This window comes from Musca vetustissima, unplaced genomic scaffold (genome assembly GCF_032173495.1).
Source record: "Musca vetustissima isolate MV318-11 ecotype Yass unplaced genomic scaffold, APGP_CSIRO_Mvet_v1 utg20219, whole genome shotgun sequence".
Classification (NCBI taxonomy): domain Eukaryota; kingdom Metazoa; phylum Arthropoda; class Insecta; order Diptera; family Muscidae; genus Musca; species Musca vetustissima.
In genome coordinates this window covers 1-144,179 of record NW_026880728.1, presented here as the reverse complement: position 1 = coordinate 144,179, position 144,179 = coordinate 1, and the positions used below count along the sequence as shown (strand labels likewise).

The 144,179-nt window shown below is 34.3% G+C and overlaps 5 protein-coding genes across 5 annotated transcripts; all 5 read right to left on the bottom strand.

The window, feature by feature from the left end:
- Positions 1 to 2,533: 2,533 nt before the first annotated feature.
- On the bottom strand, positions 2,534 to 21,144 carry LOC133326543 (ras-like GTP-binding protein Rho1). Its single transcript, XM_061535172.1, has 4 exons — positions 20,985 to 21,144; positions 5,065 to 5,214; positions 2,992 to 3,072; positions 2,534 to 2,889 (listed from the first exon to the last, which is right to left on the bottom strand). Exons 1-4 carry the CDS (start codon positions 21,138 to 21,140, stop codon positions 2,698 to 2,700), a joined length of 579 nt encoding a protein of 192 aa, XP_061391156.1. The 5' UTR covers positions 21,141 to 21,144; the 3' UTR covers positions 2,534 to 2,697.
- A 10,514-nt stretch (positions 21,145 to 31,658) lies between these two features.
- On the bottom strand, positions 31,659 to 31,999 carry LOC133326545 (large ribosomal subunit protein bL34m). Its single transcript, XM_061535174.1, has 2 exons — positions 31,942 to 31,999; positions 31,659 to 31,878 (listed from the first exon to the last, which is right to left on the bottom strand). The coding sequence occupies exons 1-2, from the start codon at positions 31,962 to 31,964 to the stop codon at positions 31,665 to 31,667; spliced, it is 237 nt and encodes a 78-aa protein (XP_061391158.1). The 5' UTR covers positions 31,965 to 31,999; the 3' UTR covers positions 31,659 to 31,664.
- A 5,996-nt stretch (positions 32,000 to 37,995) lies between these two features.
- Positions 37,996 to 42,757, bottom strand: LOC133326544 (GTP-binding protein Rit2). The gene is made up of 4 exons (XM_061535173.1): positions 42,529 to 42,757; positions 41,952 to 42,008; positions 38,312 to 38,577; positions 37,996 to 38,247 (listed from the first exon to the last, which is right to left on the bottom strand). The coding sequence occupies exons 1-4, from the start codon at positions 42,755 to 42,757 to the stop codon at positions 37,996 to 37,998; spliced, it is 804 nt and encodes a 267-aa protein (XP_061391157.1).
- Positions 42,758 to 45,279: 2,522 nt separating this feature from the next.
- On the bottom strand, positions 45,280 to 46,195 carry LOC133326542 (aldo-keto reductase family 1 member B1). Its single transcript, XM_061535171.1, has one exon. The coding sequence runs from the start codon at positions 46,189 to 46,191 to the stop codon at positions 45,280 to 45,282; it is 912 nt and encodes a 303-aa protein (XP_061391155.1). The 5' UTR covers positions 46,192 to 46,195.
- Positions 46,196 to 60,837: 14,642 nt separating this feature from the next.
- On the bottom strand, positions 60,838 to 144,149 carry LOC133326541 (rap guanine nucleotide exchange factor 4). Its single transcript, XM_061535170.1, has 15 exons — positions 144,080 to 144,149; positions 134,379 to 134,525; positions 109,680 to 109,731; positions 103,755 to 103,864; positions 99,490 to 99,576; positions 98,684 to 98,825; positions 88,438 to 88,837; positions 77,089 to 77,265; positions 76,643 to 76,804; positions 72,388 to 72,749; positions 71,933 to 72,186; positions 71,570 to 71,740; positions 64,228 to 64,361; positions 61,031 to 61,380; positions 60,838 to 60,965 (listed from the first exon to the last, which is right to left on the bottom strand). Exons 1-15 carry the CDS (start codon positions 144,134 to 144,136, stop codon positions 60,838 to 60,840), a joined length of 2,733 nt encoding a protein of 910 aa, XP_061391154.1. The 5' UTR covers positions 144,137 to 144,149.
- Positions 144,150 to 144,179: the final 30 nt, after the last annotated feature.

The window sequence follows — 144,179 nt, the reverse complement described above, 5'->3', positions numbered from 1 at the left end:
TCCCGACCAGAAAAAAATGTTATATGAGTTACAATTGGATAATAAGTTCATTTTGAATACGAAGAATTTTTCAGAAAATCGTTCGTTTTTTCATGTTTTTTTTTAGGAAATTCGATTTTTTTCTGCTGGGAATTAAATCCTACTAAAATTTTTATATTCCACGAGAAATCGTTTTTCATTTTGCTATGCCACTTTCGAAGTTCCTGCCATTTGGTAAGAAGAAGGGCAAACAACTTGTTGCATTCATTTCCAATATATTTTTCATTTGGAAGAATTTCCGTTATAATTGGATTTATTTCTTACGAAATTCAAATTGAAAATCTAAGTATTGAACATTGAGCCCGGCCCGTGGAATTTAATACCCCAGATTTAGGTGATATTATTTTTAGAATAAGATTCATAGATCGAATAATATATATTCCCAAAATGGGACTATTTAATTTTTTTCTGGGCGTAATTTAAGAAGACAAGTCTAGGCTTAAAATTTTCTGTAAAAATCTCAAATAATAAAAAATACTTAGTCTAAAAATGACAAGGAGGAAGAAATTCAAATGGGAATCGAAGAGAGCAGCAGCAGAGTTGCTTAAAAAGTTGCAGACTTATTGAAAAATCTTAGTTCGCAGAAGTTTTTAAGGATCTGAAGATCTAGTAGAGGTTTTCGGTATGGTGAATTTTTTGTGTTTAATAAAATAGTGGGGAATAAAAAAACCGTCACCAAATTTATGATTTAAAAAAAAAACGTTTCATTTAATTTTATTACATAAAATAAATCTGCACTGTAGTTCACATTAAAAAAAATAAATAAAACTCTCACCGCAGCAATTTAAAGAACCTCTTTTGTTTGACACAAACTTCCAATAATGGTAAAAGTGATTTTGAAAAAAAAAATGCTCTTTAAAATAGCTCTTTTCAACTTGATGGAATATTGTCTAATAAAATTCTATTGAATTTCCTAGAAGGATGTTCATTGTCAATGCGTCTAATATATCTGCGATAAAAATTAAATCATTAACAAATTACATATTCCCATTTGAAAACGTCTTAGTGGGAAAAAAAATCTGAGGCTTGACGTTTGCTAAAGAAATGTTCCATTTCAAAAATGTGTCACCGAATTTCGATAGCCTTTATTGTGACGAAAATAATAATTTCATAGCTTAAATGCTTTTCGTCTTTAATGATATCCAACGAATTTGTTTATGAAGGCACAGAATATACATTTGTCCACCTTTTACTTGTACTCAGATTTTTTATTAAAAATGTTCTTCGGCTCTTTGCTTTTAGAGAGCTCAACTTCTTAGAAACGTAGCCGCAACATGAGAAAAGTGTATTGTCATAAATGTGCTATAAATTTGTATGATGTCCTATACATGTTATCCTTGATGTAGGGATGTTGTTGGGAAGATAACAACTAGCAATTTTGATTTAATAAACATTTTGAAATTAATACTGCATTGTCTTTAAAAAGCTACAGTTGTATGTTAATACGATTTTTTTTTTATTCGATTTTTTTTTTAAATGTTTAAGATATTGTGTGGAATTATCTACTCTGAACTCGTTTTTGAAAAGGGCCTTTGATGTGTATATTCCCCACCTAATTCGATTTTTATTACGTGACATTGTTATGTTGATCAAATTTGGGCCTCCTATATTTCATCTCTTTTTCTGTGTGTTCTTTCAATTTCACTCCACATTATTAGTAATTTATTTTCGTCATTTAGTTGAATTAGTAGTTTTGAAACTTTATTATTAATTTCATTTTTTTGGTTCACTTTTTGCAAAAAATAAAATTTGTATATTGATATTGTTGTTGTACAAAGAAAAAAAATTATCCTCTCAATTAATATTATTTTGTTTCAAAAACAATAAACCCCCAAAAAATAATTTGAATGTATATCATTTTTCTCCATCTCGTTTATCTAAACTTAAACTTAATATAAAAGAAAGAAATTGAATTTATGTTTGTGTGTGTGTTTGTTTGTTTTCTTTTTTCTTTAAATAAAAGCAAAAAAATGATTAATAAACCACATAGACTACTAAAAATATGTATGTATATATAGATAGATATGAAATGTAAATTTCAAAAAATTACATATATAAATTATTTACGAAAACATTAACGTAAAAAAAAGAAAAACAAAAAAATTAACACTTTTTTGTTTCTTCTTCTTCCTCTTTTCTTTTTATAGTTGTTGTTGTTAAATTGTGTGTTGTTTTTTTTTTTTTGGGTGTGAGTGTGATTTTCTTTTTTTTTAATTTTTTGATTTTAAATAGAAAAAAAGTTTACTTCTCCTTTTAGCGAATTGCGATTTTCTTGTTGTTGTTGTAGTGGTTTTTTTCTCTTGTTGTTGCTGTGAGTTTGTGGTGGAGGTGGAACGTATAAAAAACCTTGTGATTTCTTTGTTTTGTTTCTTTCCTTCAAAATCAAATTTACTTTTTTTCTTCTTCTATATAAATTTCTTGCATTAGAGGTTTGTTTTTCTCTTTCTCTTTTTTCTTGAAGTAAAAATGTGCTGGTTTTTGTTTTTTGTTACTTTTTTCTTGTAGTTTTTTTTGTGTGTATTTTTTATTGTTTGTTGTTGTAGAAGTAAAATTGTATGTTCTTGTTTGTTGTTGTTGTTGAATTTGTTTTTATTAAAAAAAGTATGGTTGTTGTTGCTGTAGTTGTTGTTGTTGTTTTAAATGAAGTATAGAACTCTTTTAGAGCAAATTACATTTGGTCCTCTTCCTCTTTTTAACTTGCAATGCAGCTTTAGTGGCGGTTTCAAATACTTCTCGAACACCCTCCTTGGACTTGGCCGAACATTCTAAATAGGCAAAGGCATTGATTTTTTCAGCCATAGCACGACCTTCTTGTGGCTTAACTGGTTCCTGCTTCATTTTTGCAAGATCCTATTGTTGGTAGTGGTGGAAAAAAAGGGGAAAATAGAAAAGTTAAAATAGTTATTAAATACACAAAGAAATTATTTGAATTTATGTTCACAGAATACATACCCGAATTGTATTGGGATCGTTTCTCAAATCTTTTTTGTTACCCACCAAAATAATGGGGACATTTGGACAAAAATGCTTGACCTGTAATTAAAAAGGAAGGGATAGACAAAATCATGAATTTGTTAAAAATAAATAAAATATGTATAAGTAATAAAGTAGGGATAGGGGGTTCAAGTATGTTTTCTAAAGGAAGACATATTACAGGGAAGTCAAAAAATATTTAGCTAAGTTCAAAAAGTGATTCTAAAGGAAGTAGTCCTTATTCGGGCATACGAATCTGCTCATAGAATACTCTTCCCTACGGAAATAGATATCTTCAAAATATTCTCGGATAGAAACCTTCTATATAAAGATCCCATCCCATTTTGTGAACTTTGTAGCTCCTAACCTATCTAAATATTAATAATTTGCTATATCGGGTTTTCAAATTCTCAGAGAATACATTTTTTTATAAATTTCTGTATAAAAATGCTCTTATTTCTACAGTCCTCATTAAATATAGATGATCAACGAATAATCTTCCCCTAATAGAGATCTTACATACGATTTTCTACCTAGTAAAAACCCCTTTATTTTTTAGAGCTCGTCGCTTAAAAGTAGTAGTATAGAATACCTCCTATGTAAAAAAACTAAAAATCTTCAAGTGTGGACTTTGTTTACATGACAGATAGGTCTACTATCCGAAACGATCCGAGTCTAGCTCGGCCAACGACTGTCACTTCGTCCATTGTGTAAAATCATTAGGGCTGCTACAACAATAACAAACCTAGAAGATATTCTAAAGGCCTTCCGTCTGTACGAAATTTTATTCTTTTTTGAAAATACACTTTGAAGTCATTCTAGTATAGATAGATTTCTTCTGGGGACTTTCTATGTATAAAAAAATTCCGAACAATTTAGGTATATATAAAGGCGCATAAACGCTTTCGCTGTAGAAGGCCTACTCTTAGGTTATTTTAAATAAAGCGGCTATACTTCTTCTCAATAATTCTGTACAGAATACCAGTCATTTCCGGTACTATTGAGGGTCTTCTATCTCTATAGAAGACCCGAAGGAAGATTATTAAAAATCTTTAGTCCCTTCTATAACTAAAAAACATTTAGAAGTTGATTATTTCTATTGTATTAAATCGAATTCGTTTATTAACATATTAATATACAGACTTCCTCTTATAGGAAGTAAAGAACCTTTTTTTCTCCATACCACATCCATAAACTAGTCCTACACAGACTACTCATTGAATGTTAAGCAAATAATTTTTAATAAAGATGAAGGGTATATTTCTTCTATGCCAAAAATACCTTTAAGCATGCAATGCCGAAATACTATCTGCAGGTAATCTATGTAAATATGACATCCTAAATAGAATTAAAGACCTTTAATATTCAGAAAACGTCCTATAGTTCTCAATTTGCACCTTTCTATAGAGTTCTTTTCCTAAAATGCATCTTATTATAGACTACATGTTTTCTGTGTACAGAAGAAAACATATTACAAATCTTTTAAAACTCCCATAAAAGTATTCTATTATGGAAAATCTCCTAACCATCTGCCTTCTATATCTCTTTTATTCCAAATCTTCTATCTACCGTGCATTTATATAGAATAAAAATGTCTTTGCATCCGATTATTTTTTCTCCAACAATATTATCCTCGTGCTCGCCTCGAGATGAGAGGCGTATTATTATTATTTATTGTTAGTTTATCGATTTCATCGAAAAAAAGAAAAACCCCATATATGTGATCCATATGATTGGACAGATCTGCATACAGCTAAAAACATCTTCCATTTTGCTCTCAGGGATACGTTTGATTTTGAAAGGAAGCATTTCCACGAGGTAGTTATACTATTTTTTGCCAGTTCGTTTCATTCTTGTATTTGTTTCCTATGGGGAAAGTTTGGGCGTGAATATCAATCCTAGATACGAATATTCCGATGTGATTGAAATTTTGTTTCCCTTGAAATACCATTTTTCTCTCTTGGATATCACTCTTTCTTTGCGAAATATCATAATTTATTTATTTTTTTTTACTAGAAGTAAAATGTGTGAGTGTGTTTGTTTGTTTCTTACCTCTGGGGTCCATTTTTCAGGAATATTCTCTAATGAATCGGGTGAATCCACAGAGAAACACATTAGTATAACATCTGTATCTGGATAACTGAGTGGGCGAAGTCTGTCATAATCTTCTTGACCGGCTGTATCCCATAAGGCCAATTCAACCTGAAAATTATAAATGAAAAATACAATTAATTTAAGGTACATATAATATTTAAAGATGGAATAAGGATGAGTCAAATGCACACCACAGATAACCTCAAAAAAAATTTAAAATGTATATCACAATTTATTCCAAGTTTCAGTGTTATAGAAAATAAGAACCTGAATGCCAAATTTTATCAAACTCACAGATATAGGGTAGGATTAAGTAAAACAGGAAAGGGCAATTAAAACATAGAAATATTAATTTTTAGTCTTTGAGAACCGAAATTAAAATATTCAGAGCGATATTTATGAAAATTCTTTGAATATATAAAAAAATATTTAATTTTTATATTTACATATTTAATAATTTAATTTGAATGTTGTCTAAAAATCTTTTTACAAAGAAGACCTTCTGAAAATCTATCCTGTGAATATTCGACACATATTTCGAGGTGTTCCAAACAGAATAACCAAAATGAATATACACTAACTACACCTTATGATGGAGGGTTGGCTATAAACATGAATAAAATTCCATTAATCTGATGATTATCATGGAAATCGTTTTTTCTGGTCATTCTCCTTTTTTTAAGCTTGACCCTCGATGCATATCAATCTCTGGGCCTAAGAATAAAGGCCTTTTGTTATTATTAATTGATTTCTTCATAAGCTTATAAATGCAGATATTATTTTGTTTGATAATGAAAATCAATGAAGCGAACAAACTACCACCGGACAGAGAGATAGACAAGGGAGAAGAAGACAAGGAGAGAAAACCACAACAAAATAACAACAAATTGTCACTTTGTATGCTAGGAATGACGTGTATATAAAAACAATAAACAAAACAAAAGGAATAAACAATAAATATATAGCAACAATATATTGAAATAATTAAAAAACAGAATAGAGCAGAACTACTGCTACTAGACGAGCAGGCAATTTGCTTCAAGCTTCCATAATTTTTATTTCTTGTTCCTCCACACCACCACCACTTTCTTTTTGTGTCCATGGTATATTTCTGGAATAATGGCCAATTAAAAGAGGAAATACCATAATTATTAATCATCGTCACTGTTGTTGTCGTCGTCAACGTCGTTGGCGAAGGCAGCACCCATTCAATAAGCACCAGCAGCACCGACAGAGGCAGAAGTCAATGCTGGTTATATTCTCTGGCGTGTGTGTGTGTCTCTGTGTGCTGTTGGAGCTCCGGCTGTCTGCTAAATAGCAAACAATGACGAACAACAAGCACAAAAAACCACATTAAGATATAGAATAGAATAAAATTTCAGGGAGGGCGGGTATATAAAAAGGCAGAAAATTAGGGGAATATTTTTTGCCAAAACAAAAATTAAACCAAATAAAAAGCATAGAAGAGATATAAAGAAAATGGAATAGTAGAATGAAACACACAAAATATTAAATGCTAGCCCAATTTTAAATTATCATTTTTTTATAATTGCTTCAAATGGAAACTACTGGCTAATCTGGGAGCCTACAAATGTTCTCCCTTTCCCCCTCATCCCAATATAATTATTGAAAAACATTTATATATATAAATACAATCTTATCAAAATATAAACAATACTGAAAAAAGTAAATAAATGCAAAAAGACAATAATTGAATTAATCGGGGGAGGGAGGAAGGAAGGTAGTTTAATAAATTTATCTATCTGTAGCTAAAGGTGAGGAAACGATAAATGAAAAAAAAAACGAAACAAACTTCAAAATCACTTCTTACTTGTAATTCTATAAATAGCTATGAGGAATATAAAAAATAACAACAACTACAAAACAGTAAACCTTTGCGTTTTTGTTCGTCTTTAGTAGCGCAGTAGAAGCAGCAGTTAATTGGTAGTTGAAGTGAGACAAATGACAAATTAATAACTTTGCTGATTTCATGCCCAATATATTTATATATCAGTATTATTCTGAGTATTTTAAAACACGCCACTTCTTATTGCCCAATGCTGGTTATGATGTCGTCACAAAATGTTGCCATTCAGAAGGGGAAAATGTTTGCCCCACAAAAATCCGATAAGACATAAAACGCATATGGGTTGAATTTATATATCTTAACAGAGTAGAAATATGGAAAGGGTAATTCTGAGAAGTTTGCAAGTTTGCCTTCTTTATTAAGAGGTTAAGTTCTAAGCCTTATAAAAACGTTTTTAGTAGAATATCCACTCAAAGTATACCCTTTGAAGGTTCATTTCATTTACATCATCCAATTTCATCTTCTAAATACAGAAAACAAACTCTAAAAGAATCTTCTAAAAGGTCTCCTAGGACCTCATAGAGGCCTACTAAACGTTCTAAATGGGCTATATCTACAGAAAAACCCTTAAAAGTTATTTTATATGAAAAATATCTCCAGCTTTCTTAGTTTGGGTTTATACATGCAACTTTTGTAAGCAACTCCGCTGAAGAAATTCAAAATAGAAATTCAAAAATAGAAAATTCTTCTATTAAGGACTTCGTCTAATTTTCTATATTTTTTATTTTTAAAATTTCATCTGAAATGATTCTTTGTATAAAATACCTCTAAGGAACTTCTAGTATGAACTTCAAAGAGATTTTCTGAGTCTCCTACGACCTTCTATCTACAGAATGTTTCGTCTAAGTTATTTTTACTTCTTATATATCGATAATGCCTTTAGGGGGAGGACTACCTGAAGGTATTCTATGTAAATTAAAAAATGGCATCAAGATTATTATATATTTACAGAAAGGTTTCACTATTCAGGTCAGCTTCTTCTTGGTCTAGAGTTTCAATTTAATATTATACATCTATCTCTCTGAAGATCATGCAGATCATTCTTACTGACAAGCGTTGGTTCACTTTTACATTATTGGGCCTCTCTTCATCGAATGTTAGATAAGGGTTTCATTTTGGGTGTTATAATAATGGTACTCATGGCCAATATATTAGGTTGAGGAAAAATAAATCCATTATTTTTATATGAACTATAGGACCTTATTTAACAAGTTTCGAAATGTCCGATTTGCACCGTTTTGTTGTATGAATTGTTGTCATTTTAAAGGTCAACTATAATTAAAAAGTATATAATTACAAAAAATTACGTTTTTCACGATATAAATATATAAAATATAATTAATTAAAAAATATACCTTATTTGGTTTCTTAGTAAAAAACTGTGGCATTCCGATCCTTAAAGAAGTATTTAAATATCTACACTCTTTTCATACATAAAACCAATGAGCGGAGAAGTATAGGTGATCCTACACAACTACCATTAAACATTAACTTTCGACGGATTTATATTCCGAGCCTGGGCAATATTCTGTCATATTTGTAACCTGAAAATCGATTTGAGTTCAACAGCATCTCTGTCTTACCCTGACATATTTTCTGAATTAGTAAAAAAACTGTGGCATTCCGATCCTTAAAAAAGTATTTAAAAATCTACACTCTTTTCACATACATAAAACCAATGGGTGGTGAAGTATAGGTGGTCCTACACAACTACCATTAAACTTTAACTTTCCGCGGATTTATATTCCGAGTCTGGGCAATATTCTGTCATATTTGTAACCTGAAAACCGAATTGAGTTCAACAGATTCTGTCTTACCCTGACATATTTTCTGAATTACGCCATAAGATGTAACCCGCTTAATATAGACCGGTCATTATAAAAAGAGTCATTCTAATTGATTGGGCAGATCACCCTCCCCGTATTAAACTAATGATCTTCGGTTTGTAATTGTGGTCTCTAGAGCGACTAGAAAACCACAAAAAAATTTGTTCGGTCAATTTCATCTCCTGAACTGCATCTGATTATCACCGAAAGTTATAGACATCGTCGTGTAAATATTTACGATAACTCCCTTATCCGAGTACATTTAGACATACAAATAGGTATCAATTAAAATGTCAACCACTCCTCTTGGATATATTGTCAACTACTCTGTCCGATCTATGTTCTTCAGGATTAAATATATACGCCATAGAATGCAACATTTTCCAAAGTTTGGATTCATTTGAACCGCTAACATTATGCGATTGTTATTAAAAAAAAGACTTTTCCTTAGCCAAAAAACGTTCCTTATTTAATTCAATATTCCTATGTAAAATTTCGTAATCTTCCGGCCTCTAGAGCGGCCAGAATGACAGACAAAAATAAAGTTCTTGGCCCATTTCATCACCTAAATATTAATCGATCATTGCTGAAAACAATAGCGGTCTTCTTTGGTAAAAAACCGTCCGTGACGATTGGCTGTATCATGTTTACATATTATAATGGCCAGACGGACGGACAGACACACATGTCTAGCCACATTACAAACTCTTGGGGCCACACAAAGCTATTATGACCTTACAAGGTAGTTGTGTATGGCATAACAATTTACCTTCTTCAGGTCCTTGGAAAAATATATAAATTTAAAAAATAGCGGCTCAGTCGGACCATACAAATTTTTTTTAAATAATCTGTGTGCTGTTAATCAATGAAAAAATATATTTTCTGTAGATCTTTGGAAGAAAATGTTAAAAAAATGTGTCCCCCTAAAACATTATTATAAAACGTGCGCACGTTCTAGTTTAAAATCACAGCATTATTGATCTCCCCTCGAATAAATTTAGTACATTCAAAAGAAACCTATGCAACTCTACAATGACATCACACCGACAGTATATTGAGTGGATTAATCATTTTCTCTGATGTATGCACATTTAAGAAATTATATGATTAATAATGCACACATACATATAAAAGAAAACAACGCACACACACACATTCATAACAATATTGATACATTGATACTTAACCAATAATTGTTATATTAGTAGATGACGATTATATAGAGGAGAACAAAACACTTTTTCTGATATACTACGGGATCATTTATAGCCGAGCATTATATACGAGTCATCCCCTCTCTTACTCTATTCCCAATTTTGTCAATAAAATTATTGATTTTGCACAACAGGCCCGAATATATCTATAAATTACGATCATCTACGTTTGTTCCCTTTCAGCACCTCATATCTCCCTTCCTCCCCATATTTGTCACTCCTCACATTGTTATTCATGTGATATAGTTATTAGTGGAGCAGGGCCAGATTTCAAAAAAAGTTAGTTATACTTTCATTACTTCACATACACGACTACGACAACAACGACGACGACGACCGTTGGAGATAACACATGGTGTTGTTGTATTTATTTGTTGTTTTTGTGGAATTCATTATGACTCAAATGTAAATAAAATGATATAAAATATCAACATCATCATCACCATCATCGTCTTATGAGGGAGGAAGGTAGGGAGGGTAGGGAAAGAGGGTTGCTGCTGAGCATGGTGATAGTAGTTATTAAGAAGTTGGGCAAAGCAAAGAAAAAAATTAAACGGAAAATGTATTTAAAGATAATGGAAAGTGTTTCGAGGTTAAATCGCCGAGTGCTGGGATTTACTTGTGAAGTTGAATAATAAGAATTTGTAATAAATTAATCGAAAAGCAAAGAGGGGATTACGCTGAAGAAAATCGATAATTTATTGGAAGTCAAAGGGAAGACCCCCCTCAACATTCTTGTAGGCATTGCAGACTAAGGTTTGATATATGTAAAAGAACACCTACCTAGAGCATTTCTAGTTATGGAAAATCCCCTAAAGTACAACTTCGTAAAAGTTGTTCTTCGTTCTTGAGAAAGCTCCTCACATAGACAGCAAAAATCCACTACGTTAATGTCCCATTTGGAGGTAAGAGATCTAATCCTGCCCTGCATTGACCTGTTATGATCCCCACAATTATTTTAAATCTCTCTTACTGTGAAGCATCAAAAAAAGTTCTACGGCGATGGAATTCAGGTCAGATGGCTTTGGAAATCCTGCATCCAGGTTCCCTTGACCATCTGCTGTTGCCGACTACCTCACAACAGTCAGTAGCTCATAGGGATTTTTGACAATAAAGTAGCCAATAGGAGGTTGTACAGATCTCTCAATATTTTTTCACGTCATAACCAAGGCGTGGATTATTTAAAAATATGTTTTCAAGTCATAACCAAGGCGTGGACAACTGTGAACTCCCTAGAGTAAGCTCATCGTCTATCTCAATAGCCTTCTATGTCACTGTGTCCTGGAAACCAAAATAATTTAATTATAGTACACGACTTAAGTGCCTTAAGGACCGTCTGAATATCGACATATAGTCACCGGTCCTATGTTATTGGCAATAAGTGTTTTGACTATCTCAGCCACTTTCGTGATTGCTAGGATTTCTGTTTGAAAAACGCTACAGAGATAATTAAGTTTATATGAGTTGTAGATGGCTAGTTCCTTAGAGTAAACACCTGCACCAGTTCCTTTCTGCATCTTCGACCAGACTGTAAATATCGACAACAAACCTACCAGATGTATGGAGCCACTTGTCTAGGATTCCCTACTAGGAAAATCTACTCTTATGTCGTTGAAATTGTTATGAGAGAGAGAGAGTAAAGTCACTGAAGTGAGCGCTCCTTAAAATAGTAGCATGGCCAAAGTTTAGCGACTTCCAGTCATCCGTTTCCCGAAGCCTCAGGGCACATCTTGCCTGGAATTTAACCACAATGTCCCGCGTTTGGAGATTCAGGAATGTATTCAAAGTGCTGCCTGTGGTGTGCTTCTTATCGCTCCGGAAGTCAGGATCGACTCCGATCGCTGTATAGTTAGCTATTTACTTTCATTGTAGTAGCTTCAAGAATGAGTAATTTCCACGGTTGTGAAGAGAACTACAACCCGACGTGAGGAAGTTAATTCTGTTACATGAAGTCCATCCTTCTGTATCGTATGCGTATCGGTAGCGACGCAAGAGGTTCCCCCCATGGGATATCGAATGGTCGAAATATAGATTTTGCAGTTTTTTAAGAACCCAGTCTTCCTCGGCAGCTTTGACGGAATTAAAAACATATCAACCTGCAAATTGGAACCGAGATCGTGGATCTTATGGATCAACTCCGAATATTTGCATTATATGTATGTATGCATATGCTGCTGATCCACCCTGCCCTCCCACACACATCTATCATTTGTTTGATGTTGAGTTTGGTTATCATCGTATCACTTTGCGTTCGCTCGCTCGCGTGATCTCTTCAATGACTTGTTTCTTTTGTAGTAGTTGTTGTTGTATGTCTTGTTTTTATTAGTATTTATATTTTGTTTTTGTTTCTTCTTCTTTAATAATCGCATTTGAATATAAAGTTGTCTGCGCATTTCTTCCCTCTCTATGATGCTTGTCGTTTGTCTGGCCGCCGGTCTGCGTTGTCGTCGATTGGTTGGTTCCTTCTTTTGTCATTTGAATTTTGTTGTTGATATTATTCGGCTCCCTCTGCCGTTGCTGTTGTCGCCACCATCGCATTTGTTATTATTTCGTTTCGTTTTTCTGTTTTGAATGTTTATTTGTATTGAAAGTGCTTTCATATGACTGACTGGCTCGACTCATTGGACTGGGCTCTGACGACGTCGAACGATTATGGCTGTGGATGGCAATGATTATGACTATGAATGGTGTATATTCCTCTATGTTGTGATGTCTTTTTGGGCGTCCCAATAATAAGCAGTGAGTGCCTGTTCTTGTGTTTGTATCAATTTTTTGTGTTGTTGCTTTTTTTAATTTCAATTTGTTTTCATCATCATCAACAAAAAAAATATCTTCTTTGTGGCAGAAATTTTGTTTTTATTTGCTCCTTTTTTGGACGTACATTTTTGTTTTGTTGTAGGTTTGATTGGTTTCATTTCATTTCTTTTTTTTTTTTTTTTTTTTCATCCCAAAGCAGTCGTCAATTTATAACAAATTGAATTTTTTTTAAATAATGCATTGTATTGTGCTTTCGTTATTATTGTTGTTGTTGCTCATCTACGTTGAAATTATTTAAAGCCGAGCCAAATCGATAATTGAGAATATTTGCCAAAACAAACCATCATTGTGTCTGTCATGCAGTCATCAGCAGCAGCAGCCGCGCAGCATTGTCTTTAACCATAATTTTAATAATTTCTTAGAAATCTACGGCTAGAGAGTCATATTGTTTATGTTTTCTTATGGTCCACCAATCCAAGAAAACATGTGAGGACATATGGTATTCCAGCATATAAATTATAATTTTTATTTCAAATTCTATTCCTTAAATTATATTTCGGTTATTTTTGAAAAATGGTGTGTTGTTTGATGCAGAGGAAATGGTGGCTAGCCTTGAAATATTTAAGTCGACCGAAAGAAGGTTTTATACAATCCACATGAGGAAGCAAAAAATCGAATTTGATTTTTTAAGGAACCATTATATTGAAATATTTCAATAATTTCAAATGTAAAATTTTTTAAATTGATTGCACCATGGATATATGGAAATTTGAAGTCTCCATCTTTTGTGACTTGTGGACAATCTGGATTCAGCCCTTAACCAGATGTTTGATTACACAACTGATTATTCTACTTTATTAATTTGTTGTGTACTCTATTCTCCGTTAGCTATTCTCTATTCTATTCGCCGTTAGCTGCCGTACATTATGAGATTGAGTGGGGGTTATCAAAAACCAATTAAGATTTGTTAGAGGTTAAACCGATTTGGCATATTTTTGAAATATTGATTTCTGAGCAGGGGTAGAATGAAATACAAATGATTACAATTCATGGTTCCATAAATCTTTAGAAAGATATGGAAAGATGGAAATTCCATAATTTTTATAGAAAATGAAAAATTGATCAAATTTATCGGAATTAGGATGGGATAAAAGGGTAACCGAAGAAATTATGACACCTCTATTCGCTTTAATATTTAATACCATTGATTTTTGATGGTAGAAAGGAATCCCTGCCGTATAGCATACAGGGATCAATGCGCTCACGGAAGGAATTTAGAACATTGCTATATCAGGACCTTAGTTGTTCCAGAATGAAACGAGTTCATCTAGAAAGAAGCCCCTTATTAGTGTCCGAAATTCTAGTTGGTTTAGGACTTTATTGCATTTATAATAATTTACGACTTTGTAGAACTCATGTTGATGAAAACAAACAAATTCATGTATCCGAACCTTAGTTGTGCCAGAATGATAAGAGTTTATATACGAAGAAGCTTCTTAGTGTCCGAAATTCTAGTTGGTTTAGGACTGTATTGCATTTATAATCATTTATTACTTTGGAGACCTCCTGTTTACAACCATTTATAAATTTGAAGACCTCATTGTAGGAACACGTTTATTTCCAATAAGTTAACGATGTATCTTTATTAACAAGCAAATTCTGACTCCATGACAAATATTATATGTTACAAATTCAAAATATGTATATGCATATTACTCCAATGAAAACTTGATTGACAAATTACAAAATGAAAAATAATAAAGTGTACCTACATTACTCCCCCTCCTGAAGCATCAATGTTCAATAAATTAAAAGTAACGCGCTTCGCCCTTTCAGTTTCCCCTTGGGCTACTGCAGTTTCGATATAGGCGGGTTTGATTCTGTCTATGGATATAGTTCTAATACTTCCGTCAATCTCCAGTTTGAAAAATTTCTTATCTCTTTCAATGACTTTATAAGGCCCTTCATACGGGCACTGCAATGATCTGCCATTTTCCACACGAACAAACACATGATCGCAACTAAAGAGATCCTTGGATACATACGTACCTTTCGTGGTATCTTTATGGTGAGATAAATTGGAGCGAATGTATTTAAACCCTTGCTTCAATTTATCCACCAATTCGGAGGTATATTCTACTGAGCTTGGCACTACGAATTCCCCAGGTAACCTTACGTCTTGTCCATACACCATCTGAGACGGAGTGTACCCTAAATCCTCTTTTATCGTACACCTCAACCCTAACAATACCATGGGAAGAATATCACACCAATTTCTCTGTTGACTACTTGCCATAATCGCAGCCTTAAGCTGCCGATGAAATCTCTCCACCATACCATTTGCTTGAGGGTGATACGACGAAGTAGTAATTCTATGACTGCCGAGTAAATCGGTCAACTCTACAAACATTTTCGATGTGAACTGCGTACCCCTGTCAGTCGTTATTGTAAGTGGAACTCCAAAACGTGAAACATATTTAGAAAATAAGGTCCGAGCTACCGTTTCAGCTGTAATATCCCTCAGCGGATACGCTTCTGGCCAACGTGTGAACCTGTCAACCACAGTCAGAAGATAACGATTATTTCGCGAAGGTGGCAAGGGACCTACTATATCTACATGTATATGTTCAAATCGACCCTTCGGAATATCAATTTTCATAACCGGAGACTTTGTATGTCTAGTAACTTTCGATACTTGACAATTAACACATTCCTTCGACCAAACATTAATTTCCTTACTCATACCAGGCCAATAATATCGCTTACAAATCATTCGGCGGGTAGCTCTAACACCTGGGTGGGACACTGAATGAAGTTTATCAAATACAACCCTGCGCATCACCAGTGGTATATATGGCCGCTGTGTCTCTTGTGATACCTCACACCACAAAGATACGTTAAATACTGGAATATCAATTAATTTCAAATTATGGTGTCCATTCGTACTTTGTAATATCTCGGTCAACTCTTCATCATTTTGCTGCTCGCTACACAATACTTTTAAATTCAAGTCTGAACTCTTTAAAGCATCCACTTCGAATGACCTCGACAGCGTATCGGCTACTAAGTTGTCGATCCCCCGCAGGTATTGAATGTCATTCGTAAATTGCGATATGTATTCCAACTGTCGGATTTGTCTCGGACTCCTCTCTGTCTTTGACACCATAGCCCGTACTAATGGCTTATGATCAGTATATACCGTGAAACACCTGCCTTCAAGCATATAACGAAAATGCTGAATACTGTCATGAATCGCGAGTAACTCACGATCAAATGCACTGTACTTTACTTCTGCCTCGGACAATTTTCTAGAATAAAATGCTAAGGGCTCTGCCACCACACCCCGCATCTGCTGCAATACACCTCCTATTGCAATGCATGATGCATCAACTGTCAATGTTAATCTTGATATACCATCAAAATGACTCAACATAATACGAGACGCAAAGGCTGTCTTAATATCCTCGAAAGCTTTCTGAGACCTATCATCCCATACAATTTTCTTGTTTTTATTGGCTAACGCGCGATTCAACATCTCATGTATAGGGCTAGACAATTCCGCGAGCCCAGGAATGTACCTATGATAATAATTGATCATACCCATGAACTTTTGCATGAGTTTAACCGTGTTTGGCTTCTCAAACTTCTGAATAGCAGATACTTTCTCATCTGGAGGTCTAATACCCTCCTCCGAAATGTTATGCCCCAGAAAATCCACATTTGTTGCACCGAATATGCACTTCCCTGGTTTAATGTTCAATCCATACTCCTGTAGCCGCGAAAACACAATGCTCAAGTGCCGTAAATGCTCCTCTTCAGTTTCACTAAAAATTAATACGTCGTCAATATAGACGAATATAAAGTCTAGTCCTCTTACTACTTCATTTATGAACCGCTGAAAAGTTTGAGATGAGTTCCTCAACCCAAACGGCATTCTAACAAATTCAAACATTCCGAATGGCGTAGTAATCGCGGTCTTGTGTATATCCTCCGTTGACATAGGAATCTGGTGATAAGCCCGCACTAAATCCAACTTTGAAAATACCCGTTTTCCCTTCATGTTCATGTTTAAGTCATGTATGTGTGGAATGGGATACCTATCAGGGACTGTTACAGCATTTAACTGCCTAAAATCTCCACAAGGTCGCCAATCATCTGGATCCTTCTTGGGGACTAAATGCAATGCCGATGCTACACTTGAATCGGAAGGCCTGCAAATCCCACATCTGACTAGATATTCAAATTCTGCCTTAGCAACTTTATATTTCACAGGATCCAATCTCCTAGGCTTTGTATAGGGCAATGGTCCATTAGTAACTATCCTATGTACAGTCGAATGTTTAACTGGTTTCGTATAATCAGGCTCAGCCGTTAATGAGGGAAACTCCTTCAGCAGTTTCGTATATTGATCTTGGTAAGCAAAAATCTTTGGTAACTGAATGGAACACAACTGTGAACATGTAGACACCTTTAAATTTGTCAGAGGGTCTACCAACACTCTATTTCTGATATCAATTAACATTCCGTACTTGTGCAGAAAATCCGCTCCTATTATCGGTCTGTTTAGTTCGCCAAAGTAAAAACAAACTGAAAATCTCGACGTAATCCTAAATCTACGTTTAACAACTTCTTTCCATATGTCTGAATTGCTGATCCGTTAGCCGCGGTTAGGACGACGTCTGAAACCCTTTTACAACCTTTAAATTTTGACGCCGGCAAAACCGATATATCGGCTCCACTATCCACTAAAAATTTTAATTTATTCGTTCTATCATACACAAATAAGCGACGCGTTGTTTTTTCCGCACCCCCATCGCTAGTCGCTTTCACAACGGGCTTGCTTAGTTTTTTGAACTATTACCTTCCCTAAATGCGCACGGCTGCTCGCAGTTCCTGGCATCTTGACCGAATCTATAGTGGAACCTACATAGCCAATTCTTCTTCCAAGTTCCCGATCGTGATCTTCCACTAAACCTCCCACTTCTATCTGGGCCCTGCATTTCTCCGAACTGTCTCTTCATCATAGAAACCTCCAATGATAGCTGGCTAAACCCTTGGCAAATATTATTTGTGGTCTGAACTAAACCTTCGACTACCTTACCCATATCTGTAATTTGCGACGTCTCTGCCGATGTTGAGGAAATTCCTAGAGCAGCTATTTCATCTTTCTGTAACACTTCCCAAATATCATCTGCTAATTTAATTAGTTGATTTATATCAGTAACATTGGACCCCATTAGTGCCACATTAAGATTTTTCGGCAATTTTCGTATCCATAGTCTCTTTAACATGTCCTGGCTAAACCGTGTACCTGCCAATAACAACATAGCTCTATAAAATTCTGAAGGCTTTTGATCTCCTATTTCAGAATCAGCCACTATTTTCTCCAAACGTTTACTCTCGCTTAAAGTGTGCCGTTTAATCAAAACATCTTTCAGAACTTCATATCTATTATTACCCGCCGGGTTCTGTATCACATCTAGAACCATCATAATCACATCTTGAGGTAATGCTGTAATGACATACTCGTATTTAGTCTTATCCACAACGATACCTTTAGTTGCGAACTGCATCTCGACATGAATAAACCACGCCTCAGGGCAATTTGTCCAAAACCCCGGAAGCTTAACCGCTGCCGCCGACACTTCCATACCATTCCTCTGACCTATCATATTAGAACTATTCAAAACTTGAGATTGCGCATCCGTATTAGAATTTAATGTCACGTTATGATCCCCTGAACCGTTTTCGTTCGAGTCCCGATCTGTTCGCTGTGGTGATCTTAACATTTTGATGCTTTAGGGAGGAGTTCACACAAAAGGTAATATGTAATATAAATATAAAAAAAGATATTGACAGTAATATTAACGATAACTCTAAATCAAAAATTCGTTGAAACAAATACAATTCAGCTATTCATCTTCCGATTCACCAAACTTACTCGTATTGAGATGATTTCAAACCACGTAAGACATCTCCAGAAAATTCTTAAATAGCTTCCTTTAATTGCAAACAGGATTCCTCGCCAAAAAAAACACGTAATTCCTGCTAGACGATATCACATTTGTAGAAAAATTGTATTCTCCTTGTCACAATATCTCTTGTAGACGTATTGCGTGACGAATATTCAATAATGATAAATTTTCACGGCCAGTCAATCCAATTTTCATTCGATTCAATCAATTATATATCAGGGATCTTGTATGCTTATCAGCGGTTTTAAATCCAATTTTTTATTTGCTTTATCAGCGGTCTGCGGAATTGTACGCTTATCAGCAGTTTTAATTTGCTTCAGCTCCTGGCAGGATCGCCAATTGTAGGAACACGTTTATTTCCAATAAGTTAACGATGTATCTTTATTAACAAGCAAATTCTGACTCCATGACAAATATTATATGTTACAAATTCAAAATATGTATATGCATATTACTCCAATGAAAACTTGATTGACAAATTACAAAATGAAAAATAATAAAGTGTACCTACATCATGTTTATGAACACAAATTCATGGAGTCTGCTATCGATGCCTTGTCGATGGCATCTGAAGTCCTGACGAATGTGTGGCGGGGTTGGATCTGTCATCATGATTGGAATGAAACGACTGACAGCTAGCCAACAGAATATTATATTGCCTGGCAGAAGCCTGGTCCACTTATGGAGGTGATCGACACTCATCGTCACGATCCAATCCTTTGCAATTCGGAGAGCAATATTTTGATATATTTACAAGGATTTCCAAAGTGTGTCGCTAATGAAGGTCCAGATAGGAGTTGCATAAACTGTGAGCGGAGCAGTATATTCGGATGGGTCTGACCATAAGATAGCCTACCCCTGAGTTCCAAGTTTCTGCATATCTATATTTCGAGTCTGGGAAATATTTCACTCTCTTGAACAATTAGTGGTTAACAACTTCTATGCGGCATCTTTTCCGAATCAAGATTTAAATTTTGTTATTTTACAAAAAAAAATGTTGGTTCAGTTTCCTCGCTAAATATTGAGTCAGCCATTCGAATTAGCTGGTCAGATCCCAAATTACATTAGATGAATGAAATGATGTCGTCTAGAGTGACTAGAAAACCCGACAAAAATTAAGTTTTCGGTCCATTTCATCCCTGAAATATCATCGGATCATTATCAAAAATTATAGGTGTTATCCTTGACCATAATCGAAATTTCAAGTAAAAATCACTCCTCTTTGATATACTATCAACTTCTCGGGGTCAATGTCCTTACAGAGTAAATATATACGCCATTTTTAATTTTCCAAACAAGTCTGGAATCATTAGACCCGTTAAAAAATGGCCGATGCAAATGTCGTACCTAAGTCGTAGCCTCTGATCAACGTAGCTAGTCGAGATAAGACGATCGGCATCGGTGAGTCTATGGCCAATATTTCACTGCGTTACAAACTCTTGAGGCTATACAATAATACCCTTACAACATATTTCTGTAGGGTATACAAAATATCATAAAAAACATATTTTATATGTGTTTTAATTATAATTACATACTTTTGAAACCAATTTCCTTTGAATAACCCTGTATATTTCTCATTGATACAGTGGTAGCATGATCATGTCCTGATGAAGTGATCCTATTTTACCCTGTTTTCACCACATGCTATTCCATTGTACTCCTTTAATTTAATTTAATTTAATTTTTCTAATATCTTTCTACTAAAATGTTTATTTCACACCTTAGTTCACAAAAAATTATCAAAGGGATGCTAAATAAATTACAACATTTTGTGAGAAGTGGTGAGATAATTACAAAAGAGCGAGAGCCAGACAGCAGCCAAGGCAACTTAATAATTGAGAAATGTAACAAAGAGATCTATCTGTCAAATATTTTTTTCTTGCCACTGCAAGAAAACTATTCTCTTGCAAAAACTCACGTACGCTGAACATACACAACACAACTCTCTAAGTAGAACAATCAATAAGAAGGCAGGCAGTTGTTGTGTGAATGTACGTACTTAAAAACAAAGAAAGAACATTAAATTCTAAACTCGAAATCAAAACAAAATAAGATAATTTAAATAATGGAAAACATATGATTGTGTATGATGACCCCATAATTGAAATTATTAAACGTTTTGGGTGGGGGGAGAAAGAGAAATCCCCCCAGAAAAATCTCTAATTGAGGTTAGGTGTATTTGTCTCAAATAAATAAACAAAAAAATATTTGTTGTAATGTTTGTTGGTCGACTTACCTGTTTGCCATCGACTTCAATGTCGGCCACATAATTTTCAAATACAGTGGGCACATACACTTCAGGGAATTGATCTTTGCTAAAGACAATCAGCAGACAAGTCTTACCACAGGCACCATCGCCAACAATAACCAATTTTTTACGAATCGTCGTCATTGGTTCTGCAGAGATGAACAGAGGGAGAGAGAAAAACAACAAATGGAAGAAACAAAAAAGAAGAAACATTAAATAATAATAAAAATTAAATCGTTGTTTTTGTTTTCTTAAGGAAAAAGTAACAACAAAAAATGTGATATTGTTTTTTTTTTATTATTATGACAATTTCCATAATTATTATTTTTGGTGAATTAAAAAAGAAAATAAAAAGAAATTAAACACCCACTGCTTTTTTTGTGGCCCATAGTGTGATTGCTGTTGTTGTTTCTGTTGTTTTAAAAGGAAAGTAGTATTCCTCCAATATATTTGTAGGGTGGTGGTGGTGATGATGATTGGTTGGCTGACTGACTGGCTTGGAAGTTAAACGTTTTTTTTTTTTAGCGAAAGAAAACACACGAAAAAAAATAAACCAGCAAATAAATGACGACAATGTTAAATATGGCCGCCCGTTCGTTGCTGCTGGTTTTGGTTGGTGTGCCCCCGTAATGGCCAGCCCAGTAAAAAAAAAAACACCAATAAAATCAAGCGTTTTATTTTTTTTTTCAATACGCGAATTTATGACACAAATGTGAAAAGAACAATTGTGGTTTGCTTTCAATGAGTGAACTTATGGTGTTTTCTTTTCAGTTTTTCTTCTTCTTCACATTGGGTGAGTAAGAAATTGTTGATCACTCTGTTGTTTTCGTTTTTTTCGTTGCTCTCCTCCTTGTTGCTGTTGTGTGATTGGGCGGAGGGGTTTCTCCTTAATGTTTGACGTACGTAGCAGAAGAAGAGGAAGAAAAGTCATCTACGTCGTCTGCCGTTAAAGTGCGTAGTTGACATTCTATTAATGTTGTTATTTTTTCTTTTTTATTTTTGTCCATTACACAGAGTGTCGAAAAAAAATTAACAGATGTTTCTTTCGCTAACAAAAAGAGAAAACTTTGCTTATATCAATTGATTAAATTTGCTCACATTTTTTCGTTTAATTTTTTTCAACAAAAGACACCAACTAGAGTAACGACAGCAGACAGATGACAAATGACGTTTGTACTCAATTGCTTGTTCTTCGTGTTGTTGTTCTTGCGTTGTAAATTGTATGCAATAACGGAGACAGCAGAGAGAGTGAAGTCTTGTTGCTCACACTACTGCTGACTGACCCTTAATTGTCAACAAGTATTTACAACAAAATGCTGCTTCTTCTTCTTCCTTAGAATTCACTTTTTTCTGTTCTTTTGTATAAATTTTTTGTAAAAAAACATTTGTTGCTTTATTTTTCGTTTTTGTTCATCAAGAAGCTTTTTCCTTCTTTTTGTGGTCAATAATATTAATATACAATTGAATTTGTTTCTTCTTCTTGTTCATATTCAACACGAAGTACTGACTAACTGGCTGGCTGGCAGGCAGACTTTGCTGCTGAAGTAGATAGAAGAAGCAGAATCGTCGAATCAAATGGAGAAGAGGAGAAACAACAACACAAAAAACAGGCAAATACAAAGAAGAAGCAGAAATAGAAGTAGTATGTGTTTGCTGTTGTTGCTGCTGCTGCTGCCCTTCCTTGTACACTCCCCACCACACAACCCTTATTGTGTAAAACCGTATACATTCCACCTTAATCATCATCACACACAACAGTTCAAATTCATTCGTCCGTCGTTCGTTCGTTTGTTCATTTTTTTCGCTTTATTCCAATTTCTTATTAACACAAAACTCGCACACACATAAACACTTTTCCTATATATGTATTCATATACACACACACACACATTTAAACGCATTCAATCATCGTTCATGATCATAATTCACTTTTTTTCTTCTTCGTGAAATTTCAAAAAAAAACTTAATGCAAACCAAAAAAAATTCCTCAACAATTTTTTTTTTTCATTTTAAAAAAATCTTTCAAACTTTGGGCCACAATATTTGCACTTTATTTTTTACTTTTCATAATTTTGGAAATTGCATACTTTGTAGTAAATTTTCTTTTTTATTTCGTTTTTCTTGTTACCCACATATATTTTCGTACATACATTTTTTTTGTAATATGCTCAAAAATTTCCTCTTGACAAAAATTAAAAAGGTACTCCTTCTTCTTCGTTTTTTCTTCTTTTTGTAGCAACAACCAGCACTTTCTCTACACTTTTATTATTTTGCAAAAAATTAGTATCGTTTATGCCACTCTTTAGAAAAAATTATCAAAAAATCAAATTTTTATTTCGTTAAGTTGCTTAATATGTGTTGTTTTCACTTGTTTCCAAAAAAATTTCTCATGCAGTCTACTTGAAAATTATGATGACAGACAACGCCTTGACGTTCAGAGTTTCCGATGTTGTACGAACAAAAAAAAAATGAGAGACAAAAAACTGAATTGTTGAGAGAGATAGCTGTAGTTAAAACTCTACAAGTGGAAGAGAGATGAATATATGTTTACGAGGCGGATGTCATTACCGGGTATCTGAGGGATAATTGATAGTCAGTGTGTAGTCATTAACCATGAAATATGTGATTTTGAACAATCATGTTGCAAAATAATAAAATGAATGGTTATTAAAATATTTATTTATTTTAGAATATGGTTAATAAAATTATCAGTATAATTTTTTATAATGTTTTAAAATTACAGATTTCATAAATCAGTCATTTAGCCATACTATTGTGAATGGTCACTATTAAAGTAACCGCTTACACAAGTAATGCTACCAGGCCACATATCAATATCTATATAACTATTACTAAATATTTGTGAATAAACAATTATAATATTATAAAATATGTTCTTAAAAAATTAATTGTCATGAAAATATGTGTGTATGTGGTGTTAATTCGAGTTTTACTCAAAAAATATATAATATAAAAATGAACTATTTTATTTACACAAAAAAAGAAAAAACATTTTAAATGATCTCCTGAAATAGATATAATAATAAATAAATAATAAAATAAACTTGTTGTTAAACCATACAATAATTGTCAACATAAACAATTATAATATTTTTAATTGGTTTTAATCTATCTATCAGCAAGCGAAAGTCAGCTACCTTTTCTCAAGTTTAATGTCAAAAATTTAAACTTTGTTTACGTTTTGATCATGGAATTCAATTCATCAAAACGGTTTTTGACAGCAAAGTTGAGAAGCAGCTGATATCCAGCTGGCCCCCTGGAAGGCCTTATTAAAAGGCCTTGGCTGCAGCTTTATATAGGGGCTACCCTAAAAAGTGAGTCTATTGGTTTGTTCCAGAACCTGCACGAATATACAACTTTTTACTTCGATAACAATTTTTTCTTTATGATATCGGAAAAAATAGTAAAAATTAGTAGATTCCGGCGGTATGGGAACAGAATAAATATTTATAATTTTGGTAGGAATACTTTCTAACCAGTGAGAATTCAAAATACCAAATTACAGCTGATTAGGTTGAATTATGTGCCTAAAAGTCTCAAAATACCGATCATTGGGATAACCTAAAAAGTACACCGATATAACACATATATATCTTTATGATATCGAACAAAATATTAAAAAGTAGTAGATTCTTGTTGTTCTGGAAAAGACATTATATATTTTTGCTTACTAAAATTAAAGAATATCAATCCCTTCAACTTCCGATATTTTGAGAATTTCAATGTCCATCGGATGAGGGAGAGAATCAGAAGCTCGGTCTGGCCGATGTTTGTTTTTACTTTTTCGAAAATGAGATTGGGTCAAAAGTTAAGCTGTGTACACACTAGCACTGGCTGTTTTCTTGTGCTTTATGTTTTTGGCTCGCCTCCCGACTAGCCAGTATTACAGCGCCACCACCACCAAGGCAGTTTTTTCCCGCTTACTGACTGCCCAACAAACATAAATATTTTTGTGTTTGCCGGATGAATTACAAACATGTGAAAAAATCAAGCAAGAAAAATTTGGCAATAGTGTCATTCAAAAATGCTAGTGTGTACACCGTTTTACGATGAATGTGCTATAAAGAGATAATTAACGATTTTTTAATGAGATCGTCCATTAAGATAATGCGAAACAGCTGTTTCGCAAGATTTTTTTTTACTGCTATAACGATTTTTTTCCTTATCACATCGATAAAATAGTACAAAATTAACTTTAAACAAACTAAGCGTTTCCTGGGTGACCTTATTAATAGGCCTTGATCAGCTGTTTATCAAGTTTGCTATCGTAACACATTTAGTCTGTTCCCGTACTGCAAGAATCTGCTACTTTTTACTACGATAAAAAATGTTCCTTTATGCTATCGAACAAAATAGTAAAAACTAGTAGATTCTTGCAGTACGGGAACAGACCATTTATTGTGAATAGAATTCTCAATGGGTTTATTCTTTACAAATTTATTTTTCACTTTATCAAATTAAGCTGAAAAAACTGTTCTTCCCTCTGTGTGAATATAATAGTATTGCCCCTATATAAATGTAATTTAATCCATTGCCACCCCACCTAACATTGCTGTTCATTTTGGTATTATTTCCACAGAAATGCTACCGAAACTATCACCCCTGACTACATGTGCTGCATTTGTTTATCATTTCAAAGTTGTGCACGTTCCAGACGGTGATCCCCATTGATTTGTATTAACAAAAATTTCGTTACATTTCCAAATTCTAGAAAAATTTGCACGGCATCCCTCTGAGATGAACACAAAAGACGGCAGTACAATAACAAAAAAAGAGAAAGAAAAACTAAAACAAAAGCTAATGAATCTCCTCAAAGAACATGAGTCGAAAACAAAAAATAAAAAACAGTCACAAATGAAATCGTCAAATAGTAGAGAAAACGAGGAGCTGAATTCCCAACAACAAAAGCAACAAGTTAATGAACATGCTGGCCAGAAACAGAAGAAGATGCCAAAAATTCCCATGGTAAATAAAGGAAAGCAAGACAATGCAAGCATGATGTTAAATGGAAAGTCGAAGAAAAGTGTCAATAAACAACAGCAGAAGAAGGAGGAAAGTAATGTGAAAAAAGCCGGCTTAGAAATGAAGTCGAAGAAGCCGTTAAATGAAGGTGCCAAAGATAGACCTTTGAAAAAGGACATGAGTCAAAATGAAAGTAAGAAGTCATCTAAGAAGAATGACAATGTACAGAAACCTTATCCTAAGGTTAAGACAAATAATAGTCATAAAGCCCCCATGAATAGCAGTAGTCCATTGGGCATGCAACAGAATAAGAAAATTAAGTTAGAAGATTCTAAAACTAAACCGGTCAAGAAAGATGCCAGTTCTGAAATGAAGCCGAAGAAAAATATTCCCCAGCCTGCGGTTGCTCAACAAAGCTCCAACAAAGTGGAGGTGAATAAATCCAAGAGTGCCAAGGAGAGCGACTTTAAGACAAAACCATCAAAGGTGGAAGCCACCCACGTTAAAGACACATTGCCAAATAGCCATAAGAAACTAAATAAAAAGCAATTAAAACAGTTGAATAAATCTAAAGCCAATATAAAAGAGACTGATATCCCTGCAACAGCAGAGAAGACTCCCAAAGTTCCTTTAAAAATGAATACATCCACACCAACCAACAACAAAAATAAAAATAAATTCGAAACAGATAAGAACACCAAGAAGCAAGATAAGTCTCAAAATACATCCAATGCTAAGGTGACAAATAACACGTCCAATAAAAATCCACAAAAGAAGGGCAATAAACGTGTTGCACCAGAGTTTCCACCACCCACAAATAATCCCAAGAAGCCCAAATTGGAAACTTCAACAACACCGGCGAACAATAAAACAAAGAAATCGAAGAACAAAAAGTCATCACAAAAGAAGTTGTCTTCCCACACCGATGATAGCCATTTGGATACAAATAATATGTCTGGTTTTGTTGGTGGTGGCGATTTTGATTCGAAATATGGTGACTATTCTGGTGATGCATATTGGCAGCAACAATATGCAAATAATTTCAATGATTCCGATTTAGATGATGACGATATGATGAATGATGGAGAGAATAGCCAAGAAGTTGAAAACTTTAATGGTTATGGTGGACAAAATGATTCGGATGACGACAATGATGATCCCTATAATTATAGTGGTGTAGATGATTCGGAAGACGACGATCCCTATAATTATAGTGGCATAGATGATTCGGAAGACGACGATCCCTATAATTACAGTGGTATAGATGGTTCGGAGGACGATGCAGATAATGATCCCTATGCATATAGTAATTACGAAGATGAGGATGATGTTGGCTGTGATGATCCTTATGACTATAGTGATTTGGATGATGAATGCGAAATGGAGGAGGAAGACGATTCTGACGAAGAACACTACTCAGATTTTGATGAAGATGATTATGAAGAAGATGAAGATAGTTATAGTTATACATCTGGTAGTGAATATTCTTCAAATTATGAAGGAGATGATACAAATGATACGGGAAAATCGTATGATTTCGAAGATGAATGCGAAATGGAGGAGGAAGACGATTCTGACGAAGAACACTACTCAGATTTTGATGAAGATGATTATGAAGAAGATGAAGATAGTTATAGTTATACATCTGGTAGTGAATATTCTTCAAATTATGAAGGAGATGATACAAATGATACGGGAAAATCGTATGATTTCGAAGATGAAGAACATGATGAAGATTATAAATTACCGGAAGATGTACCAGAAGATTTGATTATACATTCAGGTAAGGTTCCAAACAAATTTCAATACTTATATAAATTATTCAAGAAAGTGTATTTATGGTTATAGGTTCTGGAATATTATAGTGGAATATTTAGAGATTTTTTTCTTGAGCTAAGAACCGTATTGCAAATTTGCTATCGGTCTATCGTTAAACATTCTGGACTCTGGAATTTTTTCTATTTTTTTTATTTTTTCCCATTTCAGGAACTGCCACCAAGCGTGATATACAACCCGAAGATAATGTGGTATTTAAGGATAAGAAATATTGTCAAATTATTGAATTGAAGGATCAGAAGACGGTTAAAACCGTACAACAACCCGAAGCCTATAAGAAGGAAGAATTGCTCAAACTAACCTATAAAGAAAATCACACTGTAAACATTGCATTTCCAACAACAACAAAAACATCTTTAACCAATTCCAAAGATGATGATACCAAAGCCATAAACGATAAAGTGGAGGAAAATGGCGTAGAGGATGATAAAAATGATGATTGTCCCAAATTGGTACCCATTGTCGATGCAGATGGATTTCAACTCTACAATCCCAATGAGGATGAAGAGACCTTAGACGAGGAATCTTTAGATGAGGAGGAGGAGCTGGATGATTATGAAGATCAAGATGAATATGAAGAAGATGAGTATGAAGGTCAGGGGGAATATGAGTATGAAGATGATGATTCAATGGAAAATGTTAGCCTAGGCAGTGAATATACTGAACTAGATTCCGACGAGGCGGACTCTTTAATGTCTGAAGATATTAATGAGAAATATATGAATAGAAATGCCAATGATTATGACAGTATGGATGATGATGAACGTATGCAGGCCATGCAAACGGTGGATATTATAAATGCCACCAAGTGTAAATATACGGGAAATAAGAAGAATAAGAACACCAATGAGCAGATGGATGTGGAAGATTTACCCTCACAAACTTTGAATAAAAACATCAAGGTTGGTAGTAAAGCCAAAATTGTATGTATTCCTGTGGTGGATGAAAACCCAAAGGCTGAGAGCAAGGAAGAGGTGGTCGAAGAACAGAAAGAAGTGTGTAAAGCAGCTGTGGCAGAAGCCCAAAAGGAAAAGGGTAAACAATCTCCGGTAGAAGCACAAAAAATTGAGACTAAAAATGATTCCATGAATTGTAACAAAAGCAAATCTCAGCTCGAAAACGAAAATGCTATCAAATTGGAAAATAATACCTCCCTCAATAGCTCTCAAAATGAAGAAATTTCTGAAGAGGAAATTACCACATCATATGAAGACATATTAAAGGAAGAGGAGGAAAATAAATCAGCAAACCCTCCCCAAGAAGTTGTTAGCAATCGTACAAAAATCCAACATCAAAGCCTTGCCCATTTTGATACGATATTCTGTAATGCCATTAATGCCAATTTGGTATTGGCCCTGGTTAAAGATCCCTTCTATATTTATGGTACTGTACGCCTCACACTCTTAGCTGGTAATGTTGAAATTTATGGCCATACACTTAGTCCGAACAAGGAAATTGAAATATTTTCACCACGTGGTTGTAGTGTCATTGAAATTTCCTCAAATCCCTTGAAACAAAAAGCAGCATCACAACAGAATAATTTGAAGGAAGTATTGAAAAATTACTCAAATAATTTCTTACGTTCCGACTTGGAAAACATCACAAAGTCGTATGATCCCAAAACGGATGCCGTGGTTTTAATGAAACGCAACGAGGAACGTAGGAAGGTGGTTTCACAATTTAAGAAATTCATGAATGAAAATGTTTTCCCCAATCTACAAAACATTAACACCGATCGTCCTCTCTACAATTCGGAATATTTATTGCGATGCATTATCAACACCTCTGCCATGGAACAGAAATGTTTGCATTTATCTGAGCAATGGAAACTTTTTGAAGTAACACCCAAATCTCGGGTACTTTTGGCTGGTGGTAAGGGTGTGGGGAAATCCACCCTGCTGCGTTATCTCATCAACAAGGAGTTGCAGAAAAGTGTAAAGGTCTTACTAATCGATTTGGATATTGGCCAACCGGAAATATTTGTACCTCAGACGGTATCATGTACGGTGGTGACGAAACCACTTCTAGGACCTGGTTTCTTTTTGAATGCGCAACCAGAGAAGGCATTTGCCGTGGGTCACACCAACATTGTCATGTGTGCTCATCGTTATATTGCAGCTGTGCAACAATTAATCGACTACTGTTTGGCCCAAAAGGAGCTACAAGATCTGCCATGGTTTGTTAATACCATGGGCTATAATAAAGGTTTTGGTTTGGAACTTATTTCAGTGATAATAAAATCCCTTCCGCTCACAGATGTCATACAACTACAAAGTAACAGGGAAATTAATAATTTCGACAGTTTACTATTCCCACAAAATATCGAACAAGTTCCAAGCAATATGTTTATGGAATATAATGGATATCTAGATCAGGAATCCTCAAAATTAAACTATCGCACTCATATATGGCAATCAGCTGTGGCCCAAGAATCACGCTATCAAAAGGAATGGGATATGAGCCCCAAAGATACACGTTATGCCATGTTACTGACACGTTTAAGTGTGGCTCTGCAGGGGCATGCTGAATGGCTGACGGATTGTAAACCTTTGAGGTAATTTTAATTTATTTTCATACATCGAGATATTTTTTAAAAATACTTTTTTTGTAGTGCTCCATTGGACCAACTGAAATTAGTCAATTTAATGGACAATAAACCACCCAGCTCCCAGGATGAACTGGCCAAGGCAATGGAGGCCAATATTGTGTACTTATGTCATGCTGATGAGACAAACAATGATGCAGTACAGTGTTTGGGAATAGGTGAGACATATTTTGGAACCAAATTGAAGATATTTCCGAATAGTGCACGTTTCTCTGTGGTATTTATAAAGACCTGTGGTTCTCTATACCACAAAAATTGTTCCTTATAAATACCTGTTGGTCTCTGAGATAGTCCATAAAGACCTGTGGTCTCTATACAGACCAATTGGTCTTTATAAAGACATGTGGCTTCTATACAGATCAATTGGTATTTATAAAGACCCGTGGGTCTCTTTATTACAGGCCTATTGATCGTGATGATCCAATACACCTAATCTAATAATTTATGTGTTAATTTTACCTTTTGTTCTTTCCCAGGTGTTGTTCGCGCCATTGACTATCATGTACGTCAGGTATATCTCATTCCGGCCATTTCCCCGTCCCTGCTAAAGCATGTCAACTGTTTGGCATTAGGTGAAATGCCTTTACCCAGTTCTATGTTAACCAATCAAGGTTCTCGTGTCAATAAAACCGCACCATTCGTCTATAATACCATAGAAGCGAATGCCTCCAAGGCAATTAAACAAATTTATCATAGACCTAAGTTCTTCCTTAGCGGCAAACACAAACCCTTAGACTAAGTGAGCTACAATAAAGTGTTTAGTTACATTTTTTGTTTTTGTTATTGAAATAAAACAACTGAAGAAGACTTTTTATTTATTTAAATAATTGGTTTTATTTTATGTTGTGGACAACTTATTCTCTTTAAAATAAAAACAGTAATCAAGGGAGGGTTGCTATTTCTATCACTTCCGATTGTTATCTCTTAGGTACGCAATGTATCGAACTACTTAATTCTGTGCCTATATATTGAGGTATACTTATCTGTATTTTGGGAAATATCCACGAATCGTTGTACACAGTAGACCAATTCGACGAAACTATCCCAGGACTTTTTGTATAGAATTGAAATAAGTGAAGATTTTTCCATTATTTAAATAAATTGTTTCCTTTTATTATTCTTCCTAATGTGATAACATTTTTTCTTATTAAAATATAAACAACAGAGGAGAGGGCTACGTTAAAATCATACACCATTAGAAGTAAACTCATCACTTCCAAATGTATTTTCTATTTATTTCTATTCTAGTGAGCCAACACATAACGTCCCTTCAGGATGCGGCGCATCAGTGTCCTTCTACCTCCTTCCGTGGCCATGCGAACATCCCAACCATGTACATTGATACGTTTAACTTCCCGGGGTTTGGGGAAATGACAACGTACCTTGGTCTTCAGCACGTCCCGGTTGAAAGCATGAGCTTCTCGTGTTATCATCATTTGTCCAACACTGTTGCAGGCTCTGAAATAATGGAATAAAATTTGTGTAATTGGTGTTATAGGTCCACAATTCGTGTTTAATTACCTTCTCAAGATGTTGGTAAACATTTTCTTTTATTATTTTATATAAATATTCCTAAAAATTCCGGTGAAGTAATAAGTTAGCCACAATAATGTTGTTAGAGATGACAATTGATGGCGCTATCGATGGTATCGATAATTTGCATTCTTTCACAAAACAGCTGTTCAAATGGCAGTGTTCAGTGATGTTGCTCGTGCGAGGGTATGTTCAGTGTAATAACTAAATTCCTTCATTCTGTCGTGTTGCTCATGCGATGGTGTGTTCAGTGTATCAGATACAATAAGAAATAAATTCCTTTGCCGGTTTTTAAAATTGAATACATTTTTATTAACAGTTATTATAACAGAATCGAAATACAAGTTTCAGAAAAATATTGTAATAAAAATAGCGCATGTTCAGTGTTTTAGTCTTGACATTTATAAACATTTTTCAAAGGAAATCTCTTTGTTTTTGATTCCCGTACTCCAAATGAGTTAAAACTTTTGAAATTTATTAAGAGGAAAATCAAAAAAGTTTCAATACTTCGATTTAGAAATCGAGACTATTAAGAAGTCTCAATTTAAACGTGCCTTATAACACCTCGATTTCTAAATCGTATACGTTTTAAATCGAATGGATTTAGAAGTTTAAACGCGTTCTAAGTTTTAGTATCGTGCTTACCATATCAAATTTGTATTTAAATAAAAATATTCCAAATGAATTTCTAACATAAAAACTTGTTTTTCTTTTTATTGATGTTCATATTTTTCTGTTTGGTATTTAATGACATGTTGTTGTATTTTTTTTTTAAGTTTTATATATAATTAATTTCTTATTGATAATGTAAATTAACAATTTATTTACTATGTAATTTTGTTTGTTTTTTTTTCTATAATATTTTTTATGTATTTAATAAATAATGTTTTTTTATTAATAAATTCTGATAATTATTGTGTTGTGTGTTTTTAATTTTCTTTATTTTTATTTGCATCAGATGTCGCTTTTATAGTTTAATTAATTATTATATTTTTTGGATCAACATATTTACATATGCATGTATTTATATGTTTTGTAGGACATTGTTGATTATTTTTATTTATTAATTTTTGTTTGAACATAAATTATTATAACAATTATTAACAAATATAGATATATGTGAATAACAACAATGAGTATGTCAGTTTGTAATGTTTTGTTTTTTTTTTGAAAAAATAAATAATAGTAATTGTGTATAAAAAATAATTGATAAATATTTTTATGTAGTTTTTTTTCAATAGTAGTTAATGTGTGAGTAACATAAATAAGGAACTTTGTGTTTTTATGTTTAAGTAAAACGTCAAAGAAACATATGTTGACAGAAGTCAATATATATTGAGTGAGATTATTGCATTTCAACAAATAATAAAACTGAATAATGTAAGAGAAACAATTCAACATTATGCCACATTTACCCTGAACGCCATTTCTGATAAATCATAATTTATGCTGTCATTTCCTTTGTATATATGTCAAATTAATGATTTCCGTAAAACATGTTCGGTGTAAATGTGCTGTTAGCTTATGTTTACATCGAATATATTTTACATACATGTTTTAAATAAATGACAAAAATAAATCTCATCATACAACACGTTTAATGTAAACATAGCCTTAAACAGATGTCAGCTTTTATTTATTACGATTTATTGACTTTCTAAGTATCGAACGTCATATTAATTATGAAACATCTCTGTATGATTGGACAGTTCAATGATACTGTTTACATTAATTTAAAAAAATATATAACAATATAAATTAACATATAAAATAAATAACAAACTTAATGCACTATGATGCAGTTACAATTAGCGTCAAATGAAGGTATATAAAGCACATGATTATACCATTAAAATAAAATAAATTATATAATATTAAGTTCTATGTAAATTACTGTCTAATTGAGATTAAATTAAACTATGTTTACACTAAACACAAACTGTCATTTCGCATGAAAGTAGACAACAAAAGAATAACCGTAATATAAATCATTTGACACCAACTGTATATTGCCTTAAATAAAAATATAATTAGAAACATAAACATTATATGTACCAAAAATAGTTTTAAACTTTGGACCTTGTTGTTGTTGTTTTGTTGCGTCATTATGAGTAACTATTGTTGATTAAGTTTTTTCTTTGATTTTATGCAAGTTTTTTTTTAATTTTTCATGTTGTTGCTTTTTTTGTTGTACATATGTAACTTAACACTACATTATTTCAAATAACTTTGTGTAATTTTACATTATTTTTTTCTATTAATTAAATTATGTGTTATTAGGTTTCAACTATTAATAAATTCTTCAATTGTTTTATTAATTTATTAGGCTATGTTTACATAGGAGGCATTTATAAAGATTATAAAAATCTATAGTAAATAATTTGACATATATTTGTAATAATCAAAAATATGACAAATAATCCTCTGATAGATGTTTTTTTTAATCATGATAAAGCTATGTAAACATAGCCTTAGATTGGTAGTCATTTTATGTAATTTTTTTAATCGATAAGTAACATGAGGAACTTAAACACTTAAACCATTGGAATTTAAATATTTCAGAAATGATTATTAACAAAAATCAAACAGACTCTAAATATGTTAATTTATAATATTAAATTTTTTGACAGATCAATCATCATCATTCAATCAGCTGGTGTGATTAAAAAAATAAAATACACAATCACAATTGTAGTCCATTTTTTAATCCGGTTAAAAAATAGCTGCAATTGTGATTGAATTAGTCTATACCTTCCAAATCGGCAAGAATTCTGAAACGAGGTACAAAAACCTAGTTGTTTATACTTGTATGAAAAATATATAAAATTGAGAGTCAGCTGTTATTTGTTTACGTATAAATACATATTGTAGCTGCAAATTAGACCTTGAATTTGGACATCATAAGGGAATATATCTGGCCCTGATTTAGTAAATAAAATTGAGGTTACATTTTCATATGATTAATTCGAATCCTCTTCAGTTTGACAATTGGATGATCAACTGTTTTTCAGGGTTGAATTTTGTTAGAAACTGTTCACACACATTAAAAAATATAATTGTAGCGTTTCTGGCATTTCCTTGTGGTTTAAGTGTTAAGTTTTAGATTTCTAATTTCAAAATATTATTTAACCAATCTTTATGAGACAATTTTTTTTTGTTTTTAGTTTTTTTAATAATAAATAGTATGCAAGTATGGAACATATGTTTGATGTCAATTCGTTTTAGTTTTACTTGTAGTTTTCTTAATGTAAATACTCTAAGTTTTCATTTGTTTAAAATAAACAAGAAAAAACAAATAGTTGACTAGAATAATTTGAATACCTCGAGAATGGGGAGAGATATTTCAGAACTTTCTTTTTAATAAATAAAAATAAAAAAGACATTCATTTTCTTTTTACTAACAGAATGAAGAACTTCATTGTTGTATGAGACTCTAGAGTCATCTAAAAATTATATCCAGAGCTTCAATATATAAGGAATCTAGAAAGCCTTCTCTAAAAATACTCTCATAATGTTTTCTATACCCTCATAATGCTTTCTATCTTTATGGGACCTATAGAAATACCGTATAACTGTAAAGGAAATATTGATGATCACCATATTAGGAATATTTCTCTAGGTCCTCCATTAAAGTCATAGACCCATTCTGTCTATAGGGCATCTTTAGAAGTCATTATCCTAATTGATGACCTTAAGAAGGTATTCTATTTTTAGGAGACTCTTAAGATTCTGTAAAATCCATATAGAAGCGTTCTATAGACTATTTAAAGAAGACTTATAATGTCCCACTGATTATTTTGGCTATCGGGCATCTATTGAAGGCATTATAAAGATCTACTCATGATATTATCTATCGGTACCTACTGAATGTCTTCCATTTATGTGAGATCTATATAAGTCATGCAATCTATAGTAAAACTGTGCAAATTATCCAATCTATTAGAACCCATCTGGAGGTCATATGAGGCAGCTTCAGTATATAAATAACCTATAGAGTCGTACATATATAAATTACTTATATATTTTTGTAGATGGCCTCCTATCCCGGCAGATATTTTATCCTACATATAAAATTCCATCTACAAATTAGCTACAAAACCCTTATCGATGGTCCATAGATTGAAAATACATATGAAAAGGTTTTCTATAGGAACAAAACCAAGATTAATTATTAAGATCACCCAGCAAGCGAAAGTCAGCTGTTTTTTCTCAAGTCTAATGTCAAAAATTTTGACTTTGTGTATCTTTTCATAATGTATGTCAATTCACAATAATGGATTTTGACAGCAAACAGCTGAGAAGCAGCTGATATGCAACTGATCTTTAAAGGACCTATAGAACCCTACTTATGGTCCTCAAGCTAAAAATCACATGTAAAACCCTTCACGTGATCCTGAGATCTAAATTTTCTTTTAAAGCCCTACAGATACAGATGATCTTCAAAAATTATGTGTTTATGTTTATCATACGATCAATTCAAAATAGAAAGTATTTTGACAGCAGCAGCGATGTCATCTGGTCTTAATGTTCGACCTTTTAAATTGGCCATGATAAAACAAATTGTGTAATAAGGTAACCCGGGAAGATCACCTGCAAATCAGCTGCTTCTCAACTTTGCTGTCAAAATACATTATTGTGACTTGACTTCACATTATGAAAACGTAAACAAAGTCAATATTTTGACATTAGAAAAAAAACATATGTTTTCTGCTTCTTGGGTGAATTTATTAATATGTCATGATCTACATAGAGCATGATCCATTAATAAGGTTATGTACTAAAAAAAAAACATCTGTTTTTTATTCGACCATCAAACTTTATCAACTTCAAACTTTATCTAGTCATATTTCTCATGGTTGGCAACATTGCACGTCGAATTAAGGTTATGTAAGAAGCTAATATTATCGGAAGTTTTGATTGAAAATCTCCCATGCTGTAATTTTTTTTTGGTTTTCTATGATGGGACAATAAGGTGATCTACCAAAACACTAAAATTTTTGTTTTTGTCTGGACCATCTGTCAAATTTTTCCTTATAATATTTCACATGGTTGGCAACATTTCACATCGAATTCAAGTTGAAATTACGCACTTTGACAGTTAATCGAGACATAAGCTGCAGTTTTCATACGAAGTTTTTAATACGATTAAGTAAAAATTGAAAGCATTTTGACAGCTCGGGTGAAAGCATCTGGCTTTATCGGACGATCTTAATATTGAGCCAAGCAATGGACTTTGAAAGGTAATTGAATAGTCAGCTGCGCAGAATGGGGTACCCATGATGCAATAATAAGATGATATATATTATAACAAAAACCTTGCTTTTGTCTCAACCATCTGTCAAATTTTTCCTTATAATATTTCACATGGTTGGAAACATTGCACATCGAATTCAAGGTGAAATTACGCACTTTGACAGTTAATCGAGTCATCAGCTGTACCATAATCTGGAGCAAGTCTTTATAGGATCAAGTCTTCTATATATAGAACATGTATTGGAGATCTCCCCACTACAGAAGGCTTTCTATTTTTAGGTTATGTTGAATAATAGAGGGGTGGTTTTCTCACATTAGCCAATGAAGAAACCTTATATATTTTTAAAATTAATAAATTTCTGTCGAATCTCTCCACCATCTCCCTCACTCATTCTGTGTAAATCCTTCTTCTAAACGAAATAAAATACCCTAGAGAAAAAAAAAACAAATAATTCTACTCCTGCTAAGATTTTAAGTTAATGTTTCTTCTTATGCCTGTAACAGATTCTTAGAGAGTGTTTTAGTATTAGTGTCGGCGTGTGTGTGTAAATAAGTTAGTGTTTAATTTACTTATAGAATATATACCTGTTTGTTGTAATGTTTTTCTGCTGCTGCTTTTGCTTCACTGCATCTTTCACTATTTTTTTATAATAAACATACTCTACCAAAAAAGAGAATAGAAAGTGGACTTTTGTTTATCCCACCATGTGCGATTTGATCCTTGTGCTTCTTGTTGCTCTTGTAGTTTTCTTCATTTTCCACATAACAATAAAATCCCCATCACCCGGCTTAATTTAAATTACGTCTTCGCCGAAATACCAAGGCGAATATCGAACGTATACGCCACCAACGACTTCGTCGCCGCGAATGTAACTTCTCCGAACTTGTGCCATTACCCAGGGCCCGTTGCTTTTCTTTGCGGCGTATTTCTCGTATGAGAGCATAAAATGCCTCATCGATGTAGAGCCGCAATGCGGCCGATGTCTCAAAGAAGGGACAGCCGAATTGATTGGCCAAATTGCGGCCCTCTTCAGTTGAAACCTGCAGGGGAAGGGTTGAAAATTATTTTATAGGATCTGGAATTTAATAATTCGGTTGGACTTACCTTCCTTAGTGATTCGAGATCACTTTTATTGGCAATCAGCACCAATGGTATATCTTCGGTTAATCGTACTCTTTGTATTAGTTTACGATATTCCGACGCCTCTTCATAGCTATGCCGATCGATTACCGAATAACAAATTATGAATCCCTCGCCACATCGCATATACTGATCACGCATGGCCGTGAACTCAACCTGACCCGCAGTATCGAGTATATCCAAGAGGGCGGCTTCATTGTCGATAACGGCTTGTTGTTGATATGAGTCCTCTGGAGGAGAAAGAAATTAAATTTAGATTTAATAGAATATTTTCTGAGGGTCTACTAATGGCGTGGAATTAAAAAAAAAATTCCTAGGTCCTACTAAAGGTGTGGATTTTTAAAGAATAATTTCGTTCTACTAAAGGTGTGTATTTTTTAAGGAATAATTTTCTGGAACTCTATATGAGGCGTGGATTTTTAAAATAATATTTTCTGAGGGTTTACTAAGGGAAGATTTGTAAAAGAATATTTTCTGAGGGTCTACTAAGGAAAATTTTTGAAAGAATATTTTCTGACCGGCCTACTAAGGGAAGATTTTTAAAAGAATATTTTCTGGGTGGTCTTCTAAAGCCGTGGATTTTTAAAGAAATATCGGAAATTGAGATTCAGCCTTTTAAAAAATATTTTTAAAAACCCACGCCTATGGAAGTGATTATCCTTATAAAAATCGCTGTAAAAAATCCACTCCTATGGAGTGGACAGTCCTTATAAAAATCGCTGTAAAAAATCCACGCCTATGGAGGGGATAGCCCTTATTAAAATCTATTTAAAAAATCCACTCCTATGGAGTGGACAGTCCTTATAAAAATCTGTTTAAAAAATCCACGCCTATGGAGGGGATAGTCCTTATAAAAATCTCTTTAAAAAATCCACGCCTATGGAGGGGATAGTCTTTATAAAAATCTGTTTAAAAAATCCACGCCTGTGGACGGGAAGGGATAGTCCTTATAAAAATCTGTTTAAAAAATCCACGCCTATGGAAGGGATAGTCCTTATAAAAATCTGTTTAAAAAATCCACGCCTATGGAAGGGATAGTCCTTATAAAAATCTGTTTAAAAATCCACGCCTATGGAAGGGATAGTCCTTATAAAAATCTGTTTAAAAAATCCACGCCTATGGAAGGGATAGTCCTTATAAAAATCTGTTTAAAAAATCCACGCCTTGGGTGGGGATTGTCCTGATAAAAATCTGTTTAAAAATCCACGCCTATGGAAGGGATAGTCCTTATAAAAATCTGTTTAAAAAATCCATGCCTATGGAAGGGATAGTCCTTATAAAAATCTGTTTAAAAAATCCACGCCTTGGGTGGGGATTGTCCTGATAAAAATCTGTTTAAAAATCCACGCCTATGGAAGGGATAGTCCTAATAAAAATCTGTTTAAAAAATCCACCCCTATGGAAGGGATAGTCCTTATAAAAATCTGTTTAAAAAATCCATGCCTATGGACGGGATAGTCCTTATAAAAATCTGTTTAAAAAATCCACGCCTATGGAAGGGATAGTCCTTATAAAAATCTGTTTAAAAAACCCACGCCTATGGAAGGGATAGTCCTTATAAAAATCTGTTTAAAAAATCCACGCCTATGGACGGGATAGTCCTTATAAAAATCTGTTTAAAAAATCCACGCCTATGGAAGTGATTATCCTTATAAAAATCAGTGTAAAAAATCCACGCCTATGGACGGGATAGTCCTTATAAAAATCTGATTAAAAATCCACGCCTATGGAGGGGATAGTCCTTATAAAAATCAGTGTAAAAAATCCACGCCTATGGACGGGATAGTCCTTATAAAAATCTGATTAAAAATCCACGCCTATGGAGGGGATAGTCCTTATAAAAATCTGATTAAAAATCCACGCCTATGGAGGGGATAGTCCTTATAAAAATCTGATTAAAAATCCACGTCTATGGAGGGGATAGTCCTTATAAAAATCTGTTTAAAAAATCCACGCCTATGGACGGGATAGTCCTTATAAAAATCTGTTTAAAAAAGTCCACGCCTAGGGAGGGGATAGTCCTTATAAAAATCTGTTTAAAAAATCCACACCTATGGAGAGGGTAGTCCTTATAAAAATCTGTTTAAAAAATCCACGCCTATGGAGAGGATAGTCCTTATAAAAATCGGTTTAAAAAATCCACGCCTATGGAGAGGATAGTCCTTATAAAAATCTGTTTAAAAAATCCACGCCTATGGACGGGATAGTCCTTATAAAAATCTGTTTAAAAATCCACGCCTATGGAAGTGATTATCCTTATAAAAATCAGTGTAAAAATCCGCGCCTATGGAGAGGATAGTCCTTATAAAAATCAGTTTGAAAAATCCACGCCTATGGACGGGATAGCCCTTATAAAAATCTGTTTAAAAAATCCACGCCTATGGACGAGATAGCCCTTATAAAAATCTGTTTAAAAAATCCACGCCTATGGAGGGGATAGTCCTTATAAAAATCAGTTTAAAAAATCAACGCCTATGGAAGGGGATAGTCCTTATAAAAATCTGTTTAAAAAATCCACACCTATGGAGGGGATAGTCCTTATAAAAATCAGTTTGAAAAGTCCACGCCTATGGAGTGGATAGTCCTTATAAAAATCTGTTTAAAAAATCCAAAATCCTTCTACAAATTTGTGTAAAAATCCACGCCTATTAGCGGGATAGTTCTGATAACAATATGTTTAAAAATCTACTAGGAGGTGGTTTTCTAGCTGTAGAAGACCTACAGGAGACCTTCTGGTCGCATAAGATCTGTAGGATGTCTTCTAGCCGTAAGAGACATCTGGTAGGTCTTCTAACTATTGAAGGCCGGTAGGAGGTCTTCTAGCTATAAAAGACATGCAAAAGGCTTTCTAGCTATAGAAACCCTGCAAAAGACCTTTCTATCTATAGGAGGCCTGTATGAAATCTTCTAGCTATAGAAGACCTGTATAATGCCTTCTAGTTACAGAAGACCTGTAGGAGGTCTATATAATAACTGTAAGAGGTCTTCTAGCCGTAGAAAAACAATGTGAGGTTTTCTTCCTATAGATGACCTGCAGATCTTCCTGTTGTTGGTCGTCTAACTCTAGAAAACCCATAGGAGGTGTTCTAGACACAGAAGACATTTAGAAGGTTTTCCACCTATAGAAGACCTGCGGGTGATATTCTAGCTATAGACGAACTGTAGGATTTCTTTCATCTACGAAAGACACGTTGGAAGTATTCTACGAGTAGCTATAGAAGACCTGTTGGAGTTATCTCCTCTTTGAGGTTCTCTATATATAGAAGACCTTTTGGAAGTCCCTTATAAATATAAGACCTATGTGTAGAAGACCTTTTGAATGTCTCTTATCTATATAAGACCCATTGGAGGTTTCCTATCTTTAGAAGAGCCCTAGAAGACCTCCTATTTATGGAAGACTTCTTAAAGGTCACATATCTATAGGAGATATATTGAAGATTTTCTATATACAGAAGACCTCTTGGAGGTCTCCTATCTGCAGAACACCACATGGAGGTCTCCAATATATTACAGACTTCTTGGAGGTCTCTCATATATAGAAGACCTCTTGGAAGTCTAAGACCTCATGAATTTTTTTTATTTTTATTTATCATTTCATACTTACCAATTGTCGGATCATGATAGTCCAAAAAATTATGACTAACAAATTGCAGGGTAACAGCTGTTTTTGGTGCGGGTGGGTGTGTGTGTGTTAGCAGTTGTAAGGCGCGCCATAATCGCCACATAGTTACAGTTCGTTTGGACCAGGCCAAAACAATGATGAAAACCGCCATACGAACGACAATAACAACAACGAAAGTGAAGTGAAATGTTCGGCATGGGGGGATGGTGGAGGAAGATAAGTCAAAATATACGTTGAGAAGAGCGGCAATTGGTTCGGCATCATCAACATCGTCGTCATCATCAGCAGCAGCAGAAAAACCCGGTGGAGGTGGTGGCAAAACATTTTTGATAAGAAACGTCAATACAAAATCGGATGCGTGTATATAATTGCGAATGAAAACATGAAAGAAAGATAAACGAAGAAAAGAATAATTTTTTTTGGAGAAATGGTAGAACAAAAGAAATATTGCGTTAGGCAGACGGACAGACAAACACACATAGAGAGAGAGAGGCATATGTAGATAATTATTGATTTATTCCAAAGTAGCAGAATTAGAAGCAGAGGAAGGAATATTTACCCGATTTTCCAACACCACCATCACCCAATATAACAATCTTATAGACCCTTAGACCTCCTCGCATATTTTGCGGTGGAACATTGGGCGGTTTCATAGCCAAATGACCATTTTCCTTGCGATTGCCACAGGCATTTGTAATACTGGAATTATTCTCCTTGTCGCTGGACAATTTCTGTTTGGCAGATTTTTTCAGGGCAGCACATCCAACTGTGGACATATCACCGGCCATATGTAGATGTGAGGCCTCACAGAAGGGCTCACGGGGAGAATTAAGTATGTGATAGAGGATATTCCTCTGGTAAGGATGGTTCAGTTGTGGCGAGGTTCAACCTTGAACGTGATGTAGGCTTATAAGGGGATGTGTTTTTGTTGTTGGTGGTGGTCAGTCAAGACAGGCTATTGAGATTCCGAGAGATCGAAGAAGCTTTTCAAGATTTGTATTTTATTTTCCAATTCTGTAAAACATTGCCTTGGATTTGGTTAAGATTTGTTTTTTTTTAAATGGGGATGGGCCTTGAAATATTTTTTTACACAATGGACACTTTTCGTAATATTTTCTTTTTTATGAGACAGTAGAGTGAGAGTGAGGGGCACGTGTTATTTCTTTTATTTATTATATTATATATAATTTTTTTTTTTTTTTAAATTAATTTATTATTTTTTTCGTTAATTCGTTAAAATTATTTTTTTTTCGTTCGATAGCACTTTTTCTTGCAAAACAATAACAATTTTGGTTATCCTCTCAAAGCACAAAAAATTTCTTCCAATAGATACTTTTTTTTCACTGCAAAAATTTCACCGAAATGAAAAATGGTATTTCGTTCGATTTTTTTTGTTTTAATGCGGAACCAGCAGCGGACTGAGAATGATTTTTAATCGGTTTGGTTTTTGTTGTAGATTTGTCGGAAGCGAAACAAAATTAAAATTAAATTAATAATATTTATTATTTATTTTTTTGTTTTTTTTTTCTGTTACACTTTAACAACAAAACAGTGAAAATTTTCCCATTTCTCGCCGTCGTCGTTGTCGTCTTTGCTTGCTCGTCGTATCGACAGAAAAAAAGCTGGTATTCTATTCTTTTCAGATTCTTTGTGGCTGTCGTTGTCGTCGTTTGGTCTTTACCGCCCGTATGTGTTTTTGGTGGGGCTTTGAGAGGGGGTTGTTTGATTTTGCTTGGCGTATATCAAGAAAAATCAACCCTTGTTTTTGTTAGGTTTTCTTTTTTCCCTTCTTATTTTGCTTTGAATTCGTTTCGTTTATGTTTTCCCTCTGTTTTTGTCGTTTTATTCTATTTGGTTGTGTTGTTTTTCCTGTCCAACCGTTGTATGTATATAATAATAGTATTTACTCTCACTCTCAGCTCTCTTGAGTTTTACTACAACCCGATGCTATAGTATATATACAACTAATACTACTATCAACAACAATACAGACCCCCGAAGTCCCACCACCACCCCCATGCAATAGCATTTGTTTGATTTTCCCCAACAACAACAGATGTTTTTGTTGGGAAAATAATTTATTGTTTTGGGTAGTGAAAGTTTTCCCCAAAAGCTTTTCATTATAATAAAGCGATACCATTTGCTTTCTCTCACACACATTCTCTCTCTCCCACATTCACAAATAAATGTAATTGGTTGGTGTCCTAACTAAATTATTCACTAAAAGCTTTTTAGAGGAATTTTTGGAATTCAAAATTGGGGGACCAGTGAACTTTTTAAGTTCCATGGGCTGTGTCACCAAGAGGCGTGGATTTTTGTGGAATAGTTTTTCAGGGTCTATATAAGGCGTGGATTTTTAAAGAATAGTTTTTCAGGGTCACCAAGAGGCGTGGATTTTTAAAGAATAGTTTTTCAGGGTCACCAAGAGGCGTGGATTTTTTAAAGAATATTTTTTTCAGGGTCACCAAGAGGCGTGGATTTTTTAAAGAATAGTTTTTCAGGGTCTATAAAAGGCGTGGATTTTTTAAAGAATAGTTTTTCAGGGTCTATAAAAGGCGTGGATTTTTTAAAGAATATTTTTTTCAGGGTCACCAAGAGGCGTGGATTTTTTAAAGAATATTTTTTTCAAGGTCACCAAGAGGCGTGGATTTTTTAAAGAATATTTTTTTCAGGGTCACCAAGAGGCGTGGATTTTTTAAAGAATATTTTTTTCAGGGTCACCAAGAGGCGTGGATTTTTTAAAGAATATTTTTTTCAGGGTCACCAAGAGGCGTGGATTTTTTAAAGAATATTTTTTTCAGGGACACCAAGAGGCGTGTTTTTTTTTAAAGAATAGTTTTTCAGGGTCTATAAAAGGCGTGGATTTTTTAAAGAATAGTTTTTCAGGGTCTATAAAAGGCGTGGATTTTTTAAAGAATATTTTTTTCAGGGTCACCAAGAGGCGTGGATTTTTTAAAGAATATTTTTTTCAGGGTCACCAAGAGGCGTGGATTTTTTAAAGAATATTTTTTTCAGGGTCACCAAGAGGCGTGGATTTTTTAAAGAATATTTTTTTCAGGGTCACCAAGAGGCGTGGATTTTTTAAAGAATAAAAAATTTAAAATCCCAAGCCTAAAAAGTTAAAATCCCAAGCCTAAAAAGTTAAAATCCCAAGCCTCTTGTGTGCCTTAAAAACATTCTTTAAAAACCCCATATCTCTTGTGGCCTTGAAATATTATAAAAAATTTCGTTTTTTTTTAATTTCTTGTATATTTCTTTCATAAAAATCTTACAGACTATTTTTTAACAAATTAACAGAAAAACAATTAAATTAAAATTCCGTATTAAATGGAAAATATTTATGATGACTCATTCCGGTGAAGGGTATTAGCCGTGTATTGGAATTATAACGATCCATCAATTGCATATCTTCAGGCGTCAGTTCAAAATCGAAACAATCGAAGTTCTCAGCAATGACAATTGTTCCCAGTTGGATTAAATACCTTAAGCAAATTTGAGCCGGAGTACGATTATACCGCTTCGCCAAGTCCTGGGCTGTTTCGTCATAAAGAAATGCTGGCCATTTTTGTGCTGGCTTCGGCCTAGCCAATGGAGCATAGGCTGTAATCACAATATCCCGTTGCTTTGAGAATTCAATAAGCTTCTTTTGATTAAAGGCTGGGTGGCATTCCACTTGATTTACCACTGGACGAATGCGGCAATTCTGCAAAATCCTTTCAGTTTGTTCGGCATTGAAATTGGAAATGCCCAAACCCTTGACCAAACCAAGATCAACTAGTTTCTCCATTGCCTTCCAGGTGTCAACGTAGTCGGTATCACTCAATTCCCCACTGCCATGAACATTATTATCACCCTTGTAGACCTGGCCCACTGGGAAGTGCATCAGATACAAATCAATGTAGTCCAATCCCAAATTGCTCAAACTTTTGCGACAGGCGTGCTCCACAATTTGCGGGTCATGATGAATGCCACCCAACTTGGTGACCACAAAAATGTCTTCTCTGCGGATTTTGCCTTCAGCTATCTTTGCTTTGATGGCTCGTCCAACTTCGTGCTCATTTTCATAGACAAAGGCGGTATCAATGTGCCGGTAGCCAATATCAATGGCATCTTTGACGGCTTGCTCAGCTTCATTTTCATAGGAACGCCAGGTGCCCAAGCCCACCACGGGCATTTGCTGGCCATTGTTTAGTTTAATGCAGGGTGCTAGTTTTGTTGTCATTTCTTCAAGTGTTTTCTATATTTTTATCAAATTGACACTTCTTATCTTTGAGATTTTTATTTATTTACGATTTGCCAATATTCCACTTAGTTTTAGTTTTTACACGTAACGCCACACTCGGCACTTCGATGAGAACTGTCTGTTTTTATTGTGAAATTCATTTGTTTATAAGCGTCGTTCGTCAATTGTTCGGTTCTCACAATCTCTTGCGGTTTCTATGGCTCTCACTGGCCGGCTGGTTAAGTTGTTTGACGGGTATACATGTTGAAGAATAAGTTTTGTTGTGGTACCAACCCTACGTCATTCTTGGTTTTCACTTCTCTAATGTCGTTGGTCTTGGGGAATTTTGTGCTGACTCATTTGCAGATGTTGACACAAAGAGTGCCTCTTGGCCTCTTGAGCATACAATTTAACTCAAAAAAGGGGAGCTTTCAGTGGCGTGACACCAACTGAAATAAACAAACTGTTTTAATTATACCCTTAGCCGTATGGCTAATGTTTAGGCCTTCTAAAAATATTCTTTAAAAAATCCAGCCTTTTTAAACCTCGAAAAATATTATTTAAAACTAGCATATGCCCTCTACTTCGTTAGCGAATGCGGGAAATATTTAAACATGTATTGACATATTTTATTTTCACAGAAAACTGCATATGTCAGAAAAAAAACTAAACAATGCACAAATTAATATCGATCATAAATTTAATTTGAGTGTCAAATTTCATGATTCGATCTCTAAATCCAAATTTTACCAAATTTAGTTCCATTCCATATCACACATTATTTCCATAAGTACCCTTCTCAACCATCCAACAAAACTTCCTGCATACCCCGATCCTACACCCCCCACAATAATTTCAAATTTCAGGATTCCAACTCTATTAGTTCACCCACAATTCAAATTGTATTAAATTTAGTACACAGTAGAAAGAATTTCCAAAACCTCCTTCTCATCCCAAACCTTCACCCCTACAGTTATCCAAAATTCAAGTTTCAGGATTCCAACTTTATCGGTTCACCCACAATTCAAATTGTACGAAATTTAGTGCACAGTAGTACGAATTTCCAAAACTACCTACGTAACCCAAACCTTCACCCCACAGTGAACCCAAATCCAATTTTCACGATTCCAACTCTATCGGTTCACCCACAATTTAAATTGTACCAAATTTAGTACACAGTGGTACCCATTTCCAAATCTTCCTACATACCCCAATCCTACACCTTTATAGAGATCCTAAATCAAAATTTCGAGATTCCAACTCTATCGCTTTACCCACAATTCAAATTGTACCAAATTTAGTACCAATAGTACTAATTTCCAAAAATTCCTACATATCTCAATCTTACACCTCAACAGTGATCCTGACTCCAAATTTCATGATTCTAGCTCTATTGGTTCACCTAAAATTCAAATTGTACCAAATTAAGTACCATTTAGTACCCATAAGTATTAATTTCTTAATCAGAATCCTGACCCCAATCCCACACCCCTACAGTGATCCTAACTTCAAATTTCATTGTTCCCGCTCTATCGGTCCACCCTAATCCAAATTGTACCAATTATAGTACAATTTAGTACTTTTCGTACACATAAGAAAAAAAAAATCCCAATCCTACATTTCGACGGTAATGTTTTTTTCAAATTTTAGGATTCAAGCTCGATTTTTATCTCCAAATGAAATTTGTGCCAAATATAGTACCATATAGTAATTTTCGTACACATGAGTACACGCTTTCAGAACCATCTCTTTAAATAGACCATACATCGCAACCCTAATTCGCATTCCAAATTTCAAGTTTTTAGCTCTATCCATTCACATGCTACAAAGTTGTACTAAATTTAGTACATTTTAGTACTTTTCGCATCCTTATAGTTCGAATGTTCAAAAAAACCTTTTTCTATATCTTTTCGACACTCCATCCGGTTCGCCAAATACAAATGGTATCACATTTAGTACTTTTCGTACCGTTCTAGTACTAATTTCCAAAAAACCCAGCCTTATCTGTCACCATTGGACCAAGAATGACCCTCACCCAAAATTTCAAGATTCTTGTCGTTTTGTCTGGACGCTGATGAATCGTTAAATCAGTCAGTCAATCACTTTACTCTTTTATTAGCATAAATTAAATTTGTACCAAATATAGTACCATATAGTACTTTTCGTACATATGAGTACACGCTTTCAAAACCATTTCCTTAAATAGACTCTACATCTCAACCCTAATTCGCATTCCACATTTCAAGTGTTTAGCTCTATCCATTTACATGCTACAAAGTTGTACTAAATTTAGTACATTTTAGTACTTTTCGCGTACTTATAGTTCGAATGTCCAAACAACTCTTTGCTATATCTATTCTACACTCCATCAGTGACCCTCATTTAAAATTTAAGAGTTCTAGCTCTACCGGTTCGCCAAATACAAATGGTGTCACATTTAGTACTTTTCGTACCGTTCTAGTACGAATTTACTAAAACCCAGCCTTATCTGCCACCTTTGGACCAAGAATGACCCTCGGCAAAATTTCAAGATTCTCTCCTCAGCCTCACTTTACTCTTCTATTAGTATAGATAATGCTTGTATATATTTTTAATTTATCTCTTATTTTTCATTCCAGGTTTTTATGAATTATATACGCTCGTATTTCCGTATGATGACAATCGAAAACGATATACAAATTATTTCAAAATATGGCAGGCCCGCCGATAACGATCAATATATACATTTTGGAATTATCCTCATCTCTCAATCATAAAATTCCCCAAAGAAGAATTACAATAGAATATAGTCCAAATAAGAGGGCTAAGTTTATAAAATTTAAAATTTATATTTAATATAATTTTTAAATGTATGTATATATTTTTTACAAAGAATATTGAATAAAAAATAAAGAATAATGAATTTACTAAAAATACTATTTGTTTTTATTTACGGAGATACAACAAATATGGTAAGTATACATGCTTCACACCCACCCCCCTCAACGCATGCGACATAATATGTGTGATGACGTCACAATTTTTCATTCACCTGGTAGTATGCATTTTTTGCGCAAATTTGACAAAAATACCAGGCGCCCAGAAAAAAATAGAAAGTAGCCCGCAAAAAAAAAAAATTAAAAAAAATTGCATCTGGCAATGCCGTACAAAAAATTACAAAATTTGTAGCATACTTTTAGGCGCTCGAATTTTTTTCGCATGTAGGGTGTTGCCAGACCAAAATTTTTCGATTTTTTTTTTTGGCGGGCAACTTGCTACTTCATTCTGGGCGCCTGGTATTTTTGTGAAATTTGCGCAAAATTCCACCAAATTTTTGGAATTTTTTTTTCAAATTCATTGGGAGCCATTATTGTTACCAAGAAACTACTATAGTGAACCCCCACTAAGAGATTTTTTTTAGACGTCCATAAATAGACACACATTTTTAGTATTTTTTTAAATCTGTTTATTTGTTTCATATTTCAATAAACGAAGAAGGTACATAAAGAAATAACTCAACTACATACACTATTTACTTAATAATAGTACTTAATACAATGGTTGTGTAGAGGAACAAATCGATGAACGATGGCAGCTGGTGCTCAGCTCGATATTTTCTTTCAGAAATTGCTCAAACCTACCAGGCATCCAGAACAGGTAGATAGAAAATTTAACTAATTGGCAAACTGCAGGCTTTTAGCTTTGTAACATGTACCAGGTTTCGGAATATTCGGAAGAACATTTTTGGGCTCATATCAGGAAATAGATTTTAAAAAATTCAACACAACTGATGTGGTAGTCCTTAAAAAAAGATGGCTGTTTTGGGGACCAGACATGGGTGTGGATTCATTAAAAATACCAGGGACTGCAAATGTAAGTGGGTCTCAGGGCTGTCTTTCCTGACCTGTAAGGTATCATAATGGAGTAAAAAATTGGCAAATGTTATTTCGAAAACTTAGTTAAGGTGTGATTTTTGAAGTCTGAAGCTAGAATCTTGAAATTTTGGGTGAGGGTCACTCTTGGTCCAAAGGTGACAGATAAGGCTGGGTTTTTGGTTAATTCGTACTAGAACGGTACGGAAAGTACTAAATGTGCTAGAGCTAGAACTCTGAAATTTGGATTGGTGGTCGCTGATGGAGTGTAGGATAGGTGTAGCAAAGGGTTTTTGGAAATTCGAACTAAAACTATCCGAAAAGTATTAAAATGTACTTAATTTGGTACAAATTCGTAGCATCTGAATGGATAGAGCTAAAAACTTGAAATGTGGAATGCGAATTAGCGTCGAGATGTAGAGTCTATTTAAGGAGATGGTTCTGAAAGCGTGTACTCATGTGTATGAAAAGTACTATATGGTACTATATTTGGTACAAATTTAATCTATACTAATAAAAGAGTAAAGTGATTGACTGACTGATTTAACAATTCATCAACGCCCAGACGAAACGGCTAAAGCTATAGTCTTGAAATTTTGGTCCATATGTGACAGAATAGTCTGGGTTTTTAGAAATTCGTACTAGAACTGTACGAAAAGTACTAAATGTGATATCATTTGTATTTGGCTAACCGGTAGAGCTTGAACTCTGAAATTTGGATTGGTGGTCGCTGATGGAGTGTAAGATAGGTGTATCAAAGGGTTTTTGGAAATTCGAACTATATCTATCCGAAAAGTACTAAAATGTACTTAATTTGGTACAAATTCGTAGCATGTGAATGCATAGAGCTAAAAACTTTAAATGTGGAATGCGAATTAGGGTTGAGATGTAGAGTCTATTTAAAGAGATGGTTTTGAAAGCGTGTACTCATGTGTACGAAAAGTACTATATGGTACTATATTTGGTACAAATTTAATCTATACTAATAAAAGAGTAAAGTAGTCAATCATTGACTGATTTAACGATTCATCAACGCCCAGACGAAACGGCTAAAGCTATAGTATTTTAGGTGAGTGTCACTCTTGGTCCAAATGTGACAGATAAGACTAGGTTGTTGGAAATTTGTACTAGAACGGTACGAAAAGTATTAGAAAGTACTAAATATGGTATCATTTGTATTTGGCGAACCGGTAGAGCTGGAAATCTGAAATTTGGATTGGTTGTCGCTGATGGAGTTTAGAATAGATGTAGTAAATGGCTTTTTTTTGGAAATCCTAACTATAAGTATCCGAAAAGTGCTGAAATGTACTAAATTTGGTAGAATTTTGTAGCGTATGAATGGATAGAGCTAAACACTTGAAATTTGGAATGCAAATTAAGGTTGATTTGAATTGTGGGTGAACCGATAGTGTTGGAATCCTGTAACTTGGATTTTGTATCACTGTGGCGGTTTTGGTTTGGGGTAAGAAGGGGGTTCTGGAAATTCGTACTACTTTGTACTAAATTTGGTACACTTTGAATTGTGGGTGAACTGATAGATTTTGAATCCTGAAACATAGATTTGGGATCACTGGGGGGTGTTGGTTTGGGGTTAGAAGGGGGTTCTGGAAATTCGTACTACTATGTACTAAATTTGGTACAATTTGAATTGCGGGTGCACTAATAGAGTTGGAATCCTGAAACTTGGATTTAGGATGACTGTGGGAGTTTAGGTTTGAGGTATGTAGGAAGTTTTGGAAATTCGTACTACTGTGTACTAAATTTGGTACAATTTGAATTGTGGGTCAACCGATAAAGTTTGAATCTTGAAACTTGGATTTAGGATGACTGTGGGGGTGTAGGATTGGGGTATGTAGGAAGTTTTGGAAATTGGTACTATTGTGTACTAAATTTTGTACAATTTAAATTGTGGGTGAACCGATAGTGTTGGAATCCTGAAACTTGGATTTTGTATCACTGTGGGGGTGTAGGATTGGGGTATGTAGGAAGTTTTGAATATTCGTACTACTGTGTACTAAATTTGGTACAATTTAAATTGTGGGTGAACCAATATAGTTGGAATCCTGAAATTTGAATTTGGAATCATTGTCGGTGTGTAGGATTGGGGTATTTAGGAAGTTTTGGATATTCGTACTACTTTGTACTAAATTTTGTACAATTTGAATTGTGGGTGAACCGAGAGTGTTGGAATCCTGAAACTTGAATTTAGAATCACTGTGAGGTATGTAGGAAGTTTTGGAAATTCGTACTACTGTGTACTAAATTTTGTACAATTTGGATTGTGTGTGAACCGATAGTGTTGGAATCCTGAAACTTTGATTTAGGATCACTGTGGAAGTGTAGGATTGGGAGTTTTGGAATTGGTACTACTGTGTACTAAATTTGGTACAATTTGAATTGTGGGTGAACCTATGAAGTTGGAATCCTGAAACATGGGTTTAGAATCACTGTCGGTGTGTAGGATTGGGGTATTTAGGAAGTTTTGCATATTCGTACTACTGTGTACTAAATTTGGTACAATTTAAATTGTGGATGAACCAATATAGTTGGAATCCTGAAATTTGAATTTTGAATCATTGTGGGGGTGTAGGATCGGGACATGCATGAAGTTTTGTTGGATGGTTGAACAGGGTACTTATGGGAATAATGTGTGCTAAATAGAAAATTTGGATTTGGGTGAACCTTTGGAGCTCGAATCATGAAATTGGGTATTAAATGGTACTCAAATTTAATTTATGGTCGATATTAATTTGTGCATTGTTTAGTTTTTCTGACATATGCAGTTTGCTGTGAAAATAAAATAATATGTTAAGATATATTTAAATATTTCCTACATTCGCTAACGAAGTTGCCGGCATATGCTAGTGACATTATATAGTTATTACACCTATAACGGTAATTTTAGCTATTAACACATGTGGCAACACTGTTTTTAACAGTTTATATACATCTCGTGTTTTTTTTCCTGTCATACATCTTCAGTTTGGTCCATATCTTAACGACGAACTTTAAAAAATGTATAGGCCTTGCATAAGCCTTATAAAAATATACTTTAAAAAAATCCACGCCTTTTATAGGCTCAGGAAAAATATTCATTAAAAACTCCACGTGAAATAAAAACAAATCTCTCCAAAATAAAAATGCCTCTGTAAATTTTGAAATTGTACAATTAATATTGTTTTATTTATTTATTTCTTTTTTTACATATTTTAGAATGAAGAAATATTTACAGCCTGTTTATGTATTTCGAAAGAAAGGTTTCTTTCGTTTTCAATGCGAATGAAAATCAATTTTGGTTCATATAAAAACTTTTTACAGGCAAAAGAAGTCGAACGATAAACAACTCGAAAGAAAACGTAAACGTATATTTTTTCTTTACAAATTGGGTTTATGTATGACGAAAAAGCTGTCATCATGCGAACGAGAATGTCATATTCACTCACTTGCTTTATAGCTTTCGAATGAATTACAAAATCGCGAATTATGTACCAAAATTTGAAGCTTTTTCACACAACACAATCTCTATACAAAATAAAAAATGTTGGAACATGTTTTATAGGTATCGCTTGGATTTTTCATTCATGTTTTTAGAAAATAAAATTGTACAAATACTGAAAATTTTCATTTGACAATTTTTTTTTTTTGGTTCAAATATGTGATTGTATTTGTGTAGTTTGTTCTCACTTCCCATTTGACTCTCATTTATTGAACATTGTTGTAAAACATTACATTTAATTTAGTAGTTTTTCGAATGGTATACGTAACGGCAAACGAACGATAGCTTTCGAAATACATGAACGCTTTTTTAAACGAAAGTGAGTGAGTTACTTTCTTTCGCATTGATTTTCGTTCGAAATAGAAAAACAGGCTGTTAATATTTTCGTTTTTTGGTTTTCTTTTTAGAAAAGTAACATATTTTTGTTGTTGTTATTTTTTAAATTTGCTCTTTTAAAGAATCTATTGCTATTTTGTTCTCTGTGGTTAGGGCATTTCATTTTCAAAAATTTTTTTTCTTTGGTTCATATTTGTTCGTTTGTATTCGTTAAAGTTATTATTTTTTATGTTATTTTAAATTTTTTTGCTGTGAAATTGAAAATAATAAATATTAGTATTGTGTGTGTAATTTCCTTGGTTTAAATTTTTGAAGATTCCACGAAAAAAAGAGTGGCGAACCAGCGCAAAACTTTTCATCAATCTTCTAAGACTTTGGCTTCGTTTTCTTCTTCTTCTCCTAGGTGTGTGTCGATTAGAACTTTGTAAATATTTATGTGAGTGTAAATATATATATTTTAATATTCCATTTGTTTATTTTCTTGTCTTATTATTATTAATTGGAGTTTTTCTTCTTACAGTGAGCTGCTTAAGAGACTTTTTTTTGTTGTTTTGGTAACCATGGTAGTCTATTCAGAAGGGGGTACTTTTTGTTTGGCATTTATTGCATTAGAGAAATCTGTTCTTTTAAGAAATGATTTTATTTTTTTCTGAAACATCTGTTAGTTATAGGATCCTCTATTTTATATTTTTGTTTGGTTCATTAAGATTGTCCAATCTAATCACATTTAAAACTTACGATTTTTTTTTTTATTTTTTTTCTTTAGTCATTTTTTTACATATTTAGTTGTTTGTTTATTTCAGAAATTTTATTGTTGTTGTTGGTTTTTTTTTACAAAAACTTGAGTTCAAATATTGATTATTTTCATATAAATGTGTAATTAAAATATGTTTAATTTTATATTTTAATTTGCGAATATTTTTAATGTTTGTTATTTTCAAAGAGAGTGGGGTGTTTAGGAGACTTCTTACAGATCTATATTTTTTGAGAGGATTATCCAATATCTTATAGTTTAGGAATTATGTATTTTTTGTTTTGGACGTTGAAAAATAGTAGTTACTAGTTTTTAAAGTAATATTTAAAAGGCGTTTTCATTGTTTACCAAATGTCTTTGTTTTTTTAGTGGATCACAAGAAAGGACGATCTTGAAGAAGGCCTATTAAAGGTCTTGAAAAAATTTTAATTTTTACATCTGATTTTGTTTTTAATTTATTTCTAAAGGATGCTGAAAAATATTAATGAAATCGGATCAATTTTCAATCACGAATCGAACCCAAGCTTATGATCCACTTATTATATATATTTTCATAATTAGACTGTCGATTTGTTTTTTCAATATTGGTGTTTGTTTTTCGGAGCTTAAATATAGAGGCTTGCAAAATGTTAGGTTATGTTATATATATAATTTTTTTAACACAAAAATATTTTAGATAAATACATACACATACAATATAAAAAAATTCGTTTATAAATAGTAAGAAACCATTTTTGTTTTTTATTTGAACAGAATATTATTATTATTGTTGTTGTTTTATTATTGTATTTTAAATAAATTTTGATTATTTGTTTTGCAGAAAGAAGTTCATGAAAGACTCGTTTTTCTAATTGTGTATGGAAAATTTTTATTGTGGTAAATATTATTATTATTATTAAATGTTAGGGTGGAAGAAAGGTTTCCCATTGCCCATCAATCAAATTTAGATTTTAGAGGTTATGACAACGATCCTGGACAAGGATAACAGTGAAGATTTTTCATCATTTTTACGACCAATGCAATCAAAAATATCCTCAGGACTTCCAAGGTGTTTAGTTAAGGTTTTAACTTTTGTAAAATACTTTTTTTTACCAGTATAGGCCAAGAATATATTTTTGGAGATTTTAAAATACTTTTTTTTTAATTTTTTTTCTAACATTTTGTACAACTTGTTGTTTTTTTTTTTGTTTCTTCTAAAACACATATAAATTGTTGTTATAATTATTTTTTCTAATAAAATACATTTATTCGTTCAAATATATTTTTTTATATTATTGCATTGCATTTCAAATTTGCATTTTATTATTTTATTTGTTTTTGTTTGTTAACAATTAACAAAGGTCCCTCTCCAGATTTTGTGTTTGGTTTTGTAAATGTTTTTTTTAATGTAATGCTATAAAACTTTAATTTTAATTATTTTTTTCTCTAAATATATATCACCTACATGTACACATATAAAAACAAATTAATATAAAATAGAAAAAAAAACATTTATTTATATATTTTAAGGAAAATTATTAAAACACATCACAAAGTGTAATATTGAAATACAGGGTACGAAATATGAAATATAATAAATAAATAAAATATAAAAAATAAATCATATAGTTTTATATAAAAAAATCATAATTTAAAATTGTATTAAAAAAATTTATAAATAAAATTCTCTAAAAACTATAAAGAAATATTTGATAATTTCAATCAATTTTGTAGTGTATACTAAAAATATTATAATAATTTAAAAATAAATGTATATTCTACAGTTCTTTAGAATCGAAATCTACGGACTGGAGCCAACAAAGCTGACTGTTTTTTTATATCCTCAGCCTTGTGGATAATTAGGTGTTACGGCAAAAATGTGCCTTATCGAAATTTTGGTTTAAGATCCCACGTTTCCTTGGACCAAATCCGTTTTAGACAATTTGAAGTGGACTTATGAAGTGACTTATGAAAGCGGACTTTTGAATACTCGATTTCTATAACTATAATTTAAACTCCATATGATATATCAATATTTAAATAATTTTGAAATTCTATTTATTTCACAAAAAAGTATATGATTATACCTTCCATATGACACCAATTGCATTACAATGCCAGCAATACGTAAAAAGTTATAGCAAAAACAAATGTGGTATGCTTACATAACCCGTCGTCAGCGCCATCTATTAATGGACATGGTATAGAAATTTTAAAATTTATTTAATTCATAATAAATTATACAATTGTACCTTTAATGCGACGCCACTTTCATCGTAATATCTGCAATACGAAAAAAGTTATGACGAAAAGAATTGAGGTATGCATATTTTAAGATCGCGTCGTCAGCGCCATCTATTGATGGGCATGTCATATGAAAGTGTAAATAGTTTACATTACATTCACTATTTTACCGTATTGAAGAATGTATGTCAGAGTTGTCATGCTAACAGAAAAGCGGAATATAAATAAATAATAATTTTGAAATTCTAATTATTTCACAAGAAAGTATACGATTATACAGATCTTATGATATAAATCCCGTCATCGGTGCCATCTATTGTTGTATATGATATGGATATTTTACAATTTATTTAATACACAATAATACGACACCACTTTCATCGTAACGTTTGCAATACGAAAAAAGTTATGGCGAAAAGAAATTGGCTATGTCTATTCATAAGGATATCGTCGTCAGCGCCATCTATTGATGGGCATGATTCAAAATAAGACTTATTAGTCTTTTAAGCATTACAAACTGTTGTCAAATGAAAGTAGGTGTACGATTATACCATTCATACGACACCACTTTCATTTAAAAATCTGTAGTATGAAAAAAATTATGGCAAAAAGAAAGGATATTTAAATTTTGCATAATCGATTTTTGAATCTACCCATGCAATAGATGGCGCTGAGGACAAGTGCTTCCCAGTGCTGCCATGTTTACAGAAAATCGCTTAAATCTTAGATTCGTTGTAAATATTGAAATAATTCAAATGGATTTTAATAGCATAGATCATACATATTGAAGAACGTTTCTCAGAGTTGCCATGTTAACAGAAAAGCGGAATTTTCTGATATCCTTCGTATATTTTAAACGCGTAACGATACATATAGAAATCAAAGAGATATTTTTAGGAGTTTACCAGAGTTGACATGGTAATAAAAAATGAAAAAGAAACTATTCTCTAAAATTTAATCTCATATACAGCAACAGAATTTCCATACCCTCTGCCTTTTGACTTATGAGAGTATATACCCTTTGTTGCTACGGTTAAAATGTGTTTCATCGAATATTTGGTTTTAGACTTCATGTGTCTGGACCATTTCAGACAATTTGGAGTCGATTTTTTTACTTGTCTGAAGTATTTTTTACTTGTCTGAAGTATTTTTTCTGTTGAAATAAATGATCCATAACACCAATATATTTTTTTCTTTAAAATAGTCTTCTATTATCTGTAATTTTTTAATCAAATGCCCTGTCATATTAAAGGGCAAAATCGTGTCTTTATTATAGTATCGAACAATTTTATTTTAATTTTAAAACAATATATTTTTTATACAAATAAAAACAAAAATATATATTAAAACAAATTTTCGTACATAAGATTACATATTTATACATTTATGAACAGATATCGATATAGCTGCAATTCTTACCTTTCATATGATACCAATTTTATTTCGATACTCCAAGTATTTAAAAAGTTATAGAAGATTGAATAAAACTTTAGTTTTTTCGTTTTCGCCATTTCCACCTACTGCAATAGATGGCGTCCCAGTCGCCAAATTAACATGCCGTAAAGGAATATAAAGTTATTAGTAAAATTCAAAAAATTTTAAACGGATGCAGATATTTAAAAAAATCCAACGATTATATAAAGTTTTAAAAGTTCTCTTTCGACGTAAGTTTAGTTTGCCGGAGAAAATTTCATAGAAAGTTTTCTGATAATTCTTGACATTATTTTTTTTAGCAAAATGTACCAAATTGTGCTTGGAATTTTAAATGTATTTTAATCTACAGATAATCATTGAATTCTAAGCTACTTATAACCGTTTTAATCTTCCAAAAATCACAATTCGTTCAAAAGTCATTTTAACTTTAAAATAGTTTTGATGTTCCGTGGCTACCTATCAACATGGCGGCTACAACGCCATCTATTGATGTAGTAGGTAATTGCGACAGCGAAAAGCTATTTGTCGCATAACTTTAGAACTGCTGGTGATATTGCAATAAAATTGGTGTCATATGAAAGCTTAGAAGTCTGGCTATTTCCAAATATGCAGAATTTTATATGAAAAATTATTCTGAAGTACACGTGTGTAAATTGTCCCTTTTGAATTCGATTTAACTGTTTAATTTACCATTTCTATAATAAAGAAAAATTAATAGAGCTGTTGGATAAAATGACAGCCAGTCTAAGACAATTCTGGAGAAATCCCCATAAAGAAAGGAGAAAAGTTGGAAAGGATCGACTATATATGATACACCACTTTGGGTATATACAAGAAATGTTTTGGGATTTTGATAGTAGCCTATATTAATATTCAGACTAATTAAAATCAAATTTATTTTTTTGTATCTAATAAAAATGTTGTCTGGGATTAAGCCTTTAGAAAGTTTATATCTAAGGGTCCAGACTGATCTATAATATAGAATGAATTCTCACCTCATGGCGGCTAACAGTAAAAAGGGTCAAAAACAGTTTGGGTTCCTTCTGTGGCACCTCTATATATAGATCACAAACTTTGTTGAGGTTTCAATGTTAATATAAAATTTAAGGAATTGAATGCAAATTAACAACAAAAAATACCAAAAATAATATTTTAATTAAATATTTATTTAATATATTTTTTAATTAATATAAATAAAAATAACAATAAAAAATTTAAAAAAAATATTAAGGCTAATAAAATAGTCTATATATTTAAATTAAAAAAATATTTTCGAATAAAATATTTTTTTTTTACAAAATAAAAAATTTAAAAAAATTATAATAATAAAACAAATTATAACTATATACGTATGTATGTGCAATGAAGGTTCAATATATTTTTTTTTTTCTAAAAATACATACAATTTTCGTAAAAAAAATCTTTGAAATTATACAATTTTTATACAAGAAATTTAGAACTAAATTTTACATTTAAAAATTTGAATTTAAATTACAAACATTATTATTTTGCTATATTAATTCTTTTACTTAGTTTTTATTTTTGTAATTGTAAAGAGCTTAGAAAAATATATAATTTCTATTTAATTATTTTTTATAACACATTTTTTATGTCTTTAAAGTTTTAGATTCATATTTACATTTCCTTTTTTTACAAAAGGGAAGGTTTTGTAAAGGGCACATAGTGGAAAAAGGTAGATAGGTTAGTTTAAGAACTAGGAGAATAGTGTATAAAAGGGAAGGAAAGGAAGGAGAAAAAGAGAGGACAATATGGGTTATATGAAAATAAATATGGGAAAACAATATGGGTTATATAAAAATAATAAAAAATTAGAAAAAATATGTATTAAAAAAATTAAGAAAAATTGAAAAAAAATTAAAAAATAAAATTATTAAGCGAGAGAGTGAGGGAATGAATTGAGTTGTGAGAGAGAGATTTAGATAGAGAACAGTTATGGAAAATCAGTTTACATTTTGAAGGATTTTTATAGTTAAAATAAACATACGTTTTTATTGAGAATCCATCTAAAGATTCAAAATATACCCGAATTCTAATTTATTTTTATAATTCTGATTTAATTTCTTCTGATTTTCCACTCCTGCTCTCATCAGATGTTAGGTTACAAATACGATTTATAAATAAGAGAGGGAGAGAGAAATACTATTTAATTTAAATTATTATTATTATAATTATTTTGTATTATTATCACATATATAATATTTTAAAATACTTTTTTTAATGCTTAAATTTTTACAAACACTTTTTTAATTTAATTTTTTTTAAATCTACTTTTTTTCTAAAAATTCTAAATACAAATTATTTCTTTTGTTTTAAATACAAAATGACTTTTTTTAAACACACTTTTTATATATATTTATATAACAAAAAATATATATCAATTATTGTTTTACCATTTAAGGGAACTGAGGGCGGGGTGGAAAATCAATTCTACAACTCTTTAACATGAACTACATTTCTATTGAAGAAAAAAGAAGATGTAAAACAATATACAGAATTTTGGATTTTAGTTTTTTTTTTCTAATATTCGAAATTTAGATTTTACGACTTGGTTCGATTTTCTGGGACATTGCCGTAAGGACTCGTTGATTGTCAATTACACGCAGACAGCTAATAAAGGAGCGGACCTCACCTTCACTCTTGGGTGAGGGGGGATCCAAACCTGTATTTAAAATAAATAACAAAATATTAAAATTTAAATCAAACATTAAAATTCGTTTTTCTTACCCAAACTCCTTGATCGGCAAAATCTTAGCGTCCTCATCGTTTGAGCCATCATATGCATCTTTTCGAAATTCACCAGACCATCAATGCTCGTCTTATTACCCTCATGAGCAAATGTCATATCCTTGAGCAGTAGCGGCATAAAGGGTATTAGTGGCGGTTGTAGCTTTCCAACAAATACCCGATACGCCCGATGATTACGACTAGGATCAATTAAAGCCTCAAATTCTTGATAAAGTTTACGAAATTTCGAAGGGATTTTCTCCCAGGTCTGTTGCAGCCGTGACACGGCCATATTCGATAGGCCCATAACAATGGCAAAGAATGCATTTAAATTTTGATATTCTTTGCAACTGAAATGGTAGGTTATGAAAAAAATTGGAATTTTGAATTGGTATTATTTTTTTAATAACAATTAACACAACAACAACAGATATGTGGAAGAAATAGCAGAGAGAGACAGGGACGAAGTGGATGTGTGGTGGTATTGTTAGATCCTTCTTGTTGTGGAGAATAATGTGAGTAAATGGCAAGATATTTTGGGAGAAGAGAGGAATTTTGAATACCTATACAATTGTTTTTAAAAGGCAATTTATAAAAAACGTCTTATATTCCAAAACACTTTGAAAAGTCATTCCACGTTTATTGCACCTAGAAAGTCTTATTTATACATGCACTATCTCTAAAAGCTCTTATATGTGTCAAAAAAAAAAAAAAAAAAAAAAAAAAAATACAGGAAAATTATAAAAAAAACACTTTTATAAGTTTTATATGCTATTCTATAGTAAACTTATAAAAGCTCTTCTATAAGTAAAACACTCTAAAATTCTCTTCAATAAATGATCTAGAAAAGTACATAAGTGCTTAGTTGACCTTTAAAGCTCTTCTTCATATATCATCAATAGATCAATAGGTTATCCTTGTATTGATAATAAAATTAAGCTTTTCTACATTTGTCTTGGCAATGAACACCTAAAAAACCCTTTCTTTTTGATTAACTTATACCTATAAAAGCTCTTCTATTTTTAGAATACCTATATTGAATCATTTATTCTCACTTATATAAAATCTTTTTTATAAAAATACCTATAAAGGTGATTCTATTTTATAGAAAACCTATAAAATCTCTCCCATGTGTATAAAGGAACATATTAAGCATTCGAGAACATTTTTTGAAGCATTTTTCTCTGCAGATCATCAATAAAGCTTATCGCTCTGTAGAAGAATATTGTAAGACATTTAAAAATTTTACAAAAGCTTTTTTATAAGAGAAAATGTATAAAAGCTCTTACGTGTAGAATGCCTACAGAAAAAATTTCCCAACAAAAAATCTTCACTCCATTGGCTACCTAAAAAATAATTTATAGAATATTTACAAAAGCTCTTTCTTCCATAGGGCACATATTATAAAAGCTATTCCAGGAATTATTTATTCACACAAAAATCACATAAGTTATGTTATCAGTGGAGTACATAGAGGCTGCCATATTTGTAAAAGCTTCGATGTCATGAACTGTGTTCAAAGCTTTCCTGTATATAGAATACATTTTTAATCATTAAAGGTCGAAACAATCTGGTTTATCTATAAAAAATATTCTATTTTTTTGTTATTTTTTATTACAGCAATACCCATCCAAGCTCTTATATCTTTCAAATAAATTGCGAAAGCTTTGAAAGCTCTATGAGACACATTATGGTACCCAATTTTAAAAATGTATAAAACTTAAAAAGAATAATAGGATTTGAAACGCTGGAAGGTTTTAGAAATGTATGGGAAGCTTTGAAAGCTCAGACTTTTCCCTATAAAGGTCTCATATATTTGTATAAGACCCATAGAAATCCGATGTCTGAAGAATTATTAGTAGTATTATAAAAGATCTATAAAGTCTGTAGAGCAACATCAGATTTTTAATATGTATGTCTCCAAAAGCTCTGTCATTTCAAGATAAATTTTAAAAGGCTTATAAAGCTTTAGAGGATGCACAAATAAATAGCCTATATGAACATGTTATTCATTCTATCGAAAAGCTTTTTCTTTTATATGCATTCTATGGAAAAGCTTTCTGACGAAAGCTTTTTCGCTTATGAAAGTCCTTACATCATTATAGGATCTATAGAAATTAAAATTATATAAGAAGCTTTAAAAAGTATACAAATAATCCTCAAAAATAAGTAAATAAAATGTATATTATTTTCTTATGAAAGTTCTTCTATCATTATAGGATATGTAAAGCTTTAAAGATACTTATAAAGCTGGTTTTAAGTGAATAACATCCATATTCGTCTTTTGGAAACTCATCTGTACTTATAGAATCTATGACAATTCTCTTTAAATGTTCTGTAAAACTAGTATATTACGTCACAAAAGCTAAAACTCATAAAGCTCTGAAATAGCCTATAAAAGCTCTTCTTTAGAATAAACATCGAAAGTCTATGAAAATATATCGAAATTTATTAAAAGATCTTCCATTTGTATAGGTTCTACAAAAGCTCTGGAAGACTTCATAATTATGTTTCTATAAAATAAAGGTCGAATGTTAAAAAGATATTGCATGTGCATAAAAGCTCTTCTTTCCATAGTAGACATTTTAAGACACTGGTGTCTATAGAGAGCTTAAGAAATATATAGACCTAATAAAGCTGTTTTTCTACTCAATATGCATAGACCTATTAAAGCTCTTTCTCTACACAATATGTAATTAAGCTTTCATATAGAAAGTGTATCACCAATATCTTACAAGTATTTCTTTTTACATAAAAAATTTGTATAAAAGCTCTTTATTATTTCCATAAAAGCTGGAGTATTATATAAAGGCTTTCCTATAGAATAAACATCGAACATCTATGGGAGTAAAAAAAGCTCCCTATTATTTCTATAAAAGCTCTTCACTGTCTACAACATATACTATCTGTGCTAAAGTACAAAATTATATTCTTGACTTATTAATCTATTGTAGATCACTATAATTTCTGTAAAAGATTCTATATGCCTACAGTCTTTTTTTGTCCATAGAAACTTTTTCATCCTTACAAAACCTATTCGCCATCCTGTTTTATACACGTTGTCTTCAACTTAAAAACTTCAATTCCTCTCTTCCCAGTTTGTGTTTCCTTTACCATTTCTTTTCGTAACATTATTCTCCCAATTGTTCTTTTTCGTTTTGTTTGTTCTCTCTTTCCCTTTTAGAATTTCAACTTACTAGGCGGCCAATTTAATGAATTTTCTAAGTAAACCGACACGTTTACTCATGCTTGAGGTGGATACCATTTCGGTGACAATCCAATATTGCAGTTCGTTGAAACGTCTCAGGAAGACATCCAAATTAGCGGTGATCTAAAAAATAGGGAAGAAAGAAGAAAAGACACCAATTAGTTTCACGGGCAACGTGTAAGGAAATCCTTCAACGCAACTGGGCAACACATCGAAAAAGAAAACTATTTTGAAATGCAAACATATTAAATCAAAATAATGTATGAGGCTTTTAACAAATGAAAAAGGTAATGCGAATTTATCCTAGGGATAAAAGGATGCATTACCTTAACACTTTTTAAGCCCTTCGAAAAACCAACTAAATAACTTCAGCATGGAAATAATTGGCAATTGTTCTATGAAAATTAGATAACAAATTATATGAACTAAAAACTAATTAAACGTTTCCAAAAAATTTAACAACATTTAAAAATTTCAACTCAATTTAACACTAAACGAAACAATCTGTAAAAGCAATGGCAAAAAAACGACATTTATGTAACGAATGGAACAGCACTTTTTCTGTTTTTTTTTTCTTCTTCTTCGCTACGAAGGCCAACAAACACATTTGTCAAACAGTTTATATCATTACAACAACACCAGCCAAGTTAAAAAAATAATAGTTTATAGGCGTAACACCGTCGGGAACGACAACTTAAAACATAAAATAAAGAGGCGTTGATTTTTTAAGGAATACTTTTTAGGTCCATCACAGGGTGGCGTGGATTTAAAAAAAAATATTTTTAAGACCTACCAAAGGCGTGGATTTTTTAAAGAATATTTTTCAAGGCCTAACAAATCGTGGATTTTTAAAGAATATTTTTTCAAGCCCTATTAGAGGCTTTTGATGCGTGGATTTTTAAAAGAATATTTTTTCAAGGCCTGTGTGAAGCGTGGATTTTTAAAAGAATATTTTTTCAAGGCCTGTGTGAGGCGTGCATTTTTTAAAGAATATTTTTTTAAGGCCTGTGTGAGGCGTGGATTTTTAAGAAGATTTTTTTTAAGGCCTGTGTGAGACGTGGATTTTTTAAAGAATATTTTTTCAAGGCCTTCCTAAGGCGTGGATTTTTTAAAGAATATTTTTCCAAGGCCTATAAGAGGCGTGGATTTTTTAAAGAATATTTTTTAAGGCCTGTGTGAGGCGTGGATTTTTAAAAGAATATTTTTTTAAGGCCTGTGTGAGGCGTGGATTTTTTAAAGAATATTTTTTCAAGGCCTTCCTAAGGCGTGGATTTTTTAAAGAATATTTTTTCAAGGCCTTCCTAAGGTGTGTAGTTTTTAAAGAATATTTTTTCAAGGCCTTCCTAAGGCGTGGATTTTTAAAGAATATTTTTTCAAGGCCTTCCTAAGGCGTGGAGTTTTTAAAGAATATTTTTTCAAGGCCTTCCTAAGGCGTGGAGTTTTTAAAGAATATTTATTCAAGGCCTACCAAAGGTGCGGATTTTTTAAAGAATATTTTTTCATGGCCTTCCTAAGGCGTGGATTTTTTAAAGAATATTTTTCCAATGCCTTCCTAAGGCGTGGATTTTTTAAAGAATATTTTTTCAAGGCCTTCCTAAGGCGTGGAGTTTTTAAAGAATATTTTTCAAGGCCTTCCTAAGGCGTGGAGTTTTTAAAGAATATTTTTTCAAGGCCTGTGTGAGGCATGGATTTTTTAAGGAATATTTTTCCAAGGCCTTCCTAAGGCGTGGATTTTTTAAGGAATATTTTTTCAAGTCTTGTGTGAGGCATGGATTTTTTAAAATAATGTTTTTTCAAGGCCTGTGTGAGGCATGGATTTTTTAAATGAATATTTTTCCAAGGCCTTCCTAAGGCGTGGATTTTTTAAAGAATATTTTTCCAAGGCCTTCCTAGGGGGTGGATTTTTTAAAGAATATTTTTCCAAGGCCTTCCTAAGGCGTGGAGTTTTTAAAGAATATTTTTTCAAGGCCTTCCTAAGGCGTGGAGTTTTTAAAGAATATTTATTCAAGGCCTACCAAAGGTGGGGATTTTTTAAAGAATATTTTTTCATGTGCCAGTTGAGGCGTGGATTTTTTAAAATAATATTTTTTCCAGATCATCTAAGGCTTGGATTTTTTAAAAGAATATTTTTTTAAGAACTGTCAAGATGGATTTTTTAAAATAATGTTTTTTCAAGGCCTGTGTGAGGCATGGATTTTTTAAATGAATATTTTTCCAAGGCCTTCCTAGGGTGTGGATTTTTTAAAGAATATTTTTTCAAGGCCTTCCTAGGGCGTGGATTTTTTAAAGAATATTTTTCCAAGGCCTTCCTAGGGCGTGGATTTTTTAAAGAATATTTTTCCAAGGCCTGATTTGAAAATGCCATTGAAGTTTTTAAAACTACATGGCCAATTGACTGCCTTGTGTTGACATTTTTTTTACCACAATCCCTATGATTTCTAGTATGTCTGTTGATTGGACTTAAACTTTCACTTTTGTTAAGAATAGTTGTGGTGACATTATAATCTACTTCCACACACACTCACACACATCATTGACTGTTGCGTGTGTGTGTGTGTGGGAAGCGTACACAGGAAGGAAGTTACAAACACTGAATAAGGAAACATTTGGGAATTTCATAACATTTCAGGGACTTTTCCGACATTACCCTCTCTCCCACTCCCTGGTTGGGTAGGTGCGTGTGATTGTGATGCATTTCGAATAAGTTTATATTGGACCAATTTACCAAACAATGAAAGGAAAATCACGTAAATATGTATCCTGGCAACATTCATTCAAATTCATCCATTGCATTCCACATCTGCGAACAGTGAGGAAAACAGATGATAATGTGAGGGGAAAACCAAATAAGCAAATACAAACATACACACAAACATTGGTACAGGCGTGTATTTTTTTTCGCAAACCCCTTTCCCCAGTAGATTTTTTGCATAAAAACTTCTTGTTCATAAATTGCATGGAACAAGTTTGAAAAGTTTTCAATTTTTTTGTTGTCGGTGTTTCTTTTTTCTGCCACCTCCTAATTTTTTCCACTTCAATACATTTTTTTTTTAACTCAATGGAATTTATTGTGGAAAAATTGAAGAGTATTAAAATTGAATAGAAATGAAATTGAAGTATACAAATTGATATGATACAAAATTTGTTTGTTGTTGTTGTTGTGGAGGGCTATTGAAAAATGTTAAAAAAAACTAAAAAGTTTTATTTTTTTTTCTAAATTTGAATGGTGTTGAAATTTTCAGAAAAAAAGTTTGAAAACTAAAATGAATATGGCTAATCGTTTCGCTGGAGGCAAGATAATCGTAAAATGAAAGAAGGGGAGAAGTAGTTTTTTAAATATTTATTAAAGAATATTTATCAAGGGCCAACTGAGGCGTGGATTTATTAAAGAATATTTTTCAAGGGCCAACTGAGGCGTGGATTTATTAAAGAATATTTCTGAAGGGCCTGTATGAGGCGTGGATTTATTAAAGAATATTTTTCAAGGCCTGTATGAGGCGTGGATTTATTAAAGAATATTTTTCAAGGCCTGTATGAGGCGTGGATTTATTAAAGAATATTTTTCAAGGCCTAGAACAGGCGTGGATTTATTAAAGAATATTTTTCAAGGCCTAGAACAGGCGTGGATTTATTAAAGAATATTTTTCAAGGCCTAGAATAGGCGTGGATTTATTAAAGAATATTTTTCAAGGCCTAGAACAGGCGTGGATTTATTAAAGAATATTTTTCAAGGCCTAGAACAGGCGTGGATTTATTAAAGAATATTTTTCAAGGCCTAGAACAGGCGTGGATTTATCAAAGACATTGTTTTCAAACGTTTTGTAAGCCTAGAATAGGAGTGGATTCTTCAAAGAAGATTTTTTTCAAGGCCTAGAACAGGCGTGGATTTATTAAAGAATATTTTTCAAGGCCTAGAACAGGCGTGGATTTATTAAAGAATATTTTTCAAGGCCTAGAACAGGCGTGGATTTATAAAATAATATTTTTCAAGGCCTAGAACAGGCGTGGATTTATTAAAGAATATTTTTCAAGGCCTAGAACAGGCGTGGATTTATTAAAGAATATTTTTCAAGGCCTAGAACAGGCGTAGATTTATTAAAGAATATTTTTCAAGGCCTAGAACAGGCGTGGATTTATTAAAGAATATTTTTCAAGGCCTAGAACAGGCGTGGATTTTTAAAAGAATATTTTTCAAGGCCTAGAACAGGCGTGGATTTTTAAAAGAATATTTTTCAAGGCCTAGAACAGGCGTGGATTTTTAAAAGAATATTTTTCAAGGCCTAGAACAGGCGTGGATTTATTAAAGAATATTTTTCAAGGCCTAGAACAGGCGTGGATTTATTAAAGAATATTTTTCAAGGCCTAGAACAGGCGTGGATTTATTAAAGACTATTTTTCAAGGCCTGTATGAGGCGTGGATTTATTAAAGAATATTTTTCAAGGCCTGTATGAGGCGTGCATTTATTAAAGAATATTTTTCAAGGGCCAACTGAGGCGTGCATTTATTAAAGAATATTTTTCAAGGGCCAATGAGGCGTGCATTTATTAAAGAATATTTTTCAAGGCGTGCATTTATTAAAGAATATTTTTCAAGGCCTGTATGAGGCGTGCATTTATTAAAGAATATTTTTCAAGGCCTGTATGAGGCGTGGATTTATTAAAGAATATTTTTCAAGGCCTGTATGAGGCGTGGATTTATTAAAGAATATTTTTCAAGGCCTGTATGAGGCGTGGATTTATTAAAGAATATTTTTCAAGGCTTGTATGAGGCGTGGATTTGTTAAAGAATATTTTTCAAGGCCTGTATGAGGCGTGGATTTATTAAAGGCGTGGATTTATTAAAGAATATTTTTCAAGGGGCAACTGAGGCGTGGATTTATTAAAGAATATTTTTAAAGGCCAACTGAGGCGTGGATTTATTAACATTTTTCAAGGCCTAGAACAGGCGTGGATTTCTTAAAGAATATTTTTCAAGGCCTAGAACAGGCGTGGATTTGTTAAAGAATATTTTTCAAGGCCTAGAACAGGCGTGGATTTGTTAAAGAATATTTTTCAAGGCCTAGAACAGGCGTGGATTTGTTAAAGAATATTTTTTTTTCTTTTCAATCCTCAAATAAGTTTCAGATTTACAATCATTTCAATTTCCGATTTTTCGCTTAGTTTTTCCCATCAAATCTAACGGCCAGAAAAAAACAAATACAAAGGAATCAACGAACAGCTAAAATAACACAAATACACACACACACACATTCTTGCACACAAATGGAACGCTCAAAAAACGCACACGAATACACTCGCAAAATAACAGCGACAACGACAACTTCACAAATACAAACGATTTTAATTAAGCATTCAAATGGATTTGTTTGTTGGTCATGATTGTTCTTTGTTGTTGTTGTTTTTGTCGTTTTTGGGAAGCTGTAGTTTTTTTTGTTTCCGTCAGGTTCTATGGGGCATTTTGGCAATAACAGCGGTTATATATGGCAGTTAGTGGTGGTGTTTGTTGTTGCATTTGACATTTTCTATATGTATGCGTATAGCAGCGGGAGCACACTCACACACTGACAAAAACAGTTTGGTTTTTTGTTTTTTTTTATACGTTTTAATTGAACTTACCACACGATATCCTGGCTAGAAATTCCAATTGGAATATTTTATTTTAGTATGTGTGTTTATATGTTTATTATTTTTTTATATTACAAATAAAACTCTCTAATGGAAAATATATAAATACAGGAGGGTAGGGGTATGACGAAGGACCAAAATTATGATTATTTATAAAAAATCAAATTTTTCAAAAGTTGACTTAGGTCATTTTTGGGTGGGAACCATATATGAGAAGCCGCTATATATGGGTTATTTGAATTAATTCGTCATACCAATATCCCACTGTCCAATAACTAATAATTGCTATTGCGTTAGTTAGGTTCTGCTTTCTCTTCGTTGTTATTTTTGTTGTATCAATTGTCCATAAATGAACAGTTATTTTCATGTTCAAAACTATTAAATTAATTGTTTTTATGGCTAAAAACAAAAAACGGTGTATTTTGCACAATTCACCAATGAGCAATTTATTTTTATTGGTAAAGGAAAATAAAAGCCACAATGGGAGAAAGATGTAGGCAGGACCCTCAGAGTATTTTTTTCAGGGACCAACAGAGGCGTGGTTTTTAAGGAATATTTTTTTCAGTTTTCTTTTTTAAAGAATATGTTATCAGGGACCAAAAGAGGCGTGGATTTTTTAAAGAATATGTTTTCAGGGACCAAAAGAGGCGTGGATTATTTAAAGAATATTTTTTCAGGGACCAAAAGAGGCGTGGATTCTTTAAAGAATATTTTTTCAGGGACCAAAAGAGGCGTGGATTCTTTAAAGAATATTTTTTCAGGGACCAAAAGAGGCGTGGATTCTTTAAAGAATATTTTTTCAGGGACCAAAAGAGGCGTGGATTCTTTAAAGAATATTTTTTCAGGGACCAAAAGAGGCGTGGATTCTTTAAAGAATATTTTTTCAGGGACCAAAAAAGGCGTGGATTTTTTTAAAGAATATGTTTTCAGGGACCAAAAGAGACGTGGATTTTTTAAAGAATATTTTTTTTCAGGGACCAAAAGAGGCGTGGATTTTTTAAAGAATATTTTTTCAGGGACCAAAAGAGGCGTGGATTCTTTAAAGAATATGTTTTCAGGGACCAAAAGAGGCGAGGATTAACAGAGGCCTGGATTTAAAAAAAAAAATTAAGGGACTAAAAGAGGCGAGGCCTATCAGAGGCCTGGATTTAAAAAAAAAAATTTAAGGGACTAAAAGAGGCGAGGCCTATCAGATGCCTGGATTTATAAAAAAATATATTTTTTTCAAGGGCCAAAAGAGGCGTGGACTATCAGAGGCCTGAATTTATAAAAAAATATATTTTTTTCAAGGGCCAAAAGAGGCGTGGACTATCAGAGGCCTGAATTTATAAAAAAATATATTTATTTCAGGGAGTAAAAGAGGAGTGGACTATCAGAGGCCTGAATTTATAAAAAATATTTTTTTCAGGGACCAAAAGAGGCGTGGACTATCAGAGGCTTGGATATTTTTTAGTTTTTATATATTTATTATATATTATATTTTTAAGTTTTTTGAAAAACATTTTCGGGGTCCACGATTTTCGGTTTTTGTATTGAAGAACACTTTTTTTAGGTTTCTGGTATTTGTTTGTTTAAATAATAATATTGAATGTTTATATTATTTATTTGTTTAATTCCCTTGGGTTTAATAATAAATAAATAGTCCCCCTTCCCTCTTAATTTTCAATAAAATTTAATAACTCAATAACCAAGTTCCCCCGGCTTACCTTGCCAAAATGATGACGTCCAAAAGTGTGATAGAGCAGCTCATATTCATGTACGGCCCAAAAGAGATCCCAATCGAATATGGTAATGTGATAGGCCAGCTCTTTGGTGCTGAGCATTTCCAAGTCCATGTCGATGCCTTCGGTGGGTCCCTCCTGTTCGGGCAAAGGAGTCTATAAACAAAAAGAAATGGACAAAACAAACCGTGACAACCGTGTCCGGGCAATGGACATTAAATTTCAATCAAAAAGCCATTTGCATGCCATTGTGACACCAAAGAACAGTAGCCGAATGCCACTATCCTGCAGCTATGGCAGGCACAAATGACAGCCACAACGAAACACACAAAGAAATGGGGAACCTACCAGGCCATCTATGTGATCCTTAACAGAGACAAAGAGCCGTCCATTTAAGCTTAAACCAGTGGGTATACTGACATCGTTATCCTTGAACACGGAACGTTCGCCATTCGATTTCACTTCGACCAGGCATAAATCCTCGGGGCCACGATTCAATTGCAATTTGTCCGCAGCACAGGCTTTAATTATTTCCGCAGTTGTGTGCAATGGGAAACGCAGTGTGCAGTAGGTGTGGTCGGCACAGTATACCCGAAAAATTACTGCGTGTGGGGGGAGAATAATCACAACAACAGCAACCGAACGGCAAATACATGGAAAGTGGATAACAAAAAAGATACGGACATTGAATTATTGATGGAATTGAAACGGGATTTTGTATGCTATCAAAATATTTATGAGCTTAACTGGTAGCAACGAGGTTAGTTCACAGAATCCGGAAATCGAAATTCACAAATACTCACTGTCGTCATCCGGTCGTATCACGGTCTTCGATGGTGTTATGTTACCACTAAACAAACAGATGGGCTGACCATTTGGCGGCAGTTTCCACTTTTGGCCAGCATTTTGATTTCGATCATCCTGATAGCGTGCCATTTGCGTTAGAATGTTGTGTATAATACTGGTCTCTTCCTGCAGTTCGGGATCCGCTTCCACTTCGGCGGCTAGATCTTCAATAAAATCACAGACACTGGGCTCATCGAATGCAGCATGCCGCACTGCCATCACCCATTTTTGCATGAATTGTATGACGCGTTTCTTGAAATTAATAATATAGTCCCGTTCCTCGGGTGTATGCGATCCATCATGCGAATCACAATGAAAAGTGCACAGGTGGTTAAGGATACCATAAAAATGATGAGCAATATGATATGTATAGAACGATAAGAGAGGGAAATTTTAAAATTCTTTAATAAATCCACGCCTTGTGGAGGCCTTGAAAAAAATTCTTTAATAAATCCACGCCTTGTGGAGGCCTTGAAAAAAATTCTTTAATAAATCCACGCCTTGTGGAGGCCTTGAAAAAATCTTTAATAAATATACGCCAAATGGTTCGGTATAAACATAACCTCTCAGAGATTAAAAAAAATATTTTAAATCCACGCCTTGTGGAGTCTCTTATAATAAATCTACGCCTATATGGGGCCTTGAAAAAATCTATAATAATATACGCCTCATTTGAGCATAACTCTCAGATATTAAAGGCATATTTTGTCCGTTAGATCCAAAAATCCTTCATATGGACCATGAAATAATATTCTTAAAAAATCTACGCCTTTTGGAGGTCCAGGATTTTTTTTAGATCTACGCCTCATATGGGCCTTGATAAAATATTCAATGCCTCAAAAAGGTGTGGGTTTTTAAAGAATATTTTTTTAATATTCAATTTAAATTTTTCTTTAATTCCAATGTAACCATTTCAGTTATTCCTTTTTGTGGCCATAATCTATGTTCGGTATTAACATAACCTCTCAGAAATTAAAGTCATATTTTGTTCGTTAGTCTCCTCCCCTAAAGAGAAAACTGACCACAATCAAAAATTAAATATTCAAAGTGCGTCAACAACACTTGTCACACACACTGGGAACAGATGTGCGACAAACATTTTATGATCTTATCCCGCCTCCGGGGGCTTAAACCATAATCTCTATGCTGAGAAAGCAAACATTTCTCTGGCCGATGGGGTGGGGGAATGCAAAAACATTGTTGCACTCACTTACTGGCCATTGTTACGACCTTCTGGTGAACGAACATTTTCTTAGAATGGATTTCGTTTACCACCATTTTAAGTGACAGCCATACAAAATAGAGAAGATACACCAGGTCCCTCAAGCGCTGGCAGTATCATCGGTAACATCATTGTTTCAAAAAGAAAACACACACACACATTACCACATGCATAGAGAGTTGGGGGGACCATAGTCAATATGATACTTGTACGTGCTGGGGACATTGTTGCCATTTTTTTGGGGGTTCGGTTGGTTGGTCGGTTGGTTCGGTTGGGTCACAAATGCTGACAAGATTGTAAGAGTTTCAAGTTTCGTTGCTGGCCACGCAATTACAATACGATGTGACAACGAAGAATATAAAGGGAACACTTAAGTGATACTTTTGTCACCAGGACGTAGAAATGGGAAAGTGTTTCATTTCTTTTGGTCTCCCGCCACAATTTATTAAATAATCAGAAGGGTATTTTTGGCAGAGGACATGATTGCATTTGGAGTATCGACATGGAGAAAATAATACCGAATTCTGGGATAATGATAGTGGGATAATTGCTAAAGAGTCAGGATTTTTAAAGGAAGGGCCAAAGACAACGGACTACAAGCATGAATTCATTAAAGAACAATTTAAGGCTCTTAGATAGGCGTGGATTTTTTAAATAATATTTTTCAAGCCGTAAATGTGTTAAGGATGAAATTTTCAAGGTCTATAGAAGGCGTCGATTTTTTTAAGAATTTAGTAAAGGTCTATTGGTGTGGTAGATTTTTTAAAGAATATTTTTAAAGCCCACAACAGGTGTGGATTTTTAAATATTTTAGGGTCCACAAGACGTATGGATTTATAAACAATATTTTTGGGGGACACAAGAAGTGTGGATTTTTTAAAGAATATTTTTCCGGACCTATAAGATGCGTTGATTTTTTTAACGATAAATTTCCAAGACCTATAGAATGCGAAAATTTTTTAAAGATTAATTTTCAAGGCCTATAGGATGCGTGGATTTTTTAAGATTATTTTTCAAGGAACATTGGAGACCTTGATTTTTTAAGATTAATTTTTCAATCTTACCCGCCTACGCCGATGACATCGACATAACGGGTCGAACAATGAAATGGCTGTTACCCACCTTTGAACAAATTGCGAAGGAGTCTGCCAAAGTGGTCCTGGCTGTAAACGGCGAAAAGACCAAGCTGATGGTATCAACGCGCAAAACGTCCAGTAGACTCGGACCAACTGTGGAACTTGAGAACTACAGCTTCGAGGTAGTCAAAGATTTTATATACCTTGGTACCGCCATAACGCCAAAACGAATGACATCAGTTTTGAAATTCGGAGAAGGATAGTGTTGGCCAACAGATGCTACTATGGTCTGAGCAAACAACTCAAAAGCAAGGCCACCTCCCGCCAGACCAAACTCACACGCTACAAGACGCTGATACTACCCGTGCTGTTATATGGCTCTGAAAGCGCAAGCAGATGATGCAGCTCTTGGAGTTTTTGAGAGAAAATTTCTTCGAAAGATCTATGGGACGATATGCGTTGACGGTGAATATCGCCGTCGAATGAACCATGAGTTGTACTAGCTTTTCTCGAACATCGATGTTAAACGTATTGAGCTGCAGCGACTACGTTGGTTATGTCATGTTGTAAGAATGGATGAAGATGCCCCAGCCTAGAAGGCATATAAAAGCGAACCAGTTGATGGTTCACGCAGAAGGGGAAGGCCCCGAATATGATGGAAAGACCAAGTGGAAGACAACATTGCCGAATATGGTCTTTCAAATTGGAAAAACTGCGCAAAAGACCGACGCGCCTGGAAATCTTTTTTTAAGCTCGGCTTATGGAACAAAAGTTCTGTCACAAGCCAGCTAAGAAAGTAAGTAATTTATCGATGCTTGGAGAACGCGTGGACTTTTTAAAAAATATTCTTTCTGGGCCTATATAAGGCGTGGATTTTTAAAGAATATATTTCCAAGGCCTAGAACAGGCGATGTGAATTTATTAGACCGGGATTTTTAAAGAATATTTTTCATGGGCCTATATGAGGCGTGGATTTATTAAAGAATATTTTTCCAAGGCCTATATGAGGAGTGGATTTATTAGGCCAGGATTTTTAAAGAATATTTTTTCAAGGCCTATATGGGGAGAGGATTTATTAGGCCAGGATTTTTAAAGAATATTTTTCATGGGCCTATATGAGGCGTGGATTTATTAAAGAATATTTTTCAAGGGCCTATATGAGGAGTGGATTTATTAGGCCAGGATTTTTAAAGAATATTTTTCAAGGGCCTATATGAGGCGTGGATTTATTAAAGAATATTTTTCCAAGACCTATATGAGGAGTGGATTTATTAGGCCGAGATTTTTAAAGAATATTTTTCATGGGCCTATATAAGGCGTGGATTTATTAGGCCAGGATTTTTAAAGAATATTTTTCATGGACCTATATGAGGCGTGGATTTATTAAAGAATATTTTTCCAAGGCCTATATGAGGAGTGAATTTATTAGGCCCGGATTTTTAAAGAATATTTTTCATGGGCCTACATAAGGCGTGGATTTATTAAAGAATATTTTTCCAAGGCCTATATGAAGGGTGGATTTATTAGGCCAGGATTTTTAAAGAATATTTTTCCAAGGGCTATATGAGGATTGGATTTATTAGGCCGGGATTTTTAATGAATATTTTTCATGGGCCTATATAAGGCGTGGATTTATTAGGACGGGATTTTTAAAGAATATTTTTCCAAGGCCTATATGAGGAGGGGTTTTATTAGGCCAGGATTTTTTAAGAATCTTTTTCCTGGACCTATATGAGGCGTGGATTTTTTTTATAATTTTTGGTTAATTTTTTGAAATTTAATTCCTGTCTATTCGATGTCAAAAATAGCACAATTTTCCAACAAATTTCCCCCTCTTTTCAATTAATTTTCATGTTTTCATGAAATGTTGTTTCTTGTTGTTGTTGTTTTTGTTGTCAGTTTTAAAAAGGATATTAATTAGCCAATTCATCCACCAGCTGGACCACTGGCATAAAAACGATGTGTGTTAACAGGAAATCATCCAAGAATGGATCGACGCCACTAATTTGTCCACCCAAGCGTGTCTCTAATAAATGTTCCAACATTTTTGATGGTGTACCCGACATGACAGTGTATCTGAAAGAAAAAAATCGAAGTAGAGAAGAAGAAACAAAAAGAGATACAAAATTTAAAAATTCTTTAAGAATAAAAATTATTGGGGGGAGAGGCAGGACAAAGAAAATCCATCATTTTTAAATTTAAAGTTCTTGGCAAAAAAAGAAAACAATGCCGAAGACACCTCAAGGCATGTCTGAGTGCCATGGAATGCCTGGAATTAGTTGTGTCACATAGTATTTGTTGAGAGTATGGTTTTGTTAGGGGAGAGTGTGGAGGTTTAAGTTTCCCTCCATTTAACTTACTTGAATGCTGAATGTTGTCCCCGTTGTTTTGCCACACGTTCCAATACTAAAACATCCTTGCCATGTTCCTGGAGTCTTAAAGTATTTGCCTCGACGTCACGTAAGATGCGATTAAAGTGCTCCTTATCCACGCGCAACAGATGGCAATTGTTCTCCTTTAAAACTATGGTAGCAGCTCTGGTTTTGGGTGAGTAAAGATTTTTTTTTATTTAAAAATACCAAGAAAAAAAGAAGAAGAAAAAAATAAAATGGATTATAAATTTGTTGTACACCAAAATCTTTAATTGCAATTCTAAAGCAATGCAATTTTTAAATGAAATTTTGTTGTTTGCTGCCTTTAATTGCTTTCAATTAAAAATTTATTTGATTTTAGTTTTTCTGCCTGGCTGACAGGCTGTTTTACATGTTCGCAACTCGAGGCTGTATCTGTGCTTCTATCTATTTTTTTGTCATGTTTTGTTGCCTTGTTCAGCTGTTAATGCTGCGGGGTGTTTGTAGCTCTGATGCACCAGCTTTATTCTATTGGCCTCACATTTGCTGATTCTGCATTTGGTTGGGGGTCAGGGGAGTGTGGATTTTTCCAGCATGCAATGCAGTTTTGTTAATTGAAATTTAATCCTTGTTTGGTAACTTTACTAAGGATATCGTGCCGGGTGTGTAAGTGTGCGGATTTGTTGCCCTGTGACATTGCCAAAAAACAGCATGCTCGACAATCAGTGAAAAGAGTGAGAGCATATTTTCAAAAGGAGGAACAATTAAGGAATGTCAAAAAATGAAGGGAATGATAAATATTTTTTGAAGAATAATTCTTGAAGGACAAGTTTAGGCAAAAAAGGTGAGAAATATATATAGGAGGTGCGGATTTATTAAAGATTATTTTTTCAAGGCCTATTGTAGGTGTGAATTTATTAAAGAAAAATTTTCCAAGGCTTGTTTGAGGCGTGAATTTATTAAATAATATTTTTCAAGGCCGACAAGATGCGTGGATTTATAAAAGAAGACTTTTTTCAAGAACTACCAAAGGCGTGGATTTATTAATGAATAGTTTTCCAAGGCCTTCCAAAGCCATGTATTTATTAATGAATATTTTTCCAAGGCCTTCCACAGGCGTAGATTTATTAAAGAAAATTTTGCCTATTTGAAGCGTGGATTTATTAAAGAATATTTTTCCAAGGCCTATTTGAGGCGTGGATATTTTTCCAAGGCCTATTTCAGGCGTGGATATTTTTCCAAGGCCTATTTCAGGCGTGAATATTTTTCCAAGGCCTATTTCAGGCGTGGATATTTTTCCAAGGCCTATTTCAGGCGTGGATATTTTTCCAAGGCCTATTTCAGGCGTGGATATTTTTCCAAGGCCTATTTCAGGCGTGGATATTTTTCCAAGGCCTATTTCAGGCGTGGATATTTTTCCAAGGCCTATTTCAGGCGTGGATATTTTTCCAAGGCCTATTTCAGGCGTGGATATTTTTCCAAGGCCTATAGGAGACGTATATTTATTGGAGAATATTTTTCCAAGGCGTATATTTATTGGAGAATATTTTTCCAAGGCCTATAGGTGTGGATATTTCTCCAAGGCCTATAGGAGGTGTGGATAAGTTTCCAAAGCATATAGGTGTGGATTTTTTCCAAGGCCTATAGGAGGAGTGGATAATTTTCCAAGGCCTATAGGTGTGGATATTTTGTGGATAAAGAATATTTTTCCAAGGCCTGTAGGAGGCGCGGATATTTTTCCAAGGCCTATAGGAGACGTGGATTTATTAAAGAATATTTTTCCAAGGCCTGTAGGAGGCGTGGATATTTTTCCAAGGTATATAGGAGGCGTGGATATTTTTCCAAGGCCTATAGGAGACGTGGATTTAGTAAAGAATATTTTTCCAAGGCCTGTAGGAGGCGTGGATATTTTTCCAAGACCTATAGGAATATTATCCAAGACCTCAAAAAGGCGTGGATTTATTAAAGAATATTTTTTACGACCTCCAAAAGGCGAGGATTTTTAAGGCCTCCAAAAGGCGAAAAATGTTTAAGGCCTCCAAAAGACGTGGATTATTTAAGGTCTCCAAAAGGCGAGGATTTTTAAGGTCTCCAAAAGGCGTGGATTATTTAAGGTCTCCAAAAGGCGAGGATTATTTACGGTCTCCAAAAGGCGAGGATTTTTAAGGCCTGCAAAAGGCAAGGATTTTTTAACGAATATTTCTTAAAGTTTGGAATTTTTTAAAAATAAATCCTTGAACGCCTTTTCTAGGCGTGGATTTTTTTAAGAAAAAAATTTTTAGAGCCTAGAATATGCGTTGATCTTTTAAGGCATATTTTCTCAGGGCATAAGGAAGGCAGGGCCTAAATTATTTCTAGATTTAAAAATTAAATTGTTTTCAAGGCCTAGAAATGGTGTTGATTTTTTAAGGAATATTTTTTTAGGGCCCTGAATATGCGTTGATTGTTTTAAGGAATATATTTATACCCTACACAGTGTATTATAGCTTTGTGCAGCCCCAAGAGTTTGTAACGCCGCGAAATATTGGTCCTAGACCCACCTTTAAGTATACCGATCGTCATATCTCGACTAGCTGAGTCGATCTAGACATGTGTGTACGTCCGTCTGTCCATTATAATTTGTAAACACAATACAGGCCACAGTTATGGATCAATCTTCACGAAATTTTGCATGTAGGATGGGCTTAATATTTAGGGGGTTGAAATGGACCAACAGCTTTATTTTTGTCTGATTTTCTGGTCGCTCCAGAAATCGCGAATTTTTACATGGAGAAGGGGATCGGGCCAAAAAATAAGCATGTCTGTTTTGATAAAGATCGGTCAAAATGTAGCGGGTCAAATGTACCCTAACTTTTGTGTGAAAAATTACAAAATTTGTATTCTACGGCGTATATATTTAACCCTGAAGGACGTAGACCCGAGAAGTTAAAAGCAAATCCAAGAGGAGTGGCTGGCCTTATTATAGCAATTATATATTCGTATGTACTCGGATGTGCGAGTTACACTTAAATATTTACAGGTGCTTACGTATTCAGATATTATTTAGTTACCCATTACCACACTAGAGGGCGAAATATAGCGCTGTTCGCTTTGAAAATTTCCGTTTGATTTTTTAAGGAATATTTTTGCAGGGCCTAGATTTGGTTCTTGAAAATATTTTCTTTAATAAATCTACGCCCTATTGGGCCTTAAAAAAATTAACGCATCTTTTAAGTTGTGAAAAATATTCGTTAAAAAGTCACGCCTGTTGTAAGCTTTGAAAAATACTTATTGGTCCCAGGAAAAATATGCTTTAAAAAAACTGACGCTTCTTAAAGACCCTGAAAACAATTTATTAAAAAATACGTAAAGTCTTTGATTTACCGCAATATAATTGCAAGGAGTCGGATTATTGGCATCCAATGTATTTCGCCTTTGTACCCTCAACGATTAACCTAAATTGCTAACAAATTGTTCGCCATGACCTTGACTTGTAAATACGTGTACACAGCATCCATACATCCATCCCTACATATGTAGACACTCATCTGTTTGTTAAGTGAAGTCAAACAATTTATTAAAAATTCCATAAAATTTCATCATTTCAAAACGTGCCTCTGTGTTTTACAACAGCCAACAACAGCAGCAGCAGCAACAACAACAACAAATGAATTCAATCCCATGGAAGAATGTAACCAACATTCAGTGAGGTTTTCATGCTCTGGGTGATGTGCATGTATGACACTCGTTTACACAACATATACTCAAACGAACACACACCCTCACATGTATACAAACGGAAACGTTGCATTTTGAAAAACTAATCCTGTTGTAAGGCATTGAAGGGTAAAATTGGTTCACTGATGCAATTCTCCAATTCTGTCAGTCTTTTTATACCCTTCACCACACTGTGGTACAGGGTATTATGTCTTTGTGCATATGTTTGTAATAGGCAAAAGGAATCGAGATAGACCCATGGTTCCTTTTGAGAATATGCATAGAATCACTTTCTGAGTCGATTTATGCATGTCCGTCCGTCTGTTGATGTTAAATTGTAAACAAAGTACAGGTCGCATTTATAATCCGATTTGGCTGACATTTGGCACAGCTCATTTATTTGGCCCAAGGACGAACCCTATTGAAATTGGGAAAAATCGGTTCAGATTTAGATATAGCTCCCATTTATATTTTTGTCCGATTTACGGACTTTAGTGCCTGAAAATCATTCGATTTGCACGAATTTCGGTATAGCGTACTGAATTAAGTCTAAAATGATGTGTGCCAAGTTTCGAGAAAATCGGTTCAAATTTAGATATAGCTCCCATATATAGTTTCGTCCGATTTAAGGTAAATGGGGCACCAAAGTCCATCTATATCTTTCGATTTGCATGAAATTTGGCACAGAGTACTGAATTAGGTCCAGAATGATGTGTGCCAAGTTTCGAGAAAACATTTCAGATTTAGATATAGCTCCCATATATAGTTTCGTCCGATTTAAGGTAAATGGTGCACCAAAGTCCCTCTATATCTTTCGATTTGCATGAAATTTGGCACAGAGTACTGAATAAGGTCCAGAATGATGTGTGCTAAGTTTCGAGAAAATCGGTTCAGATTTAGATATAGCTCTCATATATATTTTCGTCCGATTTAAGGTAAATGGTGCACCAAAGTCCCTCTATATCTTTCGATTTGCATGAAATTTGGCACAGAGTACTGAATGAGGTCCAGAACGATGTGTGCTAAGTTTCGAAAAAATCGGTTCAGATTTAGATATAGCTCCCATATATATTTTCGTCCGATTTAATGTAAACGGTGTCGTCCGATTTTACACAAAATTGACACAAACTTTTCACAACGTACTGGAGTTAGAATAACCTAGAAGTTGGTTTTAAATGCTTTACCATTGTGAGTCCAATAGGCACAACAATTTGCTCTACGTACTGAAGTTACTATAACATAACGTGTGTCAAGTTTAGTTCAAATCGGATTAGATTTTGATATAGCTTATATATATATATGCTTATAATTGATTTTCATTTTTTTGTCCCTGGTCCTTTAAAAATTCGACGTCTTTTAGGTTTCATCTGTTGGATATACTGGTGAAGGGTCTTTTTTGCCCTACTGGTTTTTTTTGCTGCAGGCGTTGCATTTTGGCCCAAAGTTGGTGGTGGTGGCATGAACAACAACGTGTCTATTTGGTATAACCATAAAACAGGCACAGACACACACACACTAGCACATAGTCTCTCTACTCTCTGTGTAAAACACACTCACACAGGGGATAAATAGAAGGATAGTTGTATTCAGCTTTGGGGCATTTAAAAGCAACAGCTTCATTTATCGACCAAATACTGGGGTAAAAAAAACATAACACGGAACCAAATGAACTTTCATTTGTGTGTGCATGTGTGTGTGAGAGTGTGTTTCTACATATGTTACTTAACATTGAAATGAATGTACTTAGAGCAGGATGAGATATTACAAACTCACCACAGACTACTCTGCACACACATTCACATTTTCTGCGAGTTAAGGTTTTTGTAAAGTTCATTTGTAGTCCACCATCCATTGGTAGTTACGTGGTAATCAATTAGTTCAGCATAGTTACGAATTGATTTGGGTTATTGTTGTTGGATGTAGGTATTGGATGTGTACGGAAGTAATTGGTTTTGTATTAATGTTAATTTAATTTTAAGCGGAAATCCGAGGCTTGGAGGCTTTTTTTCGGGGCCTTAAAAGGCAATTATTTATTAAATAATATTTTTGATGACCCTTAGAGACAATGACTATAAAGATGAACAGACCAAAAACATATTTTACGAGCCCCTAGAAACAGCATATGACCGTTGCCCGGGCCATGACATAAAAATTCTGCTAAGACATTTTAATGCAAAAATTGGAAGGGAAAATATCTTTGGTCCCACCGTCGGAAAATTCAGCCTTCATGAAGAAACATCCGACAACGGCATGTGGTTGATTGACTTCGCGGCAGCAAAGAAAAAATGGTAGTTAGCAGCACCAGATTCAAGCATCTCGATATACACAAGGCCACCTGGATCTCTCCTGATCAAGCAACGAGAAATCAAATTGATCATGTTGTGATAGATAGAAGGCATTCATCCAGTGTTTTAGACGTCCGATCGATCCGAGGAGCGAATATCGATTCGGACTAATGGTGGCAGCCAAGGTACGCACCGTCTTAATGTTGTAGCAAAGGTGCGATCTAATACAACACGGAAACTCGACGTCGAAAAGCTGCAAACACAACAGGTAGCCGAGGCCTACTCCGCTCAACTTACCCATCTGCTTGAAGAAAGCACTTCTTGTCCCGATAATAGTATAGAAGTGCAATGGCAAAGAATTGCCCACTCCCTACAAACTGCAGCAAAAGCAACACTTGGGTACCAAAAACCACCTCCAAGAAACCCATGGTACAATCAGGAGTGTCGTAATGCTACAGATGTGAAAAACGCAGCGTATAGGGCAACCCTGCAGACAGCAGCAACACGTAACGTGATGGAGAATTATCGAGAGAAAAGGAGAGTGGAAAAACGTGTTTTCAGAAAAAAGAAGAAAGAACAAGAAAAACGTGAGCGTGAGCAAATCGAGATGAACAGGAGTCAGAATGAAGTCCGGACATTTTACCAACGAGTAAAACACCAAACTGAAGGCTTTGGTGCGGGCACATCCTCCTGCAGATATGAAGAAGGAAACCAGGTGACAGATACAGACAGCGTGTTGAGGATCTGGAAGGAGCATTTTGAAAAGCTTCTGATATCAAATAGTGGCGTTGAAGAAGATACCGCAGAACCAATAAGAGATGATGGTATAGAGTGTAAACCACATAGCCAAGATGAGGTCATAAAAGCAATTAATCGGCTCAAGATCAACAAAGCAGCAGGAGCCGATGGGTTACCAACCGAACTATTCAAGACTGGTGGCCATATGCTGGTCAGGAGCATGCACCAGCTGATTAGTACAACTTGGCTAGAGGAATGCATGGCCAATGATTGGAACCTCAGCATCTTGTGTCCTGTTCACAAAAAAGAGACCAGACGATATGTGCCAACTATAAAGGAATAAGTCTCCTTCCCATCGCATATAAAGTGCTATCCAGTGTGCTGTGTGAACTACTGAAGCCAATGGCCAATGACATCATTGGACCATACCAATGCGGCTTCAGACCTGGCAAATCCACCATTGACCAGATTTTCACTCTGCGCCAAATCCTGGAAAAGACCCACGAAAAACACATCGACACATACCACCTATTTGTCGGCTGTAAAGCCGCATTCGACAGCCCTATCCGTTCAGAGGTGTATAAAGCCATGTCTACGTTCGGCATTCCTGCAAAATTAATACGGCTATGCAGGATAACTTTAAGTGGCACAAGGTCAGCAGTTAAAGTAGGAAAGGACCTATCGGAAAGGACCTTCAATACCGAACGAGGATTTAGAAAAGGTGACAGTTTGTTGTGTGATCTTTTTAACATCCTGCTGGAAAAGGTCATACGAGACGCAAAGTACACCAACTAACTCATGTTACTCGCCTACGCCGATGACATCGATATAATGGGTCGAACATTACGAGCGTAACAGCCACCTTTGAACAAATTGAAAAGGAGTCTGCCAAAGTGGGTCTGGCAGTAAACGGCGAGAAGACCAAGCTGATGGTATCAACGCGCAAGACGTCCACTAGATTCGGACCAACTGTGGAACTTGAGAACTACAGCTTCGAGGTAGTTAAAGATTTTATATACCTTTGTACCGCCATAAATAAAACGAATGGCATCAGTTTTGAAATTCGGAGAAGGATTGTGATGGCCAACAGATGCTACTATGGTCTAAGTAAGCAGTTTAGAAACAAGGCCACCTCCTGCCAGACCAAACTCACACTTTACAAGACGCTGATACTACCCGTGCTATTATATGGATCTGAAGCATGGGTACTTGCGCAAGCAGATGAGGCAGATCTTCGGTTGTTTGAAAGAAAAATTCTCCGAAAAACCTACGGGCCGATGTGCGTTGACGGTGAATATCGGCGTCGAATGAACCACGAGCTTTACAATTTATACGCGGACATTGACATAGTCAGTCGTATTGAGCTGCAGCGACTACGGTGGCTAGGTGGCATGTTGTGCGGATGAATGAGAATGCCTCAGCTCAAAAGGCATATAAAAACGAGCCTACTGATGGTTCCCGTAGAAGGGGAAGTCCACGAATTAGATGGAAAAACCAAGTAGAAAACAACATCTTGGAAGGTGGTCTTCCAAATTGGTGGATTTGCGCACAAGACCGACGCGCTTGGAAATCTTTTTTAAGCTCGGCTTATGGAACAACCGCTCTGTAACAAGCCAGCTAAGTAAGTAAGTTAGAGACTATGATCTATAAAATAGTACTTTTTCAAGGTCTCTGAAGGCGTAATTTTTTTAATATCTAGAAGAGGAGTAGATTTTTGTTTAAATATTTTTTGAAGGTCTAGGAGAGATCAAGGCTCATCACAAGGCTTCGAATTATAAAATAATATTTTTTTCATGGCCACCATAGGTGTAGAGTTATTGAATAATATTTTCAAGATCTACGACAGTCACCCATACGTATACGTACTGGGAATAAAATGCAACAATGTTACTCATACGCAGGTGTAGTAATGTACCATTACAATAAGTCCTTAGAATATGAATTCAAATTAAAGTTCTCCTGAGTGGAACGGCAGGTCATTGAAATTTTGGACATTGTTTTTTAATTTTTTCCTTGCCAAATCCTTAATTAAGATTCAATTACAAAACTTTTAATGAATTTTCAGATAATAGAAAATTATAGCTGAATAGCTTCCAGAGATTTCACTTCACTTCTTCATATCCTTAAGCTAGTACCAAATTCTAATGACAATCAATCAGCTATCTTTTATGCCAACAGCAACAATTGTTTAAACTTTAATTAAGATTTCTGTACGACTAATTATTAATTAAAAAATGAGACAATTAAGAAATACGCTTTCAGCAGATGTTCACCGTCGCCATTACTAAAAACGCATAGCCATCCCAACAAATGCCCGGGAAGGTTAATGAAACAAAAAAACTCTCAGCAAATTATCTAATATCTAATTATGCCATAGATAATAAACTCTCGGCGTTCTATGCAAATTATGATAAAATACCAGTCAACAAATATTGTGAGGGGAGGGGATGCAAATGATGGTAGACACCTTCATAATTAAATTCCATTCGTCCACACCTTTTGCATAATAAAGTGAGGAAGAGAGACCGATACCACATTCATATAGGCTAAATGTTGGAAATTCAACTTTATAAAACCATCGGGAGATAACCAGTAGGCATACTAATGACTATATGGGAGAGTCCATACATTTTTTTCAGGGAGGGGTTTTCAGGCACCAGCAGGCATTCTTTTTCCTGTGCAAGAGATGCAGGTATTAGTCTTCCTTTAAAAGAGTTGCACGAATTCCTCTTTCTGTGGAAGAGCTGCAGGTATTCTTTTTCCTATAAATGACCTTGAGGTATTCTTCTTCCCATAGGAGAACTGCAGGTATTCTTCTTCTTGTGGAAGAGCTGCAGCAGTCTTCTACCTGTGGAAGAACTGCGCGTATTATTTTTCCTATAGGAGAGCTGGAGGTCTTCCTCCTTCTAGAGAAGAACTGTAGGTCTTCTTCTTCCTATGGAAGAGCTGCAGATATTCTTCTTCCTGTAAAAGAGTTTTTTCTGGAGGAGGTCTTCTTCCTAGAGGATAACTGTAGGTATTCTTCTTCCTATAAATGACCTTGAGGTATTCTTCTTCCCATAGGAGAACTGCAGGTATTCTTCTTCTTGTGGAAGAGCTGCAGGGATTTTTCTTCCTATACAAGAGCTGCAGGTATTAGTCTTCTTTGGAACAGTAGCACGAATTCCTCTTCCTGTGGAAGAGCTGTAGGTATTCTTCTTCCTATAGGAGAGCTGGAGGTCTTCTTCCTAGAGGCGAACTATATATCTTCTTCTTCCTAGAGGAGAACTGTAGGTATTCTTCTACCTATGGGAGAGCTGCACGTATTCTTCTTCCTGTGGAAGAGCTGCAGATATTATTCTTCCTATGGAAGATCTGCAGGTATTCGTCTTCCTTTGATAGAGCTGGAGGTATTCTCCTTCCTATAGGAGAGCTGGAGATATTCTTCATCCTATAGCAGAGCTGCAGGTATTCTTCTTGATGTGGAAGAGCTGCAGGAGTCTTCTTCCTGTGGAAGAACTGCACGAATTCTTCTTCCTATAGGAGAGCTGGAGGTCTTCTTCCTTCTAGAGAAGAACTGTAGGCCTTCTTCTTCCTTTGAAAGAGCTGGAGATATTCTCCTTCCTATAGGAGAGCTGGAGGTATTCTTCATCCCATAGCAGAGCTGTAGGTATTCTTCTTCTTGAGGAACAGGTGCTGGTATTCTTCTTTCTGTGGAAGAGCTGCAGGTATTCCTCTTCCTTTGGAAGAGCTGCAGCAGTCTTCTACCTGTAGAAGAACTGCACGAATTCTTGGTCCTATAGGAGAGCTGGAGGTCTTCCTCCTTCTAGAGAAGAACTGTAGGTCTTCTTCTTCCTATGGAAGAGCTGTAGGTATTATTCTTGCTGTGAAAGAGTTTTTTTCTTTCAGGGCTCACAACAGATGTGCATTTAATAAAGAATATTTTTTTCAGGCTCAAAAAAGAGACGTGGATTTATTAAAGAATATTTTTTCAAGGTCTATAAGATGCGTGGATTAAAAAAACGATATTTTTTAAGGTCTATAAGCCTATATAAGGCGTAGATTTTTTAAAAGTATTTTTCAAGGTCTATAAGCCTATATAAGGCGTAATTTTTTATTTTTTAAAAGTATTTGTTTTTTAAAAGTATTTTTTCAAGGTCACAGCATAGGGTTGATTTTTTAAAAGTATTTTTTCAAGGTCTATAAGCCTATATAAGGCGTAGATTTTTTAAAAGTATTTTTTCAAGGTCTATAAGCCTATATAAGGCGTAGATTTTTTAAAAGTATTTGTTCAAGGTCTATAAGCCTATATAAGGAGTAGATTTTTTAAAGTATTTTTTCAAGGTCTATAAGCCTATATAAATCGTAAATTAAAAAAAAATATTTTAAGTTCCCAGCAATTTTTTATATGTTTAATCAAATTTCTGCGGAATGCCCGACATATCGCGGGACCATTATCCATCCAATAACATTCTTTGTTATACAATGGGAATTCCCCGCAGCATCAGAGCGCAACAGGAGTCTTTTAAGCGCACATTCACACAAATGGCAATTGACTTCAAAACACTTGCATACTCACACACACACACATATGTATTCACACCCGCATTTATGGGCGCACTCACACACATTTACATAGAAACAATTTCGCGTAACTCACCTGGGTGCGTCGTTAATCAAAGCCAGTTTACCAAAATCATCGCCGCTTTTAAGGGTGGCCACAGTACCTTTGCCATGTATCACCACATCCACAGATCCTTTCAGGATGATATACCAGGAGCGTCCCTCGTCACCTTGGCTGAATACTATTGTGGGCGGGCGAGCGAGCGAGCAGTTGAAGTTGGATAGATAGATGGATGGATTGGCGGATGAATGAATGTCGATGAAATTTTGCCATTGGGAGCGAGGCCGGGTGTTTATCGCATGAAAAGAAAAAAATAAAGGAACACATTTGAAATTAGAGGGGAGTGGGAAAAAACAAAAAAGTAAATAATCCAGCATCCAATTAAATGAGGTAACGCATAAACGCTGCAGTTGGGAGAACAATTTCTCCCCCAAAGCTAAGAAATGCTTCCACCGTTTTTTCCTCTCAAATAATAGTTTTTCATTTGAAAAGAAAATTTAAATGATTTTCTTTTGTTGTTGTTGTTTGTATTTTTCATTGTTTGCACCTTTCACGCTGAGTTTCGATATGAAAATTATTTATTCCAAAATTGTTTGGGGTTGTATGGCAAGGGGAAGTTCTGCTCATCAAGTACTTGTTTATGATTGTGTGTCCTTTGGCGGACACACACATCCTAATCAACACTTTGTTGTTGTTTTGTTGTTCCTGCTGCTGTTTAGCTTAACAATGACAAAGTTTAATTGTATTAAACTTTAATTCAGATTTATTTAGCTTAAGGTATTTAATTAACTATAAACCAAACTTTTTTGTTGTACATACTAGCGCACACAGATGAATACACTTCCATTCATGAGTTAAACAAAGTTTCCATCATGAACAACAACAGCAGCAACAACAACAACATTGTTACTGGAATGATACAAACGATGAACAGGTAAAAAAGTTTCACCCGGAAACTTAAGAATATTTTTCAAGGGCCAACTGAGGCGTGGATTTATTAAAGAATATTTTTCAAGGGCCAACTGAGGCGTGGATTTATTAAAGAATATTTTTCAAGGGCCAACTGAGGCGTGGATTTATTAAGAATATTTTTCAAGGGCCAACTGAGGCGTGGATTTATTAAAGAATATTTTTCAAGGGCCAACTGAGGCGTGGATTTATTAAAGAATATTTTTCAAGGGCCAACTGAGGCGTGGATTTATTAAAGAATATTTTTCAAGGGCCAACTGAGGCGTGGATTTATTAAAGAATATTTTTCAAGGGCCAACTGAGGCGTGGATTTATTAAAGAATATTTTTCAAGGGCCAACTGAGGCGTGGATTTATTAAAGAATATTTTTCAAGGGCCAACTGAGGCGTGGTTATTAAAGAATATTTTTCAAGGGCCAACTGAGGCGTGGATTTATTAAAGAATATTTTTCAAGGGCCAACTGAGGCGTGGATTTATTAAAGAATATTTTTCAAGGGCCAACTGAGGCGTGGATTTATTAAAGAATATTTTTCAAGGGCCAACTGAGGCGTGGATTTATTAAAGAATATTTTTCAAGGGCCAACTGAGGCGTGGATTTATTAAAGAATATTTTTCAAGGGCCAACTGAGGCGTGGATTTATTAAAGAATATTTTTCAAGGGCCAACTGAGGCGTGGATTTATTAAAGAATATTTTTCAAGGGCCAACTGAGGCGTGGATTTATTAAAGAATATTTTTCAAGGGCCAACTTGGATTTATTAAAGAATATTTTTCAAGGGCCAACTGAGGCGTGGATTTATTAAAGAATATTTTTCAAGGGCCAACTGAGGCGTGGATTTATTAAAGAATATTTTTCAAGGGCCAACTGAGGCGTGGATTTATTAAAGAATATTTTTCAAGGGCCAACTGAGGCGTGGATTTATTAAAGAATATTTTTCAAGGGCCAACTGAGGCGTGGATTTATTAAAGAATATTTTTCAAGGGCCAACTGAGGCGTGGATTTATTAAAGAATATTTTTCAAGGGCCAACTGAGGCGTGGATTTATTAAAGAATATTTTTCAAGGGCCAACTGAGGCGTGGATTTATTAAAGAATATTTTTCAAGGGCCAACTGAGGCGTGGATTTATTAAAGAATATTTTTCAAGGGCCAACTGAGGCGTGGATTTATTAAAGAATATTTTTCAAGGGCCAACTGAGGCGTGGATTTATTAAAGAATATTTTTCAAGGGCCAACTGAGGCGTGGATTTATTAAAGAATATTTTTCAAGGGCCAACTGAGGCGTGGATTTATTAAAGAATATTTTTCAAGGGCCAACTGAGGCGTGGATTTATTAAAGAATATTTTTCAAGGGCCAACTGAGGCGTGGATTTATTAAAGAATATTTTTCAAGGGCCAACTGAGGCGTGGATTTATTAAAGAATATTTTTCAAGGGCCAACTGAGGCGTGGATTTATTAAAGAATATTTTTCAAGGGCCAACTGAGGCGTGGATTTATTAAAGAATATTTTTCAAGGGCCAACTGAGGCGTGGATTTATTTTTTCAAGGGCCAGAATATTTTTTCAAGGGCCAACTGAGGCGTGGATTTATTAAAGAATATTTTTCAAGGGCCAACTGAGGCGTGGATTTATTAAAGAATATTTTTCAAGGGCCAACTGAGGCGTGGATTTATTAAAGAATATTTTTCAAGGGCCAACTGAGGCGTGGATTTATTAAAGAATATTTTTCAAGGGCCAACTGAGGCGTGGATTTATTAAAGAATATTTTTCAAGGGCCAACTGAGGCGTGGATTTATTAAAGAATATTTTTCAAGGGCCAACTGAGGCGTGGATTTATTAAAGAATATTTTTCAAGGGCCAACTGAGGCGTGGATTTATTAAAGAATATTTTTCAAGGGCCAACTGAGGCGTGGATTTATTAAAGAATATTTTTCAAGGGCCAACTGAGGCGTGGATTTATTAAAGAATATTTTTCAAGGGCCAACTGAGGCGTGGATTTATTAAAGAATATTTTTCAAGGGCCAACTGAGGCGTGGATTTATTAAAGAATATTTTTCAAGGGCCAACTGAGGCGTGGATTTATTAAAGAATATTTTTCAAGGGCCAACTGAGGCGTGGATTTATTAAAGAATATTTTTCAAGGGCCAACTGAGGCGTGGATTTATTAAAGAATATTTTTCAAGGGCCAACTGAGGCGTGGATTTATTAAAGAATATTTTTCAAGGGCCAACTGAGGCGTGGATTTATTAAAGAATATTTTTCAAGGGCCAACTGAGGCGTGGATTTATTAAAGAATATTTTTCAAGGGCCAACTGAGGCGTGGATTTATTAAAGAATATTTTTCAAGGGCCAACTGAGGCGTGGATTTATTAAAGAATATTTTTCAAGGGCCAACTGAGGCGTGGATTTATTAAAGAATATTTTTCAAGGGCCAACTGAGGCGTGGATTTATTAAAGAATATTTTTCAAGGGCCAACTGAGGCGTGGATTTATTAAAGAATATTTTTCAAGGGCCAACTGAGGCGTGGATTTATTAAAGAATATTTTTCAAGGGCCAACTGAGGCGTGGATTTATTAAAGAATATTTTTCAAGGGCCAACTGAGGCGTGGATTTATTAAAGAATATTTTTCAAGGGCCAACTGAGGCGTGGATTTATTAAAGAATATTTTTCAAGGGCCAACTGAGGCGTGGATTTATTAAAGAATATTTTTCAAGGGCCAACTGAGGCGTGGATTTATTAAAGAATATTTTTCAAGGGCCAACTGAGGCGTGGATTTATTAAAGAATATTTTTCAAGGGCCAACTGAGGCGTGGATTTATTAAAGAATATTTTTCAAGGGCCAACTGAGGCGTGGATTTATTAAAGAATATTTTTCAAGGGCCAACTGAGGCGTGGATTTATTAAAGAATATTTTTCAAGGGCCAACTGAGGCGTGGATTTATTAAAGAATATTTTTCAAGGGCCAACTGAGGCGTGGATTTATTAAAGAATATTTTTCAAGGGCCAACTGAGGCGTGGATTTATTAAAGAATATTTTTCAAGGGCCAACTGAGGCGTGGATTTATTAAAGAATATTTTTCAAGGGCCAACTGAGGCGTGGATTTATTAAAGAATATTTTTCAAGGGCCAACTGAGGCGTGGATTTATTAAAGAATATTTTTCAAGGGCCAACTGAGGCGTGGATTTATTAAAGAATATTTTTCAAGGGCCAACTGAGGCGTGGATTTATTAAAGAATATTTTTCAAGGGCCAACTGAGGCGTGGATTTATTAAAGAATATTTTTCAAGGGCCAACTGAGGCGTGGATTTATTAAAGAATATTTTTCAAGGGCCAACTGAGGCGTGGATTTATTAAAGAATATTTTTCAAGGGCCAACTGAGGCGTGGATTTATTAAAGAATATTTTTCAAGGGCCAACTGAGGCGTGGATTTATTAAAGAATATTTTTCAAGGGCCAACTGAGGCGTGGATTTATTAAAGAATATTTTTCAAGGGCCAACTGAGGCGTGGATTTATTAAAGAATATTTTTCAAGGGCCAACTGAGGCGTGGATTTATTAAAGAATATTTTTCAAGGGCCAACTGAGGCGTGGATTTATTAAAGAATATTTTTCAAGGGCCAACTGAGGCGTGGATTTATTAAAGAATATTTTTCAAGGGCCAACTGAGGCGTGGATTTATTAAAGAATATTTTTCAAGGGCCAACTGAGGCGTGGATTTATTAAAGAATATTTTTCAAGGGCCAACTGAGGCGTGGATTTATTAAAGAATATTTTTCAAGGGCCAACTGAGGCGTGGATTTATTAAAGAATATTTTTCAAGGGCCAACTGAGGCGTGGATTTATTAAAGAATATTTTTCAAGGGCCAACTGAGGCGTGGATTTATTAAAGAATATTTTTCAAGGGCCAACTGAGGCGTGGATTTATTAAAGAATATTTTTCAAGGGCCAACTGAGGCGTGGATTTATTAAACAATATTTTTCAAGGGCCAACTGAGGCGTGGATTTATTAAACAATATTTTTCAAGGGCCAACTGAGGCGTGGATTTATTAAACAATATTTTTCAAGGGCCAACTGAGGCGTGGATTTATTAAACAATATTTTTCAAGGGCCAACTGAGGCGTGGATTTATTAAACAATATTTTTCAAGGGCCAACTGAGGCGTGGATTTATTAAACAATATTTTTCAAGGGAATATTTTTCAAGGGCCAACTGAGGCGTGGATTTATTAAAGAATATTTTTCAAGGGCCAACTGAGGCGTGGATTTATTAAAGAATATTTTTCAAGGGCCAACTGAGGCGTGGATTTATTAAAGAATATTTTTCAAGGGCCAACTGAGGCGTGGATTTATTAAAGAATATTTTTCAAGGGCCAACTGAGGCAAGGGCCAACTGAGGCGTGGATTTATTAAAGAATATTTTTCAAGGGCCAACTGAGGCGTGGATTTATTAAAGAATATTTTTCAAGGGCCAACTGAGGCGTGGATTTATTAAAGAATATTTTTCAAGGGCCAACTGAGGCGTGGATTTATTAAAGAATATTTTTCAAGGGCCAACTGAGGCGTGGATTTATTAAAGAATATTTTTCAAGGGCCAACTGAGGCGTGGATTTATTAAAGAATATTTTTCAAGGGCCAACTGAGGCGTGGATTTATTAAAGAATATTTTTCAAGGGCCAACTGAGGCGTGGATTTATTAAAGAATATTTTTCAAGGGCCAACTGAGGCGTGGATTTATTAAAGAATATTTTTCAAGGGCCAACTGAGGCGTGGATTTATTAAAGAATATTTTTCAAGGGCCAACTGAGGCGTGGATTTATTAAAGAATATTTTTCAAGGGCCAACTGAGGCGTGGATTTATTAAAGAATATTTTTCAAGGGCCAACTGAGGCGTGGATTTATTAAAGAATATTTTTCAAGGGCCAACTGAGGCGTGGATTTATTAAAGAATATTTTTCAAGGGCCAACTGAGGCGTGGATTTATTAAAGAATATTTTTCAAGGGCCAACTGAGGCGTGGATTTATTAAAGAATATTTTTCAAGGGCCAACTGAGGCGTGGATTTATTAAAGAATATTTTTCAAGGGCCAACTGAGGCGTGGATTTATTAAAGAATATTTTTCAAGGGCCAACTGAGGCGTGGATTTATTAAAGAATATTTTTCAAGGGCCAACTGAGGCGTGGATTTATTAAAGAATAAAGAATATTTTTCAAGGGCCAACTGAGGCGTGGATTTATTAAAGAATATTTTTCAAGGGCCAACTGAGGCGTGGATTTATTAAAGAATATTTTTCAAGGGCCAACTGAGGCGTGGATTTATTAAAGAATATTTTTCAAGGGCCAACTGAGGCGTGGATTTATTAAAGAATATTTTTCAAGGGCCAACTGAGGCGTGGATTTATTAAAGAATATTTTTCAAGGGCCAACTGAGGCGTGGATTTATTAAAGAATATTTTTCAAGGGCCAACTGAGGCGTGGATTTATTAAAGAATATTTTTCAAGGGCCAACTGAGGCGTGGATTTATTAAAGAATATTTTTCAAGGGCCAACTGAGGCGTGGATTTATTAAAGAATATTTTTCAAGGGCCAACTGAGGCGTGGATTTATTAAAGAATATTTTTCAAGGGCCAACTGAGGCGTGGATTTATTAAAGAATATTTTTCAAGGGCCAACTGAGGCGTGGATTTATTAAAGAATATTTTTCAAGGGCCAACTGAGGCGTGGATTTATTAAAGAATATTTTTCAAGGGCCAACTGAGGCGTGGATTTATTAAAGAATATTTTTCAAGGGCCAACTGAGGCGTGGATTTATTAAAGAATATTTTTCAAGGGCCAACTGAGGCGTGGATTTATTAAAGAATATTTTTCAAGGGCCAACTGAGGCGTGGATTTATTAAAGAATATTTTTCAAGGGCCAACTGAGGCGTGGATTTATTAAAGAATATTTTTCAAGGGCCAACTGAGGCGTGGATTTATTAAAGAATATTTTTCAAGGGCCAACTGAGGCGTGGATTTATTAAAGAATATTTTTCAAGGGCCAACTGAGGCGTGGATTTATTAAAGAATATTTTTCAAGGGCCAACTGAGGCGTGGATTTATTAAAGAATATTTTTCAAGGGCCAACTGAGGCGTGGATTTATTAAAGAATATTTTTCAAGGGCCAACTGAGGCGTGGATTTATTAAAGAATATTTTTCAAGGGCCAACTGAGGCGTGGATTTATTAAAGAATATTTTTCAAGGGCCAACTGAGGCGTGGATTTATTAAAGAATATTTTTCAAGGGCCAACTGAGGCGTGGATTTATTAAAGAATATTTTTCAAGGGCCAACTGAGGCGTGGATTTATTAAAGAATATTTTTCAAGGGCCAACTGAGGCGTGGATTTATTAAAGAATATTTTTCAAGGGCCAACTGAGGCGTGGATTTATTAAAGAATATTTTTCAAGGGCCAACTGAGGCGTGGATTTATTAAAGAATATTTTTCAAGGGCCAACTGAGGCGTGGATTTATTAAAGAATATTTTTCAAGGGCCAACTGAGGCGTGGATTTATTAAAGAATATTTTTCAAGGGCCAACTGAGGCGTGGATTTATTAAAGAATATTTTTCAAGGGCCAACTGAGGCGTGGATTTATTAAAGAATATTTTTCAAGGGCCAACTGAGGCGTGGATTTATTAAAGAATATTTTTTAAAGAAGGGCCAACTGAGGCGTGGATTTATTAAAGAATATTTTTCAAGGGCCAACTGAGGCGTGGATTTATTAAAGAATATTTTTCAAGGGCCAACTGAGGCGTGGATTTATTAAAGAATATTTTTCAAGGGCCAACTGAGGCGTGGATTTATTAAAGAATATTTTTCAAGGGCCAACTGAGGCGTGGATTTATTTAAGGAGGCGTGGATTTTTTAAAGAATATTTTTTCAAGGGCTCCACAAGGCGTGGATTTTTTAAAGAATATTTTTTCAAGGGCTCCACAAGGCGTGGATTTTTTAAAGAATATTTTTTCAAGGGCTCCACAAGGCGTGGATTTTTTAAAGAATATTTTTTTTTAAAGAATATTTTTTCAAGGGCTCCACAAGGCGTGGATTTTTTAAAGAATATTTTTTCAAGGGCTCCACAAGGCGTGGATTTTTTAAAGAATATTTTTTCAAGGGCTCCACAAGGCGTGGATTTTTTAAAGAATATTTTTTCAAGGGCTCCACAAGGCGTGGATTTTTTAAAGAATATTTTTTCAAGGGCTCCACAAGGCGTGGATTTTTTAAAGAATATTTTTTCAAGGGCTCCACAAGGCGTGGATTTTTTAAAGAATATTTTTTCAAGGGCTCCACAAGGCGTGGATTTTTTAAAGAATATTTTTTCAAGGGCTCCACAAGGCGTGGATTTTTTAAAGAATATTTTTTCAAGGGCTCCACAAGGCGTGGATTTTTTAAAGAATATTTTTTCAAGGGCTCCACAAGGCGTGGATTTTTTAAAGAATATTTTTTCAAGGGCTCCACAAGGCGTGGATTTTTTAAAGAATATTTTTTCAAGGGCTCCACAAGGCGTGGATTTTTTAAAGAATATTTTTTCAAGGGCTCCACAAGGCGTGGATTTTTTAAAGAATATTTTTTCAAGGGCTCCACAAGGCGTGGATTTTTTAAAGAATATTTTTTCAAGGGCTCCACAAGGCGTGGATTTTTTAAAGAATATTTTTTCAAGGGCTCCACAAGGCGTGGATTTTTTAAAGAATATTTTTTCAAGGGCTCCACAAGGCGTGGATTTTTTAAAGAATATTTTTTCAAGGGCTCCACAAGGCGTGGATTTTTTAAAGAATATTTTTTCAAGGGCTCCACAAGGCGTGGATTTTTTAAAGAATATTTTTTCAAGGGCTCCACAAGGCGTGGATTTTTTAAAGAATATTTTTTCAAGGGCTCCACAAGGCGTGGATTTTTTAAAGAATATTTTTTTAAGGGCTCCACAAGGCGTGGATTTTTTAAAGAATATTTTTTCAAGGGCTCCACAAGGCGTGGATTTTTTAAAGAATATTTTTTCAAGGGCTCCACAAGGCGTGGATTTTTTAAAGAATATTTTTTCAAGGGCTCCACAAGGCGTGGATTTTTTAAAGAATATTTTTTCAAGGGCTCCACAAGGCGTGGATTTTTTAAAGAATATTTTTTCAAGGGCTCCACAAGGCGTGGATTTTTTAAAGAATATTTTTTCAAGGGCTCCACAAGGCGTGGATTTTTTAAAGAATATTTTTTCAAGGGCTCCACAAGGCGTGGATTTTTTAAAGAATATTTTTTCAAGGGCTCCACAAGGCGTGGATTTTTTAAAGAATATTTTTTCAAGGGCTCCACAAGGCGTGGATTTTTTAAAGAATATTTTTTCAAGGGCTCCACAAGGCGTGGATTTTTTAAAGAATATTTATTCAAGGGCTCCACAAGGCGTGGATTTTTTAAAGAATATTTTTTCAAGGGCTCCACAAGGCGTGGATTTTTTAAAGAATATTTTTTCAAGGGCTCCGCAAGGCGTGGATTTTTTAAAGAATATTTTTTCAAGGGCTCCACAAGGCGTGGATTTTTTAAAGAATATTTTTTCAAGGGCTCCACAAGGCGTGGATTTTTTAAAGAATATTTTTTCAAGGGCTCCACAAGGCGTGGATTTTTTAAAGAATATTTTTTCAAGGGCTCCACTAGGCGTGGATTTTTTAAAGAATATTTTTTCAAGGGCTCCACAAGGCGTGGATTTTTTAAAGAATATTTTTTCAAGGGCTCCACAAGGCGTGGATTTTTTAAAGAATATTTTTTCAAGGGCTCCACAAGGCGTGGATTTTTTAAAGAATATTTTTTCAAGGGCTCCACAAGGCGTGGATTTTTTAAAGAATATTTTTTCAAGGGCTCCACAAGGCGTGGATTTTTTAAAGAATATTTTTTCAAGGGCTCCACAAGGCGTGGATTTTTTAAAGAATATTTTTTCAAGGGCTCCACAAGGCGTGGATTTTTTAAAGAATATTTTTTCAAGGGCTCCATAAGGCGTGGATTTTTTAAAGAATATTTTTTCAAGGGCTCCACAAGGCGTGGATTTTTTAAAGAATATTTTTTCAAGGGCTCCACAAGGCGTGGATTTTTTAAAGAATATTTTTTCAAGGGCTCCACAAGGCGTGGATTTTTTAAAGAATATTTTTTCAAGGGCTCCACAAGGCGTGGATTTTTTAAAGAATATTTTTCAAGGGCTCCACAAGGCGTGGATTTTTTAAAGAATATTTTTTCAAGGCCTTCAGAAGGCGTGAATTTTCTCAAGGAATATTGTCCTGCATCATGAAGGTAAATAAATCTACTCACCATGCGATAAAACACCTTCCTCCAACAATGCCTGCCACATACCAGCCGCTTGGGCTCTGGTATGAACAATGGACGATAAATTCACCAACCAATCAACGAATTCAGTACCCGGGGCACATTTGCGTATAAGTTTGCCGGAAACCTGTAACGAAAAGTATAGAACAGGGGAATAAAAGAGAGTGGGAACACGCAAGGGTAAATCATTTTGTTGTAAAAAGTATTTAAATTGAAATATGGGCGTTTTGGGTTGAGTCAGCGAAGAGTACACGAAGTGATGAATAAGCAGAGAATTTATTTGCTTCACTTCTTCCTGCAGGATATATTTTGTATGTGTGCTAATTAAAATGTCATTTCTGGTATTGTGTATTGCTCTTTTTATTTATGTTCACAACAGCTACACCTTTCATCCCGAATCTAAATAATATCAATTATAATTCCTTCCCATGAATATTTTTTTTAAACTCCCATTTTGTTGCCAAGTAATTGTGGCGGTAATTCCGGAAGGATATTTATCATCGTACTTAAAAGAACAAGCAAATTAAACAAATATTCACTGTACTTAGCGTACTCATCATACACACACACACACCCACTTTACATAATACTGGCTAATGGTTTTTTTTTGGTTTTGTCTGTTTCTTTCTCAACACCATCGGAAATACTCTGTTGGTCAGCCAATACCGGAAATGTAGACGGGTTTATTCGTAATGGTCTAGCATTGGTTGTTGTGGCTTAGGGTAGTGTGAGTGTGTGTGTGTGTGGGGATGCATTAGTGTTGGCGCTCAGGAAGTGTTTTTGCTACTTACTTTTCTATCCTTTAAACAGCTTGAATTATCAGCAACCAATAGTGTTCGCAATGCCCATCCCATACGATTCATAGCAGGACTAGGAGACTGTAATGGCAAAAAGAGGATAATGAGTTGGTAGTTATGTAAGGATGGATGTAAAACGGTTTTATTTTTGACTAATGAGATGAGAATCAATTATAGTAAAGTATTTGGTGAAACGATTAGTGCTAACTATCTGATGGATAAAATTGGGTATAAATAAATGGGAAATAATTCTAAGATTTAAACAGACGTGGAATGGCGTGGATTTTTATAGAATATTTTTCCAAAGCCTATATGAGGCGTAGATTTTTAAAGAATTTTTTTTCAGGGCCTATATGAGGCGCGTCTTTTTTAAGGCTCAGGACAGGCGTGGATTTTCAAAGGATGTTTTCAAGGCCTAGAACAGGCGTGGAATTTTTTAAAGCTCAGAACAGGCGTGGATTTTCAAAGGATATTTTCAAGGCCCACCAAAGGCGTGATTTTCTACAGAATAGTTTTTCAAGGCAAAGAAAAAGAAAACCAAACCCCCCTAATGTTGACGACCCCCCCCGCAAACGTATAAAGGACCACGATCTGCGAATCTGCACTTGGAATGTGGGCACGTTGTACAGAACAGGCGCAGTGTTCGCTTTGGCGGATGTACTCAAGAAGTACAAAGCCGGTATTATTACTTTACAGGAAATGCGATGGAAAGGGACTGGAGTAAGTTATATAGCTGCCATGAAACGAGACAAGAATTTGGCTGCGGATTTATGGTTAACAGGAGAATAAAAGACCTCGTCTCCAGATTCAATCCAGTAGATGAGCGAATTGCAATAATCCGTATAAAAACGAAGTTCTTCTACATCAGTCTCATTTGCGGCCATGCTCTAACCGATAGTTTACGAACGCCTAGAAGCCGCATATGACCGTTACCTTGGGCATGACAGCAAATAACATGGTAGTTAGTAGCAGCAGACTCAAGCATCTCGACATACACAAGGCCACTTTTATTTCTCCCGATCGAACAACGAGAAATCAAATCGATCATATTGTGATAGACGGAAGGCATTCATCCAGTGTTTTAGACGTCCGATCGATCCGTGAAGCAAATATCGATTTGGACAATTACTTTGTGGCAGCCAAGGTGCGCATCCGTTTTAATGTAGCAGCAATGGTGCGATCTAACACAACACGGAAACTCGAGGCCAACTCCGCTCAACTTACCCACCTGCTTGAAGAAAGCACTTCTTGTCCCGATAATAGTAAAGAAGCACAATGGCAAAGAATTGCTTATTCCCTACAAACTGCAGCAAAAGCAACACTTGGGTACCAAAAACCACCACCAAGAAACCCATGGTACGATCAGGAGTGTCGTAATGCTACTGATGTGAAAAACGGGCAACCCTGCAGTCAGTAGCAGCACGTAACGTGATGGAGAATTATCGGGAGAAAAGGAGAGAGGAGAAACGTGTTGTCAGAAAAAAGAAGAAAGAACAAGAAAAACGTGAGTGTGTGCAAATCGAGATATACAGGAGTCAGAATGAAGTCCGGAAATTCTACCAACGGGTAAAACAACAAACCGAAGGCTTTGGTGCAGGCACATCCACCTGTAGAGATGAAGAAGGATGTGCTGATGGGTTACAAGCCGAACTATTCAAGACTGGTGGCCAGATGCTGGTCAGGAGCATGCACCAGGTGATTAGTACAATTTGGCTAGAGGAAAGCATGCCCAACGATTGGAACCTCAGCATCCTGTGTCCCGTGTACAAAAAAGGAGACAAGACGATATGTGCCAACTATAGAGGAACAAGTCTCCTCCCCATCGCAAATCCACCATTGACCAGATTTTCACTCTGCGCCAAATCCTGGAAAAGACCCACGAAAAACACATCCACACATAATACCTATTTGGCAGTATTTGGTCTGGCAGTAAACGACGAGAAGACCAAGCTGATGGTATCAACGCACAAGACATCCGGTAGACTCGGACCAACTGTGGAACATGAGAACTACAGCTTCGAGGTAGTTAAAGATTTTATATACCTTGGTACCGCCATAAATAAAATGAATGAAATCAGTTTTGAAATTCGGAGAAGGATTGTGATGGCCAACAGATGCTACTATGGTCTAAGTAAGCAGTTTAAAAACAAGGCCACCTCCGGCCAGACCAAACTCACACTTTATAAGACGCTGATACTACCCGTGCTCATTGCGCAAGCAGATGAGGCAGCTCTTGGGTTGTTTGAAAGAAAAATTCTCCGAAAGATCTACGGGCCGATCTGCGTCGACGGTGAATATCGGCGTCGAATGAACCACGAGCATTACAATTTATACGCGGACATCGACATAGTCAGTCGTATTGAGCTGCAGTGAATACGGTGGCTAGGTCATGTTGTGCGAATGAATGAGAATTCCCCAGCTCAAAAGGCATATACAAGCGAGCCTACTGATGGTTCCCGTAGAAGGGGAAGGCCACGAATTAGATGGAAAGATCAAGTAGAAAACTACACCTTGGAACGTGGTCATCCAAATTGTTGGATTTGCGCTCAAGACCGACGCGCTTGGAAATCTTTTTTAAGCTCGGCTTATGGAACAACCGTTCTGTAACAAGCTAGCTAAGTAAGGCGTGGATTTTTCAAAGTCTAAGGCGTGGATTTCTTAAAGAATATTTTTCAAGGCCTATAACAGGCGTGGATTTCTTAAAGAATATTTTTCAAGGCCTATAACAGGCGTGGATTTCTTAAAGAATATTTTTTCAAGGCCTAGAACAGGCGTGGATTTTTTAAAGAATATTTTTTCAAGGCCTAGAACAGGCGTGGATTTCTTAAAAAATATTTGTTCAAGTCCTAGAACAGGCGTGGATTTTTTAAAGAATATTTTTTCAAGGCCTAGAACAGGCGCGGATTTTTTAAAGAATATTTTTTCAAGGCCTAGAACAGGCGTGGATTTTTTAAAGAATATTTTTTCAAGGCCTAGAACAGGCGCGGATTTTTTAAAGAATATTTTTTCAAGGCCTAGAACAGGCGTGGATTTTTTAAAGAATATTTTTTCAAGGCCTAGAACAGGCGCGGATTTTTTAAAGAATATTTTTTCAAGGCCTAGAACAGGCGTGGATTTTTTAAAGAATATTTTTTCAAGGCCTAGAACAGGCGCGGATTTTTTAAAGAATATTTTTTCAAGGCCTAGAACAGGCGTGGATTTTTTAAAGAATATTTTTTCAAGGCCTAGAACAGGCGTGGATTTTTTAAAGAATATTTTTTCAAGGCCTAGAACAGGCGTGGATTTTTTAAAGAATATTTTTTCAAGGCCTAGAACAGGCGTGGATGTTTCACAAGACTTCTCTCATTCATGTCTTCTCCGACTCTCCCAATATTATTGAAATGTATATTTGTCATAATAAATAAATTTCCAAATGAAATTCAAATAATAAAAACGCAAAACTTTGGAGACACTTTAGCGCGACAACAAAGAAATAAAAAAGATCAACATCGTTCATGCCATTTTATGTGTTCACACTTAATATTCATAAGAATTTGAAGTTATTTTCTTATTTTTTTGTTTAAAATACATCATAAAATATGACAACAACAACAAAAAGGAAACTAAGAAGAATATTCCAAAGATTATTGTAATTGTATTCGTCTAAGCGAAACTTAATATCCATTTCAGTTTATATCATAACCATGACCTTGAAACAAAACGAAGAAAAAAGAACAACTACAACAAAATCCCCGAAAATGGTATAATTTTGAGATTTGTTTCAAATATGCCACACGCCATTTGGGGATAAAGATTATTTTTTGCTGAAAAAAGATTTAAAGCCCAACCAGAAAGAAATGAGAGGCCCAGGAGTAGGAAAAAATGGAAACCATAAATGTTGTTTCAAACAGAACTGAAAATACCAGACCAGACTAAACCAAAACCGCAAACAAACAGAGTGACATGTGTTTTTGTCGCAACAGACAACACCCTGTTGCTCTGCTGTGCTCTTTTTCCTGATGAAGAAGTCCCTTCCTCCCTCCTTCACATGAAAACCCCAGATATGAAAAACCAAACTCTGACACAGCACCCTAACCGAAGAAAAACCAAAAAAACTTTTGCCAGACAAAACAACAGAATGTTTGAATACAACATTCATAACATTTAAACATAAATAATTGAAGAAAAAACAACAACAACATGTTGTTTTTGTTGTTGACGGGATTTGCCTTTAATGCCACTGACCACAGAAACACAAATGCTGATGCTTTGCCACTTACCTCTGTTATTGGTAATGCCGGATTGGGATGATCTGGACTTAGTGGCCGCTTAGTGGGTGATGAATTGCTCTGTTGTTGTTGCTGCTGTTGTTGTGTGTTGGGACCAAAACCTGTAAGTACAACAAATTAAAAAAAAAAACAGGAGATTGCTTAATAAATTGATATAAATTCATTTAAAAAATATATTAGGTTGGAGCTCAATAAATAGCATTTTATAATAACTAGATTGAAGATTTCCTATTTAAACCCAAAGATTTCCGATCAACAGTTTAATTCAGCCAGTTTGCATTGGAGATTTCCAATCAAATCCCAATTAAACCAGGCTGAATTGAAGATTTCCTAAAGAAATCCCCATTCAGCCAGGCTGAATTGAAGATTTCCTATAGAAATCCTAATTCAGCCAGGCTGAATTGAAGATTTCCTATAGAAATCCTAATTCCGCCAGGCTGAATTGAAGATTTCCTATAGAAATCCTAATTCAGCCAGGCTGAATTGAAGATTTCCTATAGAAATCCTAATTCAGCCAGGCTGAATTGAAGATTTCCTATAGAAATCCTAATTCAGCCAGGCTAAATTGAAGATTTCCTATAGAAATCCTAATTCAGCCAGGCTGAATTGAAGATTTCCTATAGAAATCCTAATTCAGCCAGGCTGAATTGAAGATTTCCTATAGAAATCCTAATTCAGCCAGGCTGAATTGAAGATTTCCTATAGAAATCCTAATTCAGCCAGGCTGAATTGAAGATTTCCTATAGAAATCCTAATTCAGCCAGGCTGAATTGAAGATTTCCTATAGAAATCCTAATTCAGCCAGGCTGAATTGAAGATTTCCTATAGAAATCCTAATTCAGCCAGGCTGAATTGAAGATTTCCTATAGAAATCCTAATTCAGCCAGGCTGAATTGAAGATTTCCTATAGAAATCCTAATTCAGCCAGGCTGAATTGAAGATTTCCTATAGAAATCCTAATTCAGCCAGGCTGAATTGAAGATTTCCTATAGAAATCCTAATTCAGCCAGGCTGAATTGAAGATTTCCTATAGAAATCCTAATTCAGCCAGGCTGAATTGAAGATTTCCTATAGAAATCCTAATTCAGCCAGGCTGAATTGAAGATTTCCTATAGAAATCCTAATTCAGCCAGGCTGAATTGAAGATTTCCTATAGAAATCCTAATTCAGCCAGGCTGAATTAAAGATTTCCTATAGAAATCCTAATTCAGCCAGGCTGAATTAAAGATTTCCTATAGAAATCCTAATTCAGCCAGGCTGAATTAAAGATTTCCTATAGAAATCCTAATTCAGCCAGGCTGAATTGAAGATTTCCTATAGAAATCCTAATTCAGCCAGGCTGAATTGAAGATTTCCTATAGAAATCCTAATTCAGCCAGGCTGAATTGAAGATTTCCTATAGAAATCCTAGTTCAGCCAGGCTGAATTGAAGATTTCCTATAGAAATCCTAATTCAGCCAGGCTGAATTGAAGATTTCGTATAGAAATCCTAATTCAGCCAGGCTGAATTGAAGATTTCGTATAGAAATCCTAATTCAGCCAGGCTGAATTGAAGATTTCGTATAGAAATCCTAATTCAGCCAGGCTGAATTGAAGATTTCCTATAGAAATCCTAATTCAGCCAGGCTGAATTGAAGATTTCCTATAGAAATCCTAATTCAGCCAGGCTGAATTGAAGATTTCCTATAGAAATCCTAATTCAGCCAGGCTGAATTGAAGATTTCCTATAGAAATCCTAATTCAGCCAGGCTGAATTGAAGATTTCTTACAGAAATCCTAATTCAGCCAGGCTGAATTGAAGATTTCCTATAGAAATCATAATTGAGCCAGCCTAAATTGAAGATTTCCTATAGAAATCATATTTCAGCCAGCCTGAATTGAAGATTTCCTATAGAAATCCTAATTCAGCCAGGGTGAATTGAAGATTTCCTAAGAAATCCTAATTCAGCCAGGCTGAATTGAAGATTTCCTATAGAAATCATAATTCAGCCAGGCTGAATTGAAGATTTCCTACATTCCCATAGGGAATTCTCAACTTAGCATGGCTGCATTTGTATTCCTATAGGAATTCTGCAATTTAGCGTAGCTGAATATGAATATATCCTTCTGTTTGTGTTGGAATCCATCATGTTAATTGATGTTTTGTTCCATTATCATATTCTTTTTATCTATGCTGACAAAAAAACAATATTCCATTACATTTGCATAAAAATTCCGCAGAAGGCACCTAAATACCTATGTATTTGTAATGGCGTCCTTGCCATGTTAATACCGTTATTATGAACACACAACTCCTGGCTTATACTTCTTCATGCTTCATACGCATTTCACATTTATTATTTATCATTGGGATTATGAACATGAAAAAATTCTCTCCAACAAGGACATTTGTACATGTGAATGTGTGTGTGTGTGTGTTTGCGTTTTTTCAGCTAGTCATGCGGCTCTGTGTTATTTAATTACGGACATTGGATTATTCGCAGCATTTCTCAATGAAATTCAAATTTTAATTAAAGGATTATTTTTTTTTGTGTGTGACAAGATCACACATGACAGTTCGAAATGCCGCCACCACTTGTGGCCTTTGCCGGGCGGGAGTGGGGATTTAAATTATGAAATTTAAATATAGTTCACTTCTACTGCCACTACATAAGTCATTTCACTTGAATACACTTGAATTCCGCATTAATTGCTTTTCCTTGTATATTGACTTTCAAGGTCAAGTTCGTCGAGATTATTTACTATTTGAATACAAAAAACCTTATCAGACTTTTATTTGCATTTGTTTGGGGGTTTCACTGATAGTCGGGTTGTCTGACAGTCTCTCGCCGTGTCTATTTTGAAAGATAAAATTATATTTTTAAATTGTTGTTGCGGAAAATAGGCCGCAGAAAAATATTTTGTGCCAGTGTGTGTGTGAGTGTAATGGGGGTGTAAATATGTAAATTTTGTTTTCAGCTTAGCAGAATTGATAAGAAATTCAAAATAGTTAGACTTCATAGAGACATTTATCGCAGCGGAATATTTTATTTGGAATTTTTAAGTTCATTGAGATAAATGTGTGACAAGGTCAAATGGAAATATTTGATTTATCTTAAATGTAAATATTCAAGCCTCAAAGAGGCCTTGAAAAATATTCATTGGAAAATTCTAGCCTCCAGGAGGCCTTGAAAAAATATTGATTTACATATTCAAGACTCCTATGAGCTTTGAAAAAATATTCTTTAATAAATCCATTCCTGATCGGAGCTTTGCAAAAATATGGTTTTGAAAATCCACACCTGTTCTAGGCCTTGAAAAATATTTTTAATAAATCCTCGGCTTATTGGGTCTTGAAAACAAATTTTAAACTCTCTTCTGTTCTCACATATAGAGTAGATTAGAGGTGTGCAACGAAAAAATTCTCAGAGAACAAATGAGAAACCGCCATATGAAATGACTTACTAAAAGAGAACGCAGATAACGAATTTTTAATACATGTAAACAAGGGCACCAGTTCCCATGGTTGAACAGGGCTAGATCTATATGGACCCAAATCATATACATAAATGTATACATATTTTCCATCTTTGAACAATTGTCACTAAGCCGCATAATAAAAAGTGTATTTAATATGCGAACACACATTACAGATATATATTTTTTCAAGATCCGGTTTTTTTTAAATAGACAACTTCGTGAAAAACTGTTTGATGGAATTAATTACCAAGGTCGTTGCTACAGCATACCGTCACCCACAGCTGCACAATGGGGAGAGACTTAATAAGAAATTTCTCCTATAGATTTTTAAGAGTTATGGTTATTTTTCAAGACCTCTTAGTGGCGTGTATTTATTAAAAATTATTTTTTTAGAGTTCTCTAAGAAGTTTGGATTTATTAACGAATATTTTTCAAGGACCAACTGAGGCGTGGATTTATTAAAGAATATTTTTCAAGGGCCAACTGAGGCTTGGATTTATTAAAGAATATTTTTCAAGGGCCAACTGAGGCGTGGATTTATTAAAGAATATTTTTCAAGGGCCAACTGAGGCGTGTATTTATTAAAGAATATTTTTCAAGGGCCAACTGAGGCGTGGATTTATTAAAGAATATTTTTCAAGGGCCAACTGAGGCGTGGATTTATTAAAGCATATTTTTCAAGGGCCAACTGAGGCGTGGATTTATTAAAGAATATTTTTCAAGGGCCAACTGAGGCGTGGATTTATTAAAGAATATTTTTCAGAGACCTCCAAGAGGCGTGGATTAATAAAAAATATTTTTTGGGATCTACAGGAGGCGTGGATTTATTAAAGAATATTTTCTGGAGACCTCCAAGAGGCGTGGATTTATTAAAGAATATTTTCTGGAGACCTCCAAGAGGCGTGGATTTATTAAAGAATATTTTCTGGAGACCTCCAAGAGGCGTGGATTTTTTTAAAGAATATTTTCTGGAGACCTCCAAGAGGCGTGGATTTATTAAAGAATATTTTCTGGAGACCTCCAAGAGGCGTGGATTTATTAAAAAATATTTTCTCTAGACCTCCAAGAGGCGTGGATTTATAGCTTTGTGCAGCCCCAAGAGTTTGTAACGCCGCGAAATATTGGTCCTAGACCCACCTTTAAGTATACCGATCGTCATATCTCTACTAGCTGAGTCGATCTAGACATGTGTGTACGTCCGTCTGTTCATTATAATTTGTAAATACGATACAGGCTACTTTTATGGATCAATCTTCACGAAATTTTGCATGTAGGATGGGTTCTGGCCAATGAAGACCCCTATTCTTTTTAGTAAAGATCGGTTAGTATTTAGGAAATGGACCAAATACTTTATTATTATTTTTTTTTTTTTTGATTTTCTAGTTGCTCCAGGGCCGCGGTCTATATTTAGCGGGTAAAATGGACCCCGACTTTTGTGTGAAAAATGATAAAATTTGTATTCTAAAGCGTATAGATTAACGCCTGGAGGACATAGACTTGAGAAGTTGATAGAATATCCAAGAGGAGTGGTTGACCTTTAAATTGATACCAATTATATTGTCGTATGTATTCGGATATGGGAGTTACACTTAAAAATTCACAGGTGCTTACGTAGAGGGTGAAAATATAGCGGGTGAATATAATATTGGGATGAAGTAGACCGAAAACTTAATATTTTTTTTTGGAGTCGATCACAACACAACCCACCATGAAGGGAATCTGGACAAGTAATTAGAAGGGCTGTACTGAATATGAGTAATATTTGTTCACCTCTAGACGTTTAAGAGGGCGCAAATATCGTAAAATATTGCCCAAACTCAGAATATAGAAAGAAAGTTATATTTTCGTGGATGTTGTGTAGGGTATCATATGGTCGGCGCCGTCCGACTGTACTGCTCCGCTCACTGGTTTTTTAAATATTTTTTCAAGGCTCAAAATTAGGCGTGGATTTTTGTAGAAAAATTTTCAAGCCCCAAAATAAAAGTTGATTTTTTTTGAAATTTTTTTAAGCCTTGAAATATTTTTCAAGCCATAGAAGATGATTTTATTTCTAAAAAATATTTTTTCAAGCTTTAGAAGGGGCGTGGATTTTGAAAGAATATTTTTTGTTTCAAAATTTAAAACACCCCATTGTGCTGTGGCAAACATAGCTTATTAGCAAGATCATATTGCTTTGGCGATAGTACCGGCTAACAACGACGATGGCGGCAGTTCAATTGTTAATTTATGTTATTCGTATTGTTTTTATTTGTTGTTGTTGTTGGTGTTTCTTATTTCACGAACCGATCAGTGCCATATGCTGAATGGCAGACAAGTGTCCGTATAGCAATTATTAATTCTGCGTTTTTTATTTTTCCATAAATATTTAGACATAAAAACACAAACAAACATAACGACTACATAACTATACATATATGAGGTACTCGTATATGAGATACTTTATTAGGTACCACTTACCATTTTTAAATTTACAACTGGTGATAATATCATTCATCAATTCCTTGTTTTTCTACAAAAAAAAAAAAAAAGAGAAGAAACAGAGAAGACGTAAACGATTATTAGCTATGTGAATAACAACAGCAACAAAATCATTAATTGAAAAAAAATATTATATGATTTCAAAAAAAGGGTTAACATTTCATTAATAGACCCCAATGGATCTATTATTAGTAACAACAACAAAAACGACAACAACCACCATTTGTTGGATAATTATAAAAACAATAACAACAATATTAATTAATATTGAAAGAGGGGAAATAATGAAAAAAATAGAAACATTTTTGCCAAGTCTTCACCCACTTCCTTGGGTGCTATTGTTGTTGCTATTGTTGTTGTTGTTATCTGTCAATATAACGATGAAGTAAACAAGTTGTAGTGAGAGTCCCATGAATAAAAATTAAATCTAACAAACAAATAATAAATACAAAATATTATTTAATTTGTATTTTATTTATATAAAGAGAATCAGTTGAAAAAGCTAGCATTAAAGCAATAAAGTATTAAAATCATGAATGCAAATATTTAAACAATCAATCGTTCATTCGTTCGTTGCTATTTACTCAAAATATTATTAAATACGTAATTGGTTATTATGAAGTGGAAGTTCGCACACAGAACGTTTTTTTTTTTTTTGGGAATGTGTGGCAGTGTCATTCCATGGCAACGAAGTGGATTAAATGCCTGAAGTATGAAGTCAATGGGGAAATTCACTTCCAAAGAAATTTTATTTATTTGTGTTTTTTTTTGGAATTTGGTGGAAAAGTGTTTAATAGAGAATTGCAGGGTGAATGGCAGATCATTATGCGTCGGCTTTTGAGGACTTTTTGGGCCACATTAGTGGATTTTTTTTTGGAGGAACATTCAGAGCAAGAGGCGTGGATGTTTGAAGAAAGACTATTTGAATCATAAGCTTGGATTTACTTTTTTTTTGGAGAACGTCATGGGAACACTCTGATTTTAACAGATTTTTCGGAGGAGCTTAAACCTGAATGTGTTATAGATTTTATTAAGGGAAATCATGGATTTTTATAGGAAGACTATTAGATCCATAAGCTTGGAACACCATAAGAATCTCGATTTTAATAGATCTCTTTAATAAGCCGTAAGTAAGAAGGGTTTTTGGGAATATAGATTTCCAGGACTATGCAAGTGTGATTTTTGTTTTTAAAGAATATAAGTCTATAAAACATTTTTTCAAAGCTTATGAAAGACGCGGATTTTTTAAAGAAAAAAATTTCAAAGGCGTGGATTTTTTAAAGAATATTGTTCAAGGCCTGTAAAAGGCGAGAATTTTATAAAGATTACTTTTTCAAGGCCCATAGAAGGCGTGGATTTTTTAAAGAATTTTGTTCAAGGCCCGTAAAAGGCGAGGATTTTATAAAGATTACTTTTTCAAGGCCCATAGAAGGCGTGGATCTTTTAACGAATATTTTTTCTAGGCCCAATAAGGAGTGGATTTTTTAAAGAATATTTTTTCTAGGCCCATACTTTATTTTTTTTAAGAATATTTTTTCTAGGCCCTAAGGCTCAATAAGGCGTGGATTTTTTAAAGAATATTTTTTCTAGGCCCTCAGGCTCTTGAACAGGCTTGGAAGTTTTAAAGAATATTTTTTCTAGGCCCATACGCTCAATAAGGCGTGGATTTTTTAAAGAATATTTTTTCTAGACCCATAGGCTCAATAAGGCGTGGATTTTTTAAAGAATATTTTTTCTAGGCCCTCAGGCTCTAGAACAGGCTTGGAAGTTTCAAAGAATATTTTTTCTAGCCCCATAGGCTCTAGAACAGGCTTGGAAGTTTTAAAGAATATTTTTTCTAGGCCCATACGCTCAATAAGGCGTGGATTTTTTAAAGAATATTTTTTCTAGACCCATAGGCTCAATAAGGCGTGGATTTTTTAAAGAATATTTTTTCTAGAACCATAGGCTTAATAAGTCGTGGATTTTTTTAAAGAATATATTTTTTAGGCCCATAGGCTCAATAAGGCGTGGATTTTTTAAAGAATATTTTTTCTAGGCCCATAGGCTCAATAAGGCGTGGATTTTTTAAAGAATATTTTTTCTAGGCCCATAGGCTCTATAACAGGCTTGGAAGTTTTAAAGAATATTTTTTCTAGGCCCATAGGCTCAATAAGGCGTGGATTATTTAAAGAATATTTTTTCTAGGCCCATAGGCTCTATAACAGGCTTGGAAGTTTTAAAGAATATTTTTTCTAGGCCCATAGGCTCAATAAGGCGTGGATTATTTAAAGAATATTTTTTCTAGGCCCATAGGCTCAATAAGGCGTGGATTTTTTAAAGAATATTTTTTCTAGGCCCATACGCTCAATAAGGCGTGGATTTTTTAAAGAATATTTTTTCTAGACCCATAGGCTCAATAAGGCTTGGATTTTTTAAAGAATATTTTTTCTAGACCCATAGGCTTAATAAGTCGTGGATTTTTTTAAAGAATATATTTTTTAGGCCCATAGGCTCAATAAGGCCTGGATTTTTTAAAGAATATTTTTTCTAGGCCCATAGGCTCAATAAGGCGTGGATTTTTTAAAGAATATTTTTTCTAGACCCATAGGCTCAATAAGGCGTGGATTTTTTAAAGAATATTTTTTCTAGGCCCATAGGCTCTATAACAGGCTTGGAAGTTTTAAAGAATATTTTTTCTAGGCCCATAGGCTCTATAACAGGCTTGGAAGTTTTAAAGAATATTTTTTCTAGGCCCATAGGCTCTAGAACAGGCTTGGAAGTTTTAAAGAATATTTGTCAATGTCTAGATAAGGCTTGGTTTTTTTAATGCTTAAGAGGGTAGGTTTTTTGTTAAAGAATTATTTTATTATTGTGTATTTGTTGAAGAAAAATTGCAAGGCCTGAAACAGGTCTATAAAGACCTTTATATGAGGTGTTGAGTACAGAAAGTCAAGGCCTATATACTTAAGGGTCATCTTCTTCATAAAAAATGTCCACCCCTTCTTTATCATGATTTTGTAGCTGGGTCTTTGCTGAAATTTTAAAGGTGTTGCTAAAGGAATGAAAAATTAAGTATACACTAAGAATATATAGATATTATTCTTGGGTCTACATTCATCTTCCACGGGACTTCAATAGATAGACAACCTTCTATATCCCTTCTATAGGTAGAATACTTTCTGCAGGCCTTCAATTGGAGACTTCTATAATTCAACGAATACATGAACCCAGCAGGGCTTCCATTATGCTGTTCTGAATTCTGATGAAGGAAAGGGTAAAACGGTTTGAAAGACCTTCCTTAATTACCTTCCACAGATCTTCAATAGATAGAAAACCTTCTTTAGATAAAATAACTTTTACGTGTCTTCTATTCGAGACCTTCTTCTGTTGTTCTATAGGTACAATTTGTCTATAGGTCTTTCACAAATAACCAACCGTTAATAGATGCTCGTAAATCAAACATCGTATATAGGTCTTCTATGGGAACAAGGTCTTATATACCCAGTAGACCTTCTATTCCCCTATAGCTACTGTATGCCTTATTATAGAATCTATTCTATAGCTAATTTACAGATAGCAAACGTCTATAGGTCATCCATGGATGGATGTATTTCTACAGTTATTCCCGTTAAAGAATACCTTCCAAAGGTATACTAAGTGCCCTCCCTTTAAAACTCCCTTTAGACCCACATTTCACAATCCGTAGAAAAATAAACAATTACCCACTTTGCCACATTACTTAAATAAAATACCACGAATAGGGTAGAGTTTCCTCTGAGTAATTGGCATTCGCAATATTCGTACAAGGAGATAAGATACCAGTACATTGCAGAACGAATATAAACAAAAATAGAAATAAATAGCGTACATGATCACCAGGTTCAAAACACGATACGGGCCGTATAAGGCGCCTCCGAGGAATTTCACCGCGACGATAATGACTCGTCGGCTGCTGCTGTGACGAATTGCCATTGCGATATACGACCGCCGGGTTTTGCGTTAAAACGGAAGCGGTCAGCATCGACGTCATTGATTTGGTATTACAACAACCACCATTGCCCAGCACACCAATATTATTACATTTTATTGTTGTATTATTGTTATTTATATTATTGTTGTAAGGAGTGGGTGGAGACCGGTGATGATGATGATGATGTTGTGGTGTGGGTAATGTGGCGTAGGAGTTCGGATATTTATTGTTTACACCACAGTTATTGATTTGTGTCAGATTCTCCTGGGAGTGGGGCCTTCTTTGGTATTTCAGCAGAACACACACATCGTCATATGTGGAGGCCACAATGTGCTGGGACCAGCGTTTTGTGGTCGCCATCGATGCGGACGATGATGATGAGGTGTTGGTGGATAATTTTGATGATACAGCAGATCGTAACGAATCACTGGATATGGATGATGAATGAGAGGCCATAATGGGATCAAAAAAATCGTAACACACTAAATAATGATGTTGTTAATTTTTTTATTCTGAATATTTGCCTTGGGGCTATTATTTAATTTCATAGCTTTATTAGTGACATTATTTATTTCATTATTCTTTTTTTTGCACTTTATTTTTGGTTATTGATTTATTTCATTTTTTTGAGGGTGTGAGGGGTTTCTTTTGTTATTTTTATTTTTATTGTACCCCGTTTTTTGGCTTTTTGTTGTCGTATTTTTTTTTTGGTTAACGTTTTTAATGCATTTCGAATTGATCGATTATTGTGGAGCCACTAATGCGAGCATGCGACCGATAAACCGCGTTCTCACACAATACAAAAAACACGGGCGACAACGATTACAGGCGACCGCGACAATTTTTTCAAGCACTTGCCATAACAGCTGTTTGCTTGCTACTACTGCTGTGGGGCCTGTGCCTTGGCGCATTGCAAAGTACACGACAGAGAAAACGCACACAACAACAACAATACCATACCCATACGCCAACAACAAATGAAGTAACTAACAGCAACAATAACTGATTAATATACCGCCGCCATCGCGAATCCAACCAACTCAACTGGTGTTGGCTGAGGGTATCTGCCGCTTTTTTGACACTACGAGCGTAATAAATGTTAATTTGTTTTCTTTTCACCGATAAAAACAAAACACAACAACAATAACAACAATCCGGCCGTATACTTTTTTCGTTTTGTTAAAAACATTAATGAATAGAAAGAAATATATGGGGATGGGTATGCCGAACGAGTAGTTCGAGTTGTCTTTTGGGACGTCCGGTTTTTCGTTTGGAGAAATACACAAAACAGCAGAACCCGTTGGGGTGGTAGAGAGAGGGCTTGGCAATGAGAGCAACTAGTTGGACGTTATGTACTCTACAGTTGGTAAAACATCTGTACAACAATAGTTTTTAAACACACAGTCTTCAGATCATCCTCTAGAAATATTAAAAAATGACTTTGTGGGCCTTGAAAAATATTCCTAAATAATCCAAGGCTTCTATAGATACTGAGAAAAGTACTTCTTAGTAATCTAGTCCTTCTACAGGCCCTGAGAAAAATATTCCTTAAAAATCGACAAATCCTACAGGGACTGAGGAGAATATTCCTTAGTAATCCACGCCTCCTATGGGCGTTGAGGAAAATATTTCTTAATAATCCATACCTCCTATATGTCCTGAGAAAAGTATTCCTTAACAATCGACGAATCCTACAGACCCTGAGAAAAATATTCCTTAGTAATCCATGCCTCCTATATGTCCTGAGAAAAAAATTTCTTAATAATCCATGCCTCCTATATGTCCTGAGAAAAATATTCCTTAATAATCCACGCCTTCTACAGGTCTCGGGAAAAAGGCCTTGAAAAATGATTCTTTAATAATCCACACCTTCTACAGGTCCTGAGAAAAAGGCCTTGAAAAATGATTCTTTAATAATCCACGCCTTCTACAGGTCCTGAGAAAAAGGCCTTGAAAAATGATTCTTTAATAATCCATGCCTTCTACAGGTCCTGAGATAAAGGTCTTGGAAAACGATTCTTTAATAATCCACGCCTTCTACAGGTCCTGATAAACAGTTTTTCAAAAACGATTCTTTAATAATCCACGCTTTCTACAGGTCCTGAGAAAAAGGTCTTGAAAAACGGTTCTTTAATAATCCACGCCTTCTACAGGTCCTGATAAAAAGTTATTCAAAAACGATTCTTTAATAATCAACGCCTTCTACAGGTCCTGAGAAAAAGGTCTTGAAAAACGATTCTTTAATAATCTACGCCTCCCATAGGTCCTGAGAAAAATGCCCTTAAAAACTATTCTTTAATAAATCCACACCTCCCATAGGTCCTGAGAAAAATGCCCTTAAAAACTATTCTTTAATAAATCCACGCCTCTTGGAGGTCTTGAAAAAACATTCTTTAATAATCCACGCCTCCCATAGGTCCTGAGAAAAATGCCCTTAAAAATATTCTTAAATAAATCCACGCTTCTTGGAGGTCTTGAAAAAATATTATTTAATAAATCCACGCTTCTTGGAGGTCTTGAAAAAATATTCTTAAATAAATCCACGCTTCTTGGAGGTCTTGAAAAAATATTCTTTAATAAATCCACGCTTCTTGGAGGTCTTGAAAAAATATTCTTTAATAAATCCACGCCTCTTGGAGGTCTCGAAAAAATATTCTTTAATAAATCCACGCCTCTTGGAGGTCTCGAAAAAATATTCTTTAATAAATCCACGCCTCTTGGAGGTCTCGAAAAAATATTCTTTAACAAATCCACGCCTTTAAAAAATATTCATTAAGAAATCCACGCCTCTTATAGAGCTTAAAAAATATTCTTTTAAAATGAATCAATTTCTGTCGATGTTCTCTAAAAATTTCGAAGATCTCTTGCAGGTATGTAGGGTACTAAACTGGTCACATATATTAATATTTATTGCCCATTTTAGTACTATTTTGCAATTTCTACTTTTCTAACCTCCTCCCCTATCCCATCTGCAATTATTCACTTAAAACTAGTTCTTATCGTTGTCTAAGTCCCATCGACAACAACAACAGCAACACTAAAACCCGCTTAGCCATTAAGTGAAACTCATTAGCAGATGATTTTCATACGTGAGGATGAATGAATGAATGAATTACGGAATATCGTCTTATGCTGTGGACATTAGCTGCAGCTATTCGAAAGTACCCTGCAATTGCCGTTTATGTCAAACTTGTTAGATATTTTTTTTAGCTGGATAGCATTGAGCGAATTGTCGAAAGTAGAAATAGTGAATATGGGGACATTTTGTGGGGGTTGAAAGTTAGAGAAGGGGCCTTTGTAATGGAAGTGAACTGGAGAGTAGGATTTTTATTAAAAAATATTTTTGAAAACCTGCAGAAGGTGTAGATTTTTTTAAGAATATTTTTTAAAGCAGTAGAAGAGGCGTGGATTTATGAAGAATATTTTTTCAAGGCCCATATGAGGGGTGGATTTATTAAAGAATATTTTTTCAAAGCCCATAAAATGGATGGATTTATCAACGATAATTTTTCAATGCCTATTTGAGGTGTGGATTTATGAAGAATGTTTTTGAGGCTTTCTTTACCTTAATTAAGATTTTGAGGCCCCTGTTAAGGGCCCCAAAACCAACTACATTTAGTAATCATTTCCTCTTTTTTCTTCGCATATATGTGTGTATGTACATACATGTACATATGCTTTCCGGGAGAAACTATGTAGCCATTAGGGTTGTTGCTGTTGTCGTTCTGCTGTTCACATTTTCAATTCATTTCGTTTTCTTTAAACGAAAAACCAAAAAAAAAAAAAAAAATCAACTACTCAACAAGTACCCGGCAAGTATCATCGTCGTAGCCATCGTCGTAGTTGTCGTTCGCTTCACTCCGTCATTCATAGCAAAACATTGAAACTATTTGCTGCCCGAGGCCTTATCAGTAGCAATGGCTTGACGTCGGATCGTTGTTATTCCATTCCGCAGACATTCATAGATGGCCATGCCTTGGAATCGACGCTGTGACGCAGTCATTGAAAGATACCGTGAGGGGCAAAATATGTTGACACTGGTAGAGAAGGCGGAGCAGAACACCATGGCAATTGAATGGAGTTGACGATTATTTATTTTTAGTTTCAGTTTTACTTTTATTTTTGTTTTTGATTTATTTTTTGCTGCTTTTGTTGTTGTCGTTGCTGCTATTGTCTTTAAACGAAATCCATCAGTATGCCATCAACGTAAAATGGTTTCCATTACAAGTGTATCGAACGGATATATCAACGCCAGCCATCTCACCACCACTCACGCACACGTACCTATCTAAGATTTCATTTGTGATTGATTCGATCAGGTCTTTTAGGTAAGAGTTATGCGGGAGATCAATGGATGTATGTATGTAGGTTTTTTGTTGTTGTCATGTTAAGACATATGACCCCAAGTCACGGTAGTGTTCGGCTGTCGTACTTATATGTTCGAGGGTAATTAGTTTAATTTTTGACTACCACTGTAAGTGATATATTTAAGATGCAATCACGGCACAGTGATTTTTAAGGCAACTTTTGATGATGAACAAATTTTTCAGAGGCGTGGATGTTTAAAGGAATTTTTAGAGTACATATTATGCTCTAGTGGCGTGGATTTTTAAAGCAAATTTTTAAAGTACATACCCTGCTCTAGAGGCGTGGATTTTTAAGGCAATTTTTAAAGTACATATCCTGCTCTAGAGGTGTGGATTTTTAAAGCAACTTTTAAAAGTACATATACTGCATCTTCTGTCCTATAGGCGTGGATTTTTAAAGGAAGTTTTAGAGACCATCTTCTGCCCTATAGGCGTGGATTTTTAAGGGAAGTTTTAGAGACTATATTCTGCCCTATAGGCGTGGATTTTTAAATGAATTTTTATTTCTGATCTATAGGCGTGGATTTTTACAGGAAGATTTAGAGACCATCTTCTGCCCTATAGGCGTGGAGTTTTAAATGAATTTTTAGAGACCATCTTCTGATCTATAGGCGTGGATTTTTATAGGAAGTTTTAGAGACCATCTTCTGATCTATAGGCGTGGATTTTTAAAGGAATTTTTAGAGACCATCTTCTGCTCTATAGGCGTGGATTTTTAAAGGAATTTTTAGAGACCATCTTCTGATCTATAGGCGTGGATTTTTAAAGGAATTTTTAGAGACCATCTTCTGATCTATAGGCGTGGATTTTTATAGGAAGTTTTAGAGACCATCTTCTGATCTATAGGCGTGGACTTTTAAAGGAATTTTTCAAGTAGATATCCTGCTCTATAGGCGTAGACTTTTAAAGGAATTTTTAAATTATATATCCTGCCCTGAAGGCGTGGACTTTTAAAGCAAATTTTAAAGTAGATATCCTGCCCTCAAGGAGTGGACTTTTAAAGCAAAGTTTTAATTAGATATCCTGCCCTCAAAGAGTGGACTTTTAACGAAATTTTAAAGTAGATATCCTGTCCTCAAGACGTGGACTTTTAAAGGAAATTTTAAAGTAGATATCCTGCTCAAGATGCGTGGATTCTTAAAGGAATTTTTAAAGTAGATATCCTGCTTTAGAGGCGTGAATTTTTAAAGGAATTTTTAAAGTAGATATCCTGTTCTATAGACGTGGATGTTTAAAGGAATTTTTAAAGTAGATATCCTGCCCACAAGGCTTGGATTTCAAAGGAATTTTTAAAGTAAATATCCTCCCCTCAAGGCGTGGATTTTCAAAGGAATTTTTAAAGTAGATATCCTGCCCTCAAGGCGTGGACTTTAAAGTAGATATCCTGCTCTAGATTCGTGAATTTTTTAGACAACATCCTGCCACATGTTAAGGCTGTATATCCTATTCTCTGAAGTGTACATTGTTTTATATCCTTAAATTAATTTATTTTTTATTCTACTTAGCTAGACCACAAACCCCTTAACAATATTATAATTACATGCGAACTCATTTGCCTTCTTTAAATACTAACATATGTATGTATGCATGTATGTATTTAATTCCGATTAAAATCCCATATTTCATACCATTTCACATCCTTTCCACTTATGCCTTTCAACATTTATTTGTTTACCTACAAAGCCAAAGCTCAAAAGGTAAACTTCTGAATGTCATGCCATCTGTGTGTTGTAACCTCAAAGGTTGATCTGACTGTCACACAGCTTGTATTCCAGGCGTGTGGTCTTGCTCTACGTCATCTCTTCTAAAAGTGTCCTTTTAACCTGGCCGAATGTTGCTTCAAATATAATTAGTTTTCTTTGCTTTCACAGCCTGTAAAACCTTTCTCGGTATTTTTTGTTGAGGTTGATCCTTTACTGGTCTAGGTGGCGGTCGGTAGATTGGAAGGATGTTCTTATTAGTTAAATGTATGAAACCTCTCCTTTTCGGTTGTAATGCCTGGCAGGAAATTGAATGACAAATGAACAAACATTTTAATTAAAAACAAATTGGTTTATGGTTTCTGGTCATAGTTGAATTGATTCTCCATGGAAATGTTTGTCGTCATCTTCTAACCTCAAATGGCAGCATATGGACAGCACCAGTAGCAAGCAGTCAACATTCAGCTGGCAGAATTTTTAATGTTATTTTTAAGTTGTGAATATTTTTGTAAATTTTTGAATTGTGGTTGGCATTTTAAGTGCTTTTAAAAGGAGCAGAAGTTTAATATTTTAATCCTTCCGTTTAGAGGTAAATAAAACGTTTTGTGGAATTTTGAATAGCATGTCAAAAGGATAATTGTATGGTTCATTTTCATTTAAACGAAATCATTAATAAATAATCCTTTAAAGCAAGCAGAAAGGAAACAGAAGGTCAAATTGATATTTGATGAGCTGGTTATTAAATGGATATTTTTGAGTTCGAGAGCAGGACATCTACTTTAAATTCCATTACAAATCCACGCCTCTAGAGCAGAATATTTACATTAAAAATTTTGTTAAAAATCCCCATCTGGAGAACAGGATATCTACTTAAAAAATCCTTTAAAAACCCACGCCTCTAGAGGGCAGTAAGGTCTTTGAAAATATTCTTTAAAAATCCACGCCTCTAGAGCAGGATATCTACTTGACAAATTCCTTTAAAACCCCACGCCTCTAGAGTAGGATATCTACTTGAAAAATTCCTTTAAAACCCCACGCCTCTAGAGCAGGATATCTACTTGATCCACGCCTCTAGAGCAGGATATCTACTTTAAAAATTGCTTTAAAAACCCACGCCTGTAGAGCAGGATATCTACTTGAAAAATTCCTTTAAAACTCACGCCTCTAGAGCAGGATATCTACTTGATCCACGCCTCTAGAGCAGGATATCTACTTGAAAAATTCCTTTAAAACCCCACGCCTCTAGAGCAGGATATCTACTTGAAAAATTCCTTTAAAACCCCACGCCTCTAGAGCAGGATATCTACTTGATCCACGCCTCTAGAGCAGGATATCTACTTGAAAAATTCCTTTAAAACCCCACGCCTCTAGAGCAGGATATCTACTTGATCCACGCCTCTAGAGCAGGATATCTACTTGAAAAATTTCTTTAAAACCCACGCCTCTAGAGCAGGATATCTACTTGATCCACGCCTCTAGAGCAGGATATCTACTTGAAAAATTCCTTTAAAATCCCACGCCTCTGGAGCAGGATATCTACTTGATCCACGCCTCTAGAGCAGGATATCTACTTGAAAAATTCCTTTAAAACCCCACGCCTCTAGAGCAGGATATCTACTTGATCCACGCCTCTAGAGCAGGATATCTACTTGAAAAATTTCTTTAAAAAATCCACGCCTCTAGAGCAGGATATCTACTTGAAAAATTCCTCTAAAAATCCACTCCTGTATGGCAGGATATCTACTTTAAAAGTTCCGTTAAAAAGCCACTCCTGTATGGCAGGATATCTACTTTAAAAACTTCTGTTAAAAAACCACACTTGTGTGGCAGGATATCTATTTACAAATTCCGTTAAAAAGCCGCACTTGTGTGGCAGGATATCTATTTAAATATTCACTCCCCTATGGCAGGATATGTACTTTAAAATTCCTTTACAAATCCACGCTTCTATAGCAGGATAACTACTTTAAAAATTCCTTTAAAAATCCACGCCTATATAGCAGGAAAAGTACTTTAAAATTCCTTTACAAATCCACGCTTCTATAGCAGGATAACTACTTTAAAAATTCCTTTAAAAATCCACGCCTATATAGCAGGAAAAGTACTTTAAAATTCCTTTACAAATCCACGCTTCTGTAGCAGGATAACTACTTTAAAAATCCACGCCTCTATAGCAGGATAATTACTTTATCTACATGAAAAATTTATTTACAAATCCACGTCTATAGAGCAGAATATCTACTTTAAAAATTCCTTTACAAATCCACGCCTATAGAGCAGGATATCTATTTTAAAAATTCCTTTGCAAATCCACGCCTATAGATCAGGATATCTACTTAAAAAATCCTTTACAAATCCACGCCTATAGAGCAGGATATCTACTTAAAAAATATAGAGCAGGATATCTACTTTAAAAATTCCCTTACAAATCCACACCTATAGAGCAGGATATCTACTTTAAAAATTCCCTTACAAATCCACGCCTATAGAGCAGGATATCTACTTGAAAAATTCCCTTACAAATCCACGCCTATAGAGCAGGATATCTAGAGCAGGATATCTACTTGAAAAATTCCTTTAAAAATCCACGCCTGTAGAGCAGGATAACGTCTTTAAAAATTCCTTTATAAATCCACACCTCTAGGGCAGAATATCTACTTAAAAATCAACGCCTCTATAGCAGGATATCTACTTTAAAAAATTCCTTAATAACCTACGCATTGTCATTTGGATATGCTCTAGGTTGCAGTTGAACAGCATTCTCATAAAAAGAAATGTAAAACCTCAGTCATATAATGTGGCATGTTCAATTGAATTTGCTAGTGCCTAAAAGTATGCTTTAATATTTGTATACTTTGTAAACAAATATTAAATGAATTTACACAGAGCAACTAATGGTCGATTAGTAAGTTTTAATTCATAGATTAAATGACTTATGCTATTTTTGTAATATTTATCACATTTATTTATCGCCATTCCTCCACCTCCAGCAATCGTAATTAACCTGTCAAACAATCCTAACTGAACGCAATACAAACAGACATAAGTCAAAATATGTTCAATGATATCGCTCTAAATAAATAATTATGTAATTAAATTTGTTGTTGTTGTAATGCATTTACAAAACTAATAATAACAATAACAGCAATAAATAATTAACTACATATGTTTCGTCTAATTTTAATGTTATTTATTGTGTGGTTCTCCGAATTATTATTATTATTGTTTTTCAACTGAATTTCTACAATTAAAATATAATCAATGTTTATGGTCTGAAAACAAATACAAGCACACACACATACATACACATCAATACCCATACGCCAATAAACACGCACAATTATTTACCCCCCAGAATGAAGGAGGCGGCTAATTTACTTTGGCGTCTCGATAAAATATATAAACGTCTGATTGGAGCCCGCACACACACACACACACACACACACAGAAACATACATATGTTACAATCGTGTAAAATGTGTGTTGGAATAATTGGTGACATGTAGGCGTTTTAGTTTTAGTGCTGTTACCACGAAAAGTAAACGAAATTACAATAGTGACATAATGTAATAGTATAGCAATTTTTGGGAATGGGATTAACAATAGGGTGGTAGACTAAAGAAGTGGAATTAAGTTCCAAAGGAGTGGAATCAACTTGGTTTAAAAAGTGAGAAAATAATTTTTAAGTAGATATCCTGCTCTATAGGTGTGGATTTTTAAAGGAATTTTTCAAGTAGATATCCTGCTCTATAGGCGTGGATTTTTAAAGGAATTTTTCAAGTAGATATCCTGCTCTATAGGCGTGGATTGTTAAAGGAATTTTTCAAGTAGATATCCTGCTCTATAGGCGTGGATTGTTAAAGGAATTTTCAAGTAGATATCCTGCTCTATAGGCGTGGATTGTTAAAGGAATTTTCAAGTAGATATCCTGCTCTATAGGCGTGAATTTTTAAATTAATTTTTCAAGTAGATATTCTATATCCTGCTCTATAGGAGTGGATTTCTAAAGGAATTTTTCAAGTAGATATCCTGCTCTCAAGGCGTGGATTTTTAAAGGAATTTTTCAAGTACTTATTCTGCTCTCTAGGCGTGGATTTTTAAAGGAATTTTTCAAGTACTTATTCTGCTCTCTAGGCGTGGATTTTTAAGGAATTTTCAAGTAGATATCCTGCTTTATAGGCAAGCATTTTTAAAGGACTTTTTAAAGTAGATATCCTGCTCTATAGGCATGGATTTTTAAAGGACTTTTTAAAGTAGATATACTTATTTATAGGCCTGGATTTTTATAGGAATTGTTAATGTAGATATCCTGCTCTAGAGGCTTGTATTTTTAAAAGTGTTTTTAAAGTAGATATCCTATGCTCTCCAGACCAGGATTTTTAAAATATTTTTTTAGTTGATATGTAAGCAGGATATCTGTCATATTCCCCATCTAAGTCTTATAAACATACAACAAATTTTGTTTTTTCATCTAAATGTTTATAAACAATAATCATTCCTAGATAAATAGTATACCTTTCCACTAACCATCAATTTCCACTGCCATTCTAACAACATTCCACTCCAAAAATTCAAGTGGTGGTCGTGGTGGTAATGGTTGGCATTCCACAAAAAAGAGGGCAACTCCATGCAATGCAATAAAATATAAAATGGCCCTGGTAAGTGCTGTTGATGGTATTGCCTTTCGACAAGGTTTCGGTTGGCTATTATCATCGTTCGTCATGTGATTCGAACCCAACAAAAACCGAAATCTTTTCGCCAGAAACCGGGGAACTGGTGTTATAATTTCATACATCATGTCGAACAGTTGTTCGATGGGGGTTGCTCTTTGGTGGAGGCTATCAGCAATTCAATTGTGTGTTGAAGTACAATTAACAAAAAACAAAGAAAACAAGTACTTGAAATATAGAACATGAAATAACCGTTATAATAAATAGCAATAAAAGGGGAAGGGGAAGGAATGGTAATAAAAATAAAATTCCTTGGCAAGTGAGGTAACATTCCACACCTGTGAAATTTTTAATGTGGAAAAAGAGGTTTAGTTATGGGGGAGGATTTTCATATGGTAGGGGAGAAAATTTTCATCTTTTGTGATATTGCCACCCTTTGTCATTTTAAAGGTTCTAGACGAATTGCCTAAAATTTTTCTCTGTAATATGGTATTTTTGGATTTTCAGTGATTAAAAAAGCTCCGACTGATCTTAGGTAGTGTAAAGGGCAAAGAAGGGCATTAAAAGTTGTAATATCCCATATACCTTTTAAATTAAAAGAGACTTTCTATATGAAATTTAAAATCCAATTTTATGTTCTATGGTGAAGTAGATTTTTAAAATAATATTCCAAGTATATCCTGTTCTAAATAACCCTCCCTATTCTGTTCTTTAGGAGCGGATTTTTAAAGGAATTTTTAACAGCCACATCCTGCCATAAGAGATTGGGTTGTTAATGGTAATAACCTGCTCTTTAGACGTGGATTTTTACCCTGCTCTTCAGACATTAATTTTTAAGGCCATATTATGTTGTCCAATTGTGGATTTTTAAAATAAATTTTAAGGCCATATCCGGCTCTTTAGGCGTAAAGTTTTAAAGGATGGTTGTTAAGGATATACCCTGCTTTCTAGGCTTGGATTTTGAAAGGATTGGGTTAAGGCCATAACCTGCTCTCAGTGGTTGGGGTTTGAATGGAGTTTTTGTAAGACTATATCCTGTTCTCCAGTCGTGGATTTTTTAATGCATTTTCGAATGCATTTAAAGGAATTTTTAAGATAATATTCAGCTCTTCGGGGTTGGATTTTTAAAGGGATTTTAAGGTAATATTGTGTTCCCTTTTTAAAGACTCTCTAGGTGGCATTTTTAAACGAATATTTAAGGATATAATCTCCTCTTCAAGCGTGGCATTTTTCCAGAAGTGGTATTTTAAAATAATTTTTTAGGATATGTCTTGTCAGATCCTGCTTTCCATTTGTAATTTTTTAAGGTCATATCCTGCTTTCCAGATGTGTATTTTTAAAGGATTTTTAAGGTTAACATTTTTAAAGGATCATTTTAAATACATACTGTGTTCTCCATTCTTGGACTTTTAAAGGATTTGATTAAGACAATAACCTGCTCTCTATGCTTTAATGGACAATTTTATGCCCATATACTATTTTCCAGTTGTAGTTTTTAAGGGCATTTTTAGAGGCTCTTCAGGCGGGATTTTTAAAGGAAATTTTAGGTTATATTCTGCTCTCCAAGCGGGGAAGTTTTAAAGGCATTTTGGAAGGCCATATCCTCTGCTCCAGAAGTGGCATTTGAAAGGAAGTTTTAAGGACATGTCTTGCTCTAAAGACGTGGAAATTTAAAATATTTTGAAGGTAATATCATGTTTTCCAGTTGTGAATTTTTACGGCCATTTCCTGCTCTCTAGTGGTAGATTTTTAAAGTTTTTTTTAGGTCATGCTCCCCAGGAGAATGTTTTTAAAAGCGTTTTTGAAAATCATATCCTGGTTCCCATGCGGGAATTTTTAAAGGCGTTTTTTATGGAAATATCCTGCTCACCAAGCCTGCATTTTCAAAGGATTGTTTTAAGGCCATATTCTGCTTGGACATTTAAAGGATTTTTAGGCCATACCCTGCGTGGAAATTTATACGTTTTTTAAAGTCATATCTTCATGTCCATTTTTGGATTTCAAAGGTATTTTTAAGGCCTTATTAGGCTCTCCACACATGAATTTTTAAAGGATTTTTTTGAAGGTCATATTCTGTTATCCATGCTTGGATTTTCAGAGTCCTATTATGCTTTGCAGGCTTCTTAAAGGAATTTTTGGTTGTATCCTGCTCTTCAGGTATGTATTTTTAAGGTCATATCCCGATATCTATGTGAGGATTTTTAAAGGCATTTTTGAAGTCCATAGTCTGTTTTTCAACAGAGGAAAATTCTGCCCTTAAGGTATAAATTTTTAAGGAATTTTTAAAGCCATATCCTGCTCACCAGGCGGGGATTTTTAAAGACATTCTTTAAGGACATATCCTGCTCTTCAAGCCTGGATTTTCAAATGATTGTTTTAAGGCCATATTCTGCTTGAATATTTAAAGGATTTTTTAGGCCATGCCCTGCTCTGCAGACGTGGAAATTTAAAATTCAAAGTCATATCTTGCTCTCCAGTTTTGAATTTTAACGGAATTTTTAAGACCTTTTTATGCTCTTCGGGCGTGGGTTTTTGGAGACATTTTTTAGGTTATAACCTCTTTTCCAGATATAGATTTTTAAAGGATTTTTGAAGGTCATATTCTGTTCTCCATAGTTGGATTTTCAAAAGAGTTTTTAAGTTCTATTATGCTCTGCAGGCTTCTTGAAGGAATATTAGGTTATATCCTGCTATGGATTTTTAAAGGTATTTGTGTCCATATTCTGCTCTTCAGCAGAGAATTTTTTAATGCATTTCAAAATACAATATTCTGATCTTCAGGTGTGGATTTTTAAAGGATTTTTTAAAGCCATATCCTGCACTCCAAACGTTGGTATATAATGGTGTGGATTTTTAAAGGGAGTATTCTGGTCTACAGGTGAGGAATTTTAAAGGTATTTTTGAAGTCCATATTCAGTTTTGAAGGTCGTATACTCTTTTCCAGACATAGATTTTTAAAGGATTTTTAAGGTCATATTCTGTATAGATTTTCAAATGAATTTATAAGGCCTATGTTGCTCTGCAGGTTTCTTAGAGGCATTTTTAGCCTCCCTAGGTAGGGATTTTAAAGGTCATATCCTGATCTGCATGTGAAGATTTTAAAGGCATTTTGCATTCTGCAACTTAGCAGAGGATTTTTTTAATGAATTTCAAAGTCCATATTTTGCTCTTCAGGTGTGGTTTTTTAAAGGAATTTGTAAAGCAATATCCTGCACTCCAGGCGTTGGTTTATAACGGTTATATGCTGTGTTACAAGCGTAAAGGAGGAACTCAAAGTTCTCTAAGGAATTTTGCCCTCGAACCGTGGATTTTTTAAGGAATCCCAAAAGCATTGTCCTGGCATCTAAGCGTGGATTTTGAATGAAAATATCCAGGTCTCTCAAGAGAATTTAAAGAATTTTTAAACGACCCTATTCTGTTCTATTAGGGTGGATTTATATTGAATTTTGAATTCAGCCAGATAAATTTTTAATTCATGTTAAGAGTTCATACAACTTCGTGGATTTTTAAGGGTTCCAATGTGTTATTTTAAGGGAAGTTGTAAGGACTTTTTAAACGGCCAAATACTGCTCCAAAAACATGAATATAAAAGGTAAAATACTCGGGTCTCAAAGCGTGGACTTCTAACAAAAATGTCTCCCCTATCAAAATCAAACGTCTCACTATCTACAATTATCTTTAAAATTTCTACTATCTATCTTTAAAAAAATCAAATTTAATATTTATAAATTACTTTAAAATAAAAAAATCACAATCATATGAAATTAATTATAGCAATATTCACCCATGACGAAAAACTTTCTCTTTTGCCACTTCAGTACGAAAATATTTCTGACAATTTAATTTTCTGACATTTTACCCGTGGCGTTATTGTTCTACTGCATCTTCTTCGTCGTCGTCTTCTTCTATATGTTTTCATCGTCATCTTCGTCTTTGTTGCATTTATATTTATATTGTTATTAATTTATAATTTGTACAGTTTTAAGAGTTCTGGCATTTTTATGATTCTTCGCCCTCCCTCTCTACCCACCCTTCTCTTCTTCTATCAACCATATATAAGCTCATACGATAAAAGTGCACAATCAAACAATCCTTCACTGCATTCGGTGGCAAATCTTTGGAAAAAGTTTCATTCCTTTTCTTCTTTCGAATTGGAAATAATTTTTGGGGGAATCCTGGGGGGAGGGAGATGCGGAGTGGATGAAGTTTTCTCTATTGTTCATTCAACTTTTGTATGAAGTCGATTGTCTGGTCCTGTGACTGCACCAGCTAGGCAACTGTTGTTCTTCTTCTTCAGAGAATTCTGTGTAATTCCATTTCTTCCCTACTTTTAGATATGTTTTTTTCGGGTTGTTCGTCTTTTTTCTGTTGTTGCTGTTATTAAAGTTTTATAATGTTTTTTTTTTTTGTATTATTTTTTACTTTTGCTGCAGAAAACGTCTTGCTATTGCTTTCAGAAATGTTATGATATTCGTAACAATAAAACAACTTTAATGAATAAATAATATTATTTTCTGAGTTTTTTAAAGAAAAAAAAACTTTGTTCTATGATTTACCTTGAACTTGAGACGATGCAATAAACTAAAATGTTGTTCAAAGTGATTTAAAAAAAATTAGTAAGGCATAAAGGATTGGTATCGTATTGAAAAAATATTTTTTAAAAAATCCACGCCTCTTCCATGGCGACTCGAAAAAATATTCTTTAAAAAATCCACGCCTCTTCTATGGTGGCTTGAAAAAATATTCTTTAAAAAATCCACGCCTCTCTATGGCGACTTGAAAAAATATTCTTTAAAAATCCACGCCTCTCTATGGCGACTTGAAAAAATATTCTTTAAAAATCCACGCCTCTTCTATGGTGGCTTGAAAAAATATTCTTTAAAAAATCCACGCCTCCTCTGTGGTGGCTTGAAAAAATATTCTTTAAAAAATCCACGCCTCTCTATGGCGACTTGAAAAAATATTCTTTAAAAAATCCACGCCTCTTCTATGGTGTCTTGAAAAAATATTCTTTAAAAAATCCACGCCTCTTCTATGGTGGCTTGAAAAAATATTCTTTAAAAAATCCACGCCTCTTCTATGGTGGCTTGAAAAAATATTCTTTAAAAAATCCACGCCTCTTCTTTTGGCCCTTGAAAAAAATATTCTTTAAAAAATCCACGCCTCTTCTATGGCAGCTTGAAAAAATATTCTTTAAAAAATCGACGCCTCTTCTATGGCAGCTTGAAAAAATATTCTTTAAAAAGTCCACGCCTCATACAGGTGGCTTGAAATAATATTCTTTAAAAAAATCCACGCCACTTCTATGGTGGCTTGAAAAAATATTCTTTAAAAAATCCACGCCTCTCTATGGCGACTTGAAAAAATATTCTTTAAAAAATCCACGCCACTTCTATGGTGACTTGAAAAAATATTCTTTAAAAAATCCACGCCTCTTCTATGGTGGCTTGAAAAAATATTCTTTAAAAAATCCACGCCTCTTCTATGGCAGCTTGAAAAAATATTCTTTAAAAAATCGACGCCTCTTCTATGGCAGCTTGAAAAAATATTCTTTAAAAAGTCCACGCCTCATACAGGTGGCTTGAAATAATATTCTTTAAAAAAATCCACGCCACTTCTATGGTGACTTGAAAAAATATTCTTTAAAAAATCCACGCCTCTTCTATGGTGTCTTGAAAAAATATTCTTTAAAAAATCCACGCCTCTTCTATGGTGTCTTGAAAAAATATTCTTTAAAAAATCCACGCCTCTTCTATGGTGGCTTGAAAAAATATTCTTTAAAAAATCCACGCCTCTTCTATGGTGTCTTGAAAAAATATTCTTTAAAAAATCCACGCCTCTTCTATGGTGTCTTGAAAAAATATTCTTTAAAAAATCCACGCCTCTTCTATGGTGGCTTGAAAAAATATTCTTTAAAAAATCCACGCCTCTTCTATTGTGGCTTGAAAAAATATTCTTTAAAAAATCCACGCCTCTCTATGGCGACTTGAAAAAATATTCTTTAAAAAATCCACGCCTCTTCTATGGTGTCTTGAAAAAATATTCTTTAAAAAATCCACGCCTCTTCTATGGTGGCTTGAAAAAATATTCTTTAAAAAATCCACGCCTCTTCTATGGCAGCTTGAAAAAATATTCTTTAAAAAGTCCACGCCTCTTCTTTTGGCCCTTGAAAAAAATATTCTTTAAAAAATCCACGCCTCTTCTATGGCAGCCTGAAAAAATATTCTTTAAAAAATCGACGCCTCTTCTATGGCAGCTTGAAAAAATATTCTTTAAAAAGTCCACGCCTCATACAGGTGGCTTGAAATAATATTCTTTAAAAAAATCCACGCCACTTCTATGGTGGCTTGAAAAAATATTCTTTAAAAAATCCACGCCTCTTCTTTTGGCCCTTGAACAAATATTCTTTAAAAAATCCACGCCTCTTCTATGGTGGCTTGAAAAAATATTCTTTAAAAAATCCACGCCTCTTCTATGGTGGCTTGAAAAAATATTCTTTAAAAAATCCACGCCTCTTCTATGGTGGCTTGAAAAAATATTCTTTAAAAAATCCACGCCTCTTCTATGGTGGCTTGAAAAAATATTCTTTAAAAAATCCACGCCTCTTCTATGGTGGCTTGAAAAAATATTCTTTAAAAAATCCACGCCTCTCTATGGTGACTTGAAAAAATATTTTTTAAAAAATCCACGCCTCTTCCATGGCGACTCGAAAAAATATTCTTTAAAAAATCCACGCCTCTTCTATGGTGGCTTGAAAAAATATTCTTTAAAAAATCCACGCCTCTTCTATGGTGGCTTGAAAAAATATTCTTTAAAAAATCCACGCCTCTTCTATGGTGGCTTGAAAAAATATTCTTTAAAAAATCCACGCCTCTTCTTTTGGCCCTTGAAAAAAATATTCTTTAAAAAATCCACGCCTCTTCTATGGCAGCCTGAAAAAATATTCTTTAAAAAATCGACGCCTCTTCTATGGCAGCTTGAAAAAATATTCTTTAAAAAATCCACGCCTCTTCTATGGTGGCTTGAAAAAATATTCTTTAAAAAAATCCACGCCTCTTCTATGGCGGCTTGAAAAAAATATTCTTTAAAAAATCCACGCCTTTTCTATGGTGGCTTGAAAAAAATATTCTTTAAAAAATCCACGCCTCTTGTATGGCGGCTTAAAAAAAATATTCTTTAAAAAATCCACGCCTCTTCTATGGCGACTTGAAAAAATATTCTTTAAAAAATCCACGCCTTTTCTATGGTGGCTTGAAAAAAATATTCTTTAAATAATCCACGCCTCTTCTATGGCGACTTGAAAAAAGATTCTTTAAAAAATCCACGCCTTTTCTATGGTGGCTTGAAAAAGATATTCTTTAAAAAATCAACGCCTCTTCTATGGTGGTATGAAAAAAGTATTGTTTAAAAAATCCACGTCTTGTTTAGGCATAGTTTTTTTTTTTTTTGAAAATACACGCCATTTTTAATCATTGGTAAAGTATCTCTTAAAAATTCGAACATTAGTTGTACTATTCCCCTATATAAATACCTTTATGTTCTGTAATTTCATAATCTCCCCACATATAACCCTTTTCTTCGTTTTCCCTCTGTCCCAGCCAACCAACTCATTTCGTATTCTCCTTCCGGGCTTTTAACGACCATACTTAACTTCAATAAAACAAATGAGACAACAGAAACAGAACCGAACATAACAACACAGAAGTACATTAAAAGTAACAGGACAAGGATGTCCCAGGAAAGGACTCGTTCGGAATGAGGATTTCAGTTAATGAAAACATTTGAATGTTATGCTTCATGACGATAGAGGGAGACTGTGAGAGTCTGTGTCATTGTGGTTTGATGTGAGTGTTAATGTGTGTTGGTTCGCCAGCAAATGGTTGTGTGCGATAAGCGGGAGAGAGAGATACTTAAGCGTCAAAATACAAATACACAGCAATAACAGACATTGTATTGTTGTTGTCACACTGACACAAAAAGTTAATTAGATAGCTTTCCTTTTTGCTCGAACAGCACTCCCCCGCATTTCCCCTTTCGGGGATAAGCAATTGTTGAGCATTTATTGCTGTGTTAGTGTGGTTGCTGTTGTTACTTTTGCCTGTGGTGGTAATACAATTATCAAATGGCAGTGTGTACTGACAGACAGTCAGCCATTTGGTAAAGATATCAATTTGGCAAGGATGTGTGCGAGAGAGTGTGTGTGTAATTTGTGGTACTACTGCATTCTCTGCAATGAATGTGTCCTTGAGAATTGTCTAAATGGATGAATGCGAATGCGATTCTTTGTATGGGAAGTGCTGTTGCTTATTTTGCCAACACATTAAATTTATTTCCCCCGTTGTTGAAATAAGACAATTAATCCTCCATGCAATTATCAGCCTTATTTGCAGGTTGTATGGTGTGGTTGTGGTGGGTGCTGATAATCATTTAAATACTGATAATGAAATCGTAATAGGCTCTAGATAGGCAATAAAATTCACTGTTAGTTGTTATGAGATAAACAGATTTTAATGTTAAGTAACGCATTAGATAGTCTTGCAGAGTGGGTTTTTTTGACAGGTGCGAGTATGAAGGGCATTGTTAAAAAATTTTCTTCATGGCCTACAAAAGGCGTGGATTTTTTAAATAATACTTTTTAAAGCCCAAAAGTGGCGTGGGATTTCTTTCAACGCTCACAAGAGGCATGGATATATAAAAGAACACTTCTTTCAAGGCCCAAAAGTGGCGTGGGATTTCTTTCAACGCTCACAAGAGGCATGGATATATAAAAGAACACTTCTTTCAAGGCCCAAAAGAGGCCTAAAATAAATAATATTTTTTCAAGGCCTACCAAAGGCGCAAATTTTTTTAATAGGTCTTTTACAAGCGGATTTTTTATATAATATTTTTTCAAGGCCTACCAATCGCGTGGTTTTTTAAAGAATATTTTTTTCAAGCCCTAAAAGAGCGTTTGCCAAGGCCTGTATGAGGCGAGGATTTTTTAAAGAATATTTTTTTTCAAGCCACCTTAGAAGAGGCGTGGATTTTTTAGAGAATATTTTTTTCAAGCCACCTTAGAAGAGGCGTGGATTTTTTAAAGAATATTTTTTCAAGCCACCTTAGAAGAGGCATGGATTTTTTAAAGAATATTTTTTCAAGCCACCTTAGAAGAGGCATGGATTTTATAAAGAATATTTTTTCATGCCACCTTAGAAGAGGCATGGATTTTATAAAGAATATTTTTTCAAGCCACCTTAGAAGAGGCGTGGATTTTACAAAGAATATTTTTTCAAGCCACCTTAGAAGAGGCGTGGATTTTTCAAAGAATATTTTCCAAGCCACCATAGAAAAGGCGTGGATTTTTTAAAGAATATTTTTTTCAAGGCCTGTATGAGGCAAGGATTTTTTAAAGAATATTTTTTCAAGGCCTGTATGATGCGTGGATTTTTTAAAGAATATTTTTTCAAGCCACCTTAGAAGAGGCGTGGATTTTTTAAAGAATATTTTTTCAAGCCACCTTAGAAGAGGCGTGGATTTTTTAAAGAATATTTTTTTAAGCCACCTTTTTTATCCATGGTCCTTTGTTTTTAATTATATTGCTGTTTAAGCCTTCTTTATTTAAAATAATCAACGTTGTTGTTGTTTTTAATAAATACCCTTTCTGTCCTACAAAAGTTCTCGCTATTATTATTTTTCTGATATTTCTGAACAAAACTTTGCCAATAATTTTCCCTCGGGCAATTTTCATTATCGAAATCATTGCCATGTACACCAGACCAAATGAATATTTTGTGTTGTGGTTAAGAGAAAAAATTACAATGAATGAAAAGAGGGAGGAAGAGAAAAAAGGGAAGCGAATTCCATTATGAATTGTAAGTATTTATTGTATTCCGCTGCTTGTTGGCAAGACAGACATACAGTCAGTCAGCCAGTCAACCCACAAAAAATACCTTTTAAAATTCCATTTCCAATTTTTTCTTCCTCCAAGTTACTTGCATCGTTCCACTTACCTCCCAAATCAAACGAAAATCCTGTTGTTCGACTCGTAACAGTTCACAGGTGGTTTTTGTGACCACAGTACTGTCGCGTGGTAAATCGTGTAATATCGATTCGCCAAATGTGGCTCCAACGCCCAGATTACACAATGTCACTGGCGACTGCAAAAGAAAATGGATGGAAAGAAACAAGAAAAGAGAACATTAGAAGGGTATTGAACTGGAAATAAGGTTGTTGTGAAATAAAATATATTTTTTTAAAGCAATGGAATTTGGGTTAACTTTATGGCCCTGAGGCAGGTGAAATATTTTTCTGCAGAGTTTGTTTAAAAATAAACCAAGTTCTTTTATTTTGTTTTAATTAAATCAATAAATTTTTAGTTTTTTTTTTTACATTTTGGGTTATTGAAAACTTTTATCACTGCGGTCGCATTTTTATGACGAAAAGGACATAAAATCTGGGATTATGAATTTTTTCGAGAATTTGCAGAATTTCATGACCTCTTGGCAACCTCATTTTACCTATGAGAATTTTTTCCAAATTCACAGTTTCAAAATTAAATAATTTTCTTTAGGCACCTCCATCTCTTTTTCGACCATACCTTGCAGAATTTTAATAGATTGCAGTATTTCCTCTGAATAGCAATATGCGTACATACACATATAAATATACATTTATTTGTATTTGCAAGTAGTTGCTTTTTAATTTCATTTTTATATCATTCGTTTATTTATTTCAGGCGTTTTCTTATGCACAGAAATCTTCTTAGCGTTCGAATGGAAAACCCATAAAAATCGCATGGAAATTTATTTCTGGTTCCGTTTGCAAGCAGCAAATAAACCAAATGGGATTTTTATGTTTCTCTTTCTGGTTGATGGGAATCAGCCATAAAATGCATTTTTCATCCAAACAGAACGGAATTCATTTCGCATTTTAAGAGGTGTATTGATTCTTGGTTCGAAAGTAAACAGTGATGCAAGGACATGGATTAATAAAAAGATGAAGTATTGAGAGGAGATGAGAGGAAAGTGCCTAGAAGTCATCATAGAAAAGGAAAAATTATAAATAATTTATAAGGAATAATTTTCTGGGCCGATTTATAAAAAATATTTTTCTAGGCTGTCGTTTAGTCGTTTCAGATTTTTAGGCATAGATTTATAAAAAAAATCATGGCCGACTTTTAGGCATAGATCCATAAAAAATAAATTTCATGGCCGACTTTTAGGCATAAATCTATACAAAATAAATTTCATGGCCGACTTTTAGGCATAGATCTATAAAAAATAAATTTAATGACCGACTTTTAGGCATTGATTTGTAAAAAATATTTTTCATGGCCGACTATTAGGCATAGATCTATAAAAAATAAAATTAATGACCGACTTTTAGGCATAGATCTATAAAAAATAAATTTAATGACCGACTTTTAGGCATGGATTTGTAAAAAGTATTTTTCATGGCCGACTATTAGGCATTGATTTGTAAAAAGTATTTTTCATGGCCGACTATTAGGCACAGACATAAAAATTGTAATTTTATAAACTGACGCCTTTAGATAGTCCTAGAAAAATATTTTTTATAAATCTACGCCTTAAAATAGTCCTAGAGAAATATTCTTTATAAATCAATGCCTTAAAGTAGTCCTAGAAAACTATTCTTTGTAAATCTACGCCTTAAAGTAGTCCTAGAAAAATATTTCTGAAAAATATCCTTTCCTTGAATTCTTTTCATTGAATTCAAATTAATTTTTTTCCATTGCCATAAAAATCATTTATTATCGTTTCATTTGTTTCAATTCCTGAAATTTTTTTTCATTGTCCTTGTCACAATCATCAGGAGAGCAGAAAAAGGTCATAAAGTCCGGTTATAGATGAATAACTAATATCCTCATAGAGAGAGAGAGAGAGAGAGAATGGAAGCCCATTCCTGGTTATCCTTTAAGATGGATTTGAATATTTAACAGGCAAATGGAAGTCAATATTTATGTTCGTTGTTCTATTCGAGAATACATAATTTATTGAAAAGGTATGCAGTAGGCTGAAGTCCTTTAAAATATTGCAAGAAAAAAGGGAGGAGAAAATATTCTGAAGGACGACAGAAAAATATAGGCAGGGATTAAGATGTTGAAAAGTGATGCTTGAAAAAATATTCTTTAACAATCCACGCCTTGTGTAGGGTCTAAAAAAAGCTATAAAAATTCCACGGCTTTTGTAGGGTCTAAAAAATCTATAAAAATTCCACGCCTTTTGTAAGGTCTAAAAAAATCTATAAAAATTCCACGCCTTTTGTAGGGTCTAAAAAAATCTATAAAAATTCCACGCCTTATGTAGGGCCAGAAAAAAATTCCTTAAAAATCCACGCCTTGTATAGGCCCTGAAAAATATTTATTTTTGGAATCCAAGCCTTGTGTAGGCCCTGAAAAATATTTATTTTTCGAATCCATGCCTTGTGTAGGCTCTGAAAAATACCTTTATAAAAATCCACGTCTTGGGTGTGCTCTTAAAAATGTTTTTTTTTATTCCTGATGGTCCTGCATAACGGATAAAAACCCCATATTGTATAACCCAACAATGTAATTCCCTTATATTGTATCTGGCCACACATTCCATTACATACATTTGAGTGATGTTTCTTTCAGTACAACACAACATGACTAATATTGGTTATTTTTACCTCAACGTTTTCGTCTGCCCACTTGCATGACTGCCTGCCTGTCTGACCGTAAAAATCTACTAACTTGTGTAAACAATGTTTATTTTGTTTTAGCCATATAACCTGTGTTTAGAGTCGAAGTGTGTTTTTGTTTATGAGATCATGTTGTTGTTATTACAACTTCAAATGACCATTCTATAGCAAACTTCCTCCTCATCCTCCTCCCCCCAATATGGTCATAAAAACACACACCGAGACTTTACACAAAAAGAAATGAAATTTTAATTTCATTTTAAAAACTCGAACGAAATGTTTGTTGTTATTTGTGTTTCATTTTTATGAATTGCCATTCATGCATCATTTATATTGGTCGGATACATCTCGTCATATTCGAGGAAGTACTTTATGAATGACCATTAATATTTGGTTTTAATGTTCCGGCATACCTAATTATTATGAGCTGTATACAGAGAGTTTTGGAAATGCGAGTGAATGAATGGAATGTGGAGGGAAAATGTGTTTTGGAAGTATTAAAAAAAGGTTATTGTTGTGAGAGGTTGTTTCATACTTAAATGTAAACAGAGACTGTAACAGGTTTGTGACAAAGAAAAAACATTATAAATTGGGATTAAAACCCACGCCTCTTCTATGGAGGCTTGAAAAAATATTCTTTAAAAAATCCACGCCTCTTCTAAGGTTTGAAAAAATATTCGTTAAAAAATCCACGCCTCTTCTAAGGTTTGAAAAAATATCCTTTAAAAAATCCACGCCTCTTCTATGTCATAAAAAATATCCTTTAAAAAATCCACGCCTCTTCTATGTCATAAAAAATATCCTTTAAAAAATCCACGCCTCTTCTATGTCATAAAAAATATCCTTTAAAAAATCCACGCCTCTTCTATGTCATAAAAAATATCCTTTAAAAAATCCACGCCTCTTCTATGTCATAAAAAATATCCTTTAAAAAATCCACGCCTCTTCTATGTCATAAAAAATATCCTTTAAAAAATCCACGCCTCTTCTATGTCATAAAAAATATCCTTTAAAAAATCCACGCCTCTTCTATGTCATAAAAAATATCCTTTAAAAAATCCACGCCTCTTCTATGTCATAAAAAATATCCTTTAAAAAATCCACGCCTCTTCTATGTCATAAAAAATATCCTTTAAAAAATCCACGCCTCTTCTATGTCATAAAAAATATCCTTTAAAAAATTCACGCCTCTTCTGTGTCATAAAAAATATCCTTTAAAAAATCCACGCCTCTTCTATGTCATAAAAAATATCCTTTAAAAAATCCACGCCTCTTCTATGGTGGCTTGAAAAAATATCCTTTAAAAAATCCACGCCTCCTCTATGGTGGCTTGAAAAAATATCCTTTAAAAAATCCACGCCTCTTCTATGGTGGCTTGAAAAAATATCCTTTAAAAAATCCACGCCTCTTCTAAGTCATAAAAAATATCCTTTAAAAAATCCACGCCTCTTCTAAGTCATAAAAAATATCCTTTAAAAAATCCACGCCTCTTCTATGGAGGCTTGAAAAAATATTCTTTAAAAAATCCACGCCTCTTCTATGGAGGCTTGAAAAAATATTCTTTAAAAAATCCACGCCTCTTCTATGGAGGCTTGAAAAAATATTCTTTAAAAAATCCACGCCTCTTCTATGGAGGCTTGAAAAAATATTCTTTAAAAAATCCACGCCTCTTCTATGGAGGCTTGAAAAAATATTCTTTAAAAAATCCACGCCTCTTCTATGGAGGCTTGAAAAAATATTCTTTAAAAAATCCACGCCTCTTCTATGGAGGCTTGAAAAAATATTCTTTAAAAAATCCACGCCTCTTCTATGGAGGCTTGAAAAAATATTCTTTAAAAAATCCACGCCTCTTCTATGGAGGCTTGAAAAAATATTCTTTAAAAAATCCACGCCTCTTCTATGGAGGCTTGAAAAAATATTCTTTAAAAAATCCACGCCTCTTCTATGGAGGCTTGAAAAAATATTCTTTAAAAAATCCACGCCTCTTCTATGGAGGCTTGAAAAAATATTCTTTAAAAAATCCACGCCTCTTCTAGGGAGGCTTGAAAAAATATTCTTTAAAAAATCCACGCCTCTTCTATGTCATAAAAAATATCCTTTAAAAAATCCACGCCTCTTCTATGTCATAAAAAATATCCTTTAAAAAATCCACGCCTCTTCTATGTCATAAAAAATATCCTTTAAAAAATCCACGCCTCTTCTATGTCATAAAAAATATCCTTTAAAAAATCCACGCCTCTTCTATGGTGGCTTGAAAAAATATCCTTTAAAAAATCCACGCCTCTTCTATGTCATAAAAAATATCCTTTAAAAAATCCACGCCTCTTCTATGTCATAAAAAATATCCTTTAAAAAATCCACGCCTCTTCTATGGTGGCTTGAAAAAATATCCTTTAAAAAATCCACGCCTCTTCTATGTCATAAAAAATATCCTTTAAAAAATCCACGCCTCTTCTATGGTGGCTTGAAAAAATATCCTTTAAAAAATCCACGCCTCCTCTATGGTGGCTTGAAAAAATATCCTTTAAAAAATCCACGCCTCTTCTATGGTGGCTTGAAAAAATATCCTTTAAAAAATCCACGCCTCTTCTAAGTCATAAAAAATATCCTTTAAAAAATCCACGCCTCTTCTAAGTCATAAAAAATATCCTTTAAAAAATCCACGCCTCTTCTAAGTCATAAAAAATATTCTTTAAAAAATCCACGCCTCTTCTATGGAGGCTTGAAAAAATATTCTTTTAAAAATCCACGCCTCTTCTATAGAGGCTTGAAAAAATATTCTTTAAAAAATCCACGCCTCTTCTATAGAGGCTTGAAAAAATATTCTTTAAAAAATCCACGCCTCTTCTATGGAGGCTTGAAAAAATATTCTTTTAAAAATCCACGCCTCTTCTATAGAGGCTTGAAAAAATATTCTTTTAAAAATCCACGCCTCTTCTATAGAGGCTTGAAAAAATATTCTTTAAAAAATCCACGCCTCTTCTATAGAGGCTTGAAAAAATATTCTTTAAAAAATCCACGCCTCTTCTATAGAGGCTTGAAAAAATATTCTTTAAAAAATCCACGCCTCTTCTATAGAGGCTTGAAAAAATATTCTTTAAAAAATCCACGCCTCTTCTATAGAGGCTTGAAAAAATATTCTTTAAAAAATCCACGCCTCTTCTATGGAGGCTTGAAAAAATATTCTTTAAAAAATCCACACCTCTTCTATGGAGGCTTGAAAAAATATTCTTTAAAAAATCCACGCCTCTTCTAGGGTGGCTTGAAAAAATATTCTTTAAAAAATCCACGCCTCTTCTAAAGTGGCTTGAAAAAATATTCTTTAAAAAATCCACGCCTCTTCTAAGGTGGCTTTAAAAAATATTCTTTAAAAAATCCACGCCTCTTCTATGGAGGCTTGAAAAAATATTCTTTAAAAAATCCACGCCTCTTTTAAGGTGGCTTTAAAAAATCCACGCCACTTCTAAGGTGGCTTGAAAAAATATTCTGTTAAAAAATGCACGTATCTTATAAGGCTTGACCAAATATTATTTAAAAAATCCTCGCCTTGGAATAGGTCTTCAAATTTTCAATAAAAACGTGCTTCAAAATTCTAAAGTATTTTTATTACCTTTCAAAAAAAAAAATCGAAATACTTTTCCCGCACGTGCAACACAAAACAGCAATGAAAAGAAATACGAGTAAGAAACAAAAACAATACGACCTCCAACATTTTGTAAGATGATACCTTATTTTAGTTAGGTGTGTGTGTGGTCTGTATTTTAATGACCAGACAGGCAGACACTGACGAATTGGTCTGATGTTATGACGAATGATTGCTGGCTCGCATAAAACTTGAGAAAAACAAATTTTATGGTCATTTCTGCAAACGAAAAAAACATTAAAGATGTCGTCGTCGACGAAAAGAACAGAACGAAAAGATAAACAAATACAAAACATAAAATTTAAAAATTAATTAAATTAAAAACAAATTTTCAAAAAAAAGTACACTGAAATATTTTCAAGATGTTCTGAACATCTGTGATGGCGGAGAATTATACATAAAACTGGGTAACGATAAGGTGTTAGGTAGACTTTTTTGTTATTACCCGTTAAAATGGTGAATTGGGTCAGCGGTAATGAAATTCGCTTTTTGGGTAAAGAGCTCTGTTGTTGTTATTATTTTCATCTTAGCTACATAGCTCGTTAACACACGCTTATAAAAAGGTTATGGATCGCCTCTTCTACAACTTTCATTATATGGAGAAAAATAAAGTACTTTGATGAAAGGGTTGCCAGATTATTTTTCTGATAAGCCCAGAATGATGATATAATATTAAAATTATGATCGATATTTTACCAGAGATTCATAAATAATATTTTTCAAGGACTATTTTAAGGCGTAGATTAATAAAGAAAATTTTTCTAGGTCTACATCAAGCGGAGGATTTATAAAGAATATTTTTCTAGGACTATCTTAAGGCGTATATTTATAAAGTATATTTTTCTAAGACTATCATAAGGCGAAGATTTATAAAGAATATTTTTCTAGGACTATTTTAAGGCGCAGATTTATAGCGAATATTTTTCTAGGTCAGTCTTTAGGCGTAGATTTATAAATAATATTTTTAGGTCTACTTTTAAACGTAGAGTTGTGAAGGAAAATTTTCTAGGTCAATCTCTAGGCGTAGATTCATAAAGAATATTTTTCTGGGACTATCTTAAAGCGTAGACTTATAAAGAATATTTTTCTAGGTCAATCTTTAGGCGTAGATTTATAAAGAACGCCTTTCTAAGTCTATTTTAAGGCGTAGATTTATAGGGAACATTTTTCTAGGTCTATTTTAACGTGTAGATTTATAAAGAATATTTTTCTAGGACTATTTTAAGGCGTAGATAAATAAAGAACATTTTTCAAGGTCTATTTTAAGGCGTAGATTTATAAAGAATATTTTCAACGTCTATCTTAAGGTGTAGATTTACAAAGATCATTTTTCAAGGTCTATCTTAAGGTGTAGATTTATAGCGACTATTTTTATATCCCTCACCACACTGTGGTTACAAACATATGTTTGTGTTACAAACATATGTACAAAGACATAATACCCTGTATGTCTTTGTACATATGTTTGTAACAGGCAAAAGGGAACGAGATAGACACATGGTTCCTTTTGGGAATATGTATAGAATCACTTTCTGAGTCGATTTACGCATGTCCGTCTGTCCGTCCGTCCGTCCATGTATTTTTGTGAACAAAGTACAGGTCGCATTTATGATCCGATTTGGATAAGATTTGACACAGTTCACTTATTTGGCCCAAGGACGAACCCCATTGAAATGGGGAAAAATCGGTCCAGATTTAGATATAGCTCCCATATATATTTTAGTCTGATTTAAGGTAAATAGTGTACCAAAGTCCTTATATATCTTTCGATTTGTACGAAATTTGGCACAGCGTAATGAATTCGGTCTAGATTGATGTGTGTTAAGTTTCCTGAAAATCGGTTCAGATTTAGTTATAGCTCCCATATATGTTTTCGACCGATTTAAGGTAAATGGTGCAACAAAGTCCCTAAATAACTTTCGATTTGCACGAAATTTGGCACAGCGTAATGAATAAGATCTAGAATGATGTGTGTTAAGTTTCCGGAAAATTGGTTCAGATTTAGATATACCTCCCATATATATTTTCGTCCGATTTAAGGTAAATGGTGTACCAAAGTCCCTAAATATCTTTCGATTTGCACGAAATTTGGCACAGGGTAATGAATTAGGTCTAGAATGAAGTGTGTTAAGTTTCGTGAAAATCGGTTCAGATTTAGATATAGCTCCCATATATATTTTAGTACGATTTAATGTAAATTGTGCACCAACGTCCCTATATGTCTTTCGATTTGCACGAAATTTGGTACAGCGTACTAGATTAAGCCTAGAATGATGTGTGCTAAGTTTCGTGAAAATCGGTTCAGATTTAGATATAGCTCCCATATATATTTTCAACCGATTTAAGGTAAATGGTGCAACAAAGTCCCTAAATATCTTTTGATTTGTAAGAAATTTGGCACAACGTAATGAAGTAGGTCTAGAATGATGTGTGTTAAGTTTCCGGAAAATCGGTTCAGATTTAGATATAGCTCCCATATCTATTTTCGTCCGATGTAAGGTAAATAGTGCACCCAAATCCCTATATATCCTTCTTGAAAATCGGACCAGATTTTGATATAGCTGCCATATATATTTTCTTCCGATTTTATGTAAATTGTGCACTTGTGTGTCCGATTGCCACACAATTTTGTACAATGAACTGTAGTTTATCTCTGCCAAGTCTCGTTGAAATCGATTCAGATTTTGATATAGCTTCTACATATATTTTTTCGTCCGATTTAACGCCAAATTGACACATATTTTGCACAACGTACTGAAGTTAGTATAACCTAGAGGTAGGATATAAATGCTTAAATAAGGTGGGTCCAATCGGCACAAAATATTGCACTACGTACTGAAGTTACTATAACATAAGAAGCAACTCTATATCTGACCAAATGAAACATTTAGTATAGGTGGCAGAATGAAATGTTTATGGATCCATTCATGGTCCTTCAAAAATTCGATACAGAAATAATATTACAAAACAATGAATCACCTTAATATTCAAATATGAATTTTACTTTTTATGATATTTATTTTGGCCACATAGCAATGAATTCAATTTAATTGCAAAGATTTCATTTTTATTCGCGGTTGCAATAATTTTTTACTCTGTCGCATTGTTTGTCTATTTTTTGTTTATGAATTTGTCATAGGTCCAAACATGTTGTAGATCATGTCGTTTTTAATGTTCACATTCAATCGCACAAGAAAAAAAAAACCCAACAATATTAGCATTTTTTCAAAGGCCACAACAATAGTCAAAACGAAAACGACAACAACAATAACAAATAATAATAATAATAGTTTTTGTTTCTGTTTTATTGTTCATTGCAATAATAATATGTCTGTACATTGTTATAGTTTATATATTTACATTACAGTCGTATAAACATATATTTACCTTTGCATAACGACGAAATGATTGCTCCACATCATACAAGCCGCGACGTGATAACATGTTTGCCCAACTTGGCTGGTTGGCCTGGCTGTATGGTTATAGA

Excerpts from the sequence above, each read along its gene's own strand:
- LOC133326543 (XM_061535172.1), bottom strand. The coding sequence starts at position 21,140 with ATGACGACGATTCGTAAAAAATTGGTTATTGTTGGCGATGGTGCCTGT. Across the intron at positions 3,073-5,064 it reads CTGAAAAATGGACCCCAGAG|GTCAAGCATTTTTGTCCAAA; the intron begins GTAAGAAACAAA and ends TTTTAATTACAG. Across the intron at positions 2,890-2,991 it reads ACGATCCCAATACAATTCGG|GATCTTGCAAAAATGAAGCA; the intron begins GTATGTATTCTG and ends TACCAACAATAG.
- LOC133326545 (XM_061535174.1), bottom strand. The coding sequence starts at position 31,964 with ATGTTTACCAACATCTTGAGAAG. Across the intron at positions 31,879-31,941 it reads TTTACCAACATCTTGAGAAG|AGCCTGCAACAGTGTTGGAC; the intron begins GTAATTAAACAC and ends CCATTATTTCAG.
- LOC133326544 (XM_061535173.1), bottom strand. The coding sequence starts at position 42,757 with ATGGCCGGTGATATGTCCACAGTTGGATGTGCTGCCCTGAAAAAATCT. Across the intron at positions 38,578-41,951 it reads CTATCATGATCCGACAATTG|AGGACTCATATCAACAACAA; the intron begins GTAAGTATGAAA and ends TTTCTCCTCCAG. Across the intron at positions 38,248-38,311 it reads ATCTCGAATCACTAAGGAAG|GTTTCAACTGAAGAGGGCCG; the intron begins GTAAGTCCAACC and ends CTTCCCCTGCAG.
- LOC133326542 (XM_061535171.1), bottom strand. The coding sequence starts at position 46,191 with ATGACAACAAAACTAGCACCCTGCATTAAACTAAACAATGGCCAGCAA.
- LOC133326541 (XM_061535170.1), bottom strand. The coding sequence starts at position 144,136 with ATGTTATCACGTCGCGGCTTGTATGATGTGGAGCAATCATTTCGTCGT. Across the intron at positions 77,266-88,437 it reads TTGATTAACGACGCACCCAG|AGCTGCTACCATAGTTTTAA; the intron begins GTGAGTTACGCG and ends ACCCAAAACCAG. Across the intron at positions 60,966-61,030 it reads TTGCCGATCAAGGAGTTTGG|GTTTGGATCCCCCCTCACCC; the intron begins GTAAGAAAAACG and ends TTTTAAATACAG.